We start from the raw sequence: 110000 nt of genomic DNA on the forward strand, positions 1-110000 counted from the left end.
TGAGTTTAGATTGGGGGTATGTCGTTTCTTAATGGGATAAGACATTATTGTCTCTCAATTTCATATTAGCGTTTAAACTACTGAGTTGGTGCCAGTCCGTTCGTGAGTTTATCAAAGTGCAGTTATCAATCACAGTCTTTCGATCATTTTGATTTAAAGCGGTGTTACCAACCCTTAAGAGTTTTACCACGGTTATCATTAAAATCATTTATCGTTCCAAGGGTGTGACGTCTAGGTGGCATGGTTATGCGGATGCGTTCTTCCAAGGATGCAGATCGGGCTCAGCGTAAGGTAAGAAATAATGGTTTATTTAAACTAAAAACAGACTAAGAACAGAAACAATGGCACTAGGCACAAAAGGCAAAACAAACCGAACTAGCATGGGAGCTAGAAAGAACCAAAAGCGTAGCGCGGAAGCTAGCAAGTACAAAAATGTTTTACCAGAATAGGGCATGGAATCAGAGTCGTCACTTGATGCGTGTACCACAAACTTACGAAGCGAGAATGAGTGGACAGAAAAGGCAGGCTTAAATAAGGACGTAATCTCAAGGCACGTCAAAAGCAAGGGACAGGTGAAACTAATAAGCAACCATGATGACAGAACAAACAAGGAAGTGCACAAAGAAACTAAAAAATCCGGGCAGCGGATCACAACAAAGGGTCATATTTTAAATTACTGAAAAACTCAATTACTGAAAAACATGCAATGCTTTATGACTAAGATTTCCAAAATAAAGGCCATGGAACAATTGTGGGTCACAAATGCAAGGGCTTTTTTAAAATGTCTACATATTTCAACTTCATGCCAATCGCATTCCGCACCAATCATCAGTCCCTTCTGGATTTGGCTGGCTTTTTTTTTTATTGTTATTGGCTAAAGTGCCTGAATTAATGGTGACTTTTTTAGAATGTTTTGGCAAAAGCTGCAATGTTTTGAGGCTTATTGTGTTCCGATAACATAGATACAAGTTGTTATTTTATTAATTGTCCAAATTTTAAAGTGTTCCTTGTAGTGTTATCCCGATAGCAATATTTTGGGGTACCAGAATTATATCTGATACTTTTTGGTACTTTTTAAAATAAAGGGGACCACAAAAAAATGCATTATTGGCTTTATTTTAACAAAAAATCTTACGGTACATTAAACATATGTTTCTTATTGCAAGATTGTCCATAAATAAACTAATGAACATACAAGACAACTTGTCTTTTAGTAGTAAGTAAGCAAAAAAGGGCTCCTAATTTAACAAATGGTAGAAAATTAATTCTTAATCTATGTGTTCATTTACTTTTAATATGAGCTTACTTTCTCTTTTAACATGTTCTACGTACACGACTATTAAAATGTAATAATCAGTTATTCTTCTGTTGTTTGATACTGTTCATTGGTTTTGGATGATACCACAAATTAAGGTATCAATTCGATACCAAGTCATTATAGAATCATATATTGGTCATATTCAATGTCCTCATGTGTCCAGGTACATATTTCCTGAGTTTATAAACATCCATCCATTTTCTACCGCTTGTCCCTGTCATGATCCGTGGTCCGGATCATGTTTTGGTTAGTTATGTTCTGTTCCTTTTGGACTCCTTTAGTTCCTGTTGTGTGCACCCCTGGGTTTATTTTGGACACTATAGGGATTAATTGAGTTCACCTGCCTCTGGTTAGTGGTACCACGTTCAGCTGCTGTCAACCACTAATCAGAGGCATCATTTAAGCTTGTATTTGCCAGTCAGTTGTCCTGGCGTCGTTGTTTGCTTCACACAACCTTCTAGTAAGTCTTGTTCGTTTCATGCCACAGTATCATCAGTGTTCCATACCATAGCCTATGCCAAGTATTGGCTTTAGCTCCAAGTGCGGTCAGCACGTTGTTCCTTTGCCTTGTGTTCCTTTTTATTTGTACCTCTTTGAGAGTTAATAATTAAATCAGGTTTTTACCTGCACGCCTTGTTCGGAGTAGTCGGTCTGCCTTTCTGGGAGTAAGTTAGGGCTACCCCATCGTAACAGTCCCGTTTTTAGAAATGAAGGAAGATGTTTAGATGGGTGGTGAACCGGTTTAGTACAGAATATGATCATTAGTATCGCGGTACTATACTAATACGGTACACTGTCCAACCCTAGTTCTTTGTACCATTAACCTCAAAATGCACAGGATTTCCCTAAAAATGGGGAAAAGAAATACTACATTGATGTTTTACTTGTTCATACCACACAGATTTAAAATAAGACACCAGATTGCAGTAAAGTAACATACTCAGAGCTGATTGATTGATTGAATTAAATGAAATATTTATTTCAAACCTGCACAATACAACAAAACACTTTTCTTTTTTTTTTTTTTACATTTTGGCCGAGATAATCATGCAAGGCTTGAAAAGGAGTTGGATGAAGCAGATGCTTATAATATCCCAACCCCTCTCACTCATTCCACATTTAACATAAACAATATAATACAAGAACAATACTATATAAACAAAAAAAAGAAAAACTCCTGTACACTAACAATACGATAGTACCACTGTTACAAGCTCACTGTCAAATGAATGTACTGTCATCATTAATTATAGCTAATAATAATAATTAACTCCTACAGAAAAAAACACCACCAAAGTCATCCTTATTGGCCGCTGTCTGATCTGTCATTGAAACCATTCCCCAGGTGTAATTTATGGAAAATCTTGAACATTCATTAATGTTTCAGCACAATTACCTCAGCCCATTAAGAGGATTTTTAAACAGTTGACAGGGAAGAACAGCAGCCTTTTTCCGTGGTAAATCAGTGAGGACGAGAGGTTAATATCACACGTCAACATATCTGTCATGTAAATGTTGCCTCTTTACTTGGTCAGTATTGCAAATGAAAATCTTCCCTTGGATAAATTAACGTTAAAATAAATATAAAAATACATGTAAACTAAGAAGTGAATGTTTAATCCTACATTACACAGAAGGCTTAGTAATATAGACAGGAAACAGAAGGAGGTCTTAGCTACGGTTTGGGCAATAATGAACTGATAATATTGTTATATGAGGATGTTTCTGATTTGTCTACACAAGAAAGAAACAAAAAATAAAAAAGTGAAGTGAATTATATTTATATAGCGCTTTTCTCTAGTGACTCAAAGCGCTTTTACATTGTGAAACCCAATATCTAAGTTACATTTTAACCAGTGTGGGTGGCACTGGGAGCAGGTGGGTAAAGTGTCTTGTCCAAGGACACAACGGCAGTAACAAGGATGGTGGGAGCGGAGATCAAACCTGGAACCCTTAAGTTGCTGGCACGGCCACTCTACCAACCGAGCTAAAGTGCATGTAAAATGTCATATGGCAGGGTGCTTCATATGACATTTTTACCACTAATGCATACCTAGCCACTTCCTGCTCTGTTACTGATAAGAATATAATAAAATGTTTTTGATGTGTCAGAAAGATATGCAGGTTTATGTTGACGGTGTGATGGTAAATGTGTTATTTTTGCACTGAAATTTAATCACTGAACAATTTATTTCCCATTAATTCATTTTTCTGAAAAACATGCCCATCCATCTACCAATTTTCTACCGTTTGTCTGGTTCGGAGTTTGGGGGGGCTTGAGCCTATCCCAGCTGCACTCAGACGGAAGGCAGGGTACACCCTGGACAAGTCTCCACCTCAATGCAGGGCCGATATAGACAGACAACATTCACACTCACATTGACACGATAGCGCCAATTAAGTGTTGCCAATAAGCCTATCCCCAGGTGCATGTCTTTGATGGTGGGATCAAATTAAATTCAGGTTTGATTAAAAAAGTCTAAAAATTGTTTCAAATTAATAAAGAATAGTTATGGTGATTTGGGTTTCAAAATAATATATGTATTAATGACATTACTTGTACTACATTAAGAATATGATTAAATATACAAATAAATTAAAAGTTGGTCGAATGGTCATGCCAGCAACTTGAGGGTTCCAGGTTTGATTTTAAATTCCGTCATCCTCATCAGTGCCGTTGTGTCCTTGGGCAAAGCACTTTGCCCTACCTGCTCCCAGTGCTACCCACACTGGTGTAGATCAGGGGTACAAACAAATTTTAGCTCAGGGGCCACACATGGAAGAAAATCTATTCCCTATGTGGGCCGGGCTGGTAAAATCATGTCATGCTAATTTAAAAACAAAGACAACTTTAGATTGTTTTCTTTGTTTAAAAATAGAGCTAGCACATTCTGAAAATGAACAAATCAAATGTATTTTTTTTAACACTTATATGCTGCAGTTAATAGCATTCTATCGTCATTTGTTGTTATTTATACTTTCTCAATAAAGGATGTGATGATGTTCATCAGTCAAACAGGTGGAACTGAGTCTGGCAGAGTTTTAAAAATGCTCCCATTGTTGTTCATTTTTAATCTATCAGAAGATCCAATCATCCATTTTCTACCGCTTGTCACGTTCGGGGAGACGGGGGGTGCTGGAGCCTATCTCAGCTGCAATCGGGCGGAAGGTGAGGTACAGCCTGGACTAGTCGCCACCTCATTGCAGGGCCAACACAGATAGACAACATTCACACTCACATTGACACACTAGGATAAAATGAACAATAATATCAAAATGAAATTACAGGATGTTATCACTGTAATTTAGTCATTTTACTCAACTGATGTAGAAACATCATGTGGTTTATTCTGTACATTTATAGCATATGTTCGGGCTGGCGGTAATGCAGAAGTTGGACCCCAAAGCAGAGACCGAGTTGACAGGATGAACGAACAATAACAAAAAGTGATACAAACCTGATCCCCGGTAGAGATAATGGTGTTTCACTATTTAAACCACTTTGAGTCTCTTGCGAAAATGTACTACCGGTATATAATATTAATTCACTTTACTTTAAAATAAAATAAAAATGTAATAAAAAAAACAACAACAAGTGATTTATATATATATATATATATATATATATATATATATATATATATATATATAGTTAAAGTACCCATGATTTATATATACAGTATAGGCCAAAACTTTGGACACACCTTCTCATTCAATGGGTTTTCTTTAATTTCACGACTATTTACATTGCCGATTGTCAAAGAAGGCTTCAAAACTATGAATCAACACATGTGGAGTTATGTACTTAACAAAAAAAGGTGAAATAACTGAAAACATGTTTTGTATTCTAGTTTCTTCACAATAGCCACCCTTTGCTCTGATTACTGCTTTGCACACTCTTGGCATTCTCTCGATGAGCTTTAAGCACACCTGTGAAGTGAAAACCATTTCAGGTAAACTACCTCTTGAAGCTTATATATATGTGGGTATATATATGTATATATATACATGTATGTATATATAAATATATATATCAATCAATCAATCAATGTTTACTTATATAGCCTTAAATCACTAGGGCTGCACAAACCACTACGACATCCTCGGTAGGCCCACATAAGGGCAAGGAAAACTCACACCCAGTGGGACGTCGGTGACAATAATGACTATGAGAACCTTGGAGAGGAGGAAAGCAATGGATGTCGAGCGGGTCTAACATGATACTGTGAAAGTTCAATCCATAATGGATCCAACACAGTCGCAAGAGTCCAGTCCAAAGCGGATCCAACATAGCAGCGAGAGTCCCGTTCACAGCGGAGCCAGCAGGAAAACATCCCAAGCGGAGGCGGATCAGCAGCGCAGAGATGTCCCCAGCCGATACACAGGCGAGCAGTACATGGCCACCGGATCGGACCGGACCCCCTCCACAAGGGAGAGTGGGACATACGAGAAAAAGAAAAGAAACGGCAGATCAACTGGTCTAAAAAGGGAGTCTATTTAAAGGCTAGAGTATACAAATGAGTTTTAAGGTGAGACTTAAATGCTTCTACTGAGGTGGCATCTCGAACTTTTACCGGGAGGGCATTCCAGAGAACTGGAGCCCGAAATGAAAACGCTCTATAGCCCATATATATATATCATATATATGTGTATATATGTATATATTGTATATATATATGTGTATGTGTATATATATATCGTATACATATATATATGTATATATATATGTATATATATATATATATATATATATATATATAGAGAGAGAGAGAGAGAGAGAGAGAGAGAGAGAGAGTGGGGCAAAAAGGTATTTAGTCAGCCACCGATTGTGCAAGTTCTCCCACTTAAAATGATGACAGAGGTCTGTAATTTTCATCATAGGCACACCTCAACTGTGAGAGACAGAATGTGAAAAAAAATCCAGGAATTCACATTGTAGGAATTTTAAAGAATATATTTGTAAATTATGGTGATTTGAGCCAAAATCTCCTTCCATCAGTGAGAGCTTTGAATGGTTGTCCAAATACTTATTTTCCACCATAATGTACAAATAAATTATTTAAAATTCCTACAATGTGAATTCCTGGATTTTTTTTTCACATTCTGTCTCTCACAGTTGAAGTGTACCTATGATGAAAATTACAGACCTACGTCATCATTTTAAGTGGGAGAACTTGCACAATCGGTGGCTGACTAAATACTTTTTTGCCCCACTTTATATATATATATATATATATATATATATATATATATATATATAAATGTTGTCTGTCTATCTGTGTTGGCCTTGCGATGAGGTGGCGACTTGTCCAGGGTGTACACCGCCTTCCGCCCGATTGTAGCTGAGATAGGCGCCAGCGCCCCCCGCGACCCCAAAAGGGAATAAGCGGTAGAAAATGGATGGATGGATATATATATATATATATAAATATATATACATATTTATACATATACACACACACACATATATAATAAATACAATAATACAAAATCCATCCATCCATCCATTTCTACCGCTTATTCCCTTTTGGGGTCGCGGGGGGCGCTGGCGCCTATCTCAGCTACAATCGGGCGGAAGGCGGGGTACACCCTGGACAAGTCGCCACCTCATCACAGGGCCAACACAGATAGACAGACAACATTTACGCCCACATTCACACACTAGGGCCAATTTAGTGTTGCCAATCAACCTATCCCCAGGTGCATGTCTTTGGACATAAATAAAATAAAGACACAAATTAAAATAAGAAAAATAATAAATATTTTGATAAAAAATGCAAGTGAAAAAGTACATGCTTGTTCCCCCTCCCTCCCTCTCTTTCTCTCTCCCCCCTTCCTTCTTTCTCTCCCTTCTCCCCCTCCTCCGCGCAGGGATGGGAGCCACACACACGCGCGCACGTACACGCGCACAGAAAACACACACACACAGAGAACACGCACACACACACACACGTTGGAATCAGTCTGTCTGCGACCACCATGAGGAGCTGCTAACACACTTACTCAGGCGGGCATCAAACTTTCTTAAGCTGTTTTTTAGACCCTTGAACGAAGAATCACTTGAAGGAAACAGTACGCTCGGTGAGTTTTTAATTATTATTATTTTTTTAATTGTCCTTATGAAAATGTTTTTTCCCCCTCGCTAGCTTGCTGCTGTTTGCTGCTGCCGTGCTTGCACTTGAAGCCCGTCTGCACTTGTTCTCCCCTACGGAGGAAAAACTTTTAATTATCGCTTTTTTTTTTTAAATCCCGTTTTCGGGACGATATCCTTCTTTTTCCAAAGACTTACATTCCTCGTTTTTACGCCACAATGTTGAAGTTGACGGTTCGCTGTTTCCAAAGTTGGCGGTTAGCTGTTTTAAAGACTTCAAATACTTTCTAACAATGTTGAAACTTTCTAATGTCATTTTAATTAGTTTAGTTTGTACATAGTCTTAAACAACAACAACAACAACAACAACAACAACAACAAAAGATACACCAACAACAAAGTATCAGTACACACAGAAACAAGTGTGTGTTATTAGTTTTTCTTTTCGGACTTTTAGACCAGTGGTTCTCAACCTTTTTTCAGTGATTTACCCCCTGTGAACATTTTTTTAATTCAAGTACCCCCTAATCAAAGCAAAGCATTTTTGGTTGAAAAAAAGAGATACAGAAGTAAAATACAGCACTATGTCATCACTTTCTGAATTATTAAATTGTATAACAGTGCAAAATATTGCTCTTTTGTAGTGGTCTTTCTTGAACTATTTGGAAAAAAAGGTATAAAAATAACTAAAAACTTGTTGCAAAATAAACAAGTGATTCAATTATATATACTGATTTCTACACATAGAAGTAATCGTCAACTTAAAGTGCCCTCTTTGGGCAGTGGTTCTCAAATGGGGGTAGGCGTACCCCTGGGGGTACTTGAAGGTATGCCAAGGGGTACGTGAGATTTTTTTTAAATATTCTAAAAATAGCAACAATTCAAAAATCATTTATAAATATATTTATTGAATAATACTTAAACAAAATATGTATGTAAGTTCATAAACTGTGAAAAGAAATGCAACAGAGCAATATTCAGTGTTGACAGCTAGATTTTTTGTGGACATGTTCCATAAATATTGATGTTTAAGATTTATTTTTTTGTGAAGAAATGTTTAAAATTCAGATGGATCTCTATTACAATCCCCAAAGAGGGCACTTTAAGTTGATGATTACTTCTATGTGTAGAAATCGTCTTTATTTTTCAACAAGTTTTTAGTTATTTTTATATCTTTTTTTCCCAAATACTTCAAGAAAGAGCACTACAAATGAGCAATATTTTTGCACTATTATACAATTTAATAAATCAGAAACTGATGACATAGTGCTGTATTTTACTTCTTTATCTCTTTTTTTTCCCAACCAAAAATGCTTTGCTCTGATTAGGGGGTACTTGAAGTAAAAAATGTTCACAGGGGTACATCACTGAAAAAAGGTTGAGAACCACTGTCTCAGGGGATTGTAATAGAGATCCATCTGGATTCATGAACTTAATTCTAAACATTTCTTCACAAAAAAAGAAATCTTTAACATCAATATTTATGGAACATGTCCACAGCAAATCTAGCTGTCAACACTGAATATTGCATTGTTGCATTTCTTTTCACAGTTTATGAACTTACATTCATATTTTGTTGAAGTACTATTCAATAAATATATTTATAAAAGATTTTTGACTTGTTGCTATTTTTAAAATATTTAAAAAAAATCTCACGTACCCCTTGGCATACCTTCAAGTACCCCCAGGGGTACACGTACCCCCATTTGAGAACCACTGTTTTAGACCCGGGCTTCACGGTGGAAGAGGGTTTAGTGCGTCTGCCTCACATTACAAAGGTCCTGAGTAGTCTGGGGTTCAATCCCGGGCTCGGAATCTTTCTGTGTGGAGTTTACATGTCCTCCCCGGGAATGCGCGGGTTCCCTCCGGGTACCCCTGCTTCCTCCCACCTCCAAAAACATGCACCTGGGGATAGGTTGATTGGCAACACTAAATTGGCCCTAGTGTGTGAATGTGAGTGTGAATGTTGTCTGTCTATCTGTGTTGGCCCTGCGATGAGGTGGCGACTTGTCCAGGGCGTACCCCGCCTTCCGCCCGATTGTAGCTGAGATAGGCACCAGCACCCCCCGCGACCCTAAAGGGAATAAGCGGTAGAAGAAGAATGGATGGATGGATGGATGGATGGATGTTTTAGACCCCCAAATCAGCCCTTTTCATTCTCCAGCCAGAGTTCATTTGGAGGTTTGTGCCCTTGGCATGCATAAATTAAAGCTGCTCTGTCACTGCAACAATACACTTCAAGTTTATGGTCTGCTGCAACCTAGTCAAGCACATACAGAATATTTCATACTGGCATTCTACTGTGTGGAAGCAGTAATAATGTTCATTGGGACGTAAAAGTTTTACCTGCATGGCTCCCCGGAAGATGTTTGAGTGGGAGCTTTAATTATAAGCCCACTTTGACCCCGCCATTTGCCCTCGGGCCCGGCATCACACCCGAAGTCTCCCCGGTTAAATCATGGCGTGCATTCCGAAACACCTCCATCGTTTACCTTCAGCTTTTTAACCTCAACATCTGTTTTGCTTGACGCTGTCAACTGTTATTTTAGATTTCATTGCGTAACACAGGGGTGTCAAATGTAAGGCCCGCGAACAGGTTTTATCCGGCCCACGGGATGAGTTTGCTACGTATAAAAATGAGCCGAAATTTTTGAATGAATGAAACGTCTTTACTAAAAGTGTCCGCTTTGCTAATATTAGCAATTTGAAGAGCTAGCGTTAGCTGTCATTGAATTTTTATTCTATCATAACAACATGACTGCAAATTGTTCGTTGCTAGACTACACAGGCTGAGTGACAGCCGTAAACACCAATCATTTTATTCGGGCCGATAAATATTTGTATTACATAAACTTTGTAATTGTGCAAAAAAACTAATGTAAAATGCTAACATAAGCTAGCTGGTGGTGTGTTTGTTATATTTTTTGCTTCGAGAAATGTTACTGTAAGGTAGTTGCAAACAGCACCTTTAAACGAGAAATGTTCTCTATCGTCTACAAGCTTTATGAGAGATATGAGTTTTTAAAAAAAATTTTTATTCGCTTTTTAACATAAAAATCATCTGCCGCGTGAAATGCTTCTTAGGGTTTGTACGTCAACAGGGGGATTGTTGTGATTTGGTCCATTTTTTGATGTTATAATTTACCCTGTTTTTGATTCACTATGCAGCTCATTGACTATTATTATTATTATTATTATTATTAAGGTTTGAAATAGGGACAGATACAAAAAACATAGACATCTGAAAGACTTATCCAATGTTCACCAAAACATTAGCTTGGAATGTTTAACATTATATCCTTACAACATCTTTTCTCTGATGATGCTTATTTGAACATGAATTATTCACATAGATCAGAATGAAATGTATTGTGCATCACTGAACCTCATGACACGCTCATGACCTGCTGTTTTTTGCAGAAGTTTGACCTGTTCTGTTCTATCAAAGATCATATAAAAGTGTGCGAGAGGAAAGAACATGACTGCTTTATTCTGTAATTAACTTCACTTTGCCTTTCACATATCAAAGTACGAAAGGAAAGAACATCAGTGTTTCCGCCAAAATATCCCGGTACAGGTTTTGGACGGACGGGGAAGGTGTAGGTGTAAGGAACTGTGTAATTTGGCCTGTCGCCACCATCACGTGTCCATCTCATCCCTGCCTGGCGGGGCAATAGACTACAGACTGTGGTGAAGTAGGCCGGCTTCGTGGCATGAAAAAGCGTACAATGTTTGGTTGTGTTTTCTCCGCTCCGCATTCTGAATGGCAATATACGATTACTGCTGATTGGCTGTTACCGCTCTGCATGTAACCAATCAGATGGTTGTGTGGGTGGGACAATGCTGGGTGCTGCAGATACGTACTGACAGGCAGAGGCAGTACGAAGCTTAGCAGCTTGTTCAGACTTTAGTTTAGCACCAAATGATAATATAAATACATTTAATAAAGTCAAATACAAATAAGACCACAAGAGAAGTATCCTACACTTCTCTTTTGTAAAGTGAATCTGAACAGCCGATATGGGCATCTACATCAACTATATGATTTGGCTGAGAAGTTGGACAGGATGAAGAAATAAATATATATATATATATATATATATATATATATATATATATATATATATATATATATATATATATATATATATATATATATATATATATATATATATATATATATATATATATATATATATATATATATATATATATATATATATATATATATATATATATATATATATATATATATATATGAGGGACGGCGTGGCGCAGTGGGAGAGTGGCCGTGCGCAACCCGAGGGTCCCTGGTTCAAATCCCACCTAGTACCACCCTCGTCACGTCCGTTGTGTCCTGAGCAAGACACTTCACCCTTGCTCCTGATGGGTGCTGGTTGGCGCCTTGCATGGCAGCTCCCTCCATCAGTGTATGAATGTGTGTGAATGGGTAAATGTGGAAGTAGTGTCAAAGCGCTTTGAGTACCTTGAAGGTAGAAAAGCGCTATACAAGTACAACCCATTTATCATTTATATTTTTAAGACTTTAGGGAGTGGCTCTTTGCTTTAACAACAAAGCGCTGGGGGAAACCCTGCACATGTATGGCCCCTCCCCAACCTCTCATATGAGCTTAAAAAGCGAATGATTTTGAGTAAAGGGACTCTTGCCTTCACTTGGTAATCGTGTTGCCAACAGTCCAAAGTGCCTCTGTAAGTATATTTCTATTGTTTTTACAAATAAATGTAACTGTTTGAGGAACACATATTTGTTGCTGTAGTGGAAACAGAAACCAATGCGCGGAAGAAATCAGTCCCAGAAATTATTAAAACTAGAGATTAAATGATAAATGGGTTGTACTTGTATAGCGCTTTTCTACCTTCAAGGTACTCAAAGCGCTTTGACACTACTTCCACATTTACCCATTCACACACTGATGGAGGGAGCTGCCATGCAAGGCGCCAACCGGCACCCATCAGGAGCAAGGGTGAAGTGTCTTGCTCAGGACACAACGGACGTGACCAAGTTGGTACTAGGTGGGATTTGAACCAGGGACCCTCGGGTTGCGCACGGCCACTCTCCCACTGCGCCACGCCGATGTCCGATAATGGCTTTTTTGCCGATATCCTATATTCCGATATTGTCCAACTCTTAATTACCGATTCCAATGTCAACCAATACCGATATATACAGTCATTGAATTAAAACATTATTATGCCTATTTTGGTTGTGATGCCCGGATGGATGCATTAAACAATGTAACAAGGTTTTCCAAAATAAATCAACTCAAGTTTTAGAAAAAAATGCCAACATGGCACTGCCATATTTATTATTGAAGTCACAAAGTGCCTTATTTTTTTTAACATGCCTCAAAGCGGCATCTTGGAATTTGGGACATGCTCTCCCTGAGAGAGCATAAAGAGGGTGAGGTGGGCATGGGTAGCGGGGGGTGTATATTGTAGCGTCCCGGAAGAGTTAGTGCTGCAAAGGGTTCTGGGTATTTGTTCTGTTGTGTGTATGTTGTGTTAAGGTGCGGATGTTCTCCCGAAAGGTGTTTGTCATTCTTGTTTGGTGTGGGTTCACAGTGTGGCGCATATTTGTAACAGTGTTAACGTTGTTTATACGGCCACCCTCAGTGTGACCTGTATGGCTGTTGACCAAGTATGCCTTGCATTCGCTTATGTGTGTGAAAAGCCATAGATATTATGTGATTGGGCCGGCACGTAAAGGCAACTCCTTTAAGGTTTATTGGCGCTCTGTACTTCTCACTACGTCCGTGTACCACTCCGTACAGCGGCGTTTTAAAAAGTCATAAACTTTACTTTTTGAAACCGATACCGATAATTTCCGATATTACATTTTAAAGCATTTATCGGCCGATAATATTGGCAGTCCGATATTATCGGACATATCTAATTAAAATGTTTAAACTACGCTAGATATTGAACATATTACATATTGTTATGAAAGTGTCTGTTATCACATTGTATATACTGTAGATTTTCAGTGTGTATATAAAAGAATGCTGAAGGGTTTTGAAGTTTTTTTTAGAGCAACAGTCACTCTCATTTTCTGCATCTTTAACATTTGCTGCATCTTTAAAGTTTTTTTAAAAATTATCTTTAAAATCGTTAAAAAAGGAAACACGTGTGTTCTTGTCTCTCATAATGATTATGCATGATAGGCAAAATTCCCCAAAAAGTGCAGTTCTGCTTTTAAGGGTTTGAGCAACTGGCTCCCATAGTTGGTCAGCACACAACACAATGATAAATGTTTGTATAAGTTTGCTCTGCTAATTTTTGTTACCTTCTCAATGAGCTGGTCAATGTTTGTCTTTTGTTACCTTCTCAATGAGCTGGTCCATGTTTGTCTGTTAGCATTTAGCTAGCCACATTAGAGACCACCTTCACTGTGTATAATTGTCATGATTTTTTTAAATTTTTAAGTTTATAGTACTGTATTGTTGATTTAACAAGATTCTTACACATGCGTACACTTCATGTGTATTATTAATGTACTTTCCTTTGTGTGCTTAGTATTACAGTAACTTCATTGTGGATTCTATCAATGAACAACCTCAAGTAGTTTTTTTTATCTTTAATTTAAAAGACTGTTTACATATTTGGCAAACTAAATTCCAACATTTAGAGAGGGCAGAAAAAGATATGTCAAAAAACCAGGGGAGTGTAGCCTGTGTTACATTGTAGTAATAAAATAAGCAGCAGAAAAATAGAGCAAAATTTTATAATATAAGAAAAAAAAGTATTGATACTGAATTACTTATAAGAGATTTGTTTTTAAATATATGTAGAACAATTTTTTGCCTTTTTGAAGAAAATGTGTCATCGCCGATTATGCAAATTATATGATGACATCATATTGACTCCACCCCTGCCACTCTTCTATTATATCAATTAGTTGAGTAATCAGTAGACAATTAACTCTACTTGGAACGCCGCCTTTCTATCGCTGGACTCGATATGCCGCCCCCTTTTGGTGTTATGTAATCTACGGAGCTTGAGCCCATTTCCCCACAAAGACATTGTGGATAAAGGCATATAAACCCTATTATTTTGATTACTTAATTCCATTTTTGTTGTCGCCCTGGTCCATGATTATACTTCAAAACTGATATAGTTAACATGAGCAAAAAAGAAATATAAAATATCCCCCATTTCCGGACTTCCCTGCGCTTCCATCTTCTCTTCCATGGACACCAAAGCTTGTGTTGCCTCATGCTAATGGACACGTCATAGTCAATTCCAGTGTTGTTTTGTGTGCAAGTTCTTAAATTTAACTTATCTGAACAATATCCAGTGTTGTGGTATTTCAATTAACTGGGTGCTGTGGGGCCCTATTGTAGTGTGTGACATCATAAATTAATAAAATCTTTATTAGACACGTAAACAATGCAATAAAGAGTTTTTTTTACATCAATCAATCTAGGGATTTAGAATTCTGGTCAGGACACTCCTCACTCTTTTGCCTTCTCCTTCATTGTCCATTTGTTTTTGACGTTGAGTCCGCGACATATATGGCAGACAATAACTGATACAGTCTGCTTTGCCAGTCCAAATGCATTCTCTGTTTTCCGTAGTTTTCCCTCGACAGCCAGGTATAAAAAGCACATGCTACCTTTTTTTTATCACGTCTACGGTAGCTTGCATTCTCGATGTCTCTCCTTCGACAAATGGACAACGTTTTTCGCTAAGTAGGATCACAGCTGCCCTGGACATTCGAAATTTCTCTTGCCGTCCGAGAAGTGTTGTATCCCAAATAGCTGCAATCGCTTTCTCTGAAGGTATTCATGTGGGATTTCCACAAGCGTCTGTACATGTAGAAGGAGAAACACAGCATGTCCGGATGACTCACCTTCATGTTTCCAGTGGTTAGCTCCGAGTTACGAAACCGCTTTATTATGAAGCTGGCTGTGGCGCGTTCTTTCTGACGTCACTTCCTGTGTGGGGCACGGTCTTTCTGGCGTCACTTCCTCTCCGAACTCAGTTTGTAAACGGTCATTGAGTCCATAGAAAGCTAAGTGCCGGAGATTCAAGAAATACACACACTTAGCCGTGTAAAAATTTGTCCGTGGAGGGCACCTTAAACGCTGGTTTAGCGTGGCTGAAACGGAGCTAAGGCTAAATAATTATTCGTTTAAGGGGTTAAACGACTAGGTGTAGCCATGGCCTTAAAGTGGGCGTTTTGAAATGTGCTGAGACCCGTTAGAAAAAAAGCCTCAAATCACTACTCTGTCTGTTTTGGGGTATGTATAGCTGTTGACATTATTTTAGGTCCACAAATATGAAATAACTACTAATGTTATCAGCATTAGGGCCGTTAAAGGTGTGCCAAGGCCAATCACAGTCGTAACCGTGCTTGGGTTCATCTTGAGATTGCGTTGATTGCATGACACATCTTTCTTACGCATGCACATGCAGTCGGGGATTGGCCTTTCGGATTCTTATTCTACGATTTTGCTTTTGCATGTGCCTGGCCCACCTTTTCCTATTAGATACTCCTAAAGCACATCATTTTTGGCTAGCGGGAGCTCATTAATCCGCACCCAAATACAGCACAAGTCCCCTCCCTTGGCCCTATTGCAATGAGCGTCACAAGTTTTATGCAGTACCTTCTTGCAATTTTTTAATGATAACCAACACACTTCGTAATATAAATAAATGGCAGACTCCGAATGATCAAAAAGTTGAACGTTGCAGTCAGTCACTCACCGGCGACTACATTTATGCCCGTCATAAAATAGTGTCCTTTTAATTGAAGCAATCACTCCTCTCAAAAGTAAATTACTATCATCATCTTGCACAAAATAAATAAACAGAACTATGCTCAGCTCCAGCACGGTACAATTGCTGAATTTGTAAGACTGTGCAATAGTACATTCTGAAAGCCTTCCTCTCAAATGCCTTAAGAGCTACTCTAAACACTGGGTTGACAGCCCAGGACTTCGAGGTGATTGACCAGCACTGCTCAACTTATCTCTCAAACAGTGGGGATGTGTGGTGGCCGGGTCAAGCCTAATGTGTGCAGGGCTGGATTGCACCAGATGACCACTGTTACATAAATCCACAGATCTTTGCCTGGGTCAACTGGAGCACACGGACTCTGTCGATACAATAGACTGTCCACCGGGCAAGTCCAAATCATGTGAGCCTGACCCTAAGGGGGGTGGGGCGGGTGCACCAGAGAACTAGCCAGAGCAGGATATTGCTACGTGTTCTTTCACCAGCAGCATTAAACAGCTGGCTGCTCGCCACTCAGCAGTTGAGGCTTTTCTGTTCATCCCACTGCCTGCGTCTCCGGTTAGAGGCTGTGTTTAGAGTTTGTCGAGGCGTTTTGAAAGGTTGTGAAATGCCAATAGCAGCAAGGGCATATTTGTTCTCCACCCACCCTGAAAGGTGCTTCCTTCTTGTTTCCTGCACATAAAGATCGGTGTTGTATCAGCTCTTATTTGTTGTGGGTTACTAAACAGTGTTTTCTCTCTCAATATATCAGGAACCCCACCCATCCACCTATCTTTTCTTTTTAGCTCCAGACCACAACAAAATTAATTTGTAAATACATTTCATGTAGAACAAGGGTCTAAAACTCAATTTAACTGTGGGCGGCAGGAGGCAGAATCTGTTAGACTACAAAGTATTCACCTCAGAATAGGGCTGGCCGATATGGACCAAAACTGATATTTATACTGTTCAGTGTTTCCCCCAGAAAGTTTGTTAGTTAAGGTGGTGTCTCTCCAGGGTGAAAGGGGCTTTGCCCGGGGAAGGGGGTGGGTGGGTGTAAGGAACAGTGTAATGTGGCCTGTCGCCACCATCACGTCTCCATCTCATCGCTGCCACCACAGCCTGGGGGGACGGGAATAGACTACACACTCTGGTGAAGTAGGCCGGCTTCGTCGCATGAGAAAAAGCCTACAACTTTTGGTTGTTTCCCACTCCGTATGCTGAATGGCAATATACGATATATATCTCGATGTTTTTTCTGTTTAGTAAAAACAAAACAGTCCTAGTTACCTGAGAAACTAAATATTTCATTGTTTTGACTTAGTAAATATTGACTTACTAAGACAAAATAATGAGTGGGGCCACATGCTGACATATGCTCAACTCATCATGCTTAATTTATTACAGCATTTTGGAAGCCTGTAGTTGATTTTTATTATGTAAATGTTATATTTTTATCCACATGTGATAGCAGGGACCCTGCCATTCAAAACTAAGCTGCTACATTACTAATGATTAATATAACTATAGCTGAAAAAATAGTACAAAAGCAATATGAGATACTATTCATCCCTGAACACCATGGAGTTCATATAGGCTTTATGATGCAGTTACATTATTATATTAACTATTAGAGACAGAAACTCTTCATTTAACATAATGTCATTTTTTGCTGTTTCAACAAAGCTCAATCAACACATAAAAAACTAAAGTGAAATAACTTTTTTATTGTAGGTCAATAATGCTTGTCTTTCTCTCAGACAGACAGGGCTTTACTGTTCGTAACACGTGCACACACACGCACACACACTCACACACACGCACCCACGCACAGACATTTCGCTAGAAAGCTAATTAGCCTTCACTTCAAGGACTGCGAGCGAGCTGAGCTGCCGCTTATGTTTCTAGAACGTCAATGGGCTCATAGTGATGTTATTAGGAGTTGACTTGGAAGTGTTTATAATAATTTGGGGAGAGTCCGCTGCCTAAGCCTCATCTGCTAAAAAACTTTCTGCTCACTCCACCGTCTGTCCCCTCTGCCTGCCTGAGCACTGACTACATGCGCTCTGAATACACACTGCTGATTGGCTTTTACCGCTCTGATTACGCACTGCTGATTGGCTGTTACCACTCTGCGTGTAACCAATCAGATTGTTCTTTGGGTGGGACAACGCTGGGTGCTGCAGAGACGTACTGACAGAGGCAGAGGCGGAACTAAGCGGAGCAGTTTGTTAAGACTTTAGGTTAGGAGGTGGCTCCTTGTTGTTAAGGCGGACGCCTTAGCAACAAAGCGCTGTGGGAAACCCTGCTGTTACTACCAGCATTCTGAAAACTACTTTTAAAAAGTAATTAATTATAGTTACCTGTTACTTGACTAAAAAAGTGATTTACTTACTAATGGAATCACTCTTCTGTATCACTAGGGAAAGTAATTAATGTTACTTAAGAAAAACCTTTGATATATGTCATGCACGTAGAACGTCTGCAAAGGTTTCAGTTGTTAGCTCTAGAAGTGGCAGTTTGTGGGCTCTTACGGCTGTTCTGATTAATCTTTTCACTGGCTTGTTACCTCTGGTTAATAAAGAGGAGCCGGCGCCCACCCGCCAGTCGGCGGACCTACGGTGTGGGCACGTCGGCTGTGCGCGAAAGTCATGGGGAGTTATTGTCGACAATGTGCGCGGTGGGGACTCCAAACATGGGGCAGAGCGTTTCCGCACGCCAGACTATTCCTCAACTATAATGCCTGCTGGGCCACAAACAGCCGTAACAAAAGCAGATCACAAGATACCGGTATGGTGGTATTGTCTCAATTATCCATCTCTTTCTAAAAGATACCGATATTAACTGTAATACCAGTATACAGCGCAGCCCTACTTTAGAATCATGTTATAACCATGTGACAACGTTTTCTATACTTTTTCCATCTATAGTGACCCTGAGCTATGGTAGGCCTGAAGTCATTATAAATGTAAATTCCCTTTCGATGTAAAAATGTAAAAAAATATATTTTATTTTGACACCGTTGAGTTCCCATAGGGATGGTCAGAGACAACTCCGCTTACTTATAGGTAGTTACTCTTTGTGTTGCCTAATGTGTGTTTGTTGTGCTGTCATTTTTGTCTGCACCGTTAGTGTAGTGTGTGTTTTTTTTTCTATTGGGATTAAAGATTGCCATATTATGTTGTACTGTTAGCCACCCACGATGCACGAGCCGCAATACACTGAACTATGAATTATTATTAGCCACCCACGATGCATGAGCCGCAATTATGAATTAAAGTAGAGGGCCACAACATATGGACGTGGACAGTCAGTTACAGACCCCTAATGTAGAACGAAGTCAAAACATTGGGCCTTTTTAATAGTTCAATTAAGGGCTGCAGCTATCGTAATCACTCACGATGCTTGTTTTAGGGTATAAAGTCGAAATTTAAAAATGATTAAAAATGTTTTTTCTTTTTGCGATAACCTTTATTGTTTTTTTCTAATAAATGCACATCATCAACATCCAAATTGTTCTTCTGTCATGGGCGCAATAATAAAAATTTTTCTAAGAAATCTTTGCCGTTGGCTGCCACACAGATCACTGCACCCACACATCACTGCTCTCATGTGCGCTCTATTGCAGCACAAGTCCAGAAATTAAGTCATGCGGGCCAGATTTGATCAAATGTTATTAGTTATACTTATTAAATTATTAACCGAAGCAACAGAATATAAATCAAAGCTTTCTCTATTACAATTAATTGATTTAATCGATTAGTTGTCGCAGCCCTAATTTACTTTATTTATCCTATCTACACAGCAGCATGTCATTACTGTCTCTACATGGTATAAAATCCTTGTCTCCGCTGATAATGGCGGAAAGAGCTACTGCAATGATTATATGACATGTATTTATCCGTCGCAGAGCTCGACCTTGTGGAATCTTTGTAATTATTATTTAATACCATTTTGAGGAGCAATTGCATAAGGCTATAGTGTTCTATGACTTGGTAACCCTGTGCATTTGTTGTTGTCGTCCGTCAATTTTGACCCCCTAAACTCTTAATTCCCATTACCCAGCTGTAAACCTGGGGCACACAGTGCTTTTATTTAATTTAATACTTTATCTAATTAATTAGATTTTTTTAATCAAGTAATCGGATAAACCCCACTCTACAAGCCCCACTTTCAAAGCACATTTTTGTAAAAATAGCTTAAATAAACAAAAATGTTCTGCTTGCCATAAAGTTCATTCTTTTCTAAACAAATGCAAAATCAAATATGTGTGAAATTATACAAATAAAAAATGAAAATAATAAAAATAATGTGGGCTCTGATGCAGCGTTCCTGTGGAAACTATGTGCAGTTATTTTAAGTTTGGGTGTCGGCATCCAGTCCAGATTTTATAAATTTGTATTAGTTACACATTGAAAAGTTAATCAAAGCAAAATATAGAAAACAAACCTTTTTACAATAGAATTATTCGATGTATTCGATTCATTTTTGCAGCTCTAAATGTGACAAAATGAGTTATACTACGGCTAATTAATTTTGACGCACATACATCTTTCTTGGCACTGATTTATGTGAATTCGATCAGTGCAAAAACGGATCGATCACGGGTCGTTTCTTGTGTTCTGTATTTTCAATCGAAGCGCTGGGATCACATGATGAGGCTAAATTAAATTACACACTCGCCTCCTGCTTGTTAATAAGCACATAAGCACGCACAGCACCGTCTTTAGGAGTCCCCTTGCTTTTCACCCATAATCAATTTTAAGTGGTCGGGGAGGGGGATTCGGTCAGGATCTGCAGTGGCTGAAAAAGAGCTTTGTTCCCCATGTGAACTTTGTGCAGGAATGGCGCTTGTTTCGCATGTCAGGCGTTATTTACTTGGACGCTGTGTTTGGGTTTTAGACCAATGGCCCTGCTGTTGGCTGCAGTCTCTTGTTGGAGTCAGTCCAGGGTTGCATATAGACGCTCACTTACGACGCAGATAGGCTAGTTTCTTAGTTCCCAGAGGCCGTGTGAGGACAAAGATGAATTCAGGTAATTAAGTAATGCATTTTGGGGGTTCACCAACCATCAGACCACCTCAGACCCTCTGCTGTGTTTAGTCTTCAACCGCCGCCTCTGCTCAAAAAGGTGGCAGAGCTGCAATTCAACTCATGCTGTGGCCATCACTATAAAAGGTGTCGTCTTTGACACTGACCCCCTGCACCCATCTCTAGCCAATTGTCCCCCTTGTGATCATTAGCAAGCTTCCTACTATCAAGGTATGTTTACACAATGGCCTAGAAAAAACTGCATATTCCCCCCTCCCAGTTCACATACTGAAGACATGCAAAAAGTTAAAGGCCTACTGAAATGAGATTTTCTTATTCAAACGGGGATAGCAGGTCCATTCTATGTGTCATACTTGATCATTTTGCAATATTGCCATATTTTTGCTGAAAGGATTTAGTAGAAAACATCCACGATAAAGTTTGCAACTTTTGGTCGCTAATAAAAAAGCCTTGCCTTTACCGGAAGTATGTTCGCGTGACGTCACCGGTGTGAGGGCTACTCACATCCTCACATTGTTTATAATGGGAGCCACCAGCAGTAAGAGCAATTCGGACAGAGAAAGCGACAATTTTTCCATTAATTTGAGCAAGGATGAAAGATTCGTGGATGAGGATATTGATAGTGAAGGACTAGAAAAAAAATAAAAACATAAAATAAAATAAAAAACGACGGCTGCGGGTGGCGGCAGTGTGAGCGTTTCAGATGTAATTAGACACATTTACTAGGATAATTCTGGAAGATCCTTTATCTGCTTGTTGTTTTAATAGTGTTTTAGTGAGATTGTAAAGACATACCTCAAAGTCGGATGGCTGCGGTGAACACGCCAGTTTCTCAGAGAGAAGCCGAGGAGCCAAACTCACAGCTGCCTTTTTTGACAGCTACTGCAGGAGGACGCTTAATCCACTGATGTCTCCGGTAAGATATATATCACAATTTCCCCATCCAAAACATGCTGGTTGACTTGGAGAAACATGTTCGCTTGACCGCTCTGTGTTAAAGCTTCACAACAAACAAATAAACACCGCCTGTGTCTCGGTGCTAAAGACAGCTGCAATACACCGTTTTCCACCAACAGCATTGTTCTTTATAGTCTCCATTATTAATTGGACAAATTGCAAAAGATTCAGCAACACAGATGTCCAAATTACTGTGCATTATGCGATGAAAAGAGACGACTTTTAGCCGTAAGTGGTGCTGAGCTAGTATTTCCCCTCCAACCAATAACGTCACAAACACACGTCATCATTCCGCGACGTTTTCACCAAAAAACTCCGCGGGAAATTTAAAATTGTAATTTAGTAAACTAAACCGGCCGTATTGGCATGTGTTGCAATGTTAATATTTCATCATTGATATATAAACTATCAGACTGCGTGGTTGATAGTAGTGGGTTTCAGTAGGCCTTTAAAGTACCAATGATTGTCACACACACACTTGGTGTGGCGAAATTATTCTCTGCATTTGACCCATCACCCTTGATCACCCCCTGGGAGGGCAGGGGAGCAGTGGGCAGCAGGGGTAGCCGAGCCCAGGGATCATTTTTGGTGATTTAACCCCCAATTCTAACCCTTGATGCTGAGTGCCAAGCAGGGAGGTAATCGGCCCCATTTTTATAGTCTTTGGTATGAACTCACGACCTATCGATCTCAGGGCGGACACTCTAACCACTAGGCCACTGAGTAAGTCAACAATATAAAAAGTCAACAATATAGTATGCATAACAGTCAATTAATTGACGATGGCCCTTTGGAAGTCAGTTGAACACATTTGCCGTGTAGTAAAAGTACAGTCTTGCAAGGAAATTCAAGACTGTAAATGCTCCATTTACAATATAGTCCAGGGGTCAGCAACCCGCGTGCGGCTCTTTAGTGCCGCCCTGGTGGCACACCGGAGTTTTTTAAAAATTTGTGAATAGGAGAAAAAGATGAGGGAATATATATTTTTAGTTTTAATATGTAAGTTAAGAACCAAAAACATTTAATATTAAGAACAAACATCACACAAACCTTCCTAATTTTTAAAAAGCCCACAGTTTAATTTGTTTTATGCTTCACTAATTTGAGCGTCATTGGCGAGCGTCATTTTGTCCTACTAATTTTGGCGGTCTGTGAACGCACCATAGTTGTGTGGCCCCTAGTGCAGCAGTTTGTGTACATCATTAGATTGATCGCAAGCTACCGTTTGATTGGGGTTGGTGTGACACTCGATCATGTTGTATTCAGTGTTAAATAATGATATGGCTCTCACGGAAATACATTTTAAAATATTTGGCTTTCATGGCTCTCTCAGCCAAAAAGGTTCCCGACCCCTGCACTAGGGCCAATTTAATGTTGCTAGCCAGGTGCATGTCTTTGAAGGTGGGAGTACCTGCCCACTATACTTCAAATGTTTCCACCATCTTGTAGAGTTAATAGGAACTCCGGCTGTCTTCGACTAAGGATGTTAATATTCAAAACTGATTGCAAGATCACAGCCAAAGGCTAAAATACTCAGATAAACAAATAAGCATGATAGAGATTATGAATCCACTTATCCTATTTCTGTGAGGGCCTCGGCGGGCTTGGCTTTAGGTCTGAAAGAGCGTCAAGAAGATGATCAAACTTGGTTATCTCTAGGAGGTAAACGTAACAAGTTTTCAATAGGTGAACCTGCGAAAGGATCATTACAGTTTTTAGAGGGCTGGAGCTACACCTCGACGGCCTTTGCGTCCCTTAATCTTGTAGTTGTAACATCTTCAGTCCTATCAAAGGTCTATGTCCAACCATTTGTCTGCAAGGTAGATAGTGGAATTAGAGTCCTCTCATTCAAATTGTCCAATATTTGACCATTGTAAGACTCCCCTAAAGAGAACTACATCAAGATGTTGCTTACAGCCAAAGGAGATTGTGGGTAGATGAAAAAAGGTGCACTAAAGAGTAGGTTACAATTAAATCGATTCATTCAATTTGAAAAACCCTATTCAATTATGTTGCTTTGATTAGTCGTTTAATGAGTGTAATTAATAACAATTGATAAAATTATATTTTATAAATGGGACACAGTTTCTGCACGGCTGCCGCAATAAAGGGAACATGAGAACAGTGATGTGCGGGTTCCGTGATCTCTGTGGCGGAAAACAGCGGAAATGTTTTTATTTTTATTTTTTTATTACTGCACACATATTGAACGTGCAGTTTTATTATTGATGTGTTATTAAAAAACGACAATGAAGCTTATTGCAAGCAGAATTGTTTTTGTTTATTTCAACTATTTTTCCGTAAAATTTTTCACTTAACTACTTGACGTGACTACTGATCTGCTGAATCAAACACTAATCAATAGAGTACTCGATTACTAAAATAATCGAGCTCTGATCTGGAGTAAAAAAACAAACGCTTAGACAGCCCTGTGATTCACCTTTGTGGTTCAAACTGAAAATTACCACATTTGTATGATGTTTTCATAAAACAACAATCAATTTTGCTTCTCCTGTAAACAGTGGTTTTAAACATGCTTTGTAGTTGTCCAATTGAGGATTTTGATGTATGACTTGCAGGGCCTCTGGTCTTGAGGTGTGCTGCTTTGGCTCCACAGAGCAGACATCTGGGCCAGCCCCCACCCCCTTCGCTACACACACGCGCGCGCACACGCACACTCAGACACTCTGCAGCCACAACATTGCCATACCTTCTAGACCTCCAGGCTGGAACAATTTCCTATTGGCAGAGAGGGGCACCATCTGTCGCTGTGTCCCAAGCAGACACGCCTGTAAAGGCATTTGATGCGTGTATTACTAACCATGCATAATGCATCAATGCATTCCAAAGATGTTTCAGCCAAACGCACCATAAGTCAAGATTTGGAAACAGCTGACGACAAGAATATTAGTGTTTTTTTCCATGGTGAGACACAAGATGAAGAAAGACATGGACAGTTTACACTAGGGCTGGACGATATGGCCTTTTAATAATATCTCGATATTTTTAGGCCATGTCACAATACACGATATACTGTATTTCTCAATATTTTTGCCTCAGCCTTGAATTAGCACTTGATGCACATAATCACACCAGTCTGATGATTCTATGTGTCTACATTAAAACATTTTTGTTCATACTGCATTAATATATGCTCATTTTAAACTTTCATGCAGAGAGGGAAATCACAACAACGTCAATTTACCAAAACTGTATTTACTCAGTGGCTTAGTCGTTAGTGTCTGCCCTGAGATCGGTAGGTTGGGAGTAGGGCTGGGCGATATTGGCTTTTATTAATATCGCGATATTTTTATGCCATATTGCGATATATGATATTTATTACGATATTTTGCCTTGGCCTTAAATGAACACTTGATGCATATAATCACAGCAGTATGATGATTCTATGTGTCTACATTAAAACATTCTTCTTCATACTGTATTAATATATGCTACTTTTAAACTTTCATGCAGGGAGGGAAATCACAACTAAGTTAATTGACCAAAACTGTATTCATTAAATACTTTTAATTCTCTCACGGGTGACTTTTTAAATGAAAGAACAAATTAATAGTGTTGCTACCTTTTTGTAGCAACACTTCTGCTGCATACTTTGCATTGATTGATTGATACTTTTATTAGTAGATTGCACAGTACAGTACATATTCCGTACAATTGACCACTAAATGGTAACACCCCAATAAGTTTTTCAACTGGTTTAAGTCGGGGTCCACGTTAATCAATTCATGGTACAAATATATACTATCAGCATAATACAGTCATCACACAGGTTAATCATCATAGTATATACATTGAACAGCATATTGCTGTTGTCTGCTGAATATCTTCTCACTTGAAGCTAAACCACCGCCAGATGATTATGTTGGGCATTTATTGTTCTTCCTCCATTTGTGATAAGTTTCGCACCATCCCTCTCTCTCTGATCGGCGAGAGCTATGACGCTAGACTCTCGAGGGTATGTGACGTATGTAAGAAGGCGGGTTTGTTTTCCGTATCTGTCAGAATGAGAGACGAGGAGTGAGAGAGAAACACCTGTTGTGTAAAGCCTGCGGCTAAAAGCAACTCAACCTGCCTTAGCTAACGTTAGCCATGCTAATGTTAGCTCTCGGCAAGAGCGTGACGCTACATGCGCGACAGTATGTGACATATGTAAGCAGGCGGGCTTATTTTACGTCTCTGTGAGAAGGACGGACGAGAAGGAGTGAGACACGCCAGTAATGTAATGCACGCAGCTTACAGCAACGGTGTGAGAACATATAATCGAATATTACGATATAGTCATTTTCTATATCGCACAGAGACAAACCTGCGATATATCGTATATATCGATATATCGCCCAGCCCTAGTTGGGGGTTCAAACCCCGGCCGAGTTATACCAAAGACTATACAAATGGGACCCATTACTTCCCTGGTTGGCACTCAGCATCAAGTGTTGGAATTGGGGGTTAAATCACAACAAATGATTTCCGGGCGCAGCACCGCTGCTGCCCACTGCTCCCCTCATCTCCCAGGGGGTGAATAAGAGAATGGGTCAAATGCATAGGACACATTTCGCCACGCCTGGTGTGTGTGTGACAATCATGGGTACTTTAACTTAACTTAACTTTTTTATTAAACAGTTATTCAGCAGTGGCACAAACATTCATTTCATTTCAAAACAGAAAGTGCAAGATTGTCAGAGACATTTTAAAACAAGCTATGAGTGCAGTTTTGTGCATGATGTCACTAAGATGACATATCAAAACACTAAATGAAAGTGCAATTTTTGTACAGTATGCCACTACAAAAGTTTAAAACAAAGTGCATTTTTGTGCACGATGTCACACAGGATATTTCAAAAACTGTAAAATAAAAATGAGCTGCATAATAGGAAACCGAATTGTGTATGTCCTTTGCTATGTGGTCGGTTACTGTGAATGTTGTCTCCTGTTTTTGACTATTTTTTTCATACGGAGATGTTGACATGCAGAGTTTCAAGCAGTCCTCATTGTTTAGCGGGGGACTTTTCAAATGATGCTACAAATTAGTAGTGCTGCTACTTTTTGTAGCAACGCTTTCGCCGCATACTTGACATATCACGTTTGTCTGTTCAACATCTTCCCGCTTGAAGCCAAACCACCGCCAGACGATGGACCCGTGCTTTTTTTCTTGGGAATTAATTCTTCCTCCATTTTTTACCATATTTGCACCTTATCTCTCTCGTATATTACCACTCGCACCGCTCCGCTAATCACCTGCCACTGCTAACGTTATCTGTGTTGCTACCTCTCTGCTCGGCGAGGGCGTATGACGATGCACGCGCGACAGTATGTGACGCGTGAGAAGGAGAGACAAGAAAGAGTGAGAAGACCCTGTAGTGTAATGCCCACAGCTAAAAGGAATTGCGTGAGAGCGTATACATACTCATTTTCTATATCGCACAGAGACAACCTCACGATATATTGAGTATATCTGATATCGCCCAGCCCTAGTTTATAGTTCATTTTGTCTGTAGCATAAATGCTGGAATAATTAGTGAAAACAAAACATCCGTTTAATTATGTCAAAAACATTGTACTGTAGTGATGTAATTGATTTAAAATAATGTAAAACTATTTCATATTTTGTTTATTAATTTTGCAAAATTCATCCAGTTTAGGTCAGGATTTGCCTAGTCGTTAAACATACAGACACAATTCCATAGGTCTCAGCTTTGTGCTAATAATATTAATGTTGTTTTCAACTTTTTCTCCTTAATTGTTTTTTTTTTACATTTTTCTGGCAATATTATGGATGGATGGATGGAGGTAATTAGTTTTAAAGGCTGTTGAGTTTCCTCTGCCGGGTGGCGGGGCTCTCCCTTAAAGATAGGGTGAGAAGTTCTGCGATCCGGGAGGGGCTCAAAGTAAAGCCGCTGCCACATCGAGAAGAGCCAGATGAGGTGGTTCGGGCATCTGGTCAGGACTGGTAGGAGACCAAGGGGAAGACCCAGGACATGTTGGGAAGACTGTCTCCCGACACAGGCATGGGAACATCTTGGGATCCCCCGGGAAAAGCTGGACTAAGTGGCTGGGGAGAGGGAAGTCTGGGCTTCCCTGCTTAGGCTGCTGCCCCCGCGACCCGACCTCGAATAAGCGGAATGAGATGGATGGATAGATGGGGAGGCTGCTGGCCAATAAAAAGAAAATTGAGGGCTACAAGTGGGCACACGGGTTGGACTTTGAACACCCACATCTTAAAATAAGATGGGGAATACACTTTTTTTATTAAATATTTTTTGCAGTTTTATGTGAATGTGTTTTGAAAAAAAAATTCTTTGCTCAATAGAACATTAGGGGCATTGACGCAGGAGTTCAGAACAGTCAGGAGTCTCTGTCAACATACCCGAGTGGTTGTTTTGGTTCAGAGACGGCACGGGGGCCCCTTGGTTTTGTTAGTGCTAGAAGAGGCCATCTCGAGGCACCGCTCCCAAGCCTCGCTGACGACATGACTGAGCGCCGAAAGAGCTACTGATGCATTGCTGCGACGCTGCTGACAGCTAACTTGGCATTTTTGAAAAGGTTCCCAGCGTTTTGTGTTGCTGAGGGCACGGAGCTGGAAAGGAATGGGAGTAGGAAGGCAGCCTGCATAGAGTACATTCTGTTGGGAGTTGTTGTGTTCCTCCTCCTATCTTTGTCTAACTTCCATCTGCATGCACAGCAACATGGAGTTTACAGGTGGCAGAAAAGACAATTGCAGGCAGCAGATTCTAATCTTTTTCTTTTGTTAGTGTTTGCATACAACAAGAGGTCACCCCTCATTGCCTGAGGGATCAAACGGTTCTAACAGTTAACTTGCACATCCGTGTGCTGGCTTTTCTTGATAAATGCAGATCCATATAGAGTGCAGCAGCTGGACCCCACCAAGTAGAGAAGAAAGCAATGGCCCGTCACAATAGACACACTCCCACAGACGCACATGCACACCACCCCTATCCGTGAGGCCCCCTCCCCCCTTGCTTAATCACCACCCAAATTCACCCTCGCTCCTACCCATTCCTCGAGCGATTGTGTGCATTGAGGTTTTCCAGAGGCGCGACTCCTCCTGCACTCTTCTCTATGGCAAAACGGATGAGTGTCACGTCCGCCTCCGCCCTTTTTGCAACGCTGTACACGGTGATGGAGAGCTGACGGAAGACGCATGACAGAAAAATCATGACAGAAGAATCATGACCGCTGAACGAAGAGGCAGGTGGTGACATCCCAGATGTATTGGATGATCAGATTCTTCCTTTTTCATGGAGGATCATCTGCTGCGCAAATTTGCAAAAAACAAAGCGCACTCTACCTGCAGGATTGTCACCGCTTTCGTCCTGGTAAGATTCAGCCTGTGTGAGCCCCCTATTGGGTGTATGTTTACTGCTGGTATCTCCAAATGTCAGTGCCTCTGTCTTGTTGCCACAGAAATCACGTCTCTGTGCATGCTGTGCAGACTTTTGCAAGATGCATGCTATTTTTACCTCCCCTGTGAGGTAAATAATTTAGTGTTCTGCTTGATGTCAGTCAGAGTGGGACTTTATGTCTTAAATTTATGTTTTTTTCCATGTATTATCTGGAGCCTGCATCCATTGATTCATTACCTGTACTGGTTATCCTGTTCAGGGTCTTGGCAGTGTCTGAAGCTCGTTTTTGCAGACTAATTGCATGGGGATACACCCTAGTGGTCGCACTGCCTGTAAAAAACACCTTTCCCCATGTCGCTATTTTGTTCATATGGCAAGTCGAGACGATTGTATCAGAGGCGACCGGATGCAGCCCGTATCTAAAGTTTGCCTTGTCCGTCTGTGTAGTCAATTTTCCGTCGATTCCAGCACAGTCCACAGTTCTGCGTTGGGGTTGAATGCATTTAGTACAATCCACCAGCAAAACATGTGGGGCTTGTTTTCTGGGGAGTCGGCCTCGGCCGGTAATGCATTTTGCTGGACGATATATTGTCCCACAATATATTGCCAATAAGCAATAATATTGCCATCATATTTTGAGATAAAATAAAGCATTTAAGTAACAATAACACTGTAAGTATTAATTTCAACTGTAATAAACTTTGGTTTCTGGTTATTAAATGTAATTGGAAAGTCAATAACTGTTATTTATAGTGAATAACTACACAAACAAAACCAAAATTGACTTTCAAGCTCTGTTAGAACATTTTTTACTTCGATAAATAATGAACGTCAGTTTTCCCCAGTGGAAAAAACTGGGTCAGGTACCTTTTTTCCGGACCATAAGCCGCTACTTTTTTTCCAAGCTTTGAAGCCTGCGGTTTGTACAAAGGTGTGGCTAATTTTGGATTTCTCTACGTTAACTGCTTAACTATAGAATGGATTAAGCAAAGAAATCAAACAATGTACTTTAAATTGTCCACTTTTAGAAAATGTTCAAACTCTTAATAAAAGGACAAGAATAATGATAATCTTGTTGAACCTTATAAAAAAAGGGAAAATCATATTCATCACAAACGATCACAAAAGACATCACTGACTTTTTTGTTTTGTTTGATCAGCCGTTTTATTGCCGTGTTACAGGCACTGCTTGGGAACAATTAAGGAATGTAAAAAAACATTGACATAAACTTTCTCAAAAAGTACCAGTATATGTCTGCGGCTCATAGTCTGGTGCGGCTTACAGTCCAGAAAATATGTTAGTTCGTCTTTTGCTATCACTTTCCAACACATTGGAGATCCATGGGCTCATCCTTCTCACTCGGTTGAAGCTGAAATTTCCACACACCGGACATTTGGCTTTGCACTCGTATGTTTTTCTCCCTGCTCCTCACTAGTGAGTAGTGACTTGCGTGGTTCTCTGTCCGTGCATTCTATTTCTGCAAGTAAGCGGTCCAACGTCCTCCCACCGAGTGAAAGATTGTGGATTTACGCCGTTCATTTACATTCGGCTACTGAGTAAATGTGCTTAGGGGCTGAGAGTGATGCACATAGTGAACCTTGTTTCAGTGCGAAATACAAAGAAAACAAACATACACGGACATGGCAATTGATTACATGGCCTAGGGGTGAGTGAACTCAGTAAACCACTACTTAACTTGTTAGGTGTATTTGTAGTTATAAACAATGGTTATTCAAAAGATATAGAAATTATTGGAGTTGAACAAATTGCTGTTTCTCTTTTTTTGCCAATGTTGATCGAAATTGGACAATGCATTTGTGTATGAGTCGTATTAACACTGGAAATGATATCATTTCCAATCACATGGTCTATATGGACCATGTTGCCACAACATAAGGTTAAATTCGTCTTGCGACAATGGAAGGCGAAGAGCGATCCAGGGTAAAATACGCAGAAGCATAAACTAACCTTAAGAGTACTCTGCCCAACAACAGTTCTGAACTACTGTTTCTATGGCTGTGTTGTATTGCGTATGCCGAAAGGTGGTGTGTAACAGTGAAGGTCTGCATGGATGTAGCAGAAACTCTTATAACTGACTGATTCGACAGCGCCTCTGCTGGTTACAGCCTTGTTGTGTTCGCACTTTGAAGTATTTTTTCCAAATGTTGTCTTTCCATTGCTGGACACCTGAATATGACACAAAGTGCTATCAGTGATGATGCTTTGCTCAAAATGAGGGTCTGTCTCTCAGGATTTACTGGTTTGAACTGCCTTTATGTCAGTTCACGCGACCACTTTTTCATACAGTATATGACTGTGCTGTCTGACCGCAATACATTGCTTTGAATGCTTAGACAAGATTGTTTCTGTAGAATGGCCGCAACATGCTGGTCTTGACCTTTTGAGCAACAAAGGAAAAAGTGCTCCTCGTCAGTTTCAGTCGAGATACTAACCACTATCACATAGTGTTGAAGACATCAATTGCGAGACCAAAGGAAGTGGAACTAAACTCGTCATGGTTACGGTTATTAAAAGTCAGTGTGTTATAGACATGGATGACAGGTTAACAGGCTGCTGCTTCGATGTGAAATAAATGACATGGACTGGGGGTCAAACGCACTGGAACATTAGAAAATACAAACCCTGTTTCCATATGAGTTGGGGAATTGTGTTAGATGTAAATATAAACGGAATACAATGATTTGCAAATCATTTTCAACCCATATTCAGTTGAATATGCTACAAAGACAACATATTTGATGTTCAAACTAATAAACATTTTTTTTTGCAAATAATCATTAACTTTAGAATTTGATGCCAGCAACACGTAACAAATAAGTTGGGAAAGGTGGCAATAAATACTCATAAAGTTAAGGAATGCTCATCAAACACTTATTTGGAACATCCCACTGGTGTGCAGGCTAGTTGGAAACAGGTGGGTGCTATGATTGGGTTTAAAAACAGCTTCCCAAAAAATGCTCAGTCTTTTACAAGAAAGGATGGGGCAAGGTACACCCTTTTGTCCACAACTGCGTGAGCAAATAGTCAAACAGTTTAGGAAACAACGTTTCTCAAAGTGCAATTGCAAGAAATTTAGGGATTTTATCATCTACGGTCCATAATATTATCAAAAGGTTCTGAGAATCTGGAGAAATCACTCCACGTAAGTGGCATGGCCGGAAACCAACATTGAATGACCGTGACCTTCGATCCCTCAGACGGCACTGTATCAAAAACCGACATCAATCTCTAAAGGATATCACCACATGGGATCAGGAACACTTCAGAAAACCACTGTCACTAAATACAGTCCGTCGCTACATCTGTAAGTGCAAGTTAAAGCTCTACTATGCAAAGCGAAAGCCATTTGTCAACAGCATCCAGAAACACGGCCGGCTTCTCTGGGCCCGAGATCATCTAAGATGGACTGATGAAAAGTGGAAAAGTGTTCTGTGGTCTGACGAGTCCACATTTCAAATTGTTTTGGGAAATATTCGACATCATGTGATCTGAACCAAAGGGGAAGCGAACCATCCAGACTGTTATCGATGCAAAGTTCAAAAGCCAGCATCTGTGATGGTATGGTGGTGCATTAGTGCCCAAGGCATGGGTAACTTACACAGCTGTGAAGGCACCATTAATGCTGAAAGGTCAATACAGATTTTGGAACAACATATACTGCCATCTAAGCGCCGTCTTTTTCATGGACGCCCCTGCTTATTTCAGCAAGACAATGCCAGGCCACATTCAGCACGCGTTACAACAGCGTGGCTTCGTAAAAAAAGAGTGAGGGTACTTTCCTGGCCCGCCTGCAGTCCAGACCTGTCTCTCATCAATAATGTGTGGCGCGTTATGAAGCATAAAATACGGCAGCGGAGACACCGGACTGTTGAACGACTGAACCTCTACATAAAACAAGAATGGGAAAGAATTCCACTTTCAAAGCTTCAACAATTAGTTTACTCAGTTCCCAAACGTTTATTGGGTGTTGTTAAAAGAAAATGTGATGTAACACAGTGGTGAACATGCCCTTTCCAAACTACTTTGGCACGTGTTGCAGCCATGAAATTCTAAGTTAATTATTATTTGCAAAAAAAAAAAAGTTTATGTGTTTGAACAACAAATATCGTGTCTTTGTAGTGCATTCAATTGAATATGGGTTGAAAAGGATTTGCAAATCATTGTATTAGAATAGAATAGAATAGAAAGTACTTTTTTCATCCCTTGGGGAAATTCAGCACCACAGTTCGCTCACAAAAGACAATGATAATAATAAATCATAATAATAAATAATATATATATATATAAAATATATGAATATATATATATATATAAAATATATGAATAATATGAATATATTCTACATATATTCTACATTTAAGTGCAGTCAAGGAATTTATGCATTATACAGTCTGATGGCTGGCTGAAGGACCTCCTGTGTCGTTCTGTGTTGCATTTTGGGAGTCTGATTCTTCCACTGAACGTGCTCATTCTCTCCGCAAGGTCCGAGTGTAGTGGGTGGGAGGTGTTGTCCATAATGGCAAGGAGTTTTGCTAGACTTCTCCTCTCTGACACCACCGCCAAAGAGTCTAGCTCCACTCTTACCACATTACTGGCCTTCTCTACCAACTTGTCCAGTCTGTATGCGTCCCTCGCTCTCAGCCCGCTGCCACGGCGTACAAGAAGGCGCCTGCCACCACCGACTCGTAGAACATCTTCAACATTTTTGTACAGACGTCTTCTGAATACGCACAAACATATTCCTTTTATATTTACATCTAACACAATTTCCCAACTCATACCCTCCGGGTACTCCGGCTCCCTCCCATCTCCAAAGACATGCACCTGGGGATAGGTTGATTGGCAACACTAAATTGGCCCTAGTGTGTGAATGTGAGTGTGAATGTTGTCCGTCTATCTGTGTTGGCCCTGCGATGAGGTGGCGACTTGTCCAGGGTGTACCCCGCCTTCCGCCCGATTGTAGCTGAGATAGGCGCCAGCGCCCCCCGCGACCCCGAAAGGGAATAAGCGGTAGAAAATGGATGGATGGATATGGAAACGGGTTTGTATCTGCATGGTATGGTTTTTGAATATGTGCGGTTGTATGGTGTAAAAGATGAAAGCAATGGGTGGGGCCTAATCCCACCCCCTTTTTTTTGATGTGGTAATCCTTTTTGGATTATGTATGATTATGATTAATGTCCATTTTAAAGGAGTGTTGTAAAACATGACTCAAAAGCTCTTTTCTTGCATCCAGAGCTTGACTGTGTCAGCAGGAGGGAGTAAAAATTGGTATCTAACATTAATCAGATTTACAGTGGACCTAAATCCCACTTTGGCAGGTCACAATCTGTGTTATTCCAGTGCGTTCCAACATAATAATGTATAATCTAGGAATCTGATGTGGCTATTGTAATCTCCCAAAGGCAGATAAAATAAGATAAAGAGCTAATGCCAGATTTCAGGCATCAGCTTGTCGGGACACAGGATGAGTCTCATTAAAATGTCATCTGATTTTGACTTTAACGTATTGCAATTCTCCTGTTTGTAAGGTTACGAGTTTGTAACTAAACAACCAATGACAACATGATTTCTGTATTTTAATCCACACGTCCGCCATTGTTCACTTTAAACATTGTTCCGACAACAACAATTACATTTTATTGTGTTATTTTGTTTTCGTAAACCAATTGCTGAGAACCTTGAACAAGGTTTCGAGCCTAAGATTGACAAGTTAATGGCTTCATAGAACAAAGTGTGAATTGTCCAGTCAGTTAAAAAATTGCAATTAAAAAGTAGTATCAATAAAATGCATTGATAATAAGCGTGCGCTTTATGAAAGCATAATTTTACTTTGCTATCAGGAATGTAACAATATTAACTTTTCATCCAGGTAAAGTTTGATGGAACACGGTCCGATATAAAGCGATGTTCTATAAAACGCCGTCGTGCCAAGGATCCCAAATTTTTGCCCGTTTTTTTCCCAGTAGTGTAAACTGCGTTGTTTTTCATCAAATTATCGACCATCAATACTATATCGACCTACTGGTAGTGAGTGCCTACCCCCTTCTGTGAACTGGGAGCACAATCCACTATTTACGTCACGTCACATGTGGGTATCCACCAAACATCATCGTTTTCGTCATCAACAGTTGCTGTTTGCCGGCAGATGACGGCAAATGCGACAAATGTTTACTTTAATGATGACGTCAATGTTGGGTTTGCTTGGCTCTTTTTTTCTTTCGCTTGTCTACATCAGGAAAAAAAAACAACCTTTTAAGCAAATACAAAACACAATGCAGAGCTGATTAACGTGGACCCCGACGAAGTTGAAAAACGTATTCGGGTGTTACTATTTATTGGTCAATTGTGCGGAATATGTACTGTACTGTGTGAGCTTCCTTTGCAATCTACTAATAAAAGTTTCAATCAATCAATCAAAGAGAATGATTCAAACACTTTAAGACAGAGTCATGCTAATGTTCACTGTCAACAAGACGTCACAAACTTAAACTACTATGCCTTGGTAAGTCTTCAAACCCCCACTGTTTTTACCGCATAAACCGAAATCATTTTATTGCATTATTTTGGAAGGGAAAAGAAGGGTAAGAAAAAGTTCTGTAACGTTGGACCCTAACAACCGTGGTTATTGAAAACAAAAAGATCAGGGTTATCATTATTATCACATAATTGTTAAATGCGCTCAAAACTTACTGATACACACACTGATATCAAACAAGCAACACACACACACACACACACACACACGCACACACACACACGCAATATACTTTTCTTGGCAGAAGGAAACTAATATTGCTCTGGCTTACTAAAAGCCATATTGTTGTTATGGGTGTTTGGATATGTTTATCTTCCTCCGCTTTAATTTGTAAGGGACGTAAGGGAGTGTTTTTTAATGAAATAGGGTAAAGTTGTCTTGTATTCATGTTAGCATCTACGCTAGCGAACTATTGCCATGAATTAATTTACGTGGACCGCGACTTAAACAAGTTGAAAAACTTATTCGGGTGTTACCATTTAGTGGTCAATTGTACGGAATATGTACTGAACTGTGCAATCTACTAATAAAATGTTCAATCAATCAGTCAAATTAGTATGCTAGCTGTTTTTCCAACAAATTAGCAGTTTCACTGTGGGTTTTTAAGGTTTTACGATACTTCAAATTTAAAACAATTATGTTACCAGTCTGATTTTACCATGGTTCATTATTACGGTTATTTTAACATCCGTTTTTGCTACCCATTATTACAAGCTGTGAGGATGATAAATTCCTTTTGTTAACCATTTCTGCATAGGAAGCCATGAATATATTCACACGTTTCCGGCGGGTCCTAAAGTTGTTTGATAACCATTTATGGGATTGTGGTACATTTCAGTTTTCATTAGTAATCCATTCCAAAGAGTCAAACAAAAGCCAAATCGTACGAAACCTGAAGCTATTTTTCCTATAAGAAATAATGAATCTGTTTTGAAACATGTAATAATATTAACACTAAAGTTTTTTCGAATAGCCAGAAGCATATCCATCTGGTCACGCACATATTGGAACCACACATTAAGTGCTTTGCGCACACTATAAACTGAGAGCTACCAATCAGAGCTAGCCTCAGAGTTCCCTACACCAGAAGTAAGACTCGCCCGCTCAGGCGGGCATGGCGAGTGAGTCATGTGGCTGCTTACCTTCATTTGAATTCCACAGCCATTGCGCTGTGTGTATGTCCAAGCAGAAGATGTCAATCCTGGACATCAAGTTACCAAAAGCACTGTGGACACACTGGATCGCTTCCCCCAGGTGCAAGACAGCAGCTCAGATATAAGACAATATAGTCGAATCAGTAAAACACTTGACATCTGCGATGAGAGTTGCAAAACACCCAGCGAAGCTCCAAAAAAATGACATTCATTTATATGTACATAATTTTTTAAGAATATTCCTTTTTAGTTTTTTATTTGTGGAAACAAGTTTAACAGTTTAAAGCTCACGTGTAGGTCATGCATGGAAAGTCATAAAAGATGTGTGCATCATTGTTTTGTGGCCCAGTTAAATTAAAAACATATATTTTTTTCCAATAATATATATACAGTATTTGCTTGTCAAAGTATTTTTTTAAAAACATGGGCCCTGTCAGCATTTCTGGGCCTAATGTAAACAAAACCCTGCCTGTCTAGGGCTTTTGGAATTGTATCAACTTTACTGCCCTACAAGGCACTTGCACAAAATCAGTGTTAAAATCATGTCTGGTTCTAATAAATTATATTACATGTATCGTCTTGTGAGATGTATCGTGATACCCATCCATCCATCCATCCATCATCTTCCGCTTATCCGAGGTCGGGTCGCGGGGGCAGCAGCCTAAGCAGGGAAGCCCAGACTTCCCTATCTCCAGCCACTTCGTCTAGCTCTTCCCGGGGGATCCCGAGGCGTTCCCAGGCCAGCCGGGAGACATAGTCTTTCCAACGTGTCCTGGGTCTTCCCCGTGGCCTCCTACCAGCTGGACGTGCCCTAAACACATCCCTAGGGAGGCGTTCGGGTTGAATAAACATTTGCCATCACTTTTACTTTTATTAAAGACTCTTGTGAGCAAAGATGGCGAAGAGGGATGCTGGGAGAGGTTGCTTCCTACTTTGCTATGAGTTCTTTCTTAAAATGAATTCCAATTCACACCTTTGTTTTTTTAAATCAAAGTATTGACATTCGTAATTTCATTTTGGCCCCGTGTCCTTTGTTTGGGTATTCAATTACGTGGCAAGCGATTCACCCTCTACGTTTGGCCATACGATAACCGAGACAAATGTACTATACCAATTCTGCAAAACAATAAGAGCTGATGACTTTCCAAATAATAAATGATTCCAAAAGTTCCATTTTCTTGTCATATATTGCTTTCCTACTTAGAATCAGTTAACCAATATCTTCTCAGCCACACTGTGTGTTCTTTGATTGGTATCGTACTGTTTGCTCGCCACGTCAAGGATTTACTCGGCACTCTGTTTATGTTAGCTAGCTGGCTTATGGGGTTGGGGAACTGCCTCGGTCGCTATGGTAACAGTATCCCACAGAATGTCTCGGCGAGTAGGCCTCGTTAGAACAATTGTGAGCCACTGAAGCATGTCTGCAAAGTTGCACCGTACCCTACTCGGTATTTTGTGTATATTGCCAATCACAGAAGAGTACTACGTTAGGACGTTAGCATGAACATAAGCTTGCAGAACCTTTTTTTGCTCTGAACTAACTTGTATCATTTCTGTTTCTTGCAGACGGTCTGGACCACGTCCTACACCTTTTTTTGACTGTGTGAGGGGAAGTGAAAAGCAGTTTTAATGAACCAGTACACGCTAGCCGACACCATGACCGATAAGTAAGTAGTATATCACCCTCACACATGTTTGTGTTAAGTGCTGGCTTGTTTATTTATTGGGCATTTTTGAGACGGCGATGCTGGGTTGCTGCTGTGTCTCAAGCGATAACACTCCACTGTGCAAAAGTTTATTTGGAATGTTTCAGTGCACTCGTAGAAGAGGGTCGTAGCAGAGAAGAGTAGGTCTGTTGTGGTGCTAGGAGAGTTAAAGTCTGTTTTGCCTTCTGAAGATGTATGACATTTGCATCAAGATACATTTGCATTTTCTCCCATTACTCTGCGGCCATGTTGCCTTCTATTTCACTGACAAAACAGCAAGCTTGAAGGCCTTTGAGGCTTTGTTCCACTACGTCTTCTCTGTTCCCTTTGTAATTCCCTCATCTTTTTTATTTCGACAAGTTCTCTTCACTCTTCCTTTGTCTCTTTTGTCAACTTTGTCTCCAACTGTCCGTGTGGGGATGGCTAGGTTGGAGAATTCGGGTGCAGTAATCAAAATAATCAGTGCTCATAATCAGCGGAATAAGAGGCCAGTCAGCTGAAAGGCACAGAAACACTGCAAGGGCCGGACAAGGTCGGTCCTTTTATGTGGCTGAAAATGTGAGGCAGCCTGACCAACACTACTGACATTTGTTTTTAATGTGATTCATATAAAATTAATTATCCAGAAAGCTTCACGGTGGCAGAGGGGTTAGTGCGTCTGCCTCACAATACGAAGGTCCTGCAGTCCTGGGTTCAAATCCAGCCTCGGGATCTTCCTGTGTGGAGTTTGCATGTTCTCCCCGTGAATGCGTGGGTTCCCTCCGGGTACTCCGGCTTCCTCCCACCTCCAAAGACATGCACCTGGGGATAGGTTGATTGGCAACACTAAATGGTCCCTAGTGTGTGAATGTGAGTGTGAATGTTGTCTGTCTATCTGTGTTGGCCCTGCGATAAGTTGGCGACTTGTCCAGGGTGTACCCCGCCTTCCGCCCGATTGTAGCTGAGATAGGCGCCAGCGCCCCCCGCGACCCCAAAAAAGGGAATAAGCGGTAGAAAATGGATGGATGGATGGCATATTGTCACAACCTTCTTAAAATCTTTAACGGTTTTACATACCACAAACAACTGTTTGGTTCTCTATAATGCAAAATGAACCTAATAATTTAATAAGGCTGGGCCGATTTATTTTCATTCTCCTTGCTCACAAGCGACTAGCAGCTAGTTATGTGTCTCCATACACAGTATGGAGACGTTCCTCTAAGCTAATAACAAATCACCACCATTATTAAAAATACACTGTATCTCTTTTAAGTATTGTCAGGTGTCATTATCAATGGAGGACGAGGCTGTGAACATGTTATACACCAAGAGCAAGCCAGGAACAATCCTGCCATAGCTAAGATCACCGCTAAGTTATCTTTAAGTAACACCAAGAAATAAGTGCCTGGTGAACATTAAGAAGTGTACCAACTGTTGACATAAAAAATAACTTCCATCCATTTTTTACCGCTTATTCCCTTTGGGGTCAATGGTGCCTATCTCAGCTAAAATCGGACGGAAGGCAGGGTACACCCTGGACAGGTCGCCACCTTATCGCAGGGCCAACACAGATAGACAACATTCACACTCACATTCACACACTAGAGCCAATTTAGTGTTGCCAATCAACCTATCCCCAGGTGTATGTCTTTGGAGGTGGGAGGAAGCCGGAGTACCCAGAGGGAACCCTTAGAGGACAATAAAACAACAACTGTTGGTGTATCAGTATTGTTGCAATCAGTACAGGACATATAATGATACATGGGTTATACTTGTATAGCGCTTTTCTACCTTTTTAAGGAAATCAAAGCCCTTTGACACTATTTCCACATTCACCCATTAACACACACATTCACACACTGATGGGGGAGCTGCCATGCAAGGCACTAACCAAGACCCATCAGGAGCAAGGGTGAAGTGTCTTGCTCAAGGACACAATGGACGTGACTAAGGTGGTAGAAAGTGGGGATTGAACCAGGAACCCTCAGGTTGCTGGTACAGCCACTCTCTCAACCGCGCCACGCCGTCCCATTATAAGTGGAAGGCGGATCAAGCTACAAATTGGCGGTGTCAAACAAATTATTACATTAACATGATCAATAGTCATTAAAACGATATTTTCTAAAAATTATAATTATTATTATTTTGTTAAAAGTTTACAAAGTTAGGGAATAAGCCACGCATGTAAAATGTCAGAAAATGCGAAAATCTGCATTTTTGAACATTAATTTTCCCACCAAATTATCAGTATGGCGTTGTTTTAATGAAATACTGTTGAAATTAGATCCAAACGAAATTTGTTGAACGCTTGCCTCAGCCACAAGTACTCACCTTTCCTCTTGACTGAACGCTGCACTGGCTTGTAGGGCGGGGAGATGTCAGGAGCACCGAAATAAGCTTGCTAGTTAGCTAACCATCCACCTGGCTTACTTGTTGTTGCCTCCATTGGCTCTCTTAGCCACAATGTTGGCTATCCACCTTGCTAATCATATTTGGATAAATACAATCCGAACACTGTTAATTCCAAACCAGTTAATGTTCAAGAGCAGGGATGTTTAGCTCAGGAGCCGCATGGAGGAAAATCTGTGCACACGCGGGCCACACTATTAGAATCATGGCATTAAAACTAAAAGATAAAGTCTTACTTTGAATAAAATTAAAACAAACACAATCTGAAAATATTTCAATAAAAATATATCCAAAAATACTTGCAGTTGTAAAGTTTAGATCCATGAAGGAAAGAAGATAGTGATTGAATGTTTATGACTGAATACATTTACATATGCATAGAAATATGTTTTCTTTTTTAATATATTTTTTTAGGAATTAATGTTTGACAACCTTTTTCCCAAAACTAAATATAGAATGTGAAATATAACAGTATAATGCATACATTTATCATTGGTTTTCAAAAATGTACTGTGGGACCCCATTTCTATGACTTGATGGGGTCCCTCGGACCCCATTTTGAAAATTCCTAGCGCCAACACTGATGGAGTATTGGTGCGTGCAAAACAGCTGCAGGCGGCTGTGACCTGTGGGCCTGTTCTTCTTAAAGATGTCTGATAATGGCTTTTTTGCCGATATTCCGATATTGTCCAATTCTTAATTGCCGATTCCGATATCTACCGATATATACAGTCTTGGACTTAACACATTATCATGTCTAATTTTTTTTGTGATGCCCCGCTGGATGCATTTAACAATGTAACAAGATTTTCCAAAATAAATCAACTGAAGTTATGGAAAAAAGTGCCAACAGGGCACTGCCATATTTATTATTGAAGTCACAAAGTGCATTATTTTTTTTTAACATGCCTCAAAACAGCAGCTTGGAATTTGGGACATGCTCTCCCTGAGAGAGCATGAGGAGGTTGAGGTGGGCGGGGTTGAGTTGGGGGTGGGGTAGGGGATAGCGGGGGTGTATATTGTAGCGTCCTGGAAGAGTTAGTGCTGCAAGGCGGTCTGGGTATTTTTTCTGTTGTGTTACGATGTGCGGATGTTCTCCTGAAATGTGTTTGTCATTCTTATTTGGTGTGGGTTCACAGTGTGGCGCATATTTGTAACAGTGTTAAAGTTGTCTATACGGCCACCCTCAGTGTTACCTGTGTGGCTGTTGACCAAGTATGCATTGTATGTGAAAATCTCTAGATATTGTATGACTTGGCTGGCAGGCAAAGGAAGTGCCTTTAAGGTTTATTGGCGCTCTGTTCTTCTACCTACGTTCGTGTACGCAGCGGCGTTTTAAAAAGCAATAAATTTACTTTTTGAAACTGATACTGATCATTTAAAACCAGATACCGATAATTTCCAATACTAGATTTTAAAGCATTTATTGGCCGATAATATTGGCAGTCCAATATTATTGGACATCCCTAGTTCGAATACTAATCAAATATCATCCCGGGGGCCATAGATAATTCCTTCCTTTGACACCCCGGTTCTCGAGCATTTATTAGTAGCCAACGAGAAGGTATATTTTTTGGCCTGACTGATGTAAACAGAGGTCAAAAACTTTTATCGTTACCAAATGCGAAACGTTTTCCAAGTTATTTGCGTGCATGTTATAGAATATAGAATCAATCAATCAATCAATGTTTATTTATATAGCCCCAAATCACAAATGTCTCAAAGGACTGCACAAATCATTACGACTACAACATCCTCGGAAGAACCCACAAAAGGGCAAGGAAAACTCACACCCAGTGGGCAGGGAGAATTCACATTCAGTGGGACGCCAGCGACAATGCTGACTATGAGAAACCTTGGAGAGGACCTCAGATGTGGGCAACCCCCCCCCTCTAGGGGACCGAAAGCAATGGATGTCGAGCGGGTCCAACATGATACTGCGAAAGTTCAATCCACAGTGGCTCCAAGACAGCAGCGAGAGTCCCGTCCACAGGAAACCATCTCGAGCGGATCAGCAGCGTAGAGATGTCCCCAACCGATACAGGCGAGCGGTCCATCCTGGGTCCCGACGAGCGGTCCATCCTGGGTCTCGACTCTGGACAGCCAGTACTTCATCCATGGTCATCGGACCGGACCCCCTCCACAAGGGAGGGGGGGACATAGGAGAAAGAAAAGAAGCGGCAGATCAACTGGTCTAAAAAGGAGGTCTATTTAAAGGCTAGAGTATACAGATGAGTTTTAAGATGAGACTTAAATGCTTCTACTGAGGTAGCATCTCGAACTGTTACCGGGAGGGCATTCCAGAGTACTGGAGCCCGAACGGAAAACGCTCTATAGCCCGCAGACTTTTTTTGAGCTCTAGGAATCACTAATAAGCCGGAGTCTTTTGAACGCAGATTTCTTGCCGGGACATACGGTACAATACAATCGGCAAGATAGGCTGGAGCTAGACCGTGTAGTATTTTATACGTAAGTAGTAAAACCTTAAAGTCACATCTTAAGTGCACAGGAAGCCAGTGCAGGTGAGCCAGTACAGGCGTAATATGATCAAACTTTCTTGTTCTTGTCAAAAGTCTAGCAGCCGCATTTTGTACCAACTGTAATCTTTTAATGCTAGACATTGGGAGACCCGAAAATAATACGTTACAGTAATCGAGACGAGACGTTCATAGACGTATAGAAGTGCTATGAACTACAACATAGATGGCGTGGAAAAGACGGTGTCGAAGTGGAGGCACGTAAATAAGACCTGCCCACAAAGCAGTGCATAAATGGTCAGAAAGCTGCCTGAAAACGGTCTGTTAAACATATACTATGCAAAATTTGGCCCAAAGAAAAGCCATTACATTTTATGGAGATCCAATAAATCATTAAAAAAAATTCTGAATATTAACCCTTTAAAATTGTTTAAAAAAAAAGAAAAGTTTTCTGGAGGACATTGGACCTTATAAGCCTATTTTGGATGCCCATGAAGATATAATTTTTTTGTTTTTCGAACTTGGCGTCATATTTCATGCTTTCATTGGTTGTTCAGATTGACAGTTTTAACAGTGACAGAAAACAAAAAAATCCATCATCAAATAATCTTCAATATAGAAATTAGGTTCACATAAAAAAAAAAAACACCTTGACTCAATGTTTGTCAGTATTTCATTCAGGATCCATTGAACCGACTCAGAATGAAGTGAACGTGGCGAGTTTCTAAAAGTAAGCGATGATGATGTTGACGAGCTGTCCTCCCTGGATGAAAGGTATCCGGGCAACCAGAAAGGGCAAAAAGGAGGAGGAGGAGCCTGTTGTTTCATTGTGCGCCTCTGCTAGTCCATGTTGTTAGATGATTGTGCACTGGCAACGAATGATAAATGTGATGCCAAAAGGAAGTGAGAGGAAAAGTTGGAGGAGGTCGTCCCCTCCTCCCATCCTCACAGAGATGGCGAACAAAGCCCCCCCAACATTGCACTATTTAAGATTTACACAAAGAAAATAGAGCATCGCTGCTTATTTTCTTTCTATCGTTCAAACGTATGTGCCTTTATTTTTTCCAGGCAAACATTTGCTTAGTGTGGGATATCAGTCCACATTCCTCTCCGATACATGCATTCCACTCAGAATTCCCACATCCAAACTAGCCTGTGCACACAATGAGTTCAGAACACGCCTGGCAAGAAACTTTTCCCATCAACTTCCAACTTGCAAAAATTAGGACACCCCCACAGTGTGTGCTCAAAATGCTTTCTCAGACATGCTAGCGTACATGTAATATAGATTTTCTCAAAGTTGTATATTCATTAAACAAATGGTCTTGCTTTGATGACGACGATACCAAAGGCCTATTATAAACAAATAAATACTGGAATAAATAAATAAAATAATTAATGATTAAATAAACAAACAAATAAAAGGTGTGAATAAATAAATAAAAACTGGTGAATAATTTGGGCATAAATAATATGTTTTCCCTTCATTTTTTTCTACATTTATTTATTTCCAAATGTACTCATTTCCACATGTATTTATTAATTTTTCTGCGTCCGTATGATAATGAGGTAGGAGGGACTTATTTCAGTCTCGTTCAGGACTGGTCAACTAAGTGATCCTGTCAAATACTGCTTGGTCAACTTCTTTATCCAAATCAGCGTTTGGCTGAGGCGAGTTGTTAATGAAACTTTCCAGACAAAACCAAAGATAGTCATTTGGTGCATTGTTTTTAAGTTTGTCAGCTCATGCTTGTAAGTCATTTGCTAAAACTGTGAAATAAGCCATCGTCAGTACCGGAAGTAGCAGACGATGTGCGCGTGACGTCACGGGTTGTGGAGCTCCTCACATCTGAACATCGTTTAAAATCATAGCCACCAGCAGCGAGAGGGATTCGGACCGAGAAAGCGACGATTTCTCCATTAATTTGAGCGAGGATGAAAGATTCGTGGATGAGGAAAGTGAGAGTGAAGAACTAGAAGAAGAAAAAAAAAAGTAGACGGTAGAGCGATTCAGATGTTATTAGACACATTTACTAGGATAATTCTGGAAAATCCCTTATCTGCTTATTGTGTTAGTAGTGTTTTAGTGAGATTATATGGTCGTACCTGTACAATCTGAAGGTCAGGGGGTGCGGCTACGGGTGTGGTGACCGCCAGTGTCTCTGAGAGAAGCCACATTTCTCGACGAGGCGAAAGGCAGCCGATGCTTCCTCCACGTTGGAAGCGATCGGGTGGTGGCCGGAGGGAGGAGGCAAGAGAGTCCGCAGCTGCCTTTTTGACAGGTGCACAAGGAACGACGCAAGCTCTCCACTCATTTCTACGGTAAGAGCCGACTTATTACCACCATTTTCTCACCGAAACCTGCCGGTTGACATGTGGTAGGGAACCATGTTCCCTTGACCGCTCTGTTCCGTAGTAAAGCTACACCGTCATCTTTCGGGAATGGAAACAAGGAAACACCGGCTGTGTTTGTGCAATACCCTTTTTCCCACCTACATCTTTCTTCAATGACGTCTCCATTATGAATTGAACAAATTGCAAAAGATTCAGCGACACAGATGTCCATAATACTGAGGAATTATGCGATGAAAAGGGACGATTTATAGCTGTGAACGGTGATGGACCAAAAGGTCCTCTACAATGCGTGACGTCACGCGCACGCATCATCATACCGCAAAGTTTTAGCATGGTACTTTTGCGCGAAATTTAAAATTGCAATTTAGTAAACTAAACCGGCCGTATTGGCATATGTTGCAATGTTAAAATTTCATCATTGATATATAACCTATCAGACTGCGTGGTCGGTAGTAGTGGGTTTCAGTAGGCCTTTAATTTATACATGTATTTAGTTTATTTTTGGTAGGTATTGTTCTTCATATTGCTTGGTGCATTTTCAGGAAAATAATAGTACAAGCAACACACAAGGCTTTATTATGTTTTCCCTTGTGTAGGGCTGGGCAATTTTTGTTTCATCACGATAATTTTTTTCATATCATCCGATTTTGATTATTATCACATTTGTTTTTGTTTTTTAGTCAAAGGCGGATTGTCCCGTGCAGGATTATAGCGGGTGCCGTTGCATCCCTACTGTTTATTTCTGCAGTATCTTGTAACAGACATTTCCTTGATGTTTGATCGAGGCAATAATATATGCTAACAGCTGACAAATGTCATTTAGTTCGCATCTATAATTGTGTAAACTAGAGGTGCAATCTTATAAGAATCCCACACTACGGTCCGTACCTTGTTTTAGGGCCAAAGTTTTGCTTCTTTTTTGGTACGTTTTTTTGGTATTGTTTTTTTTTCCCTTGTCATCACAAACATTCTGCAGTAAACAAAGTATCAGTGGTGTACTAAATACTAGAATTTTTTTTTCCAAGTTCACATTTACTAAACAACATTTTCAAAAGGTAAATTATTATTTGTATTCTTTAATTACTTGTTAGTGCTTCTCACCAGTGCTTTGGCAAATGGCAAGCGGTGACACACATTGGGGAGTTTTTAAAACTTGTACAGCCTATATGAAATAAAAGTAGATTTAAAGTTCAGTTTGGATTTGAGGTACTGTAAAATAATGTGTACTAACACATTAAACAAGTTTTATAGTTATTTCAAGAACAAAATGTTTTGTCCACAGTTATATTATAGGAGTTGATTATTTGCAGACATAAACAAAATGTCTAATAGGAAAATATTTAGATATAAAAATGTCACTTTCTGATTAAATTAGTAAGTGTGTTTATTTTTTGCCAGTCGGGACCAATACAATATAGTTCAGTCACAAAGACGTGTGTGCCTGCGAGTCCACATTCAGGGCAGAATTGCTGCGCACCACAACGTGATCCCAAGCAATCAGTGAATCTGAAGCCTGTCAAGTCGATGCTCTTTGTAAATGTTGTGTTTTAAGTTCTAGAGATCGTGTCAATCATATTTATATTATTTTGATCTTTTGGGGTGCACTTCCAGCTGTGTAAAGGGAAGCGGCACAGCGCTGATCGATATGTAATCGCCCAGCCCTTACCCTTGTGTGTCACTAATAATACAATTAGCGCTTATACACAAACATATTTAAGGTGTCTTGACGTTCACGTGAACTTATACAAGTTTGTCAGGTTTGAACAGTCATATTTTTTTCTGTTTTGTACCAATTTGCAAATACCCACTTCTTCTAAATCGGTTGTATGCTTAGCTCGACCAGAATGCTTTGGGACAAGGAAAGTTTCGAAAGTGCAGATTAGCCTTGGTAATCCTCTCTAACGCAATGCCCAGTTTGTGTGCACATGTGCGAGTCCACACTTTGATCCACTCTTACAGCAATATTTTCCCCAGAGCTGAATTCTACCGCTTGATTGAGACAGACAGATGATTGCCAAAGTGAAGGGAGAGAATGTAGTCCTTGTTTTGTCTGTGTTTGTACATTCGGAACTATGGGAAAGAATGAGAAGGTATAAATGCATCTTTTCTCAACATCATACTATTATGTTTTCTTTTGCAACTGGTCTCTTGCTGTTGAATATGCCACCTACTCATTTCTACTTGTTCTTTTTGTCTTCCCCTTTGCCAACCTTTATTGGAATTCACAGGCTTGGAAGAACATCTCTCCAAACCAAAACATGCGCCCCTCTGTCATTATAGTTTTCCTTCTCTCTCCCACCTGTAGCTATGGACACTGACAGCGTCGTCAGGGACCGTTGATGTTTATAGATCGAGGGGATGAATTGCAAAGAGAGGAATGTGTTACGAGGGGGGGTTACTGGAAGGACCGCGCGGTTGCAGGGAATCTCGGTTCACTGTGTCTCTGTACTTTGTTACTGCATGAGTCAAGGTATGCGCACAAGTAAGCAACTAGACTGGACTATCGTAATAAAACCTTCAATTTGTTTGGATTACCAGTTCATTTTCCCAATAAGCATCAATGGAAGGAGAATGAATATGTAGAACTTTTCCGCCAACTTGACCAGGCATAGAACGGTTTATGATTAAAATCAGAACCGTTCGGTTGATTTGACATGGATTGGAGTGTGTGTGTTGCTAGAATTAGTTTTTTTGTTGTTGTTGTTATTAATCAGCATGGAGCATTGTTGTTTCATGGTGTGACGTTCATATTTAGTCTCATTATTTAGCAATGTTTGGCAGCAATATCCAGATTCAGTATATGCTGTTGAGCCTAAGAGATTTATTAATCTACTTTATTAACACCATTAAGAATTTTATTGATGATACCAAAAATTACCAAAGACGTGTAAATTAAACACTTGGCTTTCCTGCACAACGAGTAAGCTTTTAGTTTATTTCTGTTAGGTAAATCGACAACGAAAATAATGGATTGTGTTGCACCATCATTTACAATATTTATTACTATGACTTAACATGATGTTAGTTTATGTGCACAAATAGGTCTTTATATTTAAGCATGGCAACCACAAAATAACACAAACCAATGCGATCTCTTATCTTTTTTTTAACGTTTATTTAGTCCTGCTTTAAACACTACTAATGTAGTAGAGAATAAACTCGATTGCATCACAGAAAGTTTCTCAAAGATATCAAATGTTAAAACTTTTTTACAAAGTGATCGCTGCAGACACAAGCATTGTCTGATTGTATTTCACAAGATGATAAAAGTGAGATTTTTAAGAACCATTTCCTTTACAAACTTTTGTTTTTTCCCCTGGCTTTATTATCTTTATGAACCACTTATTTCGGGACTCTTTGAAAGCGTGTTCCTATCTCTCTGCTTGAACGACTGGAACACCCAAGAACAGAACAGCAATACGGCATTTCTGCTCAAACTCTACACCCACTCTCACTTGTTTTAAAGCTGTGTTCAAGCTGGTTGACCATCATGTGAATTTAGCTGGGAAGAAGAAAAACAAATGTAATGTCATATGCAACCCACCAATATCCACAAGAAGATAGTTCATTAGTCTTTAAAATGTTTCAAACATTTTAAACACACTTGAATGTTCATAACTCCTATTTTGATGGCGGTGCGATATTAAGCACAACAATGCTCTCCATAGTTGTCATAATGGAGGTCTGTGTTGATATAGCTCCACTTCTCATAGCTGTCAGATCAACCTTCTTTATACAGCACACTTGTTAAAACTATTTCAGATTTAGTATTCATGCGAGACTAATAAACAGCACCTCTGCTGGTTGCAGCCAAGTAGTGCACTTTATAAACAAAATGTATAAACCAAACCAATTCCTAAAAATCAGGCATTATTAGAACCAACCACAGTATAAGTACTGTGTAACTAATGTTCATAGTAACTTTTACTGTAATTTATTTAGGATGGGATCTTTGGCTGTCTGAATTGAGCTAGATGTTGAATAACCGTTTTTGTCCAGGAGCTGTTCAAAAGACTGGCTCGTTGTAATGTTTTATTTTTTTTTATTTTTTCAAGAATGTTTTTGTTTCTATCAAGGAAGGTGGCAGCAGTTAGAAGATAATACTTGGATCTGAATAGTTCAGGTTTTACCAATTTATACTATATTTGTGGGAAATATTTCTAAAACATTAATTAATTATAATTTATTTTGGCTTGTGTTTTCATTGTAAACATGCCATAAGGTGGTGTACCTTATCCCCATGCTTTGACTGTGAGATCGTTATTTTGAATTTTCTCTCACCCAAGAAATTTTGTAGCACAATACAAATCTCATAAGCTACACATAACCTCCATGCAAATCAAATATACTGTATTTTTTTCCCCATGTGAGTATTTCAACAATACAGGAAACATATATAGCCTACAAATAATACATTTACAATACTCTGTCTATAATCCAATCAAATTCAATTTAACTTCACTTCACTTTAAATTCCAGTAGACAAAAGTGCTTTCCAGAATAACTAAAAGACATAATAAAAGACACACATTAATAAAGACAGCAAGATACAGCTTAAACACTTCTAAAAATAGTTTATAAAACAATAACTAAAATAAACAACATAAAATCTAATGAATTGGAATCAATGAAAACAACCAAGATCGAACCTAATAAAATACTATATAAGAAAGAATAAGATTATAAAATATATAGTAAAATAAAAATGAAGAAAACGTATAAATGTTTTGTATTGTGTTAACACCAAAACTAAACAAACCCATAACAAAACATCCATCCATCCATTTTCTACTGCTTATTCTCTTTTGGGGTCGCAGGGGACGCTGGCGCCTATCTCAGCTACAATCGGACGGAAGGCGGGGTACACCCTGGACAAGTCGCCACCTCATCGCAGGGCCAACACAGATAGACAGACAACATTCACACACTAGGGCCAATTTAGGGTTGCCAATCAACCTATCCCCAGGTGCATGTCTTTGGAAAATGTACGTCTAAATGCTGCTATGTTTCCTTTGACTCTTGGTCATTTTGTGGGTAAGCTTGACCAGTCCAGTCAAGTGGCCCCCTTAAGAAGGCAGCATAAGCATTTTGCATTTAAAAACTGCTCCCAAACAAGCGGCGTGCAAAAATGTGAACTGATTCTCGTTGTTGCCTTCAAGCAGCCATTTAAAAGACTTGACTCGTTCATAAATGTCACATATGTATGGTAGTATTGTTCTGGATGCGGCATTCGTGGGAAGTTTGGAAACTCCTTTTCTAATGAAGCTTTTATCAGAAATGTTTTGAAAAAACTTAAGTGCACACTTGGTAGATGGATTGTATAGTGACCATAATAAAGGCTCAAACTCTGAGCGTCTTTGTTCGTAAGGGGAAATTGGATGTCACACTAGCGTGACCTCAATAGCCCATCCATCAATGTGTTAATTATTAGCTGATTTTCTGAAGTGGGAAATTTGTTTTGGCCTGCAGAGTATCCAAAAGGCCATCTCACTCATTCAAGTCCACTCATCAATAAAGAAACCAAAAACCCATGACATCCTCACTTCCTCTCTTAGCCCTCTCCAGACCTCCATGTCACCAAGGTCGTGGTTACGGGGCACCCTGAAAGTCGCACCCAGCCATGACACTCGCTCTTGAAAGGCTTACAAAGGCGTGGCATCCTCAGAGACGTGGGTACATAGGAAAACAAAAACCCTGTATCAGCTGCCACGGGGTTTGTGGGAGCTGAACGAGTAACAAAGTCCAAACGCTTCCTAACGATGTCCAAAGGGATGTAGCCTTTGACCCATAGCTCATCAATCTCCTGCACATGTCATCATCACCCTCGTCTCAATTGATGCTGTCAGAGGAGAGCAAGAGGCAAGGACGTGTTGTATGGTTTGTTTGTGCTTGCTTGCATCCATGTTTGGGTGCTTTGTGTGCCACTCAACAATGGAGAGAAGTCTGAAGTGATACCTCGTGGACACTGAAGGCTAGCGTTGGTTTGGAAGCTCGTTTGCATGGCTCTTGACCTTGATCGCTTTTGGTAATCGACTTTAAAACGATGATTCTCAACTGGTTAAGTGGGCCGCAAGTAGGGACGAGTACCAAAGTTGGTACTTTTATAGGCACATACCAAAATTTCATTGGTTCACGTTAAAGCAAATGGTACCGCATTTCGATACCCTTGTTGCTTGTGATAGTTGCAGACTAAACACTGGCTCAAACACTTAGAGAGTATACAATTAGTCAAGCAGGACACAGAGCGGACTCAGTCAAACTAGTAATGCAATTTTCAATGCCAATAGAGCAAATATGCCTGATAGAAAACGCTCAAACATAAAGTGACGCTCCACTTTTCCAAAATCTGCTAGTTTGATACTTATTTACATTGCAAATGAGATTTAAAAATGTAATAGGAAAACTAGATACCACAGTTATCATAATCAGTTCATTTTTAAATGTTACATTAAAAATTTTATTTTATTTTGTAACATCCATCCATTTTCTACCGCTTATTCCCTTTTGGGGTCGCGGGGGGCGCTGGCGCCTATCTCAGCTACAATCGGGCGGAAGGCGGGGTACACCCTGGACAAGTCGCCACCTCATCGCAGGGCCAACACAGATAGACAGACCACATTCACACTCACATTCACACACTAGGGCCAATTTAGTGTTGCCAATCAACCTATCCCCAGGTGCATGTCTTTGGAAGTGGGAGGAAGCCGGAGTACCCGGAGGGAACCCACGCATTCACGGGGAGAACATGCAAACTCCACACAGAAAAATCCCGAGCCTGGATTTGAACCCAGGACTGCAGGAACTTCGTATTGGGAGGCAGATGCACTAACCCCTCTGCCACCGTGAAGCCCTATTTTGTAACAAATGAAATGTATTAAAACCCACAAAAGTTTTGAAAATTGCCAGGTACCGGGAATTGGTTGTTTTTGGTTCAAATGTAAAATTACAGTTGCGAGTGGTTTGTTTGTGAGCAAATCGTACTCGCACATATCTGTAAATTAGAATATCGTGCTAAAAATTTTTGATTTTAGGAGTTCAAAAAGTCTTACAAAGTTTTGCAGCGTGTAAACCAGTAGTTAACAGCATTGAAGTTTTTTAATAATTTTTCACCCTTTACAGATGCTTAATTTGGGATACAGTATTTGTTAGATGTAAATAATAATCCCTAAAGTGATTATCAGATTTTTCGGACTATAAATCGCAGTTTTTTTCATAGTTTGGCCAGAGGTGTGACATATACTCCAAAGCGACTTATGTGTGAAATTATTAACACATTACCGCAAAATATCAAATAATATTATTTATCTCATTTGCGGAAAAGAAGAAGAAAATATCAGCAATCGTCACACACACGTTAGCAATCGTCACATACACGTCAACCAATAAGAATTTGGCGGGGGAGGGTGATGGCAGAAGTACATTGTGGGTCATGGAATGCTAACTGCTATATGCTATAAGCTACTGCCGTAGCTATTAAAATTGATTATTTCATCGTTGGCGGTAACTTATGAAAACTGAGAAGGGCTGAACAAAAATAGCACCGAAAAAGAAATCATGTACTGCAGATTACAAGCTGGACGTAGTGAAATATGCAGCCGAAAACGACAAGCGGAAGCGGCGCATACCTTTTGGAATTGGCAGAGTTGTTTAGAAGCGACATCGAGGAAGAAGATTTCATTGGATTTTTTCAATTAGAAGTGACAGATTGTTTGGTAAACGTATAGCATGTTGCGATCTGCTGCTCAGATCTTCACATGTTTGTTATTTCCATTTTTGTTTTCATTCTCAGTCTGACCCGTTTATTTCCTGTTTTGCCCATCACTCTGGTTACTCATTAGTTCACCTGCTACACTCGTACCGCACACCTGCTTCAGCTAATCACCCTCCTTTATAAGCCAGCCTTTTCTGTTCAGTCTTCCTCGGATCCTAATTTGCCCACGCGCAACAGTGACGACTCTCGACCTTCATCTTTGTATGTATATTCTCGCTAGCTTTTACGCTAAGCCATTTGTTTATTCCAGCTCACATGCTGATGAATTGTTTTTCTGTTTTTGGTTTGCCTTCTCTTTACAGCAGTGTTTTTGTTCCTAGCCTTTTATTATTTAATAAATCCATTTATAACTTACCTTGTTGTGTTCATCGCTTCGACGCATCCCCGGAAGAACCAATCCGGCATTACAATGCCACACAAGCGTCACATAGCATGTTCTATGTTATAGTTATTTGAATGACTCTTACCATAATATGTTACGTTAACATACCATGGACCTTCTCAGTAGGTTGTTTATGCGTCATATAACGTACACTTATTCAGCCTGTTTTTCACTCTTCTTTATTTATTTAAAATTGCCTTTCAAATGTCTATTCTTAATGTTGGATTTTATCAAATAAATTTCCCCCCAAAATGCGACTTATACTCCAATGCTACGTATATATGTTTTTTACCTTCTTTATTATGCATTTTCGGCCGGTGTGACGTATACTCCGGAGCGATTTATAATCCGAAAAATACAGTATATACATTCTTGAAATATTTCATTGTTTTAGTGATGGCCAATTTGGGTCACTGCTTGTCATTAAGGTTGAGAACCACTGCATGAAACATAGACAACTGGATTGGATTAGTGCCTGCCATTCAAAAGACTTGTTGTATATGGAACATGTATCACCAAGCAATCATATTTTTACCTCTATCTCATCCCAGCGAGCACATGCGAACAAATCTTGGTGTTTTTAATTGACCTAATTTCAGTGTTCCTTATATGTCTACAAACCCTTGTGCCAAATGTTTGTCTATTATCCTTATTCCATGATTAATGACACACCAATGTAAATTGACCCAGAGTGAAGCCAAGGTAGGGCAAATATGTAAACCTGTGTTTTCCATGCAGCCGAACTACAGGGAAAAAAATCTGGTGTGCTTGTGCACGGCAAATGAATTCAGGTCCGTTTGTAACGGGTTTCTTTTGGATCAAGGGAAGCGGTCTATTGGAACAGACTGGAAAAGAGTCATGAATGGAGGTTCAACCATCTGTCAACATTCTGTCTGCTTCCGCATCTTGCCCTTTTTTTGGAGTCCACTGCCACAAACAATAGAGTACAATACAATCATCTTCTAGATCACACACTTTGTGATGATGCATGCAGTATTACATTTCAATTTAAACCGCAGCTTGCCATGACTGCTCCAGTTAACACCTTTTATTCCATTCAGGAGAATGTGGTCGACTGCACTGCATGACCTAGTGCAGTATAGTCAACAACGCATGGTCTACAAAACAAGTAACTGTCCGGGTCTGTAATAAGAAAACATTGCCATTAACAGTTGTGGCATTAGCTGTATTTGAAGTTAAATTAGTGGTGAGCATCCAGCAGCTTTTTCTGCCTCTGCATGGGCTACTCAGCTGTGTGCAGGTCATGTGTGTTACATTTACTGTTGTTTATCGTTTACTACGCCTTATCAGCGATATTAATGCTGGTTGAGCTGTTTATTACAACATTGCTTCTGTTGCTGCTATGTTGTTGTGCAAAATACTTAAGAGACCATGTGTAAAAAGTTAAATTTTTCTTTCCGCTTAAAGTTACGAAATACAGTTGTTATGTAAGGTACAACATTTAAGGTGATATGGCCATTATGTGAAATTGTTGTCTGTCTTCATTGGTATTCTCTGTGCTTTGAATAGCACACGTTTCACAATATTTAAAATGCAGTTATAAATATATACAGTGGTCAGACAAAGAAATGGTGCTAACAACCACCACTTCTTGGTAGTAGAGATGTTATGTTCCTCCAATGGTATTCACACAAGGGCGTTAATCATTTTGGCTTCAACTTTAACCTTGGTTATAAAAAGTCAGTACTGGGACTACAACATCGGTTCCCAGAATTCTACATTGTGTGTTTTAAGTGGTGAATGTGATATGTGATATTAAGTGTTTTCATCAAATAATTGTATCTGTCCTAGATGTTGTCCCCTCATCCAAAGGCACACATACCCTTCATAACTCTCCTGTCTGGTCTTTCTCTTCTCCCCTTACTCCTAGCTTGAGGATTTTATAATTCTCCCCAGAGGAAGAGCGTCGCATCTTGTAAAGAGCCACAGGTCAGAAATTTTACTCCTCCATCTCCCTCTCCCCGCTTTTGTTGGTTTTTGCTATGCAGGCCGTGATCGAGTTGCTCCTGGGCTTGCACGTTCTAGCATGAATGCTGCATGCTTAGCCTGACCATTCCCAACCCCCCGCCACCCTTTCCCTCCTTTGGTTCTGAAATCACCTTGGAGCTTTGCCCTTCTGTTTTTTTTTATTATCTCCTGCCTGACCACACCTGGCCGAACCAACTTTGATTATGCTTTTCTTTGGTGCTCTTTCATTGGTTTCAATCTTAATCAATGTCTCCTTTAGGAAACAAACCAATGTTTTGTATTTTTCAAATATTATATGTTATGATAAATAGCTGTCTGCTTCATGTGGGCTTCCGCATAATGCTTTGCTTTGGCATTTTAACCAATTGCCTATTGCTCTAATAAAAAAATGATCTGATGATGCATGATTGCTTACTATACATTGATGAGTTCGCTTAACACTGGTATTGATTGCGATCACTGTGCATTTATTTATACCCTATAAATCAAAATGTGAAGCATTTTTTTGTGAACAAGAAGTGACCCCAGCCATCATCTCAATGATCCCTGTCATGTGTTTTGTGGTTTAAGACAGTCAACAAAATCCCAGAGCAATAATTAATATAACTGTCATGACATTAAAGTGGAACTGCACTTTTTTTTGTTACTTTGCCTTTATTTACAATTCTTATTTGAGACAAAAACACACTTTTTCTTTTGCTTGTGCAATCTAAATTGTAATAAAACGCCTCATATAAGACCGCTAACAATGTATTTAATGGACTTTATCTATTTCACCAATAAAACCCTCTAAAAACATCCCAAATTGTCAAACTACCCCTTGTACAGTACATGCCATCACCTGCATATTAACAAAGTAATAACATTATTCTTATAATAGCTGATGCAGAGGAACTATTTATAGTAACATTGAGCCTTGAACATGGAGGTAATGTAGCTACTGCAGCTCTGAGCTATTGAACTGCTGCATCTTTTCTGAATTGGTAAACGTTTGTGCTAGATTGTAAATCAAGTCTTGCACTTGTATAGTAAAAAGTTGTGGCCATAAGCTGAGAATGTGGTCTTTGAAATTTTGCTAATAATATTCTGCAATATACCCGTTTGTGGCCAGCATTGTTTTACTGAGGAGTGAGGATTATGAACAATTAAATATCTAAACAGGGAACACTCATGTTGGTACAACCAACCCATCGGTCGGCATACCTGTGACAGCAGACGTTGTCAGTAGGTGATTGTTTTATTATATTAGTAGTTTATATTGCTTGTTTACACTTAGCAATACTACTACATGATGCTTAGTTTTTAACTATAGATGGATATGCTTAACACACATCTTCTAAAACTTGTAGCTCATCCTCTGTATATTCAGCATAAAAAATACAAGGTTCTGGATTATCATTTGTCCCAAAGTAGTTGTCGTTGGCTCTTACGATATCTGTACAAAGTAGTAGTTTTCAGAAATTGCGTACTTTGCGATACACTCTGTGAATTCAATCTTCCCAAAAAAAGTTCCAACAATGCTTTAAATTACCAAAATACTATAAATATTACATGTTAATTTGACTCTGCCTGTTACTACATTACATATATACTTACTTATGTGTATATAAAGTGTTGGAGCTTTTTTAGAGCGCTTTGTAGATGAAAAAGATTGAATCCCCATTGTTTGCATTGTTAGCTATTTTTTGCTAGCATATTTTACGATTTAGAAATCTACGAAAAAGAGGAAGACGTGTTCTTGTCTCACATAAGGATTCTAAATGAAAGACAATTAAAAAAAAAAGATGGACTTATAGATAGCTGAACAGAACTTACTCTTATTTTAATCTAGAGCCTGTTCCTACCAAGTGTTGTGGTTCAACTCACGATACGGCTTGTATCAGTTGTTGCAATAGAGTACACATGAGAGGGGTCGTGGTCTGTGTGGTGGCGAACAGCAGAAAGTTAATTTTTAAATATTTTTGGCGTTTTTATCAATATAATTAAAAACTGTTAGGCTCATATCAAGCAAAAAATATATGTGTATTTTAGTAGAAAAAAATCAATCACTATATTTCTACCATTTTCCTCAATATACGCATTCAGGGCTAAAAAGTGTCTTTTGTCCAATTACTCGATTAATCGACCAAACTAATTGATAAATTACTCGATTACTAAAATAATTGATAGCTGTAGCCCTACATGTGATAATTGTTTTTAATGCTAGCCAATCAACAGACAGCTGAGTGTTTAGTGGCAGTAGCATTGCGTCCCATTACCCGGGTTTCCATCATTAAAATGCAATAAAAAGTGTACCAAACTGTGTCGTTTGTTCGACACGGGGCTTAGATTTCCATAGAGACTTGAGACAGGAAGTGCATTAGAGAGCATCTTTGATATCCCCTAAATCCTCTCATTAAGAAGGCTTTAAAGAATGGTTCAATGGTGCCTGATGTTGCTTCTTGGTGATCATCCGAGTACAACCAATGAAATGTTCTGGCTTTCCCCTCCCTGATCCACTTTTCCTGATCTTACCTATCCTATCTTTTTCCAATCCTCACATACCACGAAAAGTGTTGTACTTGTCCTTTGTGGTGTTTATCCGCCTGTGCTCTGTGAAAAAATGTTCTCAATTTCTTGCCATGTCAAATTCAAAAAGGATACACTGTTGTTGTGGAATCCTGTGGGTGATGTAGCAAGTTTTTTTTGCCGCAAACAAGTCCAATGGAGGTATTTGTCCAATGTTGGCTAGAATTACCACCATGAAATTGTTGCCCACAGAAGACGGCTGATACAGAAAAGTGGATGGGAGGGCCAATGAAGAAGATGGTGGTATGGATTTAGATTTAGCTTATTTCAAATGGCCCGTGACTGGTGGTTGAGTTGCTCTGACACCCTTTATTGACAATTAACTGCGCAGGACTTTTCTGAAAGCAAAACATCACCGCATATCAGACTACCAGTTACAGATTGGAGACCGTGAAGCCTGCGACTTGGCTTTCACGGCTTCCCAAAATAGACCCCCGTAATATCCTGAGGCCTGGCTGCCATTATGGTAGCCTCAAGGAAACGACATATAGTGAATGACTTGTCTGTGAATGGCGGCTTCCATGTGACATAGCCAAATTACATCCTTTTTTTCATAGCAGGCCAACACAGCTCGCTCTGTTTGTGGAAACCATAGAAATGCATAAGTCACCATTTAAAACCCAAGCTTTTTGGCCTTTTTAATTAAAGTAAATAGCATGGTGATATTTTGCCAACAACTGAGATGCTTTCCTTAACTCCAATATAGTTAGCTCACAACTCCCGCCCATATGTTTACTCTCAAGTTTTCCAGATCTTCCTTATCCACGTGACTCAAAGCAAGGGCGTGTTGTTTTTTAAAGAAAGCTCGCCGTCGGCATACTAAATATACCCTTTTACAGGACCTGACCCCTCATTTGCCTTTGCTGTGGCCACTTAAGGTTGACATGCTAGCTCCACCGTGGCCCTAAAACTAGTAATTATATAGGAAGGCCTTCATTTGACATTTCATGTGTAGTGTTTCTTTCACACATACTCATATCTGGATCTTAATGATCAAGCCACACGTTTTTTTTTTTAGTACAACCAGAAATAGTTACGTTGTAAGCGGTTACAAGTGTTTGAGTAAAGATGTGAATTTAAATGTATCTAATCATGCGGTCAGTTCTTAATCTGACCTTTTTTTTTTTTTCAAAGACAACTTCCGCCTCCATCTGTCGAGGTTCCTCTGGGTAATGGATTCAGACTGCTGTGTCATCTGTCATTTGCTCGCCAGCCATCCGAGGTCATGCCACAGCGTTTAGGATATCCTTTATAAGCCTACACATAACTTGCACTGTTAAATGTGTAATTGAGACATGGCCGTCCTTGAAACCCGCACCCCTCACTCATTATCCACCTGCAGCCACTGCACTGGAGGCTTTGATAATCGTGCATGACAAATAATTGCCAGCTGGACTTGTAATGCCGGCGGTTGAGCCCAGACGGAGAAATTGTTAAAGCCTCGGCTGAACTGACAGAATCAGTTCATCATGCTGTGGGGAACCTAAAAGCTGACTACATTTTAAGGCTCTTTGATCCCCATGTGGTCTTTGATGAGGGACTTGATCGTCACCCTTTAGTTTACAGTATCGCATACAGTGCTTTATGTATAGCCAAACTCACATTTAATCTCTAAATCTGCCCACCACCAGCATTTCAAAATCTCTCACAGGACCACTTTTAAACAGCTTCCATACAGTCATAACTGTTTGGGGCGGTATAGCTCGGTTGGTAGAGTGGCCGCGCCAGCAACTTGAGAGTTCCAGGTTCGATCCCCTCTTCCGCCATCCTAGTCACTGCCGTTGTGTCCTTGTGCAAGACACTTTACCCACCTACTCCCAGTGCCACCCACACTGGTTTGAGATATTGGGTTTTCACTATGTAAAGCGCTTTGGGTCACTAGAGAAAAGCGCTATATAAATATAATTCACTTCACTTCACTTAAAGGCCTACTGAAACCCACTACTACCGAACATGCAGTCTGATAGTTTATATATCAATGATGAAATATTAACATTGCAACACATGCCAATACGGCCTTTTTAATTTACTAAATTGCAATTTTAAATTTCCGGGCGAAGTGTCCTGTTGAAAACGTCGCGGAATGCTGACGTGTACGCGTGACGTCACGGACTGTTAGGAAATATTAGCGCTGCGCACACACACAGTTAAAAGTAGTCTGCTTTAACCGCATGATTACACAGTATTTTGGACATCTGTGTTGCTGAATCTTTTGCAATTTGTTCAATTAATAATGGAGAAGTCAAAGTAGAAAGATGGAACACAGTAGAATGATAAGGGATTTCCCAAAATTATCCTAGTAAATGTGTCTAAAAACATCTGAATCCGTCCCAAAGCAATCGCGTTTTTTTTAACTAGATTTTTTTTTTTTTCTTTTCTAGTCCGTCGCTATCAATATCCTTAAACAAGAATCTTTCATCCTCGCTCAAATTAATGGGGAAATTGTCGTTTTCTCGGTCCAAATAGCTCTTTTTGTTGGAGGCTCCCATTAAAAAACAATGTGAGAATGTGAGGAGCCATCAACGGGTGACGTCATCGTCTGCGACTTCCGGTAAAGGCAGGGGTTTTCTGTTAGCGACCAAAAGCTGCAAACTTTATCGTCAATGTTCTCTACTAAATCCTTTCAGCAAAAATATGGCAATATCTCGAAATGATCAAGTATGACACGTAGAATGGACCTGCTATCCCCGTTTAAATAAGAAAATCTCATTTCAGTAGGCCTTTAACGACTATGAAAAATCATTAAAACATGGGTTTCATCCTCAACAAAAGCCTATATTTAATTAGAAGCATGCATACTTTGAACAGAGTATAAAATGCTACACAGTGCTGTAACTCAAACAAATATAACAAATTAGTGATGGATCAACTTTCTATTTAATAACAGTCAAAACAACAATAGCTGAACTGTCCTGCTTCCCATGCAGCTTCCCTGCACATGTGCACTCACTATCAATAGACTCTGGTGCATGCACAAAACTTTAACAGCCAGGTCGCTATAATAGGAAGGAATACAAAATAAAATCCACTTTACATTGGCTGTTAATCTTGGTGTTCAGTCAAACAACGGGGTAGTGGGCGGAGAAAGGCAGTATCGACATCACTGTGGATACTTCCTGAATGATCTAAACCTCAAGTCGCATGGACTCATATTGAGCTAGTAAAACTACATTGCTGTTAAAATGCTAAATAAAACTTCCACCACAAAAGCAATTAGCACAGTGGCTAACAACAGCATTGCTCTGCTGACGGAGATCAATAATGGATGCGCTGCAGACACAATTGCTGGAATAAAACGGTTCACACACTGAGACAAGGTTTGTGCAACAAAGCACATTTCTGGGGTACGTCAATCAAAAAGTTTGTGTAATGAGAGGGTCGATAAATCGAGATTTCACTGGACGTAAACTTACGTCTTCTATTCCTGAATGGTTGCAAACAAATGGGTAGAAATGGGTCAAAACATGAATCCCTATGGTTTTACCTGTGCCATTATATTTACGATAAATACACCACACGGTGGCCCATTTATTAAACACCAACGTTTGACTTAATATTTCTGACACAGTTCATTGTTCTCTGTAAAACACCCACTCTAACTATAGAGTGTTGAGCCTAATAACAAAATTTAGCAGACATCTATTTGTTACGGGCTTCACGGTGGCAGAGGGGTTAGTGCGTCTGCCTCACAATACGAAGGTCCTGCAGTCCTGGTTTCAAATCCAGGCTCGGGATCTTTCTGTGTGGATTTTGCATGTCCTCCCCGTGAATGCGTGGGTTCCCTCCGGGTACTCCCGCTTCCTCCCACTTCCAAAGACATGCACCGGGGATAGGTTGATTGGCAACACTAAATTTGCCCTAGTGTGTGAGTGTGAGTGTGAATGTTGTCTCTCTATCTGTGTTGGCACTGCGATGAGGTGGCGACTTGTCCAGGGTGTACCCCGCCTTCCGTCCGATTGTAGCTGAGATAGGCGCCAGCGCCCCCCGCGACCCCAAAAGGGAATAAGCGGTAGAAAATGGATGGATGGATGGATGAAGGAAGAAGGAGACGGCACAGATGCAGGGACGTGGTTTTAGCTCTATTTATTTAACAGCAATATTATGAAATGTGTAACCAATCCAAATAATGTGTAGTGTGCGACTATGTGTAGTGATTAATTGAGTGTTACCAGGAGTGTTGAGCGAAGTCCAAGATAGGGCAAGGCAGGCTCGGAGGTGCAGGAACAAGCAGGAGGTACGGGGCAAGAGCGAGGCGTCAAAAGTCTGTGTCCAGGCAGGAGGTCGAGATCCAAAAAAGGGCAGCCAGGGAACCAGAGGGGAATACAGGGACACACGGTTCGTCGTCAGGAGACAGGAACATGAGACAACACAGATTAAGAGAGAATGAATATAGAGCTTGATATGACTGCTTACTGTACGGGAACAGGTCGCTACGTTCTGGCCCGGAATGCAGGTTTCCTCCGGCTTCCTCTCTCATCAGCTCCAGGTGTGCAGATTGCTGATTGATTTCACCGGCGCAGCTGCTGCAGGAATGGCACACTTGGTGCGCTCAGCGCAGCGCACAGATGAATGCGCAATGGAATGCCCCCGGGCCGCAAGATTGGTTGTAAAATATGGCCGCCATCAACCAACACGTTGGTGGGACTTAGCTACACATTGTCCGTAAATCCATTCACTATTTCCCACATTTTTAAGTCCACACCCATGGGGGAGGCCACAAAATTAATTTCCAAAAATGTAATGTGTCCATGAACTGAATTGGTATTGGATCTACAAGCAGCTCAGTCCCGAGTCATCATTACACAAATCCTTCTCCGACAGGGGTCAGATAAGGAGAGAAAAGCCATATGTGAATCACTACTTCATTTTTTAAATCCCACTCATAAACCATGCTTTTAGAATGATAATCCATCTGCCACTACATGCATGCATGCATTTAACAACAGTGGAGCACAAGGTTCACACAAACTATTTGAATGCACGGTTAGGCTTGATAGGATTCCATCCATAAATAAAATGATTAGCGAGAAGAAGAGCATCTCTGTGTTGATGTTGATGCACCCAAGCATGAGCCAGCGAGCGCATTGAGAGGTTTGGCAGGCGCTGAATGTCATGACTGGCTCACATCCTCCTCCAGTTCTTCACCGCCTCATGGCGAGCTTCTTGTCTGCGCTACATTGGAAATGTGGGAAGACACTGTCTTGTCTTTTCAGATAAGATAACTAGGATTGCACAGCCTTTAAAAAGAGGCCTTGAATTGTATTCACAATTTATTTAACCCTTTGGTGAGCTCACCAAGACATCATTTGGAAAAAGACTACTAATTGCACAAAATCAGGGAACTCTTGCGTTAACTCATGGTGTTAGGTTAGGTCTTTCCAACTCTTGTCAGCTTCTAATTATGATATGCCAATCGATTGGTCGCTGTTCAGTATCGCACAATTTTTGTGAAAACTTCCATAATTGCCATTGTTGTTTAATTCCTTTTAACGCCGATCACAAACGCAGATCTGCTCTGGCAGACTGAATTTATAGTCCTCCGATTGACAAGTGGCTAGCCGCTAGCAGCTAATTATGAGTCTCCATACACAGTGTGGAGAAGCTCCCCTAAGCTAATAATAAAAACCTCAATTATGGCAATAAAACTACATTTGTTAGTATATTAAGTATCTTTATCACTGGTGGACAAGGCTAAACATGTTACACACCAAGATAAAGCCAGGAGCAGGAATGCTAATACCTAAGCTAACCCCTGGGGCTATCTTTGAACAACACCAATAACTATGTGATTGGTAAAGTTTAGGCTTAAAGTGTAGATGAAACCATGTTATAGCACAAAGTGAGCAGGTATTAACAGGAAATTAAAAAGTAAATGAATAATATATCATCTCCCTCATTTGTGTGCTCCGCTTTTGAGAGAAGAGGCGCGCAAAATTTGGGAAGCAATAACATTTTAGGAGGAGTTATTGGTACTGGGGCTCACATGAAGTATCATAACCTCCCAAGCTCACAACTGTACTTTGACTTACTAAGATCATTTGTTGTGACTTAGTTTTAAGAATTACTTTTAATCTTCCTGAGAACCAGTAACCTCTGTGGTGGACATTGGCACAAACAAAAGGTTAACTGCAGACGTTCCCAGGAGTTTGTAGGTTCTTGTGCGTAGATAGTAAGAACCTAATTGTCGATCCTCATTTGCCTTGAGTGGGAAACCAGCCAAGATCAGTGCGCAGGCACCAGTGCAGTACTTGGAACCCCTTGGCCCCGAGCAGGTGTCAGCCTCCTTGGGAAGCTAAAAGAGCCTACAAGGGAACACAAAGACCTCAAAGAATTCTGCCAGCATGGTAACCGTGTTGAATATCCCAGGCCAGTATGGCAGCTCCTCTAAATCTCTCCGCAGCGCAGGGTGGCTGCCAATTTGCGCATTCAGCTACTGTAACACACCGACCCTCCAATGTGGCTTTAAGGCTTTTGTTAAGCCTTGACCTAAATGGGAGCGCATGCAGAGTACTAGCTAGGGTTGATCAGGAGTGCTTAGGCGCAAGTTGGAAAGTTATGATTTGGACTTTGGCTTCTTCTCGGCGGTTGTCTTTTAAATGGACTGTTTTATAGATCTTCTTTACAATATGCTTCCAGATCCCGGTGTCTTGGGTGATCTGTGAAAAATTCCTGGCCTCCCTTGCCTCGCTGCTAAACTAAGCTGGGCTGGCATGTCGTCTGGCAAGACTGAAAGAGCTGGACGAGAGAGCTGCGCTGTGTCCTCTCCTGCCTCTCTGTTCATTGTTTGCATCTCTGCAGTGATGATGTGGAGGGCCCGGGCGGGTGGGGGAGTACTCGGCGGAGTGAGTGGAGGCCTACACTCATCTTTAGTAAACAATTGGTCCTTGTACACTTGTACTCAACCCCCCACTATCACCCCCTTTTTTAAACAGATGAGTCTGCCTGAAACTGGATTCTTTGGTTGGTGATCCTCGTGTTTGGAAGGTCATCTCACCCAGGGCAATTTGTTCTCACTTACAAGTAAATCAATAATCAATTACAGTCCCTATCCATGTTTCCTAATTGAGATTAAGCTTGATTGATTGCCTATATGCACACACCCACCACCAAATGCCCTAATTATTAGAAGTAATGACTAACCTATATTTGAAATAAGCCTCAGTGCCCCTTCTAGGTCATGAGAAAACAATGGTTATTTTGTTCTTAATTGTTCTAATGCCAGTTCACCACAATACTTTTACTCTTAATGGGCCTTTGTAGGGGGCTTTATATTGTAACTGAAAACTTGGTTTTGTTTCCTTTACATAAGTGTTATGGAGTCTTTAAAGATGGATATCAGCACTGAATTACCTGGAGAAGACCATTGTCGTTTACATGCGTTGTTGCCAGACGGGAAATGACCAGCTATCGTATTTTGGGGAATGTTGTCGTACATACCAGATTCAACGTTGCCTCGGCCAATCGCCTGCAGTAAAACATTACCACATTCTGTGTATAGTATGGGTGTCTAAAGTAGGACACGAGGCCCATCTGTGGCCCGCGACTAAAGTTTGTTTGGCCCTCAGCACATTGTTGAAAAAAATCATCACACACACACAGTCACTAGCTTTGTGGTGCACTCACTGTTTGAAATCATAAAACTGTTTAACTTCGACAGTTAGTTCACCAAAATGATTAGGAATTAAAAATGTAATTGTTTAATCATTGTTGTGTGCAGAGGGAGGAATTGGCAGGCGGTGTAAACTCGGGCTGCAACGATTAGTCGACATTGTTGACAAATGTTGACAATTATATTTGTCGCCGACAATTATATTTGTTGACAATAGTCGTGACAACATGTTTTTCCAGGCAGAAGTGGGTCAGCACCGCCACTCGCTAAAACATCACCAGTGATAACTTGTAGAAGTGAGAGAACATTTCCTCTTATTCTTGTTAAAAACATGAATAGCATGCTCATTTTGCTAAGCGGACCTTGTTTTTATGGTACGCGAGCATTTAAAGCGGAGGCATGATGTCGGACATCTGGAGGGAGGACGCGGTCTCAGCTTCGGTAAGACTGTTAACTTATGCCTTGCAAGGGCTGGGCAATATGAACGAAAAAGTATATCTCGATATATTTCTACTTAAACTCGATATTCGATATATATCTCGATATATTTTTCGGTGAAAATATACATATAAAGATTTGTGAGCAAGATTCATTGAAATTGAACTGAATGACAACTGTACTGTAAATAGTCAGTGGCACATTTATTAACATAAATAAAATAGCAAAATATTTTTTCTACGTAAAATAAATAACATAGCTGTGTAAATAATACAAATTGTATCAAAATCAGATCCATCCATCCATTTTCTACCGCTTGTCCCTTTTGGGTCGCAGGGCTCAGATAAAAAAATAATTTGAAGGCAGGCACTTTTTATTTCCCAGTCGACGATGTAATGAACTCTCACACATGTACGTACGGTTGTGGTCAGCGCCAAGTAAGTGACTTGACTTTGTTGTGCCGCTATGATCTTCCTGACTGCTTACATTTTTGGCAGCATTTTTCGTGCAAAATATGCCCGGTTTGGAAACTCGAGAACAGTTTTGATTTGAGCTTACATGGTAAACATCCATCCATCCATTTTCTACCGCTTATTCCCTTTCGGAGTCGCGAGGGGCGCTGGCGCCTATCTCAGCTACAATCGGGCGGAAGGCGGGGTACACCTTGGACAAGTCGCCATCTCATCGCAGGGCCAACACAGATAGACAGACAACATTCACACTCACATTCACACACTAGGGCCAATTTAGTGTTGCCAATCAACCTATCCCCAGGTGCATGTCTTTGGAAGTGGGAGGAAGCCGGAGTACCCGGAGGGGACCCACGCATTCACGGGGAGAACATGTAAACTCCACACAGAAAGATCCCGAGCCTGGATTTGAACCCAGGACTGCAGGACCTTTGTACTGTGAGGCAGACGCACTAACCCCTCTTCCACCGTGAAGCCACATGGTAAACAACTCAATTACATTTTTTTTTACAGACGCATACATTTGTCCAATTGTGGCCAATTAGACGTATTGTGGGTGTCCTGGACGTGGTTTACATTCCTAAAAGAAAATCTAAAGAAGAGAATTCCTTTGCCATCTTCCACTAGTTTTTTTAATATATACATCGCTCTTCTCTCCAACGACTCGTCGTCATTTGGGATGTCTGTTGTGAGTTTCCTTCCTGGTTTGATGACACGCCTCATCTTGGGTCTGATTGGCCTGTCCCTAATATTTTGCCCTAATCTCAACCAATCGTGACTCATCATAGTAAACAACCAACCAGTCATGGATGTTTTTATACGTGCAAGCACGTCTTGGAAGGAGGAAGGGGAGGGGTTTAGTTGCCTATGGAGTGTTGAGAGGGAGTGGGAAGTGGGGGAGGATCAATGAACACAAAAAATAAACGGTGTTTGGTCATTTTAACGTGAAATGAATTATATAGATCCATCCATGGTGCTGGAGCCTATCTCAGCTGCATTCGGGCGGAAGGCGAGGTACATCCTGGACAAGTCGACCACCTCATCACAGGGCCAACACGGATAGACACACAACATTCACACCCACATATAGATATTTTCTTAATTCATATCTTGTTTAAAAATATATTGATATATCTTACAAACTCCATATGTCGCCCAGCCCTATGCCTTGCTAGCCAGCTAACAAGTGTGGGACGCAGTTGTGTGAAAAATAACATTAATTATCATTTTAGCCAAAGTCAGCCAGCTGAACTTTGTCTACACAGACAGGCACCAATGTGGAGGTACTATACAATTAAACATCCATCCATCTATTTTCTATCGCTTGTCCCTTTTGGGGTCGCGGGGGGTGCTGGCGCCTACACTATATTAAATACCCAACATTTTAAGAAATAATCAAATATATAATTCTACACATTGATTCTATTAGAGTGCTAAAATTGCCAAAACGTTAATCAATTGTCAATATGCCAGTCTGCAGCTTTTTAAACATCACAGAATGCATATTTTCTTTTTGAGGAAGTTAAAATTGTGTGATTTGTTGTTTGTTTTCTTTACTGCTATTTTAAATGTTTTTTTAATACATAAACAAGGTTAATTGTTTTTTTGTTTAGCAATTTGCCTTTCCTTTTTTTAAGTTTTAATAGTCATTTACATTTTTGTAACAGCTAATTGAACAGCACAGTGACAGTAAAAATAAATATTTAGGAATCAGTTAGTCATCATTGCTGTTAGTAAGCGCATGCCTAAAATAACTTATGCTTAAGTTAGAAGTCAGTGGAAAAAATAAACCCATTAAATATGTGTAAGCTTTTTATATAACTAATCATTAAGATAATTGCTGACTAACTGATTATCAAAATAATCGTTCGTTGCAGCCCTAATGTCAACAACACTGTGGATACATCCTGATTTTTTAAAAATCACACATGGCCTGTCCATTGCTTTGTTTGGACTTATATTGAGCTAGCAAGATTGAAAACATGTTTTAAAAAGGCTAATAACACAAAAAATAGCAATTATAGCGGCTAACTCCAGCACTGCTCTACTGACTGAATAAGAATAGAGAGTTTTCCGCCTGCTGGATGTGCTGCCTGGCACAGAATGGCTTCATTGCCAGGCACACAAAGGGTGGATGAAACATTCGTATACTGAGACACAGTTTGTACAACAAAGTAGGGCTGGACGATATATCGAATATAATCGTTATATTGCGGGTTTGTCTCTGTGTGATATAGAAAATGACTATATCGTGATATATTGAGCGTACGTTCTCACACAGTTGCTTTTAGCTGCGGGCATTACAATGCAGGCGTTTCTCACTCTTTCTTATCTCTCCTTCTCTCAGAGCGAGAAAAACAAGCGCACCTTATTACATACGTCACGTACTGTTACACGTGCAACGTCATACGCCCTCGCGGGGCAGATATGTAGCGGAATGGGTAACGTTAGCAGTGGCAGGTGGTGCTAGCGGAGCGGTGCGAGTGATGATACGAGAGAGAGAAGGTGCGAATCTGGTCACAAATGGAGGAAGAATTCATTCCTAGCACGGTGTCCATCGTCTGGCGGTGGTTTGGCTTCAAGCAGCAAGATGTTGAACAGACAACCATACTATGTAAAGTATGCAGCAAAAGCGTTGCTACAATAAGTAGCAGCACTACTCATTTGTACCATTCTAAAGTCTCCAAAGAATGAGTGTTTGAAACTCCGCAGGTCAACATCTCCATTCGGTGCCACACCCACAACATGCCGAAGCAACCATTTACAAATCAAGACCGTATGAAAAAAATAGTCAACAACAGAAGGAGATGACGTCCGCAGTAACTTACCACATAGCAAAGGACAAACACTATTTGATTTCCTATTATGCAGCTCATTTTTATTTGACAGTTATTGAAATATCTAGTGTGACATCATTCACAAAAGTGCACTCATAGCTTGTTTTAAAATGTCTCTGACAATCTTGCACTTTCTGTTTTGGAAATGACATGAATGTAGGACTGGGCGATATGGCCTTTTTTTAATATCTCGATATTTTTAAGCCACATCGCGATACACGATATATATCTCGATATTTTGCCTTTGCCTTGAATGAACACGTGATGCATATAATCACAGCAGTATGATGATCCTATTTGTCTACATTAAAACATTCTTGTTCATACTGCATTAATATATACTTATTTTAAACTTTTTTGCAGAAAGGGAAATTACAACTAAGTCAGTTGACCAAAACTGTATTTATTAAACAGTTAATAAGCAGTGGCACAAACATTCCTGTCATTTCAAAACAGAAAGTGCAAGATTGTCAGAGACATTTTGAAACAAGCTATTAGGGCACTTTTGTGCATGATGTCATTAAGATGACATATCAAAACAACACAAAATTAGATTGCACTTTTTGTACGGAACAGCCCTACAATAGTTTAAAACAAATAAAGCGCACTTTTGTGCATGATGTCACACAAGATATTTCAATAAGTAAAATAAAAATGAGCTGCATAATAGGAAATCAAATCATGTATGTCCTTTGCAATGTGGTAGTTTACTGTGGGCATTATCTCCTTTTGTTGTTGACTGTTTTTTTCATACGGTGTTGATTTGGAAATGTTTCCCTCTGCATTCTGTTGGTGTGGCACCGAATGGAGATGTTGACACACGGAGTAAACATTCTTCATTCTCTAGCTGGTGACTTTTCAAATGATGCTACATATTAGCAGTAATGTTACTTTTGGTAGCAACGCTTGTACCCCACACTTGACAAATTAAAGTTGTCTATCAGACATCTTCCCGCTTGAAACCGAACCACCGCCAGATGATGAACCCCTGCTGTTTTTCTTGAAAATGTATTCTTCCTTCATTTGTTACCAGATTCACACCTTCTTTCTCTCGTATTGCCACTCGCACGGCTTCGCAAGCATTACAGCTAACGTTACCCAGTCTGCTACCACTCTGCACCACGAGGGCGTATATGTATGTGACGTATGACGTGACAGTATGTGACCTATGTAAGAAGGTGCGCTTGCTGTCTATGAGAAGGAGTGCGAAGAGCTTGTAGTGTAATGCCAGCAGCTAAAAGCAACTGTGTGAGAACGTATACTACTCACGATGTAGTCATTTTCTATATCGCACAGAGACAAACCCGCGATATATCAAGTATATCGATATATCGCCCAGCCCTACTTAGTTGTGATTTCCCTCTCTGCATGAAAGTTTAAAATGAGGATATATTAATGCAGTATGAACAAGAATGTTTTAATGCAGACACATAGAATCATCATACTGCTGTTATTATATGCATCAAGAGTTAATTCAAGGCTAAAACAAAATATCAAGATATATATCGTGTATTGTGACATGGCTTAAAAGTATTGAGATAATAATAAAAGGCCATATCGCCCAGCCTTACAACAAAGTATGTTTTTATTTGGTATGTGGTTCTTAAAATGAAAAGTTTGTATAATGAGGGGTATGCCAATTGACATTCCACTGTATATTCGCAGCTGACAGAATCACCTCACTCACATAATGTAAAATAATAAACTAAATATATGCCAATGAAGGTGTTTTTAAAATCTGGCCTGGCATACATATAACAGTGCTTTTAGATCTTTTGGGCAAGAGGTGATTTTCTTCATCATTGTCGTTCAGACTTGAACATTTCATAAGTACCAAATATATCTACTTGATTATTGTTTAAATCAATATTTATTTCAATTAGTGGCAAAAACTACAGTATACTTGTCTCGCAAGACATTTGATAACCTCTTATCTCCATCGTGTGACCGACTCACCCACTTGCTGATGGCCTTGTGGGTAAACAAGAAAAACCTGCTTTCGTCCGGATCACTTTACCAAGTATATACGCTAGCACATGATCTTGTGTCTTGTTAGTCACGGTAATATTTCTGGATACACACCGAACAACCTGCAGCACTGGGAAGTGAGAAAGCAACTGAAACGCACAAAGGTGGAATTGCACAGCTCTCCTCTCACCTGATTGGTTCAAGAAAGGGAAATACTTGCATTTGAATCAAGTCAGTTAACCGCTTATCGTCTCTAGCCCGCTGTGTGACCCCTGGAGGGCCTCGCAGTGGAAAATGAATGGATTGGATGAATCGGTTATTGTGACAACCAGTCATTCTAGTGTGTAGTATTTGATTACAGTTATTCTATTTTGCTTCTATGGTGGACTGAGTGTGACTGTCATGAAACCTGACAGGAAGATTACGTTTTCTGCATGCACAGCTCTCACACTGAGGCAAAGTTGGCCTTCACCGTACATGCGGCACGAGCAGGATTGAGAACAGATTTAGAGATTTATTTTAATATTTAGCCTAATCTTTAAAGCCTCCCCTGCTAGATTTTCATCTGACTTGGAATAGCCTCCTTGAAACGCGGCCAACTGTTAAATATTGACCATTTTAGAGATTCGGCATTCATTTCAAAGAAGTAATAAAACTTTTGACTGAAAGCAACATGTTTTAAATTATTTTGATATGATTAGAAAATAGCTTTACTTCATAGTGTGTCGCTTTGATACATTTTTTTAATAAGTGTAGCTATTAAAATTCATAGAATCCAGAACATTAAACATGCATACATAGTTTACACACAGCCGCTGCAGTAGAGCGCACATGTGAGATGGGGTGTGTTGGTGCTGTTATCTGTGTCACGGCGAAGAGCAAAGATTTTAATCAATCAATCAATCAATATAGCCCTAAATCACTAGTGTCTCAAAGGGCTGCACAAACCACAACACAAACCACTACGACATCCTCGGTAGGCCCACATAAGGGCAAGGAAAACTCACACCCAGTGGGACGTCGGTGACAATGATAACTATGAGAACCTTGGAGAGGACGAGAGGAATGGATCTCGAGCGGGTCTAACATGATACTGTGAAAGTTCAATCCATAATGGATCCAACACTGCCGCGAGAGTCCAGTCCAAAGCGGATCCAACACAGCAGCGAGAGTCCCGTTCACAGCGGAGCCAGCAGGAAACCATCCCAAGCGGAGGCGGATCAGCAGCGCAGGGATGTCCCAAACCGATACACAGGCAAGCGGTCCATCCCGGGTCCCGACTCTGGACGAGCGGTCCATCCTGGGTCCCGACTCTGGACAGCCAGTATTACATTTTTTTAATATTGTACATATATTAAAAGTGCGATCTTATTGTAAGAATGAAGGTTATGGCGAGCAGAAAAATCGCCATGTAGGCCATTAAGTGTGTTTTATACTCAATTAATAAAATAATCAAGAGCTGCAGCTCTATTTTCGATTATCATTACCGTATTTTCCGGAACATAGGGCGCACAATGGTCTGGAATGAATGGTGGGTAAACTCAATGAAACTTATTCCTTACATTAGGCGCACCTGGTTATAAGCCGTCCTGTGAGGGACAAAAAAGGATTTTAAGTGCGTCTTATAGTCCGGAAAATACGGTAATAGTTCATGTGATTGGTTGCCATTGTTTGGAGTCGGACATATTTGATTCATAACGTCAATTCTGTAATTATAGCTGCTGAGGTGTTTATTTACTTTATCCGCAAAGTAGACGTTGCGTAAATCGGAAACAGGCAAAGTCGGTGAGAGCTTGTAAAATGTGAAAACTCTTTAAATTTAATCCTCACTAATTCTTATTTGATTCAACTCAAGGAAAGGTTTGAAGTGCATGAGAAAGCGTGAAGGAAAATGGAACGGGATGTACACTGTACTGTATTTTCCTTTTTAACAACAAGTGCACAGTCTCTAATACCAAATACAGCTGATGAGTTTACGGTAAATAACAGTACAGCAAGTGCGATCTACCACAAATAAGTTTGAGTCACCACCAGTAGATTTGACGCTACCCCTTTTCGTGTGCGTCCCTGCCTCCTGCTCCATGCACAGAGGGGATCAGGGCCATAGCAGGGCTGTGTGTGAGCTCCAATTCTTCCAAAACGGAAGAAAACAAGGTTTTGGTTTGAGGAACTGATCAGCAAAGGGCAATGTCTTTTTTTTACCACATTAAAATTAGATACAAACTGCACCCCACGTTAATAACTACGAGGGTCGGAAGGAATATTGAAGAACAAATCAATGTTTGAAGTGACAAACTTGTCGTCCAAACAATACCCTGTTTGTTGACAAGAGCATACAGCGATGCAAGCACATTCAATCGACTTATTAAGCACAGGTAACGCAAACCAGTAAAAGATTCAAAAGAGTTGCCGTCAGAGCCGACAAACTGCTGCTGCTTGCCTGCTAAGCTAATAAAAACAGCTCACGCTAAAATGCGTGAGACTACGGGCATGGACTCACTGACGTCACATGTCACTAGGCAACAGGCACTGCCTTTTAAAAGGCAAACACACACAAAGAAACTTACCTGAATTATGCCACATATTTCAGGTTTTTTTTTAAGTAACGGAATATTTATTTCATCAAGTATTTAATTACATATTTTAAAGAGTAATTCTGTTAGCAATTCAATTATTTTGTTGGTAAACTAACAAGTAACTATTATTAAGGATTTTTTATAAGTAATTTTAAGAACACCGCTTGCCACGCAGCATCATGAAGCAGTTGGCAGGTTAGTGTTCGTGGCTAACGTCTTTGTTTGCACTTCCTATAATGGTTTACCTATATAAACACAATTGTTAAAGGTCAATTATTTTCATCTTGCTGCTGAGGTGCCTCTTGAACCAGGGCATTTTATTTCACATTTTGTTCTTTTGTATTTTTATTAGCTAAATAATTAAGCATAGCTTAAATTATTATTATTTTTTTTTTCAAAAAAGATTGGAGTTTACTTTTGACTTTTCTTATATTATTTTCAAGGCTTTTTCTTTTTTCTGATCTCAAAACACCTCTGAAGTTGGGATCCGTTTATGTAAAACCTACTTTTTGTCAGAGTTAGTTTGTGATGAACCCCAAATGCAGAGAAGGAGGCAGGCATTGAGTAAGGAAACATGGTTTAATAAAACACAAAGACAAATCCAAACAAAGGGGTACAACAAAAAGCGCGCACGAGGCGGATAACAAACAAAAAGGTCTTGCGTGGAAGCTAGCTGGTATCGAGCAAGAAACAGAAGTCGTACTTATAATATGAAAACTAACTTGGAAGCAGGGCACAAAACACAGTAAACTACAAACCACTATCAAATATAGCCTACCGCAACGCTGCATTGACACGGTATGATACGACACGACACGACAGGGAGCAACGACGATAATCCAGCACTCGACTGGAGGACAAAACAGGTTCAAATAGGATCGGGTAGATTGACACCAGGTGTGGCCAGGTGCCAATCAGCCGCAGCTGAGGGGAAACAGCGCACAGGGGAAAAAAAACAGGAAACAGACAAAATAAGAACGCTGCCGGGAACTAAAGATAGGAAAAACTACACACACACAGAGGAAAAACTAAAACACAAGCAAACTGTCAGGCACAAGCCTGACACTTTTCTTACTTGTCTTACCCGTTTTTTTGTATTTGGGATCCCCATCACTCCTGAAAATTTAAAATCAAGGCATGGTGGAGATATTTAGTTACGTCAACGAATATTTCCATTCATAGGTTAGTTTATGTGCCAGGCTATCGGGATATGAGTTTTGATCCATTTTGCCCAGCCCAACACTTGTGTTTGCAACAATGCTAGCACCGTTTAGGGATGTTCTCTGTGTTTAATTGAGTGTTACTGTATGCTTTATGATGGCATTGTTTGAGTGTTAATAATGCAATAGTAGTATTTAAGACTTTACATATTGCTCTTAAATTATTTCTGTGGTCCAAAAAAATATTTGTGCTTCTAATTTTTTCATGAAGTAGCCCCGGTGTTACTTGTGAAATAGCTAAGCGTACAGCCTTGCCACAAACAAACTTCAATATAACTTACAGGCATGTGAAATGTCCTTAAGAACGCGGAAATATCCCTTCTGTGTTTGTTTCCATGCAATATAAAAAAAAAATACAATCCAAACATTTGTTGAACGCTCGCCTCACCCGCAGGTACTCTTTGTTCCTCTTACCTAAACGTCGCACTGAGTTGCAGGACGGGGAGACAGATAAGAAGCACTGAAACATGCTCGCAAGTAAGCTGCCAACTAGCTACGCTTACTGTACCTGTTGGTACTCCGTTCACTCTCCAAGCCACAACGTTGACGGCTGTCTACTTTGTAAATCACATTTGGATGATTACATTTCGAATACAGATGTCCGATAATGTCTTTTTTGCCGATATCCGATATTGTCCAGTTCTTAATTACCGATACCGATATAGACAGTCGTGGAATTAACACATTATTATGCCTAATTCTGTTGAGATGCCCCGCTGGATACATTAACAATGTAACAAGGTTTTCCAAAATAAATCAACTCAATTTATGGAAAAAGGTGCCAACATGGCACTCCTATATTTATTATTGAAGTCACAAAGTGCATTTTTTTTAACATGCCTCAAAACAGCAGCTTGGAATTTAGAAGGTTGAGGTGGGAGGGTTTTGTGGATAGTGGGGGTCTATATTGTAGCATCCCGGAAGAGTTAGTGCTCCAAGGGGTTCTGGGCATTTGTTCTGTTGTGTTTATGTTGTGTTACGGTGTGGATCTTCTCCCGAAATTTGTTTGTCATTCTTGTTTGGTGTGGGTTCACAGTGGGGTGCATATTTGTAACAGTGTTAACGTTGTTTATATGGCCACCCTCAGTGTGACCTGTATGGCTATTGATCAATTATGCTTTGCATTCACTTGTGTGGTGTGAAAAGCCGGAAATATTATGTGACTGTGCCGGTACGCAAAGGCAGTGCCATTTAAGGTTTATTGGCGCTCTGCACTTCTCCCTACACAGCTGCGTTTTAAAAAGTCATACATTTTCCTTTTTTTAATACCGCTAATTTTGAAACCGATAATTTACCTCTAAAGCATTTATTGGATATTATCGGACATCTCTAATTTCAAATACTGTTTGTTCCGAACCAGTTATAGTTGCAGAGTATTTATTAGTAGCCTGTGCAAAAGTATATTTTGGACATGACAGATTGTGAAGATAAACACCTGAAGTAATTACCATGGGAGGCGTGGCTGCAGGATAGCTTTGCCAAATTGGAAACGTTTTCTGAGTTATTCGCACACATGTTATAGAATATTTCAATACGTTTTAAAATGATGATAGTGATGTTAGTAAATTTTCTGCTCAAAAAAACCCCAACAAATCTGTGGTACATCACATGAGACATGTGAATGTTAAACATACACCCAAAAGAGGTTGATAGGTAGATGGGAAAAAATCCAAAGCTAAAATACAGTAGAAATGCACTCCAATGAAATGTAGTATGGATTTTCATAATTCTATTTTGGGGTTTGCCTGGCCGCACTTTGTGCTCATAGAAATGTTCCTATTTCTTTTTCAATTTTTCTTTTTCTCAAAAGGTGCTCACATTCTTGGACTTCCTTTACTTGCATATTTCCCTGAGACTGTTCAGTGGAATACATTGTTGTCATCTTCAACCTCCATTTCTCGTTCACACTTGCCTACGTGCTGTGTGCTTACATATTACAACGGAAAATATGAGCTGTCGAGGTGTGTTTGGATATGTTCAGTGTCTCCTCCAATTGGGACAAAGCTGCTTCCTCCATCCTGGAGGAAACCATTAAGAGGCAGGAAGGTCACATACTGTAAAGCTCTGCAGAAGATCAAATAGAAAATTTAATTTGAGGGCTAAAATAAGCCCTGTCGTCATCGTCACCAGCATATTTTTGGGTAAAATTATCTCTCGACTTTAAATGCAAAAGAACATGTTAACTACAGGTGGGGGAATTTTTCTCAGTAAGCCAAAGGGAGTGAATGAATCATCATGTCAAGTTGTTATTGTAGTTTTTCCACACTGTTACACATTTATTGTAGCCGATGTTCAGTTTTTGCTCAGATGAATATTTGATCAGAATGTCATTATAGACGTGTGAGACGGAACAGCAAGTGATATCACTCGTGAACATCTCACTGTAAGGGAAGTGGATGTGCAACTCTTCCCTTTTTTGTTCAGCGCTGCGTAAGAACAGCAGCGTGCAAGGAACTGCTTCTCTTCTCATTCGCCGTAGTGAAATGTCTTATTTGACTCTACCTGCGCTTGCCTCATTTCTGCTGCTGTGTCTTACAGAGGAAACTTGACAGTTCCCAAACTGTCGGAGTCCAATATGGGATTTGGCGTGCTCGGAGTGTTCCTGGGTCTGCTCCTGGAGGTGTCCACCCACGGACCCCATTCTGTTCCTCGGACTTCGTGGAGATATCAAGGCGAGTCCACAATGGTTTATTTCCACAAGCATGAATGTTGCACTCATGCTTGTGGGACGTTTCATTTGTTTGTGCCATCACTTGAAAGCTGCTATGTTATTGGATTTTAAAACTGTCTATTTCAGCTATGATTATATCGTGCCCAATAATAATGATCATTTATAACTTGCATACCCAAACAGGTTTTGACTTGGTGGATTATATTAGGTCTTTCTATTGCTTTCTGGTATGATATGTGGCGGTTCTCATTAAAAAAAGGTGCCTCAGAGCTGCAGCTATTGATTATTTTAGTAATCAGATAAAACACCATTTCCAATATTACCTCAACTTTCTGGTTAGGTTTAATTGAAGAAACTCAAATTTAGAAAAGTTTGTTGAATAGACTCAACAAATGTTTGCGCTTGCGCTGCAACGATTAATCGATTAGACGAGGAAAAAAGCTTTGATTTATGTTGTGTTGCTTCGATTTATTGTTTGAGTGGAACTAATAAACATTTATAAAATCCAGACGGCATGGAGCGACCTGAACTTTAAAATACACAATCCTAGTTTTCTCACGGAAACGGTGGTGTGTGGGTGCTGTGATCTGTGTGACTGTAAACGGCGGATTTATTTTTTTATTTTTTTTAAATGTACAGATGTTAAAAGTGCAATTTCAATGTTGATGATATGCATTCATTAGGAAAAAAAATGAAGGTTATGGCAAGCATAAACAATTTTAACTAATTCCTAAAATATGTTTTGAGGTTATAAAGTGTGTTTTATCCAAGTACTCAATCAATCAAACTAATTACCGTATTTTTCAGACTATAAGGTGCACTTAAAATCCTTTAATTTTCTCAAAAATCGACATTGCGCGTTATAACCCGGTGTGCCTAACGTACAAAATATTTCTGGTTGTGCTTAATGACCTTAAAGCAATTTTATTTGGTACATGGTGTAATGATAAGTGTGACCAGTAGATGGAAGTCACACATAAGAGATACGTGTAGACTTAGTTAAAAATAATTTTTGGGTTACAAATCCTTTTTTTGGTCAGGTTCAACTTCAATCTTGAGGGCGGGCCTCTCTTAATAACATGTTAGAAGTCTGTTTATTAGTCGATCTTGGATGATGGTGTGACCACAAGGGCATGACTTCCGCCTTCAACACATTTGGAGGGAAAATGCTAAAGACTCGGGGTACTCACTAATAAAAAGGCTTCTAACATTGTTCAGAGGTGGCCTCACCCACAAGATTGACGTTGAATGTGATCAAAAAAACCATTTGTAACCAAAAAATTATTTGCAACAACAAATTATTTAAAAAAAAAATGTATATACCGTATTTTTCGGAGTATAAGTCGCTCCGGAATATAAGTTGCACCTGCCGAAAATGCATAATAAAGAAGGAAAAAAAAAACATATAAGTCGCACTGGAGTATAAGTCGCATTTTTTGGGGAAATGTATGTGATAAAACCCAACACCAAGAATAGACATTTGAAAGTCAATTTAAAATAAATAAAGAATAGTGAACAACAGGCTGAATAAGTGTACGTTATATGGCGCATAAATAACCAACTGAGAAGGTATGTTAACCTAACATATTATGGTAAGAGTCATTCAAATAACTATAACATATAAAACATGCTATATGTTTACCAAACAATCTGTCACTCCTAATCAATAAATCCCATGAAATCTTATACGTCCAGTCTCTTACGTGAATGAGCTAAATAATATTATTTGATATTTTACGGTAACGTGTTAATAATTTCACACATAAGTCTTTCCCCCGGCCAAACTATGAAAAAACTGTGACTTAAAGTCCGAAAAATACGGTATATTTTTTATTTCTAATTTGTATTTTTTTTTACCAAAGTCTTTTTTGTGGTTTCAATTCCAATATTTTTGTTTACAAATGTTTGTTTGTTTGCCAATAATTTTTTGGGGTTGCATAAAAAGACACATTTCTCCATAGTTGTCTAGACAGGGATATTTTGTACCCGAATTTTGGTAATGTCCACTGCAGAGAACGCTGATTCTCATGAATATACAAAATAAGAATGATAGTAAAGGTAGACGTTTGCCCCCCTGGCCCTGAACTTTCTGGAAATGTAGTACCCAAAATATTTAGGTTGAATAGTCTTGGTCTACAGTCTTTTGTGGTCTTCTTCAAGTTCCCTTAGTTGGCTTTAAAAAAACCTTAATGATAAAAATACATTTTATTTAGAAGTGTTGTTCTAAAAACTCAAATTCACTTTACATACAGTAAGCAACAAAAGTAAAATAGAGTACAATGCATAAAACTCTAGATTCCATTCTGGGAAATAGACTTCTTCTTTAGAAACCCCCCTGTTGACTTAAACTAATATGAGTCATAAAATGAGAAGTTACTCAAATCTGGGGGGAAAATGCGTGAATTTGATGTCTTTTTACTTGGAGCACCTGTCCCCCCCTCAAGCCTCCTCAGTCTAACCACAGCTGCAGCTCAAGTGAGAGATCTGCTTTGCATTCTGGTGTCACATAAATAGCTCCTGTGCTCGGGCTCTTCCTGAGAACTACTGCACTTCACCGCACTTCACTACTACTGCACTTCACTGCACTTCAAAGCTTTCCTCCTTCCGCAATGCGAGCCCTCTTTCATTTCATTCACCCACTGAGGTGATTTCATTTCATGGCTACCATTTTTGTATGTCCTGGCAGGAGTCCCTCCTAGCTCGACTACAAACTCCAAAACTAAGTACCGTATTTTTCGGAGTATAAGTCGCTCCGGAATATATGTCGCACTTGCCGAAAATGCATGATAAAGAAGGGAAAAAACATATATAAGTCACATTTTTTGTGGAAATGTATTTGATAAAACCCAACACCAAGAATAGACATTTGAAAGGCAATTTAAAAAAAATAAAGAATAGTGAACAACAGGCTGAATAAGTGTACGTTATATGATGCATAAATAACCAACTGAGAAGGAGCCTGGTATGTTAACGTAACATATTATATTAAGAGTCATTCAAATAACTATAACATATAGAACATGTTATATGTTTACCAAACAATCTGTCACTCCTAATCCCTAAATCCCATGAAATCTTATACGTCTAGTCTCTTACGTGAATGAGCTAAATAATATTATTTGATATTTTATGGTAATGTGTTAATAATTTCACACATAAGTCGCTCCTGAGTATAAGGAGCACCCTCGGCCAAACTATGAAAAAAACTGCAAGCGGTATGTAATGAATCATCAAGAAAGATTCTGAACTCCTGTTTCCATCCAGTATCGGACACGCTAATACTGGCCGACGCAGGTCTGCATGGCTGTAGCTCAATGTTATGTTGTTCCTTTTTTAGACTGAGTCAACTTGCCAACCCTCCCGATATTCCCGGGAGACTCCCGAATTTCAGTGCCCCTCCTGAAAATCTCCCGGGGCAACCATTCTCCCTAATTTCTCCCGATTTCCACCCGTACAACAATTTTGGGGGCGTTTTAAGGAACTGCCTTTAGCGTCCTCTCTCACCTGAAACTTTTAACCCATAACAGCCGCAAGCTGTCCAGGCGTCCGCTTTTCTTCCATATCAATCAATCAATCAATGTTTACTTATATAGCCCTAAATCACTAGTGTCTCAAAGGGCTGCACAAACCACCACGACATCCTCGGTAGGCCCACATAAGGGCAAGGAAAACTCACACCCAGTGGGACATCGGTGACAATAATGACCCAGTGGGAAGTCGGTGACAATGATGACTATGAGAACCTTAGAGAGGAGGAAAGCAATGGATGTCGAGCGGGTCTAACATGATACTGTGAAAGTTCAATCCACAATGGATCCAACACAGTCGCGAGAGTTCAGTCCAAAGCGGATCCAACACAGCAGCGAGAGTCCCGTTCACAGCGGAGCCAGCAGGAAACCATCCCAAGCGGAGGCGGATCAGCATCGCAGAGATGTCCCCAGCCGATACACAGACAAGCAGTACATGGCCACCGGATCGGGACCGGACCCCCTCCACAAGGGAGAGTGGGACATAGAAGAAAAAGAAAAGAAACGGCAGATCAACTGGTCTAAAAAGGGAGTCTATTTAAAGGCTAGAGCTAGTGCCGGCTCAGTCACATAATAGCGTGGAACGGGTTTAACAACGGTCTTTTACTCGAAGATGTCAAGGAATGCTGACAACGTTGTATGATCTTTTCAATGGTTTAATGATAACGTTAATTTCAAGCACACACACACAAACACACACACACAAGTGAATGCAATCATACTTGGTCAACAGCCACTGATGGTGGCCGTATAAACAACTTTAACATAGTTTCTAATACCCACACCAAACAAGAATGACAAACACATTTCGGGAGAACATCCGCACCGTAACACAACATAAACACAAAAAGACAAATACTCAGAAACCCTTGCAGCACTAACTCTTCCGGGACGCTAAATAACATCTACGGCTTTTGGAGCTCAGTGCACAACTGCACACACAACAAGAAGGAGACGAAGAAAAAGAACGAAGAAAAGACGTGGCGACGATGAGTAAGAAGAAGAAATATGCTTGCAAGTTCCAAAATGATTGGAAAAAAGAATTTAATTTCATCCAGGACAGCTCGAAGGGGAAGGGATATGGTGCCTGCACACGCCCCCCCCCCCCCCCCCCCCCCCCCCAAAAAAAAAAAAAACAGTCTTTGTTACACATCTTAAAAATACAGCCTGGTGCTCTGCCGTCAGTTATCTATAGACGTTGTCATTTAGTCTTTTGTCAGGGAACAGGCTAACCTAGCGTGATCATAATGGTAGCACCCTTGCTTGCATAGCTTTGCCAGTGTTGCTAACATTTTTATCCGCTTGTCCCAATCCCTAATAGTACGTTGTTGCATGTGGTATATGTCATCCATTACTTTGGACAAGTGGAAGAGTTAAAGTGCAAAAAGGTGAATCAAGTGCACACTAGGTCTTCTAGGAGACAGGCATGGATCAACGTAGCTCATTCAAATTAAAGCTAAGCACCCACAATACACCGTGTTCCTTGTAGAGCTTTTTAAAAGAACTTTAAAATTGTCTAGATCAGGGTGGTCCAAACTTTTTCCAGCAAGTGCCTCATTTAGAAAAATAGAATAATGCTATGGCCACTTTGCTTCCGTCTGATTTAAGTTTATTTTGAACATGTATGCTGTCACAATATGTCACATTTTACAATTTACATATTCTCATCTGACTTTATAACATGTTTGAAATGGAGTAGGAAGACAATATGGAATGACAATATTTTTGTGTCTGGCACCTTTTTCCTCCTGTTCTTTTTTTTTTCTGGAACTGGATGCACTTTTGACAAACAACCAGCTGGGGTAACCACAGGTTTTTAAAGCTTCCTTGAATGCCTATGCTCTTTCCCTTTGGCCTGTGGGCTGTTAGGAACATTAACAGCTCTGTGTTGAAGGGTTCTGATACTGCCCAGTTTTTGTTCCAGTGGGTGGTGTGAGTCAAAAAGTAGGTATTAAACGGTATATGTGGGTTTTTGGTAAACCCTGACACGGAGGCCCCTGTTTTCTCCAATGTGGACATCACAGTCCAAAAAAGGCAACTTACTGTCTTTGACATCCTCACGTGTGAACTTGATTGGTTGGTCCACTGAGTTAATATTTAGGCTTGCACTTCTTGGTTTCTGATTTTCACCCATGTGTCAGCCACATATGTGTACCAATGACCTGGTGCTGTTCCATTGAAAGAGCTCAAAGCTCTCTTTTCCATTTCCTCCATGTAAAGGTTTGTTACTATTGGAGATACAGGTGATCCCATGGCACAACCATGTTTTTGTCGATAAAACGTTCCCATTGATTGAGAAGTATGTAGTGCTGTGGTTCTTAACTTTGTTGGAGATACCGAACCCTACCAGTTTCATATGCGCATTCACCAAACCCTTCTTTAGTGAAAAATAAAATGTCACCTTGTTCAACGAAAAAAAAACACAGTGAATGAACTCACAACAAATTACACACATGCAAATCAGTCTGACTTCTGCTGTTGCCGTATCCATAAAGCCGATAGAGGGAGTTTTTTATTTACATGATGAGTCGGGTGTGTCTTGACCTCCGCGGCGGAGGCTCCGTCGAACCGATAAGATCTGAGGCTGACTCACCGAACCCCTAGGGTTGGATAGAACCCAGGTTAAGAACCACTGATGCAGTGTTAAGGCAAAGAGCCAGCAAAAGGTAAATCTGTTCTGGGTTTAGTGTGGATCTATCCTCTAAGGTGTGATTATCTAGTAGACATTGCCTCACTGTCTCTACTGCATCCTGGGTTGGAATACAGGTGAAGAACATGGAGATGACGTCGAAATAAACCATAGTTGAATTTTTGTCCAGTTTTAGATCTCTGGTCTTTGCTACAGAGTCAATTGCGTATTGGACATGATGTGGAGTTTTGCCAACCAAAGTGGCCAAAATGTTGGCCACATACTTAGTAATATTGTATGTCAGAGTTAATGCTGCTGACAATGGGTCTGAGGGGAGCCCCATTTTTGTGTATTTTTGTACGGTCATAAATATTTGGACCCAATTTGGGGGTCCCTTTAGAGTATTTCACATGTGTTGGAGTCTTTGAGGAGTGTAAGCAACTGGTGTTAGTAGTCAGTTGTGTTGAGAATGACTGTGCATTTCCCTTTATCAGCTGGCAGGATCACGATGTGTTCATCCTTGCCCAGTGGTGTTACTTCCTTCCTCTCAAACCACAGTGAGGTTTGAGGGTGAGGGCTTAGCATTAGAAATAGACGTATATGCTCCCCTTCCTTTTTTGTTCAGTTGTTTTTCCTAAGAACTTTAAAATTTTGGATTGTTGCAAAATAATATAGTTTTGGACCTTTTAGTTTTGTAACATCAACTAAGCGACTTTTATGCCCAACCTTCATCAATCAATCACTGTTTATTTATACAGCCCTAAATCACAAGTGTCTCAAAGGGCTGCACAAGCCACTACGACATCCGCGGTACAGAGCCCACATAAGGGCAAGGAAAAACTCACCCCAGTGGGACGTAGATGTACCTTAGTTGCTTTAATGGCAGTGCTGTTAAACCAAGTCACAAGCACTCTTCATTTTATTCTCTTGCTTGCAGTTTTGGGAGATTTTGCGGCTGGATGCCACTGATATGGGTCAAAAAAGTGCTCCAGACCGTGTGATTGTGCAACTTGAGTCATGTTTTCATGACCAAGCAAAGTCCCGTAGCCGTCAACCACAATGACTTGAAGACTCACAATTGATGGCAGCAAGTTACTGTGAAGCCAATTGCATAGTAAGCATAGTTGCCCTCCCCGGCTCTACGCCCCACAACATTGTGTTTTGGTGAAAGTTTTAATTTATGGTTCCTTGTACAAGCCCATGGAAATGACTGAATGAATGTTTATCTTGTCTGAACCTTATGTCAGCGGCAACGACTGCCTGGCACCAGTAAAGAAAACACATGTTTGATCTTAAAAGACAGACAGGATTTTTTTTCTCCTTGTGATATATTGGGCAGAGACTCACCAGACAGAGCCTTTATTTATATTTACTGGTCAGAGAAAAGCTATATTTGCATACAGTTTGTCCATGCATTGTGTATCTAAATGTCTGATTTTTCACAATGAAAAATCTTTTTCTAGCAAGAAATAATCAGTTGCAAGGTCAAACTGTCGCTAACGTTATACCCTTAATTACTTAACAGGCAATGTTTAAAGTAACGTATGTTTCGCTTTACATGAGCACTTGATAGACAGATCTCATCAAAGTTATATAATCACTATAGACAAATGATCAATGGAATTGCAACAGTCCCCCCTGTATGACAGTTTACTTGATAGCGGCCATATTTTTCAACCAATTGTGCGTACAATTTAACAGATGTGTTTGTCATGTGTACCACATTTTTATGGTGATTTTGCTAAACACCTTAAGTTACAATAATTTTATTGTGAGAAATGTTGATTAAAATTACTTAATTTGCATTTTTTGTATTTTTTTAATTATTATTATTCTAGCTTTTTACGTTTTCATTTACTAATGTATTATTTGTATTTTATTTTTTCATGTATTTTTATTTATTTTATTTTTTTTTTGATTATGTTATTTTTAGTTTTTCTCCAGTGTGAATGCCTCAAAGGTGGCGGTTTTCCAAAAATGTTTGTTATTTATTAGATTTTTCTTGTGTAACTCACTTTCTCTATGTTGCAACTTGACTGTGCATGAAAAGGGCTATACTGAATACAGGTAAATACCATTTTATTGATATTGGAATAGGCTCAAACTTTGGTGGAAATAACAGCGCCACCATGTGTTGTATTTATCAGGACAGTAACAGCCTCGGCAACACAGAAGGGGTGCATGTTTTGAAGTTTTTTAAATACATATTATTTTCTTATATTTTTGCCACATTCTACTCAGCAGCTGATATAGTGTATGTGCCACTTTTGTAGGTCATAATAAGTATTTTTTCCTGTTCTGTACTCATCATCATCACATATCTGCTCGTTGAAATTGTTCTGTAACACTATCAAAAAAACATGAAAGAAGAGTTTTGAGTGACTTTACAGGCACATTATAGTTGAATTTTAAGGTTTTAATGGTAAATGTGAACGCTGTGCTTAGATTTAGAGCTGTTGGAGTTTTCTGAGCCGGGCATCTTCAACTACTCCACACTACTGCTGAGCGAGGACAGAGATGCTCTATACGTGGGCGCCAGGGAAGCCATCTTTGAACTTAGTAAGAAGAACGTCACCATCCAGAACAACAAGGTATGAAACAAATTAATTACAGTGTCAAACAACAGGATATGTTTTAATTCTGATTTCTTTGCCAACACTTGAAGGCTCTGTGGCAGGTTGGCGACAGCCCCATAGCCATGTGCACCATCAAGGGGAAGTCAAAAGAGGTAAGAGATGTAAAAAATACTTTGGGAAAAACTGATGAAATAAATTAAGTTAAAAAATGGTAAAATAAATAGTTCTGGTTTATTCTGTTATGGAAGAGTACATTCATATTTTCTGTCTTTTGCTTCTGTCCAGACCGACTGTCTTAACTACATCCAAGTGCTGCAGGTCATCGACAACAAGCGGTTATACATCTGTGGGACATATGCCTTTCAACCCCAGTGTGATTACTTGGTCTGTTATTATCATCAATGCTGCATCTCCAACAGTGAACAATGGCAGCACAAAGATGACATGTTAGATTTGCTTTCTTCCTGCAGAACTTGGCTGACTTTTCCCTGGAGGGTCGAGCCGAAGACGGCAGGGGGAAGTGCTCTTTCGACCCTTCGCAGAGCTTCACCACCGTCATGGTTGGTGAGTGAGAACCACTTTTTTCGCTCATTTTGCAAAACGCTGTTAATTATAAATAAAGACTCTATCTGAGACAATAACTTTGTTATGGTGGTTTTGATCAGATGGAGAGCTGTACTCGGGGACTGCATATAACTTCTTGGGGAGTGAGCCCATTATTTCCAAATACTCACCATCTCAGTCTCTACTGAGGACGGAGTATACCACGTCATGGCTCAATGGTGAGTTACCAGTAGGGTTGTCCCGATACCATTGTTTTGGTACCACTACCAAAATGTGTTTAAATACTTTTCAAGTTAAAGGTGACCACAAAAAAATGTCAATATCGACTTCAATTTAACAGAAATTCTTAAGATACATTAAACAAACATTTCTTATTACACTCAAAGAACAATTTTAAAAGATTAAAATAAAATTCAAAAGGCATTAAACACTTTTTTTTTCTTATTGCACTCAAAGAACAATAATAAATAAATAAAATAAAATAAAAATAATGAAGTGTTTAATGCCTTTTGAATTACAACAACAACAACTTATTGCACTCAAAGAACAGGGCAGCACGGTGGAAGAAGGGTTAGTGCAACTGCCTCACAATACGAAGGTCCTGAGTAGTCGTGAGTTCAATCCCGGGCTCGGGATCTTTCTGTGTGGAGTTTGCATGTTCTCCCCGTGACTGAGTGGGTTCCCTCTGGGTACTCCGGCTTCCTCCCACCTCCAAAGACATGCACCTGGGGATAGGTTGAATGGTAACACTAAATGGGCCCTAGTGTGTGAATGTGAGTGTGAATGTTGTCTATCTGTGTTGGCCCTCCGATGAGGTGGTGACTTGTCCTAGGTGTACAGTGCCTTCCGCCCGATTGTAGCTGAGATAGGCTCCAGTGCCCCCCGCGACCCCGAAGGGAATAAGCGGTGGAAAACGAATGGATGGACTCAAAGAACTTTTTACAATTGTATATTTTACATATTACATAGCCTGCCGTATCTATGATTAGGTTAAAATACAATAGAACGCTTTTTTGACATTGTATTAATAAATGCTTCACAACTCATTGTTGTCACTCTTGGTCTGTGCTTTAGGGCAAATACAATCATTAGTAAATAGTAAAAACAATACTATGGCTAAAACTACACAGATAAGACATGTTGCTGGTAAAACACGCATTATTAAAGATAAAAAGATTCAGTCAATTCACTTGCATTAGTTTACACAAACGTGGTCTGTTTTGGCTGCGCAAAAAATTGGCAACCAATAAACCAGTTGTGTGCGTCTACACATATATATATATATATATATATATATATATATATATATATATATATATATATATATATATATATATATATATATATATATATACATATATACATATATATACATACATATATATATATATACATATATATACATACATATATATACATATATATATATATACATACATATATATATATATATGTATGTATATATATATATACGTATGTATGTATGTATGTATATATATATATGTATGTATATATATATATATTTTTTTTTTTTTTTTTTTTGCCATCTTCCTCTCCACATTGTTTCTGCTTGTATGCGCTTTGTGCCTGGCTCAGTAAGTCACCGCCAATGGTAGTATGCGAATGAAAAAAAAAGTACCAGTATTTTTCTAAGGCAGTATGGTATCGTATTTAATTCATTAGTACCAGAGTACTTTGTCTGTACAGGTATAGTTAGTAGTGCTTCACTTAAAAAAAAAATCCCCCCCTTTTTTTGCAGAGCCGAGTTTTGTTTTCGCTGATGTGATAAGGGAAGGAGATACCACAGTGGATGGCGAGGATGATAAAATCTACTACTTCTTCACCGAGGTGTCCGTGGAGTACGAGTTCTTTGGCAATCTGCTCATTCCGAGAGTGGCACGTGTTTGTAAGGTACGCTTATTTACAATATTCTACTGCAATGGTGTCCAAAGTCAGGTAGGCCTTGACCGATTATCAATCAATTAATCGCACAATAAATGAAAATAAACTTAATCATTTTGCTCGCATTCTTATATAGTTACTAAGCATGTGCGTGTTTGTTTTCTTTATCTCTTACTTCCAAAAAGAGTGCAATAATATTTCGGCTTCAAACCGGATGAGCAAAATTATCCTGTCAACACGAATAAACGAGCCACTACTGTATGCCTCATTTGCTGGAAAAGTGATGGCAATAACAACAAAACAAGTGAATTTAGATGTATTGTTCTGAAGATAGATATATATATTTTTAAAAAGTGGCTTTATGAAGCCATTTATTTTTAACAGATTAATAAGCCTGTTGTATTTACTAAAATAAAACATCAGGTCCATATAAAGTGCTGAAGTTAACGCAACAAAAAACATTAAGAACAGGTTTTAAACAATAAGTCATGAATGTTGAACTTGAACTTTCTATAAACACACTTCTGACACATCTTTAGATTTATAATGAATATTTTACAATGTTAGGTATAATTCATCCTATCTGCGTTATTCAAAGACGCTAACATTACACGCTTAGCCAAGTCTAGTGACAGAGTGAGATCTCTTTTTTTATAATATTTGTGTCGCATAGTGCTAGTCAAGCATAAGACGATGGCGAGGCAATTCGTATACAGAGATTAAAGTCAGAGATGAAAAATGTGATTAACGTAATTTAAAAAAGATAGTGCCTGATTTACTAAAACACGTGCAATCCTATAAGATGTGCTTTTAGGATTGCATCTGTTTTAGTAAGTCAGACCGTATCTTTTTTAAATTGCGTTAATGTAATTTTTCAACGCTGATCTCCTAAATGTGTGCAAAGTGGATTGCGTCTGTTAAGTGAGCAGAATAAAGCGTTCAATCACGCAATGCATTTTGCGTCTTTGCCTTAATCTAATATGCAAAATGTATGTTGCTCATTAAAACGGCCACAATACTGGGAGGAGAATATGCAATATACTTATGTTGCAGGCGCAATGTGATTTATCTATACTCCTCACCATTTTGCGAGCACTATTTAGCGTATTGTTTAGCACGTGTCAGAAGGACGTACACACTGACACACAAGGCTGCAGGGTCAGCGGTCGCGCTGCAAAGACAGACGATGGATGGACAAGAATCCTCCCTCATACATGTGTGTCAACATTTTGGACGGTCAGAAATGAAAAATATTAAACATACTGTCTATTCTGCAACATTATTTTATAGCTAGCAGAGGACTTAAGGACTTCCATCCATCCATTTTCTACCCCCTGTCCCTTGTTAAAACAAATTCAATTTATGCGTTTTGGTGCCACTTAATATTTTTTATATTACGTTTTTTTCACATGGAATTCATTTTATTAAAATCTTTCTTATATGAAAAAAACTTATTTGCCTCTTGAGCGGATTAAAAGGAACACCCCTTCCCCCAATGGACACACCTTTGGCGGTAAAAAAAAAGTGTTTTTATTGGTGATGCACTGCACAACCGCTGTTAAAATGCCCATAAAAAGTGGTACATGTCTCCTACTTGTTTGAAAACATAACAAAACGTAACGGATGGAGTATGATAAAAGGAATGTTCAGTAAATGAAAGTGTCACTGTGGTGATGCCGCGTATAGTAAAAATCCTTCTTTTTAAAAAGTAAAGTGTCCGCATCACTTTACAGCTGCACACGCAGTCTTAGTAAATCACACGCAACACACCCACTTATTGTACACACTGTTTTATAGATTGCACACGCTGTTTAGTGCGTGGTGTTTGGATGTTAGAAATTCAGGCCCATAGTGCGCTAAACATGACTGTAAATTAACGGTGTAATTTGACACTCCTTGTTTATGTACTGTATATCCTCATTAGACAAATGGTAAATGACCTTTGGGCAATTAGTTTTTTATGGTGGCCTTCTTGCTACAATTTTACAAACATGTATACATTTTAAGTGGAACTGCACTTTTTTAAATGTTGCCCTTTCTTTTACAATCATTATGAAAGACGACACGACAGATGTATTTTTTTAATGCATTCTAACTCGTAAATAAACGTAAATAAAAGTCTTATTACAATGGAGCCAATGGGAGGTCTTTTTTTCCGCCCATAAATACCTTTAAATAACATCCAAATACAGCCAACAATACTCCATTTGTATCTTGTGACCTGGATATTAACCAAATAGGCCCGAGTGTGTGAATGTGAGTGTGAATGTCTATATGTGTTGGCCCTGTGATGAGGTGGCGATTTGTCCAGGGTGTACACCGCCTTCCGCCTGATTGTAGCTGAGATAGGCACCTGCGACCCCAAAAGGGAATAAGCGGTAGGAAATGGATGGATGGATAGTGATATTGTTATTATAATCACTAACGTTGGGAGGTCAAACCCCGGCCGTGTCATACCAAAGACTATAAAAAATGGGACCCATTGCCTCCCTGCTTGGCACTCGGCATCAAGGGTTGGAATTGGGGGTTAAATCACCATAAATGATTCCCGGGCGCGGCACCGCTGCAGCCCACTGCTCCCCTCACTTCCCAGGGGGTGAACAAGTGGATGGGTCAAATGCAGAGGACAAATTTCACCACACCTAGTGTGTGTGTGAGACGATCATTGGTACTTTAACTTTAACTAACGCAGACAAACTATTTATATCTGCGCCATGATCACAGGGAGCTAATTAGTTTGTGTGGTTTTGTTGACCACATCAACTGGTGAGCTGTTTTTTTTTTCACCGCAAAACTCTTGAAAGTTTGTTCCGGATCATAAATAATGCCTCTCACCTTGATAGCAGAAGGATGAGGATGTACTCTGACGAGTTGGTCGACTTTGGCATCCAATCGAGACCTGAAAATGGCTAGACGGAGACAAAAAGCCGCTTTGTTCTTCCCTCTTTTTTTTTCGCTAAGGCTATGAGTCATTCTTTATCCAAACGGGAACACATCAACATCCTATCAGTCGGCTACCGAGTAAGAAGAGACCTTGTATAGTAAGTGATGTGTTGTTATTAGGGCTGGGCAACGATTAAAAATTTTAATCGAAGTTAATCGCACTATTTCTCTGATTAATCGCGATTAACTGCATTGTATACGCAAAGCCCAATAATGAATTCAAAAGTAGTGTGTAGTGCACCTTTATTGGAATATTCTCCCACATGAACAAAAGCGCCAAAACATTTGTTGTGCAAACACAATTTAAATCAGTCCTTGTTAAACAGTAGCAGTTAAATAGCATATTTTATGAAAATCAACTCAAAAAATGTAAATACAAACATTTAAGCTTATTGCCACTGCCAGGGTATTTAAGTTATCCTGTTTGTTATGGAAAATAAATATAATCTACATACAAATCTCTGAGCCACAATCATAACATCTGAACAGGCAATTTCTGAGGTAACAGCAGAAACATTTTTTTTATCAGGGATCTTTTGTTTAAAAAACCTATATTATAGGTAGTGAGGTGTTTTAGGGAATTTTTGATCAAATTATCCATAGTAGCAATATTAATAATGTTGTGTTTATTCTGCGTAGTGCACTTAAAATAATTATGACCATATCTAGGAATTGATATGATGGGAATTTTCCGATTGTTTGCTTGGTGCTTTGATAAACTGAATGCATATACATGGTACTATATTGCGATGTTATGAGCCAGGGAAAAAAAGAACTACCCTACCCAGCATGCAACAGGAGTGACGAGCATGCGCGGTAGCCCGGTATAGGTTGTGTCGCCATGACGGCATCTTGTATGTTGTGATATGCACGCTCTGAAAGTAAACGTTAAGAACTCAGCCAACACTCCTCGTCTGCATTATTCATAAATAGACGGACAACACATATATTCCGCTGCTTCACAGGCCGCTGGATGTAGCCGGCAAAGTATTCCCATGCTAGCTAGCCGGTCTAGCAAGCACGCCTCATTCAGTCCAAAACGGCCCGATCTATCCACGTTCAGAATTGTCTGGCGGTCGTAAGTGATCCCGGAGTGACCACGCTGTAAGCCAGCCATGAAATTTGCAGAATTGTCCGGTATTTTTGTCAAATGTTCCATCTTTACCAAGAGCCCCTCGACGCCGGGCGACGCCATCTTGTCAAGAAAAGGCGTTAACAAAATAAAAGCATGTAAACAACACACCCAAATGTGCGATAAAATAATTGTCGGCGTTAATAGATTGATGAGTTAACTCATAATTAACTCATTAATTTGCCCACCCCTAGTTATTATGTTTGTTGGCTCTCATAAAGTCTGCTGTGAGTAGTAATCAGTGATGTTTGTCGAAGGAAAAAGTGAACGTTGAAATGCGTTTGTGAAAATAATGTGCCGCTGTATGCTTAGAATGAGCAAAATATTTAAATAAAACATGTTATTATGAATGTGCCTGTTACTACATTACATATATACTTACTCCATGCATATAAAACCTGGATGGAGGTGTTTGGATGTGTTTTAGAGCGCTTTAGAATAGATTGACTTTCATAGGCTCCATGGTAAGCATTGTAAGCAGACTTTTGCTCACATTTATTTACTAGTTAGAATGTATTAAAAATAGAAAAAAATTTGTGTGCTTGTCTTACATTAAAAAGTGCAGTGCCACTTAAAGATATTTACCAAATTTCAGGGTGATTCGACCAAACACTACAGTGGGTCTTTTGTAAAGCTATGTGAGAAATTTTAAGTCAATTCAACTTCAAACGTTGAATAAGTGTGCAGGGCTTGGGATTTTCTGTCATGACACAAGAACGCCCACTGGGGATTTCCCTATAGCGTTTTATTGACCAATCGCATATAGTTTTGAGAATCATACCGGCTTTGCTGTCATTTCTCCTTCCATATTGGCAATATTACATTGTGATATGTTGTCCAGAGAAAAGATTTGATGAGAGATTATGTCACTAAATAGACCATATTTTATTCTTCTTTGTCTTTTTGCAACTATTGCCTTTCCCTTTAACCTCACCCAAAGTCAAACAAACTCCTTACTTTGACTAACGTTCTTTAGATCAGAGGTCCCCAACACACCAATAGGCTTGTTTAAACAATAAACAATAAAACTCCTCATAGGTAGTCACCATTCGTTATGTTATTTATAACTTTGTGACATGATACAATGCACATTAATTAACATATACAATGTACATGTGACAGATTGTAGTCAGACGTTGATTTCCATCTGCATTCCCCGGTAGGTTGATGGTATATGCTACCATCAACCTGCTGGGAATATCATTGCAAAGAAACAAGCACAGGGCTCCCACTAATTCCGTGTCACTGGGTTCTATTTTTCATGCATTTATTTTTGCCACACGTAGAGAGCCGGTCCGTGAAATGAATGCCTTTTGATGATTTAATTTGTTTGTTCTAAGATGGTTAATCAACCCTTACAGATATTTTAAAACTCTGGAATTATGTTAAGAAGTGGGCGTTCCAGTGTGCGAAAATAGAAGCCATTTCTGGAGTTGGACGATGTTGAAACGTTGGGGTTTTATTACAGCACCGCTATGTGGTGTATTTGTTAGGAAAATATTATCACAGGCAGCACAGTAGGAGTGAATGTTTTAACACTTTTTCTTCCATTTGTGTGGAGCAGTTCCGGAGTAGAAGAGTTAAAACCTTGTCCAACTTTTTTAAGTAGCTTTTTTTTTAGTAATCAAAAAATGAAAAATGTCATAGATGACACCAGAATCAATTTTTTGGGTAGTTGGTGGCAAATAGTGAAAATTGTGACTCCTTTTGCCTCTTTTCTTCTCTCATCTCACCATCCTTCTTCCACAGGGTGATCTTGGAGGACAGAGGACACTGCAGAAAAAGTGGACATCTTTTCTAAAAGCCAAGCTGGTGTGTTCCATGCCCGAGCTCAACTTTGTCTTCAACGTGGTACATGATGTCTTCATCCTGAAGGGAGCAAGTTTGAAAGACACGGTCATCTATGGGGTCTTCACGTCCCAGTGGTCAGTCACTGGGCTCTGAGGAGAAAGACAATATCATTTTGTACGTTTTCTGCATTTTTAATCGTAATCTCTTCTAGGGGTAATGTGGGCTTGTCGGCCGTGTGCGCCTACAACTTGACCACGGTGGAGAAGGTCTTCTCTGAGGGCAAGTACATGCAGAAAGCCACGGTGGAGCAGTCCCACACCAAGTGGGTGCGCTACAACGGCATCACTCCGTCACCACGTCCCGGAGCAGTAAGTTCAGTCATCCACTAGGATTTTAAATAACTATAAATATTAGGGATATGTCGATCAGTATCAGCTGATTTTCATGTCGATTAATGCCTTTTAATGCCGATCCCCTATGTGTCGCCATACACCAGGGGCATCATACTAATTGTCTTTGTGGGCCATACTAAGATGGTTGCTCGCTAGTGTTACCATATCTGAGTTACTGTGTAGAAATATGGGGAAATAATTACAAACGTACACTTCATTCATTAACGATGTCACAAAAAAGATCAGTTAGAATAATACATAAAGTTGTATATAAAGAACATATAAACCCTTTATTTATTGATTCAAAAATACTGAAATTCCACAACATAGTGAATTTGCAAACAGCTAAAATTATACACAAAGCAAACTATAACCTGCTACCCAAGAATATACAACAATTTTTTTCAACAAAAGAGGAGAAATATAATCTTAAATAAAAATGTAATTTGAAACATTTGTATGCACGTACAACACTTAAGACCTTCAGTACCATGAATTGATTAACGTGGACCCCGACGTAAACAAGTTAGTAAACTTGTTCGGGTGTTAATTTTACGGAATATGCACTGAACTGTGCAGTCTACTAATAATAGTTTCAATCAATCAATCAAGTATATCTGTATGTGGAATTAAATTATGGAATGGATTTAGCAAATAAATCAAACTATGTACTGATATGATCCACTTCAAGAAACTCTTCAAACTTAAAGTGTTTACAAAGTACAAGGAAGAACCATGATAAACATTCTGAATTTATTTCATCCATCCATTTTTCATTCTCAAAATAATCTTACTCATCTCATCATATGAAATATAACTTACTTCACCAATTATTATTTATTTATCTATTTTTATTGTGATTACTTATGGAGTATATTGTTAAAAGATTAAGAACAGGAAGTGAACAAAAGTTTAAGCAACGGTTATGTAAAAGAAAAGGGGTAGGATTAAATAAGCTCTGCTTCTTCCTACTACTTTTCCAACATGTTGAAAAGAGAAACTGGAAATTGTGATGTATCATGTTGTATGCTTGTGTGTTCGAAATAAACTCAATACTATCCTATACAACTATACTTCATTTACATTCCGTAACCTGTATAATAACAAAGCTGTAGCGACATTGTTATTGTAAGAGCAATCTACAGTAGTAATACATCGCCTTGCAACGGCATGCTACGGCATTTGCCGTAAGTTAGATTCTGTGTCAGTACCCGAAAGAGTTTGTAATGCACAACACAATGCGATAGGACTTATTAGTATTAGCCCACATTTCTTGTTCTATTTAACACAGCTAGCTCGACAGTGTATGTAGTTGTAATAACACGCATGACGCAATGTTAAAGTGCGACTCACCCGATGGACAGTTGTGCGTTTGGTCCAGCTGACCGGGAACACTTTTTTCCCGTTTATTTTGGGTAACCACACCATTTATGTCGGCAAAGCTTGGATCCAAGTCCACCATTTACATTGCAAAGTCATGCCTACCTCTCTTTTTCGGCAGTGTGCAAACAGTTCTTCTTTTGTCTGTTTAAACAATGTTCAAATTTCTCTCTACCTGCCATGCCAGTGTATCAACAGCCACATGCGGCAGCAGAACATAAACAGCTCCCTGCACCTCCCAGACAAAACCCTGCAGTTTGTCAAAGACCACCCCCTGATGGAGGACCCGGTCCTCCCCGTGGGCAACAGACCCCGCCTCGTTACCAAAGACGTCAACTACACACAGGTTGTGGTCGAACGGGTCCGCGCACTTGATGGCAACATCTATGACGTCATCTTCACCACAACAGGTATGAAACAGTCACAGTACCTCACAAAAATGAGTACAGCCCTATACTAATGGATTATTATGTAATAATGTAATTAGAGATGACTAATATTCTGATATTGTCCAACTCTTAATTACCGATTCCGATATCAACCGATACCAGTATTTACAGTCGTGGAATTAACACATTAATATGCCTAACTTTGTTGTAATGCCCCGCTGGATGCATCAAACAATGTAACTTTACCATGAATTGATTATCGTGGACCCCGACTTAAACAAGTTGAAAAACTTGTTTACCACTTAGTGGTCAATTGTACGGAATATGTACTGTACTGTGCAATCCACTAATACAAGTTCCAATCAATCAATCAAAAACAAGGTTTTCCAAAATGAGAAAACAACTTAAACTCCAGTTTTGGAAAAAAATGCCAACATGGCACTGCCATATTTATTATAGAAGTCACAAAGTGCATTATTTTTTCAAACATGCTTCAAAACAGCTTGGAATTTGGGACATGCTCTCCCTGAGGTAATCCTAATACCCACTACAACAATGGGAAATACTATACTTTGACTTTCACAAAGTGCATTATCATTATTATTTTTTTAAACATGCCTCAAAACAACAGCTCCAAAAACAATGTAGGCACACAGCTTCAGTCCAGAGTATACTAGAGCATACTTGCCAACCTTGAGACCTCCGAATTTGAGAGATGAAAGAGGGGAATTTGGTGGTAGCAGGGGTGTATATTGTTGCGTCCCGGAAGAGTTAGTGCTGCAAGGGGTTCTGGGTATTTGTTCTGTTGTGTTTATGTTGTGTTACTATGCGGATGTTCTCCCGAAATGTTTTTTTGTCATTCTTGTTTGGTGTGGTTTCACAGTGTGACACATATTTCTAACAGTAATGTTTTTTACACGGCCACCCTCAGTGTAACCTGTATGGCTGTTGATCAAGTATGCGTTGCATTCACTTGTGTGTGTTTTGCATATATTATGTGACTGGGCCGGCACGCTGTTTGTATGGAGGAAAAGCGCTAAATGCGGACGTTAAAGGCAGTGCCATTAAGGCACGACCCCAATAATTTTGTCCGGGTGGAAATCGAAAGAAATTCGGAAGAATGGTTGCCCCCGAGGATTTTCGAGGGTGGGCTCAGTGAAATTCGGGAGGTTGAAACTGATACCGATAATTTCCGATATTACATTTTAAAGCATTTATCGGCCGATAATACTGGTAGGCAAATATTATTGGACGTCTCTAAATGTAGTACATGTTCAAGTCATTATGTGATTATGCCACATTTTGTAATTACATTTCTAGTCGTATTTTATAATAACATGTTACATAATTGCAAAAGTTATTACAAAAGGCGCATGCTGCACTTAAAAAAAAGTAATTATTTGTTACATAATATAATAAACCATTGAAATTGATGCCTTAATTAAAATAATATCACAGCAGCGCAATTCATCAAATGTTTGTATATTCATCAATACATTTTTGAAAAACAACAACTTGCTATTGACTTAAAGTTGTTTTGTTTGTGTGAAAACATCAAGGAAGTTGAGCTTGTTATTTTTTTGTAAATGTCTACATCATTAAATATCTTTGCATGAAAACAAAGGTAACATGGCCTTGTTATTTATAGACACAGTCATTTCTATGATTGTGCTGGTCCGGCCCACTTGACATTCAATTAGGGTTTATATGGCCAAAGGACCAAAATGAGTTTGACAGCCCTGGTTTAACTCATTGCTATTTTAAAGTATATCCATGTTTCATATCTACACTATCATCCTTTGAGAATATATTTTGTAATACAATTGGTAAAAATACAACTAACTGCACTTGAGGTCCCAACATGGGACCACAGTTGTATATATTTCTTAAATTTTGATAAAGTTCTGACATTTTTGCCTCATACATTAGATTCAGTATTACTGAAAGTACAGTATTGTTTCAACAGCAGGTGTCAGTAATGTGTCTTGACAGAATAACTATAATAATGATAATAATGTATCCCTTTTTTTAGATACGGGGGTCCTGCACAAGTCGGTGGTTATCGGCGGAGTCGTCCACATTGTGGAAGAGATCCAGCTCCTTAAGAAGTCGGAACCCATCAAGACCTTAGTGCTGTCGTCCGAAGTCAGTCTTCACTCTCATTAGCTGAAAGTACTTTGCCTAAAACAGAAGATGTGTACGTGTGTTATTTGAGAAAGATGAGCTGGGAGTTTAATGTACGCTTTCTTTGGCTTCCTAATGTGCTCCCACAGACGCGATCCATATATGCTGGTTCCGACTCGAGGGTGGTGCAGTCACCCACATCCTTCTGTGGCAAGTACCGATCCTGTGACGACTGCATACTGGCCCGAGACCCTTACTGCGCCTGGGACCCTCACAATGCTCACTGCGTCAACATCCTTGATGCACCCGAACAGCATCTTAGGTGACTATAACAACTCATACGTTGTCACTAAAGCTTACACGGTCATTCATCTTTAAACTAATGTTTTTTTTTTCTTTAGGAGGCTAATACAGAGTCTTAATGGTGATGCAGACAAATGTCCTAAAGGTAAGGCACATGTATTCAGTGAGGAAGTGAGGCAAAATGGTCCTCTATTAAAATGGCAGGCTTTGTTGTCAGGCTAGTTTAACATTCTGAGGACATTGGATTGGAATTTATTATGTGTAAAATAGCTCACGTTACGCAAATATATACTAAAATATGTATATCATTTGACATAATTTTGTCAAAAGGCCTTCAAATGGTTAAAAGTAAAAATGTGTTTGCTATTTTTGTTTAGGGCTAAGTTGATTGAAATTTGAGCCAAAAAAGTAGAAATTAAAAAAAAAGATTTTAAGTATGTCTGAGCTGTTTCACAATAATGCATCAAAGTGCTGTACTTTGAAATGTAGCCTTAATGTTGGAATTTTGACATTTTAAAATTACTTTCAATTGGCCATACTAAGAACATGCCATTTGTGTGTCTGTAGCTTTAACGCTAATGAGCCTTGTTTGTTCAGTTCGGAGTTGATGACTGAGTGTCTCTTCAAGAAGAGCTATGGGGCACTTTATTTTCAATATACACAGTATCTATACACTTATCCAACATATCAGATGCCATATTTTACATACAACAACGGAGGGCTGGGCGATATATCGATATACTCGATATATCGCGGGTTTGTCTCTGCGCGATATAGAAAATGACTATGTCGTGATATTCGAGTACAGTATTTTTCGGAGTATAAGTCGCTCCACGGTATAAGTCGCACCTGCCGAAAATGCATAATAAAGAAGAAAAAAAACAACATATAAGTCGCACTGAGTATAAGTCGCACTTTTGGGGGAAATATATTTGATAAAACCCAACACCAAGAATAGACATTTGAAAGGCAATTTAAAATAAAGAATAGTGAACAACAGGCTGAATAAGTGTACGTTATATGACGCATAAATAACCAACTGAGAAGATGCCTGGTATGTTAACGTAACATATTATGGTAAGAGTCATTCAAATAACTATAACATGTAGATCAGTGGTTCTCAACCTTTTCTCAGTGAAGTACCCCCTGTGAAAATTTTTTTAATTCAAGTACCCCCTAATCAGAGCAAAGCATTTTTGGTTGAAAAAAAGAGATAAAGAAGTAAAATACAGCACTATGTCATCAGTTTCTGATTTATCAAATTGTATAACAGTGCAAAGTATTGCTCATTTGTAGTGGTCTTTCTTGAACTGTTTGGAAAACAAGATATAAAAATAACTAAAAACTTGTTGAAAAATAAACAAGTAATTCAAATATAAATAAAGATTTGTACACATAGAAGTAATCATCAACTTTAAGTGACCTCTTTGGGGATTGTCATAGAGATCCATCTGGATTCATAAACTTAATTCTAAACATTTCTTCACCAAAAAAAGAAATCTTTTAACATCAATATTTATGGTTCATGTCCACAAAAAAATCTAGCTGTCAACACTGAATATTGCATTGTTGCATTTCTTTTCACAGTTTATGAACTTAGATTCATATTTTGTTGAAGTTTTATTCAATAAATATATTTATAGAGGATTTTAGAATTGTTGCTATTTTTAGAATATTATTTGAAAATCTCACGTACCCCTTGGCATACCTTCAAGTACCCCCAAGGGTACGCGTAGCCCCATTTGAGAACCACTGATATAGAACATGCTATACGTTTACCAAACAATCTGTCACTCCTAATCGATAAATCCCATGAAATCTTATACGTCTAGTCTCTTACATGAATGAGCTAAATAATATTATTTGATATTTTACGGTAATGTGTTAATAATTTCACACATAAGTCGCTCCTGAGTATAAGTCGCAACCCCGACCAAACTATGAAAAAAACTGCAACTTATAGTCAGAAAAATACGGTGTATGTTCTCACACAGGTGCATTACACCGCATGCATTTCTCACTCTTTCTTGTCTCTCCTTCACAGAGACGTAAACAAGCGCACCTTACATACATCACACGTCCTCCCTAAGCAGAGAGGTAGCTACATGGGTAACATTAGGTGTAATACGAGAGAGTGAAGGTTTCAATCTTGTAACAAATAAAGGAAGAATTAATTCCCAGGAAAAAACAGCACGGGGTGCGTCGTCTGGCAGTGGTTTGGATTCAAGCAGGAATATGTTGTACATTTATGCGGCGAAAGCGTTGCCACAAAAAGTAGCAGCACTGCTCTTTGATTTCCTATTTAAAGCTCATTTTTATTTAACACTTATTGAAATATCTTATGTGATATCATGCACAAAATTGCACTTTATTTGTTTTAAACTACTGTAGTGGCGTTCTGTACAAAAAGTGCATTTTAATATAGTGTTGTTTTGATATGTCATCTTAGTGACATGCACAATGTCTGACAATCTTGCACTTTCTGTTTTGAAATGATATAAATGTTTGTGCTACTGCTTGCACTTTTTGTACAGAACGCCACTACAATAGTTAAAAACAAATAAAGTGCACTTTTGTGCATGATGTCACACAATATATTTAAAAAACTGTCTGAAAATGAGCTGCGTAATAGGAAATCAAATAGTGTTCCTTCGTTCTGTGGTAGTTTCCTGCGGACGTTATCTCCTTCTGTTGTAAAAAAAATTTTCATACGGTGTTGATCCGTAAATTGTTGCTTCACAACTGTTGACATGCAGTTTCAAGCACTGTTCTTTCTCTAGCGGATTACTTTTCAAATGATGCTGCAAACTAGCAATGCTTCTACTTTTTGTAGCAACACTTTTGCCGCATAAATGTTGAACATATTCCTGCTTGAAGCCAAACCACCGCCAGACGATGGACTCCGTGCTATTTTTCTTGTGAATTAATTCTTCCTCCATTTGTTACCAGATTCGCACCTTCTCTCTCTCTCGTATTACCACTCGCACCTCTCCGATAGCATCACAACTAATGTTACCCATGTTGCTACCTCTGTTGACATCCGCTGCTCGGATCTGTACATATTCTGGTTTAGTGTTCCATTTTTGTATCACCCTGTTGTTTAACGTCTTTATTTCCTGTTTAGTCTGTCACCCTGGTAGCTCATTAGTTCACCTGCCCCTTGTTATCTACGCACACCTGTTTTCTTCTAATCACCTCCTTTATTTAAACTCGCCCTTTTCGTTATTCATCCTCGGATCTTAATTTGCCTACGTGCAACCGTGACGACTCTCTTCCTTCTACTGTTAGTATTTTCTCGCTAGCTCTCACGCTATGCCACTTGTTTATTCCAGTTTTCATACTGATGATTTGTTTTCTCGTTTGTGCTCTCGTGCCAAGTTTTAGTTTCCTAGTGTTTTATCCTAGCTTTCACGCTAGCGTCTCTTGTTTGCTTTCTCTTTACACCAGTGTTTTTGTTCCTTGCCTTTTTATTATTTAATAAATCCATTTATAACATACCTTGTTGTGTTCATCGCTTCGACGCATCCCTGGAAGAACCAATTACCATTACAATGCCACACAAGCCTCACAACCTCTCTGCTCAGGGTGGGTGTGTGAGGTTCCACACGTGACAGTATATGAAGTGTGTAAGAAGGTACACTTGTTTTATCTCTCTGTGAGAAGGAGAGACAAGAAAGAATGGGAAACGCATGCAGTGTAATGCCCGCAGCTAAAAGCAACTGCGTAAGAACGTATACTCAAATATCACGATTTAGTCATTTTTTATATCGCACAGAGACAAACCCGCAATATATCGCCCAGCCCTAATTTCAACATCATTAAAATTTTAATTTTGTATAATTTTGTCCCTTTAAGTAATACCAGCTTTCCTTTCACGACATAGCGCCAGGTATGTCTCTGAAGGACTACCAACTAGTGACTGTGAAGCCAGGGAGCTCTGCCGAGCTGCCCTGCCTGCTGCGCTCCAATATGGCGCACGTGCTGTGGAAATCCAACGGTTCGCTTCTCACCGAGGCCTCCCGCTTCCACTTCATCCGTGAGAACGGCCTCCTCATTTACAGCGTGGCTCCAGAGGATCAAGGCCGCTATGAGTGCTGGTCGGTGGAGTTCGCCGCCGCTGTTGGGAAGAACTTCACCAGCCTCCAGGCAGGATACGTCTTGAGTCTCCATCTCCCGCCAAGAGGCCCGCGTGTGGGCGGCAACGCAGCGGCGACGACAACCCTCCAGAACCGAGAGACCTTAAGCGCACGTGATGGCGAAGGTAACGTTGACACCGACGGAGCGCTAACTCCAGCCCTTGCCCCTCCCAATTTCACAGCTCCGGTGATGCTCACATCCCCGCCCCACTCTTCACTAACCCCGCTCCCGACAAAGTTGCTGCCAAAGCAGCATCTCCCGCCAAGCGGCAGCGCGACCCGCCCTGACAACGCCAAGCCCGAGGCGGAATACTTGCAGCAAAGCAACAGCATAGCGCTCCTCTTCCTCTTCCTCCTCTTTTTCCTGCTCTTCCTGGCCGCCATGGCGTACAACTGCTACATGCAGTACCTCCCGGCGCCCTGCCTGCGCCTGCGGGCGACCTTGCTGGGCACACACAAAACCGCCAGTCAGCCTGAGTACCGCGCCTGTGAAGCAGGCCTCATGGAGGCACCCGGCACAGACAAAATTAACATGACGGAGCCTACGCCCACGCAGAACGGCAGCCAGAATCTGCGGGCGCTGCGCGACACCGGCTACGAGACGGAACCGGAGTGCGGCAACGGTCGGGTCCTTTCCCACAGTTTTGGAGATGAAAGCTCATCCCAGGAGAAACCCTTTGACGTGGACTGCGCCTCCCAGCCTATACAGTTTGCAGATGCAGATGAACCTTACTGCTAGCCTGAAACCTCACCTTACGCTTTTGCTGCATCTCTGCATAAGACACTGCATCCAAAAAGTATTAACAGCGCCTGACTTTTCCTCATTTTGCTTTGTTACAGCTTTATTTCAAAATGGAATGAATTCATTTTTGTCCTCAGAATTCTACACACAATATCCCATAATGACAATGTGAAAAGTAAAAAAATATATATTTTGCAATTACAATTTATACACCTTTCTAAAAAATCACCAGAATCTTTGCTCAATACTTTGTTGATGCAACTTTGGCAGCAACTACAGCCTCAAGTATTTTTTAATACGATGCCACAAGCTTGGCACACCTATCGTTGGGTAGTTTCGCCCATTCCTCTTTGCAGCACCTCTCAAGCTCCATCAGATTGAATGGGAAGAATTGCTTTTAAACCAGGATGTCTCTGTATATTGCTGCATTCATCTTTCCCTCTATCCTGACTTGTCTCCCAGTTCCTACCCCTGAAAAACAGCCCCACAGCATGATGCTGCCACCACCGTGTTTCACTGTAGAAATGGTTTTAGCCTGGTGATGAGCAGTGCCTGGTTTCCTTCAAACTTCACGCCAAAGACTTCAATGTTTGTCTCATCAGACCAGAGAATTTTGCTTCTCATAGTGTTTTAGGTGCATTTTGGCAAACTTTGCACTAAGTAAAGGCTTCTGTCTGCACACTATCAGGCCTGATTGGTGGATTTCTACAGAGATGTTTGTCCTTCTGGAAGGTTCTCCTTTCTCCTCAGAGGAATACTGTAGCCCTGGCTGAGTGACCATGGGGTTCTTAGTCACCTCCCTGACTGGACTAAGATGAATGCAGCAATGTACAGAGACATCCTGGATAAAAACCAACGCTTCCCATTCAACCTGATGGAGCTTGAGAGGTACTGCAAGGAGGAATGGGTGAAACTTGCATAAAGATGGGTGTGCCATGCTTGTGGCATTTTATTCAAAAAGACTTGGCTGTAATTGCTGCCAAAGGTGCATCAACAAAGTATTGGGCAAAGGCTGTGAATACTTATGTAAATGTATTTTTTTATTTGTTATACATTTGCGAAAATTAAAAATAAATAACTTCACAATGTCAATGTGGGTATTGCGTGTAGAATTTTGAGGACAAAATAGATGTATTCCACTTTAGAATAAGGCCGTAAGATAACAAAATGTTGAAAAAGTGAAGCAATGGGATAACTTTGCGAATGCACTGCACATCCAACCCTCTAAAACTTTGTGTGTCCACTGAAGCTCGCGCACCCTCTTTGAATAAGTCCAGCAAGAAAAGCTGGTTGCTAAATTCCACATTGGAAACCTTGTTTACCAAATTGGTAAGTTATGTGGATGTTTTCCAAAGTGGACTTGGTTTCTGTGTATATAGGCTGACCTAGTATTGTCGTTTGTTCTTTTTGCATCCTGGGCCCTCGGAGTTTCTCAGGGAAGGTTAGCTCAGCGTGTGGTAATTATTCCCGGTATGAGCCAGCAAAGTTTTGCAACAAATCAAACCACTGACGTCCTGACAGGACAATCTTTTTTTTCTTATAATTTGGGGTTCTCCACCATCTTTTATCCTCTTTTTCTGGAGCCCTGAACACAATCAGATACTTATTTAAGGTGACTCGCATTGTAATGCTTTTATTTATTGCACCAGGCATCCATCTGTTTTGGGTAGAATGTTCCTCAACATTTTTTGTAATCTTTTTTTCCTCTCTTTCCCCACCACCGCCTCGTTCGCAGTTTCGTCACCTTCACTGTCCCCCTGTGTCTTCCCTTCTTCTTCCTCCACTTTCACCTCCTCTTCCTCCTCCTACATGGAGGCTGGTGAGGCCAAGGTGAGGCTGTTGCCTCCCTTGCCGAAGGACCAGGCTTGGGGGCTTCATGCCCAGGAGGGCTTCCTGCTCTTCTGCCTGGCCCTGGGTAAGTCCTGGCAGCTCACTTCCCTGGCTTGGTTTGGACATCTAACACTTTTTAACCTTCCTCTGCCACCCCCTTTCACGTCATTGGTTCAAACTAACTGTGTGTAAACGCAAGTAGACCCCACACTTTGGATGTGGCGGAACTGTGAGGAGCAACATGAATGTGCACAAACACTGCCGTGAACCCACATGCATACTTTGGTGCAGTGTTGTGGTGTTTCTGTCTATTCAGAACATTTCCAATGGTATAATTCTCTATGGTAGGCTCACTGTGTTGCATCCCAATATGGCAACCGGGACGGTTTTGTGCCTGTAAACATGTAAATATGTAATTGTATATATAAAGGGTGGAAGAAAATACATTTTTGAAGATGTACAGTACTTAAAATCTAAGTGTTTCGTTAGGAAGGCTAAATAAAGTTTGTCAAATCTAACACTGGCTCGTTTGATTTTTTTAAAATTTTTTTTGCTTGCTGCATCTCTGCTGTGGTACGAATAACAATACTACATTGATTGGAATCATGTGACATATACAGTGAATATTTGATATCGTATGGTGTTCCACAAGAGTCAATACACAACCCACGATATTTGTGTCATGTATGTAAAATACAGTGGAACCCTGAGCTTGCATAATTTGGAGTTAAAACTTTTTATTAATGTTTTTTTTTTTAGGAAAAATACGCCTGTAAAGTTGCACAAATATTCTCAGAGATCAAAGCACCACTGTGCAATATCTTGGAAGCCTGGATGAGAGGAGCAGTGATCTGGCCAATCACTGCTGACCCACCAACCGGAGAGTGTTGTGGTTAAGGGTCGAAACACTCCGGTGAACGGTGGGGACCACCTGATGACCTCTTGTCCAGGCCAAAGCTTTATCCATTAGAAATGGATTATAATAGAATCTCTTATTTATTTGAAAACAAAACAAGATCTCAGCAAATCTCACTGAAGGACTTTTTTTTTTGACATCTTCAGGGTTAACTCAGCACTTTATTTGTTGTGTTGTTTTTAAACAATGATTCATCTGAAGGACTGTGGAGTAAAGTGATAACAAGTGGGAAAAATCAAGAGACAATCTAAACATTCTACTTTTTTGTGACATGTCAGTACCTCAGTGACAAAAGTGGTTCATATCTTAGTCCTGGTAGTAAGTTGACACAACAAAGTGACTGTTTGTCAGTGTTCGTCACACAACATTAAATCAGTAGAGTATTTAAAACAAACATTTAATGGAACATTTTAGGTTTAAATTTCTACTGCGTTAGGCGATACTGCATTTAAAAGCGACATCAGTGTGTAAAGGATATCACCACATGGGCTCAGGAACACTTCAGCAAACTGCCGTCAGTGTCAAGTGAAGTGAATTATATTTATATAGCGCTTTTTCCTCAAGTGACTCAAAGCGCTTTACATAGTGAAACCCAATATCTAAGTTACAATTAAACCAGCGTGGGTGGCAATGGGAGCAGGTGGGTAAAGTGTCTTGCCCAAGGACACAACAGCATTGACTAGGATGGCGGAAGCGGGGATCGAACCTGCAACCCTCAAGTTGCTGACAGGGCCGCTCTCCCAACCGAGCTATACCGCCCCAGTAATTACGGTTTGTCGCTACATCTGTAAGTGCAAGTTGAAACTCTACTGTGCAAAGCAAAAGCCATTTACCAACAACACCCAGAAACGCCGCCAGCTTCGCTGGGCTCGAGCTCATCCAAGATGGACTGATGCAAAGTGGGAAAGTGTTCCGTGGTCTGACGAGTCCACATTTCAAATTGTTTTTGGAAACAGTAGACGTTGTGTCCTCCGGAACAAAGAGGAAAATAATTTGGCGCAAAGTTCAAAAGCCAGCATCTGTGATGGTATGGGGGTGTATTTGTGTCCAAGACATGGGTAACTGACACATCTGTGAGGGCACCATTAATGCTGAAAGGTACATACAGATTTTTGAGCAACGTATGTTGCCATCCAAGCAGCGTTATCATGGACGCCCCTGCTTATTTCACATGTTACAACAGCGTGGCTTCATTATAAAAGAGGCTGGCCTGCCTGTAGTCCACACCTGTCTCCCATTGAAAATGTTTGGCGCAATGTGAAACCTAAAATACCACAACGGAGACCCCGGACTGTTGAACAACTTAAGCTGTACATCAAGCAAGAACGGGAAAGAATTCCACCTGAAAAGCTTCAAAAATTGGTCTCCTCAGTTGCCAAACCTTTACTGAGTGTTGTTAAAAGGAAAGGCCATGTAACACAGTGGTAAAAATGCCCCAGTGCCAACTTTTTTGCAATGTGTTGCTGCCATTAAATTCTGAGTTAATGATTATTTTCAAAAAATATATATTTCAGTTCGAACATGAAATATCTTGTCCTTGCAGTCTATTCAATTGAATATTAATTGAAAAGGATTTGCAAATCATTGTATTCTGTTTTCATTTGCGAATTACAGAATGTGCCAACGTCACTGTTTTTGTTTTGTTTTGGGATCAACATCTTATTTAAATTAGAGAATGTGCCAACTTCGCTGTTTTTGTTTTGTTTTGGGATCAACATCTTATTTAAATACGTTTGTGCGTTGACTTAAAAGGTTCCACTGTATTAAAATTTGGCGTATAATTCCCAATCTGCTTGTTGGTGTGGGTCAACGTCAAAGTACCATTCTGTCCCTCAGGTCCTAGTGATGTCCATATTCACTGGCTATTAAACGGGCACATTCTGGACAGGCCCTTAACGGAGTACCGGCGCCTGCTGGCTCAGAACACAGTACTAGTGAGCAGCTGGCTCAGAGAGGGCCCGCTGATGAAGGATGCCCGTTACAGCTGCGTGGCTGAGGCCAGCACGGGCACTGACATATCAGAAGTTGAGCTCCACCTCACTATCGGAGG

At 39.8% G+C, this 110000-nt stretch overlaps 1 protein-coding gene across 1 annotated transcript; it reads left to right on the forward strand.

Moving 5' to 3' along the window:
• The first annotated feature begins 7232 nt into the window (after positions 1-7232).
• On the forward strand, positions 7233-105211 carry sema4d (sema domain, immunoglobulin domain (Ig), transmembrane domain (TM) and short cytoplasmic domain, (semaphorin) 4D). Its single transcript, XM_061876478.1, has 16 exons — positions 7233-7399; positions 38816-38916; positions 78542-78675; positions 87276-87421; positions 87496-87558; positions 87692-87790; positions 87877-87970; positions 88072-88188; positions 89730-89881; positions 95697-95872; positions 95950-96106; positions 97698-97920; positions 99932-100044; positions 100173-100345; positions 100425-100471; positions 104210-105211. Exons 2-16 carry the CDS (start codon positions 38879-38881, stop codon positions 105199-105201), a joined length of 2724 nt encoding a protein of 907 aa, XP_061732462.1. The 5' UTR covers positions 7233-7399; positions 38816-38878; the 3' UTR covers positions 105202-105211.
• Positions 105212-110000: the final 4789 nt, after the last annotated feature.

This window comes from Nerophis ophidion, linkage group LG17, assembly GCF_033978795.1.
Source record: "Nerophis ophidion isolate RoL-2023_Sa linkage group LG17, RoL_Noph_v1.0, whole genome shotgun sequence".
NCBI lineage: Eukaryota > Metazoa > Chordata > Actinopteri > Syngnathiformes > Syngnathidae > Nerophis > Nerophis ophidion.

Bases quoted from the DNA above. Each gene is read 5' to 3' on its own strand.
- sema4d (XM_061876478.1), top strand. From the start codon at position 38,879: ATGAACCAGTACACGCTAGCCGACACCATGACCGATAA. The intron at 78,676-87,275 runs GCGAGTCCACAA...CGCTGTGCTTAG, and splicing joins GACTTCGTGGAGATATCAAG to ATTTAGAGCTGTTGGAGTTT. The intron at 87,559-87,691 runs GTAAGAGATGTA...GCTTCTGTCCAG, and splicing joins TCAAGGGGAAGTCAAAAGAG to ACCGACTGTCTTAACTACAT.